Source organism: Adiantum capillus-veneris, chromosome 19 (assembly GCF_014529385.1).
Source record: "Adiantum capillus-veneris isolate H3 chromosome 19, ASM1452938v2, whole genome shotgun sequence".
NCBI classification, from domain to species: domain Eukaryota; kingdom Viridiplantae; phylum Streptophyta; class Polypodiopsida; order Polypodiales; family Pteridaceae; genus Adiantum; species Adiantum capillus-veneris.
In genome coordinates, this window is record NC_140949.1 from 72,587,639 (window position 1) to 72,731,817 (window position 144,179).

General features: G+C 43.6%; 1 protein-coding gene and 1 pseudogene across 2 annotated transcripts; both read right to left on the reverse strand.

The window, feature by feature from the left end:
- Nucleotides 1-51,840: 51,840 nt before the first annotated feature.
- Nucleotides 51,841-102,896, reverse strand: LOC147434230 (phosphatidate phosphatase PAH1-like). 2 transcript variants are annotated; one of them, XM_086490797.1, is made up of 11 exons: nucleotides 102,668-102,896; nucleotides 100,478-102,553; nucleotides 100,333-100,406; nucleotides 64,187-64,271; nucleotides 63,435-63,521; nucleotides 63,284-63,356; nucleotides 53,423-53,466; nucleotides 53,217-53,345; nucleotides 52,986-53,084; nucleotides 52,824-52,894; nucleotides 51,841-52,156 (listed from the first exon to the last, which is right to left on the reverse strand). In XM_086490797.1, exons 2-11 carry the CDS (start codon nucleotides 102,200-102,202, stop codon nucleotides 52,117-52,119), a joined length of 2,427 nt encoding a protein of 808 aa, XP_086346923.1. In that variant the 5' UTR covers nucleotides 102,203-102,553; nucleotides 102,668-102,896; the 3' UTR covers nucleotides 51,841-52,116. The 2 variants fall into 2 exon arrangements, with proteins under 2 accessions (XP_086346923.1, XP_086346922.1); XM_086490796.1 differs by having other exon boundaries at nucleotides 100,478-102,896.
- LOC147434231 (uncharacterized) lies at nucleotides 53,476-63,274 on the reverse strand (annotated as a pseudogene).
- Nucleotides 102,897-144,179: the final 41,283 nt, after the last annotated feature.

A 144,179-nucleotide genomic window follows, 5' to 3' on the forward strand; every position in this document is an offset into this window, starting at 1 on the left:
CCCAAAAGAGAACATGAAGCCACTCGTAGATCTCCTATCAACAATGCTACCTGCCCAATCTGCATCTGTATACCCATACAATGCTAATGGTGCATCTGCTGCATAGAACAATGCGTAGTCAAGAGTCCCTTGCACATACCTAAGTGTGCGTCGTACTCCATCCAAATGTGGCTTCCTCGGAAGTTGCATGAACTAACTCTCCAAGCCTACTGTGTAGCTCAAGTCTAGCCTCGTGATAGTCAAGTAGATTAGACTACCCACCATCTTCCTGTACATATTGACATCCTCAACAACATCACCCTTCTCTGCACTCAGCTTTGCATTCACATCCAAGGGAATAGAAATTGGCTTACAATCAGCCATACCATACTTTGACAACATGTCCAAAGCATACTGTCTTTGTGATAGCCATACACCCTCTGGAGTCGTGATCACCTCAATGCCAAGAAAGTAGCGCAACTCGCCTAAATCTTTCATTTCAAACTCCTGTTTGAGAAGACCCTTCACATGGTCAATCTCCATAGCATTGTCACCAACAATAATAAGATCATCTACATATATGGTAATGACCACAATCCCCACATCACTCTCACGTACATAGAGTGAATGATCAGCATGAGCTCTCCTAAAACCAATACTGACAAGATACTTGGCAATCCTGTCATACCATGCTCTAGAGCCCTGCTTCAAACCATACAAAGCTTTGAGAAGTCTGCATACATAATCTGGGTAACCTGGATCGACATAACCAGGTGGCTAATCCATATACACTTCCTCTTGCAACTCACCATTCAAGAAGGCATTATTTACATCCATTTGATGCATAATCCATCCTCTAGATGTAGCCACTGCTATGACAGCTCTCACAGTCGTCATCTTTGCCGCTGGAGCAAAGGTCTCCTCATAGTCTATGCCATACGTCTGTGCATAACCCTTTGCGACAAGCCTTGCCTTGTGATGCTCAATGTTACCATCAGCCTTATGCTTGGTTTTATACACCCATTTACAGCCAATAGCTTTCTTGCCACTTGGCAATGGCACCAACTCCCATGTGTCGTTTGCTTCCAATGCAGCCATCTCTTCATTCATTGCATCATCCCAATGCACATTTCCAACTGCATCCTCAAAACATGTGGGCTCCACATCCTGTATCACCTTAGCCATGTAGGCTTGGTGATGTGCTAGATACCCATCATAAGTCAATTTCTAAACTGGATTTCTGACTCTATTAGATCTGCGCGGTCCTGGGTCACTCCTTTGCCCTCTAGCATCTTCTTGTACTTTCCTTACACCAGGTGTCCTGACAGCCGAAATTCCAAATTCCTCATCAAGACTTTGTTCAGAACCATCTGAATCCATGTCTACATGTGAAAAACCTGATGATGCATCAGCCATAAAGGGAGGTTCATCAACCTTTTCCTTTCCTTTTTGTGATACATTCCCTGTACCTGTTGGTGGAGTAACCTGCGTACGTAGTCTACCATTCCATGGTTTCTCAACAGAGCCACGAGAAGAGGACTCTTGTGTTCCACTCAAAACCTGTGACTGTGGCCTCACATTTTGTACAACCACATCATCTTTTACATCAGTCCCAATAGTGCCATATGCATTACTGTACCAGCTGCTTATCTCATCAAAGACTACATCTCTGCTCACTCGTAATTCTCGTGTAGTAGGATTGTAGCACTTGTACCCATTTTGTTCAAGGGAATATCCCACAAGAATACATTTCTCTGCTTTAGGATCCAATTTCTTACGCAACTCATCTGGTACATGCACGTAAGCTATGCAGCCAAACACTTTCAAGTGTGCCAAATCAGGCTTTGTACCTGTAAACTATTCCTCAGGTGTTACATCATGCACCGCAGTTGTAGGTGTCCTATTCATAATGTACACAGCTGTATTTACGGCTTCAGCTCAGAAATGATGAGGCATGTTCTTCTCATTCATCAATGCACGTGCAACCTCTGCAATGTGCCTGTTTTTCCTTTCTGCGACCCCATTCTGTTGTGGAGTATATCTGCATGTAAACTGCCTGCGTATACCATGCATTCGCAGAAAATATGAAAAATCATTGAAGAAGTACTCTCCCCCTCCATCTGACCTCAATGTCTTGATTTACATATCTGTCTCCTTCTCAATCATGACTTTGAAGTCTTGAAAGTCACCAAACACTTCACTTTTGTTACGCATGAAGTAGATCCATACTTTCCTTGTATGGTCATCAATGAAAGAGACATAATACCTGCAACCATGTATACTTGCAGTATCGGTTGGACCCCAAACATCTGTGTGCACCACCTCAAGTGGCTTTTTACATACATTGCGCTCATGTGGAAATGAGCCCTTTGACTGTTTTCCAAACTGGCATGCTGGACACACTTTATGCATACCATCCACCTTGAATTTGGGCAAACCTTTTACAATCTGTTTTGATTGCATGCTATGCAATCTCTGCTCATTGACATGGCCAATGCGTTTGTGCCAAATGTCAACATCAGCCACAACACCTGTGCCCTGTTCAAATAATGCAGCTTTTACCTCAGGCATGTCTACATTCAGCGTAAACATTCTGCCCACACATTTGCCCTCTGTGATCAGCTTACAGCCATTCTGGAAATCTTCTACATAACAACCATTTGGATTGAAGCGAACCTGCAAACCCTACTCAACCATTTGTCCAACAGAAACAAGATTCTTTGTAATGTTTGGGACATGAAGTACATCTGCTAAGTACTTTGATTTCCCACTCTTCGTATTTAGAGGTATGTCCCCTACATGAGCAATGGGGTGAGCTGTGTCATCTCCTGTCTGCACATAGCCTGACACATCTGGTTTGCGCATATCTCTAAACCACTCTCCACGAGACGTCATGTGATTAGAGGCACCTGAATCCACATACCAAACATCATCTTGGGTGGAATTCTCTGCAGTCATTGTATTCATTACATGCTGCATAACAAACATGCGCTCGTTTTTGCTGTCATCTGCATCTCTGCTAGTAGATGCATAGTTGCCCTATTCTCTCTTTCCACTTGCTTTTCCCTTTGGACAGTCACGTGACATGTGACCTCTTTCACCACAAGTCCAACATTCTCTCCTATCTCGAGTATGTTGCTGCCTGCTTGATCCTGCACCACGACCTCTTTGACTCCCCCTGCCTTGAGACTGGTTTTCCCTGCCACCTGTATTGTTTTGATTTGATTGACCTTCCAGAAATTGGCCCCTGCAACCCCTTGGGCCTCGACCATGACCTCTACCTCTACCTCTGTTGGAGTTAGAATAGAAGGCCTGTTCAGAATTATTTCTGCCATGAGAAGAAGATGTGTCAAGGTTCTTCTCCTCAAGAATAAGCATAGAAATCAAATCTTGGAACACGGGGATGTCGTCTCTTGTATTCATGGAAGACCTAAAATGTACATACTCATCTCCTAAACCATCCAAGCATGCACGGACAATGTCATCGTCTTCCACTGAGACTTTAATAGATCCAAGAGCCTCAATGATACTCTTGATCTTCAAGGCATAATCATTGATTGAGAGGTTGTTCCTCTTAACCTGATTTAGCTCCGACTTTAGTTGAAGCTTCTTGGCCTTGGTGTTCACCTCGAATACTCTGCCTGAGTTTCTCCATGCAATGGCGGGGGTTTCAGCATCCTGTAGATAGCCCATCATGCCATCTGTGATGCTCATAGAAAGCCAATACATCACTTTGCTCTGGCCTTGTTGCCAGTCCCTCAAAGCTTTCCTTTGTTCTGCTGTAGCATTTGCCTCGGGAATCTCTAGTTCCTTTTCATTGTCTCCTTCTACATAGTCCCAATAACCTTTTCCTTTTAGGAAATTTGTTATTCTGAACTTCCATGCAGGGTAGTTATTTTTCTCAAGCTTCTCAGTAACAATCTGACTGAAACCGTTAGACATCTTGAAGCACTAAGACAAAATAGCTGCAATCTGCAAAAACCTGCAACTCCGCTGAACCTGCTATTGTGATACCTGTAACGCTTTCTACACTCAACGAGTGTCCACAATCAAGCGTACATACAACCACTGTACTTGTACAGTAAATATCTGTATACTACACTTTGGAGACCTGTTCAGAAACTTGCATCTGGTCGTGGATTGCGAACGAAGGGATTGTGATGCTCTTGCTCTCTTAGCCTCTCTTGCTTGCACCAGGCTCTGATACCATGTAAAGAATGAGGATGCAAGAGAGCTACACAAGACAAGCACAAAGCACACAAGAGATGGAAAGCTTCTTCTTCTTCTTTACAGAAAAGAGAGTACAAAATGACTAAGTGCTAAAGCTGAAAAGTAGCACATATGTACATGCGGTCACTAAGTGTGAACTCGCTAGAAGCGTACTAGGTTGGAACTATAAGTGTAGTCCAGCTATAGAATCACTGGCAGAGATCCTCCGTGTCGGTCACCTAATGCGCCAGTGAGTAAATGCCGTAAGCGGCCAAGACCCGTAGTGGATGCCAGCTCAAGGTGTAGAGCTCGACATCTCAACATGCCCACAGTCAGTGTCTGACTTCAATTTCTTGCTTTAGACATCCTACATGTAGGATGTCTATTTCATCAGAATGGCTTCAAATTCAAAACACAGGCTCCCCTTGAGTTGCTGATCACTTTGGTATGCTCAAAATTAAGTTTGGAGTGTAAAATCACACAGAAGACATCCTATGCGTAGGATGTCTTTTTAGCCTGTTTGACCCCAGACTTGACCCACAGCTTCCCCTTGATGTCAGCAACCCTGTGGTATGCTTAGATTTTGGTTTGGATTTCAAAAGTCCCTAATTTTAGTTGTTCTTTCCTTTTTCAGTCAAAAGTGCTAAAGTCTGTTTTGAACCCAATTTTCTCACCCAAATGAGATGAAACCCCTCTCAGTCACTCAATATATCATGCAAGTCATACTCATGCAGCCATCATATGGTTTTGGTCTTAAAATAATGCTTTGGCACAATTTGGATAGGATGTCTGGCAATTTCACTCTACCTGGCTTTATCCTGTCAAGATATGGTCAAATTTTCACTTTCCAATTGAAGATAGGGTAAACCCCACCTTCTGAATACACCGGTCAACTCAAAATCCCAAAATTCCCACCAAATTAGCCTGTAGACATCCTACGCGTAGGATGTCTCCTGGCTTGAAATTAATTTTTTTTCTGACAGAAATGCTCCTGATGCTCTGCAGCACTATCAGAAACACTCACAGTAACTTTTGGACTTCACTTAGGCTTTCAAACACACTTTTGCATCTTTTACAAACTTGTGATGAATTTACCAAGCAAGTATACATGCATGAAGTGCTCTAGATCCTGAATCATGATTTCCTACTTACTCTATTCCTACTTATCGTGTGAAATGGTGATAATGGTGTTTTGGTTTCTTTCTGGCCTCTCCGGACTCTCAAGCTCTGCTCTCACCGCTTCTACCACTCCAACTCCTACTCAAGAACTCAACTAATACCTAAAACTATCTTTGTCTACCTAAATCTACCTAAGTCGAAGGATCTAGGCCAGACACACGCTTCCTAGACTCCCTCTAAGACCTAGAGAGTCCTCCACCCTCTGATCCTATCTAAATGTAAAACGAGACTCTTGGCACGCCAAAAATCCGTATCCTTAAGGACTAGTTTTGGTCACCTACCTAAGGTTTTCGTCCCCTGCAGCGGCGCGAATGTTGGGCGGATACGTCGCGATGGACGTCAGCACAGCGAGAACTCACCTAACAAGATTTTTCAGCTAAGGACAAAGCTCGACTCACAGGCGCATGGAAGCAATCATAAGGTGTCAACCTACACTCGATCGCTCCTAACTAATTCCTACAGAGGTCTCTACCAATTGTCTAAGTCACAGCCTTCAAGAGGGCATAAGAGGAAACTTCCTACAATGCTTTTTAGAGCCGAACACCCATCAAACAATCTCAAAACACCACAGAACTTGAAGAAGACCCTACTATCACCAATAGGTCACTATCCCTAAGGTCTATGAACCAAAACCCCAACCCAAAACACCCGGTGCAAAATCACGTAGGATGTTTGGCCGAAATTTGCAAGTCTTCGTTTCCAAAATCTAAAGTGCCTAATGTGTAGCTCTACTCAATGTGAACGAGTGGATATGCTGTAATGCAAAATCGGACAACATATGCTCACCAAATCACCCGATGAAGCTCGTAGAAGGAGCTCGCAAAACCGGACCGTATGCGCGCAATGTAGGTATCGGCATGTAGCTCTCATCAGGGGCAACACGCTGCACTTCTCCGCACTCAATTCCGACTACCGGTGCACACGTAGCGTCAAGATGAAGCTCACACTCTCTCGCGTACACAATACGCTCACTCACAGACTTCAAAACTTCTTTTTTTCAAAATGACAAAAGGTTTTTCATTAAGGTCAAAAAGTGGTATATATACCTTACAATTCTCAAACCCTAAAGTTCCAAATCAACCATCTACTCAATCTAACTGTCAAAACTGGGATACAATCTGGAAACTTCTGTAAGCCCCAATATTTACAAGGTGAAATGTCGAGTTTTCTCAATAAATGAATAATTACAAAAAAATGATAATCTGCCGAGAAGTCAGTTTTCGTAGGGTGTGTCCAGCTTCTAACAAAAAGGTGAAGCTTTGGATCTCAGGGGATGTCGTAGGTTTATGGTAAATCACATAAGTGATTGTGATAAAATTTTGTCTAGGTTGGAAGAAGTGAATCTTAGTTTGTCAAGGAAAAAGTCTATGTTTGGGGTCAATGAAGTGCTCATTGTGGGGCACATGTGCAAGCCATATGGTAGGAAACCTTGTCCAACAAAGGTAGATGCCATCCAAAGAATGAAAGAAACGTGCACTAGCATCACTGAGGTTAGAAGGTTTCTGGGAGCATGTGTCTTTTATGTTATTTGGATTCCACATTATACACATGTAGGTGATCCTCTTTATCAATTGCTTAGAAAGAATCAAAAGTTTAAATGGACAGAAGCACATGCAAAAGCCATGAAAAAACTAAAGGAGTTACTCCAGTCAACACACCAACTTTGAGAAAGGTAGACTATGAGTGTCAAAGGCCACCAGTACTTATTATAGTAGACATCAGTCCTACAAGGATTGAATGGGCAATAGGGCAAGATGATGAAGAAGGACACAGGTATGTGGTGAGATTTGGAGCAAAGTTACTAAGTGCTTGCCAAAGAAACTATCCACAGATAAAGAAAGAGTTATGGGGTATGGTTACAGCCTTGAAAAATGGGAAAGAGTACCTAATTGGTGCATGTGTGGTTGTAGAAACAGATTGTCTACCACTTCTTGGGATGATTACAAGCTGCTCAATGCTATACATTGCTATGTGTGCTCGTCTGTCACACGTGTCAATGCAAGGGACTTGCCGATACACTGTGTGCGAGCCACAAATGGATCCAAGCACACAACTAGACTAATCTAGCAAGCTCAAGAGATCAAGGGTGTGTCACTCACCGCCCTACGCTCGCCTTTGTGGAGGATTCCTTGCAGCAAAGAAGAAGGAGCCGCTGTTGCGCCGCATTCAACTGCTTCGCCGCCGCTGTGCTGTCGTCGCAATGCTCTCTCTCTCTCTCTCTCTCTCTCTCTCTCTCTCTCTCTCTCTCTCTCTCTCTCTCTCTCTCGCATGCATACACACACACACATAAGGAGATGAAGAAGAAGAAGATGGAGATGGAGCAAGAACACTCTTCAATTGCACAAATGAGAGAATGCATGATTTTTAGGTTTAGGTGACTTTTATATGAGCTCGCCCCATTCCCACCTGGGTGCCCATACTTAGCCAACTAACCCTTGAATGTTCCTGTTAGAGTGCACCTCTCATCGGCGATCACTCTTACCCTTTTCCTATTGGACTGAAAATTCCGGCCCATGACTACTAGAAGTGGACGCCAGTGGTTAACATGTCCCCCTTCCTGATGTAGATTCCATCCTCGGAATATAACAGTGCAGCATCGAGATCCACGGTAGAATTACCTGTGTCATAAGAAAACCAAAATTGTAAAATCTCAAAGGCATCATGTACAGGTGCGCAATAAGTGAGATGCATACATGATATTTTAGGAAATGCAAAAACAAATTCATGAATTGTAACGTTGCCAACTAGAACAAGCGTAGTACCTGAATAAAATGCAATTGAGTTAGGGTTTATTAGGTCAACTCTAAGATAAGTACACAAGAACTAGGGCTAAAGTAAGTATTAGATTGACCAACGTTAATTAAAAAATGTCGACTAAAGAGTAGTTAACCTTAGGAATGCTCGTCGGGGTCTAAGGACTAGTGGTCTTATCACTTATACCACTTAAGTGTGATCCACATAAAATACAAGGAAGTTTGTGCTATTTGCTTGCTTTTTCTTTTCTTTTTCTCTCTTTTTTTTTCTTTGTTTTCTTTTTTGTTGTTGTCATAGTTGCTATAAGTAGCTGGGGGACTCCAGGTCTCAAATACCAGCAGCTAGGAGACTCAAGGTCTCAAATACCAGCTTGAGCATAAACTAGCCTGGAGACTCGAGGTCTCAAATACCAGCTTAACACATGGGCTTCCATAACACAAGTCACAATTAGATGGAATAAACTAGAGAGAACTATATCCTCATAGCCTAAAACATTACTAAAGTTACTACAATTAATAGACTATTTAGGAATTAAAGTCATCAATTAAGTGGCTTAGTTTAGCTTAAGGTCCTGATACCTACTTAAAGTCAACTAATAGACCAAACTCAAAGAGAAATTTGAAAAAATTGTAGCATCTAAATTGGCAATGTCACAACTTCATAAATTTTATGCATTTTAGAATTCAAATGACAAGATGCAAATATGTAAATGTGGAAGCATAGATAAAATAAATTAGTACACCTGATATAATGGAGAACATCCATTGTAATATGTGTAAATATCCATTGTTGTTGTATTTCAAAGACATCCTTATGTAGTTACAAACTGCACAATAGTCACCACCAAACATCCACCTTCCAGAGGCACATCAGTGGAAAAAGATACCAACACTTACTAACACAATTAAAAAACATAAGGAACCCTAACGTAATTATTTGAACTCCCCTTAGTGAGTGAAGGGAATAGGATATTGTAGAGATTATGAGGAACCCTTAGGCTAAACCCCTATCCTCGTCGTCGAGAAAAACAAAGTCATCCTCCATGAGACCATATGTGCCATCCCTGTAATCATGTAAATCTTCTTCATCATCAGAGGCACCAATGTCACTAAGAAGGTCACTAGACACTGTGAGGAGTTTTTTGGAGCAAGGGATCGCGCATATGTACATACACATGCATGGTGCATCAAATAAGGAATTGCCCATTTTCCAGAGCCATGTGGTTACGTGGGGCCCACATGTGTACACGTAGGACAGCATGTACATAGTGCATCGATTTTCACCATCACCAGTACTAGTGTGTTTTTTCTATAATAATGAGGAGTTGGTAGTGCGTAAAAAATCTCGAGGAATCTATCTGTGGGCCAACGACATGAGGTAAGCAGGTGCGTCAAATGGCATCTAGTGACGTCAGGAGGTCGAATGGGATCAATATTTGCACATGGATGAGTAGGGATACAACGTGGGTGTTTTCTTGTGATAATTATGTAGAAAGTTCATCATGAGGACCATATTTTGGGGCCACTTCACGTGGTGGCGGGATGCATTATACAAAAAAGCTGAGTGCCAGGTGTGCGGATGATGCAAAAAGGTGACAACTATGCACTACGAGGCCACTTTTTGGCCTATTCGGGGTCCGTTTGAGGTCAACTAAAATGCCAAGCGTGCCCAAGTGATAAAGCTAAGTGTGGGAACTGAAAAAATAGAGAGAAGACCAGAAAAAACATGGAGAGAAGAGGAGGAACAGTCGCACTATGTTTTTGCTGTTTTTGGAGCCTGTTTTGGCCATAAACTGCTCATCCGAGGTCGGATTTGAGCACTTTGACATTGTAGACAGGGGTTTTGGGCCGTCCCGTACGCGATGGCACTGTCCATTTTGCCAAATTCCTCATTGTTTTTTTTTCTAATTTGGTTGTGTAAGTTTCTCTTGTGATGCGAAGCTTCTGCTCCAATTTGTAATTGTATCTGGTATATTTTACCCGTATTGTGTGAGCTATTTGCCCCATTGGTGTTGGCCCAAGCTCAATTGTATCTAAACGTCAAAAATTCTCCTCTTTTGAGCTGAGTTTTTTGGGTGTGTGTGTGTGTGTGTGTGTGTGTGTGTGTGTGTGTCTATGTGGAGTGGGTAAATGGGTAGTCTCTCTCCTCTCAATCCATAGGTGTGTTCCCTGTCTCAGCCAGGTGGGTTGTGTAAGCCGAGTGGTGCCCCATAGTGTATGTGTATATCATCCCAAGAGTCTGTGTTGGGTCATTATAGAGGTGTTATGTGTGTTTCCATCCCGCTCACATTCTTTTGGCGCCCCCACGGAGGATCTTCTTCGAGTACCTTCTGCTTCGAGCTTCAAGCTTCGAGATTAGGGACTACAGGTTACAAGTTACAGGTTAGAGGTTACATATTACAGGTTACAAGTTATAGGTTATAGGTTATAGGTTACAGGTTACAGGGATAGGGACAGGTACAGGTAGTTAGAGTACAGTGATATACTAGCAGTGGTGTCACCTGCAGTTGTTGTGGGTATGCATCATTTGGCGCCTGTTTGAGCGCATTGTCTACTGGATTGTATGTTACTTGTGGAAACTGCCATTGTATGCCTTTGTAGAGCCATATTTGGTTTTATCTGGCAATCCCAGTCATTTCTGAGACTTGGTCTGGAAGATAGTCATTTCTGAGACTTGACTATACGAGATTTGCATAAGCCTTCGTGTGAGGGTCGATAGCGTGAGGTTTTATTGAGCTGAGGGATTCTCAAATGTGGAGATCTTTTCGGTGATACAGGTAGCTGGAGCACCCTTTTCGTGAACTCGCCATAGGCTATTACTAGTGATTCCTAATCGATGTTCGGGTTCTATTGTTGGCAGTTTATGCATACATATACAGTCTAGATTTTGGGTTCTTACTGCTCTACTTCTGGGGAAACTCTGCCAAAATTTTTCCAAGTTGTGATGGTTGGTTTTTTGGTCTTTTGAGCCATTTATGTTGCTATGCTGCTGAAATTTTGGCAAAAGCAGAGGATAAGACGGGTGTGCTTTCTTGGGAGCTGCATGGTTGACTTTAATGGATGATCAAAATGGCCCTCAATTCACTCCTTTTCATTTAACTCAAAGAATCCAGATAAATGTTCATGTGTCTAGGAGGATTTTTTTCCAGCAGTGCATAGTCTTTATGTTCGGGGCAAGAAGATTACGAGAGATACTGGAATGTCCTTTGCCTGTTGTAATTCCAATGATTAACTATGAAAACTCATTTGATGTGCATGTGTTTATCCTTATCTAAAGTTGAGCTCCATTGAAGTTTCTGGGAATTGAGTCAGTCAAAAGTTTTGGGTTCTTGCACGTGTGTTCAAAGGGGTTCTCGAAGCATCGTAACTTGGGTAGCCATGGCTTTCTCTTATCCGGATTTTCATGGAAGAAGTGATGAAGATGTAGAAGACTTTTTGGAAAAGATGGAGGTTGCCTGTATTAGCAACCAGATTCATGACCCGGCGCAGATGTTACGTCTTCTCCAAATTTGTTTGAAGAGTGATGCATGAGTTTGGTCCAAAGCATTTGAAGAGGAGTTGTGTGTGGCTGATCCACCAGTAAGATCAAGTTGGGACAATCTAAGGTATGGATTGGAAGTGGAGTTTGTGAAGATAGAAGATCCTGACAAAGTGTGGCAAGAAGTATAGGCTTTAGTGCAAAAGGAAGGTGAGCCAGTAGATGTGTATATACAAAAGTTTTCATTGGCATGGGAGCGAATGTGCAAGGCCTTAGCACCACAAGTACCCCCGCCTGACATGATGAAGAAGGACAGGTTCTTGGCTGGTCTTTGGGAGAATATACGTTGGAGAGTGGAGCTAAAGAAGCCTTGGACATATGAAGATGCACTAGAGGTAGCAAGGAACAAAGAGTGGAAGCTGAGGAAAATGAGCCAGTTAGGGATGGAGTCTTTGCCCATGAGGTCTGAGTTTCAACCTATGGACCCTTTACAAGGTCGCATGCCAGGGGTTCATCATGAACCAGTGATTTTTGTTACTCCTCAGGTTATGCCAGCAGTGGTCACTACAGCAGTGCAAGATGATGGGCTAAGGCAAGACATGAGGCAAGTGGTAGATTTGATGAAGAATCTCAGCCTAAAGATGCTAAGTCAAATGGGAAATAATCGAGGTCAAGGGAGGTTTGCAAATCAGCCAGGAGGTGAAGAAAGACCTAGGAATAGTGTTGGACAAATCAATGGTAGGTTTTGGAGGCAGACGCCCACATGTTATAATTGTGGAGAGCTGGGACACATCAGCCCGCAATGTGATAAGCCACCAAGGATGGGGGGAGACATGTATCCATTGCCAAGACAGGTGCTAACTAGGTCAAATGATTATGGCATCGAAATCAAAGGAGAAGAAGGAACCAGTGGTTTAACCCAAGAGGAAAAGGGAAAGACAAAAGTGATAAGTGTAGTCACCTTGGAGAAGGCATCAAAGCTAGAGGATACATTAGTGATGCCTATTGGGAAGAGGACTACAGAGGACAAGGAAGGAAGAAGTGCCCCAGGTCCTAGTAAGAAGAAGGGAAAGAGTCATGAAGGCGAGGATGTCAAGGCCAAGAGGAAAAGAAGGGCTCGTTGCAAGTTTCATGTTTCAGATTTTCCACTAGGGGATGGGCAATTAAGCTATGACTTGAAGGAGGATCTGACAAGCAGGAAGGCCGATGTTTCTTTTGGGCAGCTTATAGAGATGGTGCCTAAGCTAAAGCCACAGTGGAAGAGAATGGTTAACCCAATGGAGAAAGAGCCAGAGAGAGGTTCAGTAAAGGTGTTGGCAATGGACGAGCTGCCAGACATTTGTCCAATAGTAGATGTGTGGCATAAAAGAAAACATTTGGGACAAGGTTATGTTGATGTTGAATCCCAAATATGTGTCATAACACACTCATGCATGGAGAAGATGGGTCTTACAGTGAGGTACTGGGGTGTCAGGCTTCCGGATCAGATTGGCAAACCATCAAAAAGTAAAATGTTTGGGTGTTGTAAAGAGCTTAGAAGTAGAGGCATATGATGCAAAGGCGGTGGTTGATTTTCATGTGATGCCAACGGGGTTGGGAGCATATCCTATTATACTGGGCAGACCATGGTTACGTGCAGTGGGAGATGTTCAAGATTGGAGACGTGGTATGATTAGCCTCTATGGAAAGACAGGTGCCAAGAAGCTATATAATATGGACACAAGGAAAAAATTGGAGGAGCTTTATGAAGATGAGGATGAGTCTAGTGATGAAGACTAGTGTCTTATGAGGACAGTGATAGCACTACTAGCAGTGATGTGGATGCTGATGTTGCATTTCTTTTGATGGACAAAGAAATCCAGAGTTGGGTTTAGTTGCATTTTCAAATGAGGTTGAAGATGAAAGTGAAGGGCCTTATGAAGTGATTGAAGGGCTGATACAAAACAAGGTTGAATTGTCAAAGAAAGAAGCAGGAATTGATGACACGAATGATCAGTGGAGACCTCTCAGCTATGGAGAAGGAGATATATTTGCAAATGCTAGCTAGTTGTTTTGATTTTTTCATTACTTCATATTAAGAGATCAGAGGGATCAAGGGAGAAGAGATGCAAATAGAGCTGAAAGAAGGTGCTAAGCCAGTGCGGCAAAGGCTAAGAAGGATGGGTCAAGAGCAAATGGAAGCCTTGAAGGAAGAGGTGGAAAAGCTATTGAAGGCAGGGTTTGTGGAGACCACAGAATGGGTGAGCCCAGTAGTAGTCAGCCCAAAGAAGGATGGAAAGTGGAGGATTTGTGTAGATTTTAAGCCCTTTAATGTAGCCACTAAGAAGAACCCATATCCTCTTCCATTCATCGATCAAATATTGGATTCAGTGGGGCAGGTTATGAGAGGTACAGTGTGTGTGATGGTTTTTCAGGCTATTTTCAATTGAAGATTGCTCTTAAAGACCACACAAAGACAACTTTTATTACGCCATGGGGCTGCTATTGCTACACAGTATTGCCATTTGGGTTGTCAAATGGACCTTCCTTCTATCAAGAGAGATTAAATTGGGTATTGGAACCATTCATTAGTAGTTGTGTTAAAGCTTTTATGGACGACTTCTGTGTCTACAGCAGTAGGGTTGAGCACCATGAGAAGCTACAGATGGTATTGGCTCGATATGATGAATGTGGAGGACAACTAAATCCCAAGAAATGTCATCTAGCACAGTCAAGGGTGAAGTTATTGGGCCATATGGTGTCAGAAAATGGCATTGAGGTTATCCAGATAAGGTTAAGTCTATTATTCTTCTTCCATCACCTACGAGTATGAAGCAATTGGCAACCTTTATACAAAAAGTGAAGTACATGGCACGGTTTATTCCATTGTCTTCTCAACTTCTTTATCCATTACAACAAGTGGCAAAGCATGATCCATTGCAATGGGATGACAAGTGCGAAGAAGTGTTTCAAGAGGTGAAAGAGGTGTTAGGGGGATATCAACCATGCAAGCTCCTGATTGGGAGAAAGTGTTTTATGTAAATCCATTAGTAAGGGATGATGCCATTGGAACCATGCTATTGCAAAAGGGGAAGGACAGCCATTATATGAGGCCAGTGTATTGTGCAAGCCGAGTGAAGTTGTTAGTAGAGAGAAAATTCTTGGAAGTAGAGCTAGTGATGGCTAGTGTAGTATTTGCTTGTCGACAATTTCGTCATTACTTGCTACCGCGACCTTTTTTTTTCTTGATGAGTTATGCCTTTTTTGCCACAGTTAATTAATGGCACTAACATGTCAAATGTGGTGAAGAAATGGGTAATTGACCTGCAAGAGTTTGACTTCTCTTTTCTAGTGGAAGATAGTACAAGGGCTACCCTAGCTGATTTGTTGACTTACAAGGAGAATCCCCTTCTTGTTAAGGAAGAGGTGGTGAGAAAGGTAGTTGAAGAAGTGCCATGGATCAGCAATGCACATGTGTTGTTCTTTGATGGCTCATACAGAAAGAGCCATGATGCGGCTTCAGGGGGTATAGCACTTTATGATCCAGAGGGGAAGCTAGTATGCAAGAGAGGGTTCAAATTGGATGCACATAGTAATAATGAGGCTGAATATGCTGCGTTGGAAGCCAGAGTACACATTTGTTTGAAGCATGGGATTAGAAGGTTGAGCATAAGAGGTGATGCCTTGTTAGTTGTGAAGCAAGTACTGGGTGTGTGGAAGAGCAAGAACACCTCATTGAAGGAAAAGTGTTTTAGAATTAAAGGCCTGTTAAAAAAGTTTGAGGCATGAAGCATTAGACACATTGAACGTGCTCTAAATGGAGAGGCAGATGAAGCAGCTCAAAGCATGATTGGGGAACTATTTTGTGTTGACCAAGAACACCTCATTGAAGGAAATGTGTTTTAGAATTAAAGGCCTGTTAAAAAATTTTGAGGCATGGAGCATTAGACACATTGAACGTGCTCTAAATGGAGAGGCACATGAAGCAGCTCAAAGCATGATTGGGAAACTATTTGTGTTGAGGACCAATTTACCTCTTTATCATGGCCAGGAAAGTTTGGCTCAAGAAGAGGAGTTTTTGCAACAGGAATCATTCCGAAGGACATTGAGAAGTCTAAGAAGTATGGCTTTGTGCGTAGAGCATCCAGGTACAAATTGATTGGTAATGTCTTATACATGAAAGGGGCCGATCTCGTGTTGAGACGTGTACCTTGATGAGAGGAGCTTTACAGAGTGTTGGAAGAGAATCATGAAGGTGCATGTGGCGGGCATTTTGTTCTAAAGATCACCTTGCATAAGATCTTACAAGAGGGGTATGTATGGCCTAATTTGCACAAGGATGTTCACCATTGGTGTAGGTCTTGCAATAGGTGTCAAGCATTTGGGAAGAGAGTGTTGAAGCTAGAGCTACGAAAAACCATTATGGCGTTTGATGTGTTTGAAAAGTGGGGGATTGATGCAATAGGCCCGTTACCTATCACAAGTAGGGGCAAAAGCTTTATTTTGACTGTAGTGGACTATCTCTCTAGATGGGCAGAGGCTATAGCAATAAAACAAGTCACTGCAAAGGATGTGGCAAAATTTGTGTATGATGAAATATGTTGCAAGTTTGGGGTGCCACTAGAGCTACTTTCGGATAAGGGGCCAGGTTTTAGAGCTAAACTATTGGACTTTTTATGCGCGAAGATGAAGATTAGGCACCAACATACCACTCCTTATTACCCACAGTGTAATGGCTTAAATGAAATATTTAATGGTGAGTTGGTACAAATTCTTTCGAAAGTGACAGAGCACCAAGGAAAGAATTGGGATTTGGAATTGCCTAGTGCATTATGGGCTTACCGTACTTCAGTGAAGACAGGTACAGGGTTTACTCCATTTCATCTGGTATATGAAAAGGAAGCACTATTGCCTGTGTAAGTAGAGTTTCCTACAGTAAAGATGCTAGAGAAGTTGCTTGGGCTGCCTAGTGATGCATTCAAAGAGAGGCTGTTACAATTACAAGAGGTTCAGCTGGATAGGATGAGTGCATTAGAACATTATGGGCAGATGCAAGATAAGGCTTTGGCAAAGATAAATGAAAAGGTCAAAAGTAAGGGTATCAAGAAACATGACTTGGTTTTGCGCTACAACAGTAAGCTGGACAACACCTTCCAAAAGAAGTTTCAAGTTAAGTGGGAGGGCCCTTTCAAGGTAGTGGAGTGTTTCCCGAATGGTACATATCAGTTGGCTAACCTAGATGGGATTCTACATAAGTCAAGGGTAAATAGATTGCGTCTTAAATTGTATCATGCCAGGTTAATGATCCTCGAGGAAGATGAGTTGTCTGTGGATCAAGTAGTGTTGGTGAAGGATGAGGAGACTTGTGATGCTGCGAGTCTCATATCGCTTTCTGTTGCTGCTACTGCTGATCATGAATGATCTAGCTGGCTAGGAGATGGGCAAACTATGTCAAGAGTTTTTTGGAGCAAGGGCTTGCGCATATGTACATACACATGCATGGTGCATCAAATAAGGAATTGCCCAGTTTCCAAAGCCAGGTGGTTACGTGGGGTCCACATGTGTACACATAGGACAGCATGTACATAGTGCATCGATTTTCACCGTCACCAGTACCAGTGTGTTTTTTCTATAATAATGAGGAATTGGTAGCACTTAAAACTTCTTGAGGAATATATGTGCGGGCCAACGACATGAGATAAGCAGGTACGTCAGATGGCATCTAGTGGCGTTAGGAGGTCGAATGGCGTCAACATTTGCACGTGGATGAGTAGGGACACAACGTGGGTGCTTTCTTGTGATAATTATGCAGAAAGGTCATCATGAGGACCATATTTTGGGGCCACTTCATGTGGTGGCGGGATGCATTATTGAAAAAAGCTGAGTGCCAGGTGTGCGGATGATGCAAAAAGGTGACAACTATGCACTGCGAGACCACTTTTTGGCCTATTCGGGGTCAGCTTGAGGTCAACTAAAAGGCCAAGGGTTCCCAAGTCATAAAGCTAAGTGTGGGAACTGAAAAAATAGAGAGAAGACCAGAAAAAACGTGGAGAGAAGAGGAGGAACAGTCGCAACTGTGTTTTTGCTGTTTTTGGAGCCTATTTTGGCCATAAACTGCTCATCCGAGGTCGGATTTGAGCACTTTGACATTGTAGACTAGGGTTTTGGGCCGTTCCGAACGCGATGGCGCTGTCCATTTTGCCAAATTCCTCATTTTTTCTACTATTTTGGCTGTGTACGTTTCTCCTGTGAGAGCAAAGCTTCTACTCCAAATTGTAATTGTATCTGGTATATTTTACCCGTATTGTGTGAGCTATTTGCCCCATTTGTGCTGGCCCAAGCTTAGTTGTATCTAAAAATCAAAAATTCTCCTCTTTTGAGCTGAATTTTTTGGGTGTGTGTGTGTGTGTGTGTGTCTCTGTGTGGAGTGGATAAATGGGTAGTCTCTCTCCTCTCACTCCATCAGTGTGTTCCCTGTCTCGGCTAGATGATTTGTATAAGCCGAGTGGTACCCCATAGTGTGTGTGTGTATATCATCCCAAGAGTGTGTGTCGGGTCATTATAGAGGCGTTTTGTGTGTTTCCATCTCTCTCACAATGCTTATAGTCATCTTGGTCAAAAGGATAGGCTTGTGCAATGGGAGAGACACTCTCTACTATGTATGGATCAGTCGTGGTCAAGAGACATATCAGCCATTCTAACTCCTCGAAATTCCTCTCACATGCTAGCATACCTACCAAATCCCGTTCACAGGCAAGCACCAAAAAGACCATGTGAAACACTTGTGAAAAGTAACGAGGGTACCTCTCACCCAAGGCAAGAGTGGATGACTCTATCATACTAGCCATATATGTACACACAGATATATGATGGTTAGAGTGCAAATAATACAAGGGTCGTGTTCTTGTGCATAATGTGTTTTTATGATTTTGTGTTATGTATAGAACTTGTAAGTTTCCACATTATTGTTTGGTGGCTCTTGCTCTTTTACTTTTTTTATCTTGTTTTTGTGAGTATAAGGCTTTATATATACATTCCCTAGGATTGGAGATTGAGAGGTCAGGAAGGAAGGTTGAGAGGGAAGCAAGTGAATGATGGATGTCAGCAAACACTCCCCCCTTCCTTGGATAGATCATACTTTTTGGAAAGATGTCGTCACCTTTTGAAACCAATTGTTCCAAGTTGTTATGGGTGAAGGCTTTAACCAATAGTTTTTGACCGCCTTATGTGTTTAATCTAGTTGCAAGGGTGGTACGGTACTCTCCCATGATTTTATTTGCAATGTTGTTATAGGTGGTGAACTTACAACGGGAGGTACAAACTCTTCCTTGTTTGTATGGATATGTACAATGGTGGGTGAAGGTTGTGTCAAAGCTTCTATTTTTGTATAGGAACTACATGAAGAGCAAGAAGCTTCTTTTGACTTCCCTGTTCTTGAGGTAGGTGGAACAAATTGTTCTTTCTTCGGTACCCAAACTAGCTCTGGAGCGGGTGTGTAGCATCCTATGATTTTTTTCTTTCCGCAATCGTCAATTCATTTTGGAGCTACAGGATTGGGCTCACATGGGTCAGGTGACAAGTAAGAACACAAACTACCTTTTGGCACCCATATTTGATCATTTCCTTGATATTAGCCTTGGGCTTCCAATAGTCCTTTAGGAATCCACCGCCACGTTTCCTTACATTTTTTGGAGTGAGTGGGACGTTTCTTACAAGGCTTCTGTTTTTTAGTACTAGCTATGGTCCCTAAAGAATCTTGAGGGACCCACTTGTATGTTTTCTTCGTTATATTAGGATGAGTCTTGTCAGAAGCTATATGCATTGCTTCTAGCATATTTAAGGGTACGAGTGATGGCATTTCATCCTCCTCAAGTGTTACCCAGGTCGTCCCCTTGTTTCCCCAAGTGTCTATGGTTGCTGCTAGGTAGACCCAATACACATTGTCCAACTCAGTTATCCCAGGTAGTACATCCATATACGGAGAATCTTCCCCAGCATCAGTGTCCGCTTTACACGTGTAACAATACTACAATGGGACTGAGTGAACTGTAGTGTCAGATCTATGATCAATTATAAACCTGTTTCCTAGAGGATGTGCTCGACCAAGATCCACTCGAATGACAGAATCTTGGAACTGCAAGTAGACATGGTTTTTAGACCAGTCATGCACCATTTTTGCTTCCCTCATGAAAGGATGTCCTAAGATCCTTCATTGTTATGGATTTCTCCGATGCCATAGTGTGCTTGGAGAAATCCATAACAATGAAGGTAACTCTTATTTTATGTCCAAAGACCTTGATCTTGAGATCTTCTAGCATCCCAATAGGTTTAACAATAGACCCATTCACTACTATGGTTGTGGTTGCAAGGTGAGGTCTTCCCATAGTTTCCCATCAATTTTTAGTCACAATGCTAACCCCATCGCACCATCAAGAATTCCCTTCACAGTTAATCCCTTATTAGTGATTGGTATGGTCGCATTGGATTGATCACCCTCAAAGTATTATCCCAACTTGTTAACAGGTATTTCTATAACAAGGTTCTCATCTAGTTTGGGTTGTGGATCTAAGTGTTCCTCCTCTATTGGCATCTCCCCAGCTCGATCCATCTGTGCAAATTGTGGTAGCCCAAACTTTAGTTCTCCATTGAGGAAGGCTCGAAGAGCTGAGACTAGCTCAGGGTCTTTATATAGTTTGGACATGATGGTGGTTCTAACTTCTAAAGACATGAAATACCTCAATTTGGCAATGTTTAACATCACCTTTTGGACTTCAGTCCCTTGACGTGGGGAAGATGGGATCTCCATTTCTTCTATAGAATCAGGTAGTCCCTCTGTAAACATTCTTTCCATCAAGAAGTGAGTACGCCCACTTTCCCATGACTTTAAGTCACTTTCTTCTTGGATGACACTAGGTATGGCGTCTATGGACTTGGTGAGGTTGTTGTTGTGTACGGAACACGGTGTCTGTAATCTGGATCTGCCTAGGTACTGGTTCTAGATCCCTTTGGGTATCGTCTACCAAACTCCTTAATTGCTTGACTCGCTTGATCTCCTCTGTAGGGTTTGGATAAGTTCATGACTTCTTCTTGGATCTTGGCCATTGTGGCTCATGAAGATCTTCCTTGTTGGTTTCTATCTTAGTGGTCGTTTTGGTCTCCATGGTTTCACCTGAATTAGAATCCTCTTCAGCGTTGTTCATATGGACTAGGTCGTCACCAGTCCCTATGTTGGTCTTTGAACTAGGGTCTGACTTCGCTGCTTTTTGCAATCTCTTCCTTTGTGTTTTCTTCTTTTTTTTGGATTGGGCAATTGATGCAGTGTCTCTTAATATAATTTTTTTTTTAGAGCATCGATCGTGAGAGTACGTTTACTGGTACCACAAGTGTACTTTGTGATGGCTCCTCGATAACCTCAATCAAGTTTAAAGGTGTGATCTTCGGTGCATTTGGATTATTTGGACATTGGGCAATCAAATGATCTATGCCACATCGATAACACATGAGTATCGGCATTGTAGACGTGCTTGCTTGATTGGTTTGCATTAGTGTGGCATTCTTTTGTAGCCTAATAGGACACTCGGTCACACGATGTGGACCTCCACACTCATAGCATTGAAGAGGTGGTCTCTTAGCAGTGTAATTGATATTTTGTCCTCTTGAAACAAGAGCAGCTACTTGATAGACAGGTTTGACTTGTCCCCAATAGTCCTACATGTAGTATTGTGGACTTTCTTCAAGCGTATCCATCCCATAGATAATATTATGTTCTATATCTTCCTCACATCCTTTCAAACAAGCAATGGATGACTCACAATCCACTTGATTCACACAAGTGATTCTTGGATGTGGTGGTTGTGATCCTAGCACTGGAGGTGGTAAGGGTGTTGTTTGAACAATATTTTGGGCCCAAGGGACCATCTGTTGTGACGTTTGTTCAAGAGGTGGGGCCGGCATCAATGCAGGCACTCGAGGTGTGTCTGTCCATGCTAAGGTTGGTCTATTGGCCATCGCGCACTTAAATACTATGAAATCCTTAGCTTGATGAACATACCTCCCACAGGCATTGCAGTTCCCATTGAATTTTACTCTAAAAGTAGGGCATTCACTGGTACTATGCGGTCCATAGCATACTAAGCACCATTGTTGCTTCCTTCTTGGATACATATGATTGTTTTGCGGAGCACGATTGTCTCTAAGACTCTCTTGAATGGCCTTGGTGAGATCTTCTAAAGTCATCTCAGATATCTTTGGTCCCTTAGCAATAGGCTTTAGGGTCATTGGTTGATGTCCCAATGCTTGTGAGTTAATAGATTTAGGCTCAACAGACACTCTTTCTCCTTGAATCATTAAATTATCCTCCAATTGGATTGCATCGGTGGTGCTTGCTTCCCAAGTGGTGATACCTCTCATGACTAGGCCATTGTAGATATCCTCATGTCGTAATCCCCTAATGAATCGATCAAGGAATTGGTTATTATTGAAGCATTCATTTGGATTACAACGAGAATTCAAATGCTTCAAGCGACTGATAAAGTCTCTCGCCGACTCTCCTTCCTCTCGTTGGGCTTTCTGGAGCTGAGAGGCTACACCCCAAAGCACTCCCTCTTGTATATATTCTTTCAAGAATAGTCTCCTAAGAGTAGCGTAAATCGTTTTTTCTTCCGTCCTTAGGGTTCTATACCAATCCCCTGCCTTCCCACTTAAGGTTAGGCTTAAAGCATTACTCTTATGCAGGTAATTGTGTTCTCCTAGAGAATTGCATATTTGTTTAAACACTTCGATATGCTTTCTCACATCCCCATCTCCACTAAATTTTTGTGTGATCTTGGCTATTTGTACTGCTTTACTTCTACGTTCTCTATCGGGCGTGTTACGCATATTTTCAGCAATAGATCAACCGGTAGCTTGAGCAAACGTTGCCAAGTCACCTAAGTGAGCAGAAACCGTGGGTGGAGGTTCTCTAGAGATTACATGTGGAATAGGTATTGGCATTGGGATCGGTGCATAGGAAGCCCTTAGGTTCCACGTTTGGTACGGTGTTGTGCCATGTGGCGGTCCAAAGTTCATATGTGTGGCCCTAGGGATAGCAGCCATCGGATGTGACATGCTAATGCTAGGCGGTATGGTCCCATGGAGATAAGAGCTTGGGTGTTGTGGTTGTGGAGCATAGGTAGTGGAAACAATGAGAGGGGTAGGGGCTACATGAGTGCGATGACCCATAGGTGCATACGATTGTTACACACTTGTAGGTACTGTTGTTGCAGGCATTGAGCTACCATGTAGTGGTGCTTTACTAACAAATGAGGTCCATGGCGTGTTTCTTGGCATGCCCATCATTGGGTAGGCATGGTAGTCATGGTGTCATCAAGAGAAAGATGAGTTAGACTTGGGAAAGTAAAGCTATCACTTGTAGGTTCAGATTGCACTAAGACCCCTGGCGAAACAACATATGGGGGATCCATCGGACTTACCGAGAGAGTCTCCATTTGCAATAAGTTTGGTTGTTTAGCCTTCCCTGTATCCAAGAACCTCATGAGACCCGTTGAAAGCATGTGGATCCCTTTGTTCTGTCTCTTTAGCTCAATGACTCAATGGATGACCTCACAAACTCTTTGTTGTTGATCCTCCACACTAGTAGCACCCATTGTGGATTGTAGGACATCTAACCAACCCACATGATAGGTGTGATCTGTGTATAGGTTGGTTAGAGTTTCCGTTTGTAGTTCGTCCTCCCAGTTCTCATTAAAGAACGCTCCATCTAGGATTGAGGTGCTAGGGGTGTCCTTTAAACTAGATGCAATGTGGATCTCTATGGGTTGACCCTTAGTGGTCGCTAATTCAGGAGCACTCGATTGCTCTCCTATCAAAGATATTGACATAGGGACTTTCTCTTTTAACTCTCTTCGTTGCTCCGCCTTGCATAAGCTCTCAATTTCCTTTTCCCTAGCCGCAATGATATATCGCTCAACCTCTTGCACTTCGGCAAGGCTTCTACCATCAGGCAATATAACCTCGAAGGAAATAACTCTGAAGAGTCAGGGGGTATAGTGAATGGAGTATTCACGTGCACACTCTCTAAGAGCATAGGGTCGACGTTGGTCATGAATGGAAAATTTAGTTCCTTGCGCCCCTCATTTACATCGTTAGCTCCGTGTTTGGAGTGAGTGGCTCTACTAAAGGTTTCCTTCAAGCGGCTAAGCACTCTCGGCCCAGACCGTGGACCCCTAGAATGCATGTCTTGGCTTGAGCTATCGGGATTAGGCATTGGGAAACCCTCCATGACGTCGTAGTCAGAGGAAGAGTCACTAGTCGCTATGTTTGGGTATTGGTTTGTACTACCTTGGGTCCCCGCTGAGGGCCTGAAACCTAAGGTAGGTGGATATTGAGAACTCGCGTAAGTCAAAATTCTCTCTAGTTGCTCGGTCTCTAGCACACGACCAGAACACAGATGCATGTGTCTTTGGCACCCTACAAGCATCCGTGAATAACCTCGAAGGTTAACCACTTACTTTTTTAGGCGTCCGTGTCACTCGTTTTTTTAAGTTTTTTAATGATCGATTTTTGGATTAGAGCGTGTGATAGCTTGAAATGAGCAAATTGCTCAGGGGGTCGTGGTGTGCTTCACAGCATAGCGTTTGGTTACCCAAGCTTCGTTGGTCCTCAAAAAGGTCGATATTTACCTACGCGTGAGGCTAAAATACGTAATTTTAAAGGGAGACTGAGGCCTAAGCCTGAGCGTGGGCTTGGGCTTGGGTCTGGGAGATATTCCCAATCTCGGTGTGCTACTTACAACTAATACAGCGGCGGATGTTACACACTACTACAGTAACTCATTAGCTAATAGATCTACTTACTGTACTTTACACAAAACTAACATTATGGATCTACTACCTTAATCCTAACACCTTATCATAGATAAAACACGAAACACGGTACCTTTCAACCCCTTATTAACAAAAACAGTACATAGCAGCAAAACAAACTCCTTCTGAACATACACACCTTCCTTCTCTACCTTTCCTACATATCAAAATGCATCACAAAGTAGCATAGAGTGCTACTCGAGCTTAATGCACGGAATTCCCCAGCAACAGCACCAAAAATGTGTGCGTCTGTTGCACGTGTCAATGCAAGGGACTTGCCTATACACTGTGTGCGAGCCACAAATGGCTCCAAGCACACAACTAGACTAATCTAGCAAGCTCAAGAGAGCAAGGGTGTGTCACTTACCACCCTACGCTCGCCTTCGTAGAGGATTCCTTGCCGCAAAGAAGAAGGAGTCGTCGCTGCACCGCGCTCAACCACTTTATCGTCGTCGTGCCATCATTGCAATGCTAAATCTCTCTCTCTCTCTCTCTCTCTCTCTCTCTCTCTCTCTCTCTCTCACACACACACACACACACACACACACAAAAAACGCAGCCGTTTTTTGACCTAGTAGACAGCAGTCCACTCTTTTGATCATAACTTCTTCATCCGAACTCCGATTTGGGTGATCTATAGCCTCAATCGAAGAGCACGAAGTCCTCTACGCATTGATGTAAAGACAAAAATTTTCAGAGTTATGGAAGGCGTTTCTGTAGCAGCAAGTCCGAAGTGAACAGGTTCAACAAAATTGATTCTCAACTCCTATTTTACATACAATGTCTTGCGGCACTCGCAAGGGTTCTTTTTCTTCAACAAGGTCCACAACCATTGTGGAAAATGATCCAAAATATCCTAAGTGTGGAGATAGCAACACAACCACCCAACCAACGACATCGGAAACCATGATCATGGCGTACTTGGTATCATTGCAAGAGACCGTAAACAAACAAGGCGAAGACTTACGAGCACTTGCAATGGAGAATGGCACACTAAGGGTACTTGTGGTTGAGAATGAGAATCTCAAGAGGACACTTGAGATGCAAACAACACGTTTGATGCAACTTGAAGAGGAAGTCAAGGAATGTAAACGCTCTCTTGTGGACTTGAATGCTTTGAAGGAGCGGATGAGCAAAGTAGAGCATGACCATGTATTGAAAGAGGAGAAATTTGACACTATGAGCTGTTAAAGAATATGATGTTAAAGAATATGTCCATTGTGCTATGGGCGGTTGGACACTGACTACACTATGTTGTAAATATACTTTGGATAATAGTTCAAAAAGAGAAAGAAGAGAAGAGCAACTCGTTGAATGGCTGCTGCAGGGTAACGATTGTGTGTGTGTGTCTCGATGTGTGTTGGTGTGTGTGTAGTCTTCTTTCCTACCTTCTCCATCACCTGCGCACTCTACGAAGTGGTATCAGAGCTCAGTTTGAGGAGCTATAGTCAATACACAGGTTTCCGCAGCTCTGGAAAACAGCAAAAAAGAGAGGTTTTTTTGTCATAACTCCCTCACCCGAACTCGGAATACAGTGATCCAAGAGTCTATCTTTATGTTTTTGGGCGTTTCGGACGCATTGGCATGCTCAGATTTGCCAACATTTTCAATTTTCTACAGTAAACAGCCAGTTCACACAAGCATAGAAGATGTCAAGTTTTGCACTCGGCAGTAGATTTACAGGTTACAGGTGAAGAATTCAACATTTACACAGGTTTTGGAGAGCGACATAGAGCTTTTGCATCATGATATTGTGTTATGGAAGATTATGTTTGGTTGCTGTGGGTCCGTTATGGACAGCCGCCTATGTAAGAAAGGTTGTGGGAAGAAGTTGAGGCGGTTATATTGTCAGATTGAGTACTTTGTGGTTATGTATGGATATGCGGTCAATGTATTTTGAAAAACTGCAGCCTTTGTGAGGGTCGAGTGAGGTTTTTTGAAGCCTTGCCTTGGGAGCTTTGGTACCTTGGCAAGGTGGATTAGGTACTGGAGCGAACCCCCGACTGGCCCCGCGAAAGACCTCATATGTCGTTTACGACTATGGGAAGAAGATGGATGTATGGATATGTGGTACAGGACAGCGTATGGATTGCATTTGCATACAGGTCCATGTGTACATTGTTTTAGAGTATTTATGCATAGTACTGAGTGAATCTGTGGCAAAGTGAGTCATTGGATTTTCCCTTGGCAGTGAGAGATTTTCTGTCAGTGTTTATGAGCACTTTGGTTAAGATTTTCACTTGAGATTTGTCCAAATACAAACGAAACTCTGCCAAAAAAATTTCAAAATCCTTTGGAAGAAATTGAGAGAGTGAAGATGGCAGAAAGTTCAACTCAAGTCACACAGATTGTTGGAGAGAAGCTGACCAGAGAGAACTACAGCATATGGTCTTACAGGATGGAGAACTTTATCATGGGCAAAGGTTTATGGGATTATGTTACAGGTGAACAAGAGTGTCCCGAGGTTGGTTTGGAACCAAATAGAGAGAATGTTGAAGCACATAAAACATGGCAAGCAGGAGTAGAAGCTTACAAGAAGTGGATCGAGAATTCAAGGAAAGTGATGCATTGGATTTCACTATGCATTAGTGACTTCTTTATACCACATGTGAAGAAGGATCAATCTCCAAAGGAAGCATGGGACATACTAGCAAGAATGAACAGCTCCAATACAGAACCACGAAAAGTTCACTTGAAGCAAAGGTTACATTGTGTATGGCAAGGAAATAGATCCATATCAGATTATGTGACAGAGATAAAGCAAATACAGGAAGATCTTGCGAGCATTAATGTTGAAGTTCCAGATGATGACTTAGTTTCAGTGACATTGAATGGTTTGGGACCGGAATACAAGTCATTGGATACATCTATATCTGTTCGAGGACATATGCCTGATTTTGAAGAGTTAGTAAACCTTTGTTTGCAAGAAGAGGTGAAGTTAGGCAAGTTAGGTCCTTCTACATCAAATAACAATTCCAGAGATCAGGTTTTTTACTCTAGAGGTCGTGAAAACAATAGAGGTGGAAGAGGAAACTATGGTCGTGGAAACAATGTTGGAAGAGGTCAATGGCAAAACGAACAAAGTCAAAGTTACAATGATTATAGCCAAAGAGGCAGGGGGAGAGCCCGAACTCGTGGACATGGAGGTGGACGATTTGTACATCCTCAAAGAGATGGATATTGTAACAGATGTGGCATTTATGGTCACTTTGAAAGAGAATGTTACACAAGGCTAAATCAAAATCGTGATCGTGGTGGAAGAGGCCGAGGTTATGGCAGACATGGAGGAAACTTTGCTGGATACAATCCTCATGATCAAAATATATATGACAATAGGTCGAGTGGACATTTATTTCCTATGGAGCATGTTGTTGGAAGCATGGTGGAACCACATCATACAGATGATTGGTATTTAGATAGTGGTGCCACAAATCATATGACATATCATGGTGAATGGTTTGATAGAAAAGAGAAGTTAGAAGAGGATGAGTTTGTCGCTACAGGTGATGATACTATGCATCGGATTACACATGTTGGTTCAGTTCCATTGCTAAAAAAACACGGGACATACAACACATTGGGAGATGTTCTATATGTGCTTTCAATCACAAAGAATTTAGCATCAGTTGGACAGATGACAGATCAAGGGTTGCAAGTCCGTTTTAATAGTTATGGCTGCTTCATAGAGGAGTTTCACGAAGGCAGACCAGGCAAGATATTGGCACGTGGAAGAAAGAAAGGTCGCCTGTTCTCATTGGAAGCTGGAGATCCATGTTTACACAGTGGTATGTATGCAAACAAATCAGCCACTCAAGATGATTGGGCAGAGTTATGGCATAAGAGGATTGGTCATGTCAATTTTAGAAGATTAAAGCATATGCAATCAAATCAAATTGTACGTGGATTACCAAAGTTTGGCAGATTGAATTTTGATCATGTTTGTGAAGCTTGTCAATTTGGAAAGCAATCTCGTTTACCATTGCCAAAGAGGGGGAGAATTAGCCAGAGTCCTTTGGAAATTGTTCATTCAGATATTTGGGGACCTTGTGATCATGCTACCCCGAATGGTTGTCGATATTTTATCACATTTACGGATGATTACAGCAGAATGACATGGGTTTACTTTCTAAAGGCAAAGTCAGAGGCGTTTGAAGTATTTTTGGAGTTCAAAGTTATGGTTGAGAAAGAGAATGGTTGTCAAATTAAATGCCTACGTACAGATGGAGGGGGAGAGTACATGTCACACAGTTTTGATGATTACTTACGTGAACAAGGCATAAGAAGACAGATTACTTGCAGATACACACCACAACAAAATGGAGTTGCTGAGAGAAAGAATAGAGTCATACTAGAGATTGCAAGAGCCATGATGAATGAGATGAATATGCCATTAACATATTGGGCTGAAGCAGTTCATACAGCAGTACACATTATGAATCGAACACCAACAGTTGCCATTCATGAAATTTCACCTTATGAGAGACTTTATGGGATCAAGCCAACAGTTTCCTACATGAAACTTTTTGGATGTGTTTGCTATGTTCATGTGCCAAATGAAGCAAGAAAGAAGATGGAGCCAAAGGCAGTGAAGTGTATATTCTTGGGCTACCCAGTTGAAAAGAAAGGTTACAAGTGCTATGATCCTACGACAAGATAATTTTATGTCAATAGAGATATCAGATTTTGTGAGCATGAACCATGGTATAAACCAAAGCTAGTGATGATATAAGATGAGTATGAAGAGCAAGATAATGTGCGTCATGTTGTTGATAAGCCAGGACCATCAACAAGAACTATTTCAGGACCACATATGGCAGAGGAGAGTACAGGAAGTGTCAACCCATGGAGCGGTCATTTGCGAGATAAGAAGCAAGACGAGAAAGGAAAGAAGAAAGTGGTTGAATAGAATTTTGGAGATGAAAGCCTCGATGAAGAGCATGGTTTACCACATTTGAGGACACCTGGCAGTAAGCATATTGAGAAATATGTACCCCCATATGCAAGAGTTGAAGAGAAGAGTGCACCACAGTTGAGAAGATCAGAGAGGGTGTGTTATCCAGTTGATAGATTGACATACAACGGTTACATGCGTACACATTATGCATACATGGTTTCACGTGTGCAACATAAAGAGCCTACATGTTTTCAAGAGGCAATTGGAAAATCAGAATGGGAGTCAGCTATGGATGATGAGATGGATGCTCTTGTGAAGAATGACACTTGGGATTTGGTTCGCTTGCCAAGTGGAAAGAAAGCAATTGGTTCAAAATGGGTATACAAAGTCAAGTGCAAGTCAGATGGTAGTGTGGAAAGATACAAAGCGAGGATTGTTGCTAAAGGTTATGCACAAACAAAAGGTCTTGATTATGATGAGACATTTAGTCCAGTTGCAAAGATGACAACAGTCAGATTGGTGATAGCAATGGCAAGTATGTTCAGTTGGAAGTTACGGCAAATGGATGTGGATAATGCATTCTTGAATGGTGACTTGGAAGAAGAATTTTATATGATACAGCCAGAGGGTTATCAACATCCAGAGTTTCCATATTATGTGTGTAAGTTGAAGAAAGCATTGTATGGTTTGAAGCAAGCATCTAGAGCTTGGTGTGAAAAGATAACCAGATTCTTGAAGAAGATTGGATTTAAACAATCTACTGCTGATCACTCATTATTTTTGAAGCATGTTGATGGAGAGATCATCGTTATTGTTATCTATGTTGATGACTTGATTCTCACTGGAAGTCATGCTAAGCAAATTTTGCATGTCAAGATATTTCTTGGGAATTGAAATTTTCAATACTTTATCAGGAATTTGGATGATACAAAGACAATACGCGTTGGATATGCTTGAGAAGTATGAAATGACAGCGTGCAAACCGGTTGATACACCTCTTGATCAAAATGTGAAGTTGTTTGATGATGGACATTACATTGAGGATGTCACTATGTATCGCAAGATGGTTGGAAGCCTTATTTACTTGACAATAACAAGGCCAGATTTGAGTTATGCAGTGGGTGTTGTGAGTCAATTCATGCAAAATCCATGTAAAAGTCATCTTGATGCAGTGAGACGGATTATGAGATATGTGAAAGCCACTGTCAGTTATGGAATGTTTTATGAAAAGAATGGGAAGCTTTGTCTTTATGGTTACACAGATGCAGATTGGCCAGGAGATTTTATGGATAGAAGATCTACAAGTGGTTATGCATTTTCCATTGGCAATGGTATGATAAGTTGGAGTAGCAAGAAGCAATCAACTATAGCATTATCAAGTACAGAAGCTGAATATCATGGAGCAGCTTTGGCAGCATGTGAAGAGTCATGGTTGAGAGTGCTTATGGTAGAATTTGGTTTTGACTATCTTGACAGTGTCATTATATATTGTGACAATATTAGCAGCATCATGTTGGCAAAGAATCCAGTCTACCATGCTCGCACTAAACACATTGAGGTACATTATCACTTCATTAGAGAAAAAGTTTTGGCAAATGAGATTGATTTGGTGTATGTGAAGACAAATTATCAAGTTGCGGATATATTCACAAAAGCTCTTGGAAAGGAGAAGTTTTCCTACTTTCGTGAAGCATTGGGAATCCATCATATGCAAGCTCACTCTGAGCTTGAGGGGGAGTGTTAAAGAATATGATGTTAAAGAATATGTCCATTGTGCTATGGGCGGCTGGACACTGACTACACTATGTTGTAAATATACTTTGGATAATAGTTCAAAAAGAGAAAGAAGAGAAGAGTAGCTCGTTGAATGGATGCGGCAGGGTAACGATTGTGTGTGTGTGTGTCTCGATGTGTGTTGGTGTGTGTGTAGTCTTCTTTCCTACCTTCTCCATCACCTGCGCACTCTACATGAGCCGGGATGTATGCGACATGAAAAATGTATGCACAAACAAGTCTTGGGCTGATGTATGTGGTAGCAATGTGGTTTCTAATTCCTCACTCATGCAAGCTATGGTTCAAACAAAGAATGTTGAGAATGTGGATGTGGAGGAGTTGAAGGAACGGGAGCGACGTTCCAAGAACATTGTTATTCATGGAATTCCCGAAGAGAAGTTAGAGACACCTCCTTCTCTTGCCATTGTTATTGAAGATTTCTTCAAAACCCACTTTGGCATGTCCGCAGTTATGGTCTATGGAGCACATAGAGTGGGGAAGCAAGGAGCTCCTCGCTCGGGAGAATGGCCAATTGTATGCACCATGCCGGATGAGACCAAGCGAAAGATTATCCTTGATAATAGTTGGATCTATTTGAGGGATACAAAATGTTTTGTATGTGAAGATCGCACTATTAAGCAACAAAATATGCGTCGCAAGGCATATGAGGAAAAGAATAATAAAAACAAGGAGATCTCTCATGAAGAAAATGTGCCCAAGGAGGAGGCAAGTCTCTCAAGCAAATAGGGATGCGTGACCTATGAGACCGAGTTACAACTGAAAATATGCTTTTGGAATTGTAATGGATATCCATGGAATGCGGGGGTTGGCATTGATGAACTAACAAGCAAAGCCGATGTTGTACTTCTTGTTGAAACTTAGGAGCATGATACACAAAGGATTAACGGCTTGGAGGATTACAATGTACATTCATTGATGTGGTCAAAGAATATCAAGCAACGAAGAGGACAAGGAGGGTTAGCATGTATGGTTAAGAAAGGATTGGAAGATTTTGTATCAATTGTGAAAGATGACAAGTACAAACGTTATGTATGGCTGAAAATTATGACACCAAAAAGAGCACCCATTTTTGTAGCCGGTTGCTACATTCCTCATCATGATTCTCCCTTTTATGCTTGCATGGATAGAGATCAACCATTTTCTGATTTGGAAGAGGACATTGCTTATTTCAAATGTGAAGGTGATGTTATTGTATTTGGGGATATGAATGCTCGCACAAAAACATTGCAACATGATACTCAACAATTTGATATGCCATACATTTCAAGGGAGTTGGAGGAAGTTCACTCGTATGATCGTACTTCAATGGATGAGAAAGAGCCGGATCACTATGGAAAGTTACTTTTACACATGTGTAATAGCACGGGTATGCTCATTGCCAATGGTGTATCTTTGTGGAGTGGAACCAATGGATTTACATGTAGGAGACATAATGAGGATAGTGTGATTGACTATATGCTACTCTCTGAAGCCATCATGTATCGCATAAAGAGTTTTATGTTTGGTCAATGGACCCCGGAATCCGACCATCGCACCTTATGTATTGACCTTTCATGTGGAGAAGCAACTAAGCATGATAATCTCAGCCAAAGGAAAGAGAAGTTATCACTATGTATGGATTTCAAACGGGCACCAATGTACATTGAAATGGTTAAGCAAAAATTTTGATGACAAAGCTTCAATGTGATGCACCATTGGAAACTAAATGGCAAGCTTTCAAGAAAGCTATTTGTTCTTGTGCGGAAGAATGCTTTGTCATAAAGCATCTCCATGGTATCAACAAAGATAGATCACGCAAAAGGTGGTTTGATAAAGAATGTCAAGATGCTCGAAAGTCCTTGATAAAGCTTGATGCAACTATGGACAAAGACAACTATCAAAGTCATTTGCATACATACAAGGCATTGATTCAAAAGAAGAGAAGAAGATGGGAAGTAAAGCAACAAGAATTTCAAGTCCAAGAAAAGGCACATGCATGTGGAAGATTTTGGAGAAACTTGAGAGGCAAGCGGGTTGAGAATTTTGGTAACTTGAGTCTAGTGGATATGTACACACATTGTAGGCAATTATATGAGCAAGAAAATACTGAAAAAATTCCATTTTATGGTTCACTCCCATGTATGCCATCTTTTTTTACTATTGAGGATGTATGCGGTGGGCTTGAAAAGTTGGCCACTCGCAAAGCGGGAGATCTTCAAGGTATCAAGCCGGAGATGATCAAATGGACGGGAGATTTTACCCATGAGTGGATGTGTGATATGTTCAACCTTGCACTTCAACATGGTATGCCTTATGATTGGAGTACTAATTGGGTTAAGCCTTTGCATAAAGGAGGGGATGTAAAGAATGTAAGCAACTACCGGACTATAATGATTGGGTCTCTTATGGCAAAGTTGTTTGGGTGCATAATGGAGATGAAATTGAGTGATTGAGCTGAAGAGAATGACAAGCGTGCAAAGGGACAAGCGGGTTTTCGTCGATGCCATAGCACCATTGATCATCTTGCCATTCTTCGTGTTCTCATGGAGGAAAGTCGGTTGAAAGGCAAGCGATTGTATTGTTGTTTTGTGGACTTTAAGAAAGCCTTTGATATGATTCCACGTAACAATTTGTGGAGAAGGATGGAAGAACTCCAAGTGCCAAGTGAGTTTATGCTTGCGGTTTCTCGAATCTATGAGAAGGTGATTTGTCATTGCGCATGGGAAGAGAAATTTCAGAAATTTTTGTAAGCACTATTGGGGTTAAACAAGGTTGTCCATTGTCACCAACTCTCTTTGGTCTATGCATCGATCAATTGGAACAAATGGTACTTGACTTTATGCAAGAAGAAGGCATTGAAGAGGTCACTATTTGCAATGCGGTAATCATGCTTTTGTTGTATGCGGATGACGTAGTGCTTCTAGCACACACTTTAGAAGATGCACAAAAGCTTATGGTTGTCCTTGAGAACTTTTGCTTGCATAGTGGGCTTATTGTAAATGAATCCAAAACAAAGGTTATGCTTGTGAAAACCAACCATAAGGAGAAGCCATGCATTGTGTACAACAACGAGACACTTGAAGTTGTTGAGAGCTTTAAGTACCTTGGCCTTGAGGTTCCATCCAATCACAAGTGGCATGAATGTGCTATGCGTCGTTTGGAAGCGGGAAAGAGAGCATATTATGCATTTGAGAACATGTGTAATGCGGGAAACATCAAGTGTTGGGTTCTCAAGAAGTATCTTTTTGATGCATTGGTGACACCGGTTCTTCTCTATGGAGTTGAAGTGTGGGGCGGGAGCATCTCAAAGTCTACTTGGAAAGAGTTTGAGAATGTCCAAAAGCGTTTTCTTACAAACTTTCTCCAAGTTAAGACACAAACACCATATATGCTCCTACTTCTTCAGTCGGGATCTCTTCCAATTGAGGTTATGGGCATGGAAAGGGTTGTGGAGTACATGATAAAGATGCGTCAAAACCCCTCACATCGACTTCCTACAATTGCATGGGAAGCAAGCAAAAAAGTTCAAAAGATGCATAAAAGCAAGATCTTGAGCACGGGATGGATGCAAGACATAAAGAAGTGGTTTGGGAGATGGGATGCATTACACTTGCTACATGATGCTTCAATTGACTCTCAAGTGAATGAAGCTTTTCTACAACGCCAATGTATTACGGCTTGGGAGAAATCCGGTGGGTCACGCTTCATACATTACACCACCTATATTGCCCCCAACTACAAAACCATGTTCTTCGCTGAGAGAGGAAACCGTACTCACACTTACATGCTTGAGCCTATTCCCTTGTCCGCGATACGCACTATCGTAGCAATTCGGCTTAGCTCCCATTTCCTTCGATGCGAGATAGGGCGTTGGGGCAATGGAGAAGAGTCAAATCGATTGTGCACATTATGCTCACTTCAAGTTCGAGAGTCTGAGTACCACACACTACTAGAGTGCTCAGCTTTTGATCACATCCGAACTTGCTTCTCTCACATTTTCAGCCATAACTTAGACCTACACACTTTCCTCTCCCAGCCAAAGTGTGGGCTCTCCATTGCGACTCTCATCACTACAATTTTGGAGCATCGAGAGTCACTCATCAGCCATACACATACTACATCACATGTAACTTTGGTCCCATAGGTCATATTTGACCTCCGAGGACGATAATAAAATCTATCTCTCTCTCTCTCTCTCTCTCTCTCTCTCTCTCTCTCTCTCTCTCTCTCTCTCTCTCTCTCTCTCTCTCTCTCTCTCGCTCTCGCATACACACACACATAAGGAGATGAAGAAGAAGAAGATGGAGATGGAGCAAGAGCACTCTTCAATTGCACAAATGAGAGAATGCATGATTTTTAGGTTTAGGTGACTTTTATATGAGCTCGCCCCATTGATACTTGGGCACCCATACTTAGCCAACTAACCCTTGAATGTTCATGTTAGAGTGCGCCTCTCATCGGCGATCACTCTTACCCTTTTCCTATTGGACCGAATCCGACCCATGACTACTAGAAGTGGACGCGAGTGGTTAACACTATGTTGCAGTGGATTGTCTATATTAAGTCCTTAAATTCTGAGTTTAAGCACATTGCAGGTAATTACAATACAATGGCAGATATGATATCAAGGGTAAGGTATGAAGATGAGTCACAGATGATTGATGAGAGAGATGATGTGGGACAAAGTTCTATTCTATCTCTCATATCAAAGGTAACAATATCTGCATGACTAATCCACTTGAATTGTTCTTGAAAGAGCTTTATTAAGGTGATTGGCTTCTTATTGGAATCTACTAGAGTACTCTAACAAAATAGGATGATTGGTCTAAAAAAGAATTCAGGAGGATACATAGGAAAGCATACGGGTACTTTTTGTGGGATGGTTACTTATGGAAGCATCCTAAACAAAAGGGTGTTACACCACAAAGGGTTATATGTAAAAATGAGAATAAAGTCAAGCACATGCAACAGTTTCATGAGAGTCTATGGGCTGGACACAGGGGTGTGTGGGCAACCTTCTCTAAGTTGAAAGAAAAATATTGGTGAAAAAGTATGTATAAAGATGTATCTTAATTTTTAGAGTCATGTGTAACTTGTCAAATGTATTCAAATGTCTGACATCCTGATGGATTGCACCCTACATATCCACTAGCCATGCACTATAAATGGGTTGTGGATCTAGTCACAATGCCTTCAGGACTCTTGCAGATGAGATACTAAGTTCTTGCACGAGAGGACCTAACTAACCAGGTTGAAGGGAGAGCATTAAGAGCTAAAACCACGGAAGTTGTGTGTAGATTTCTTCTTGATGAGATAATTTGTCATTATGGTTGTGTGGGAAAGATCACTGTAGATGGAGGTGACCTGGATACCGAGGAAGCAAGGGAGTTCTTTTCCAAATTAGGAATCAATATTTCTCATACTACAACTTACAACCCTGAAGGCAATGGAAAGAGTGAAAGAGGGCATCCTTCTATCATCAAAGCTTTGGCCAAGGCTTGCGAAGGAAGAGTTGGTGAGTGGCCAAAACGATTTCCATATGCTTTATGGGCTGATCGTAAAACACATAGCTTAGTAACTGACTGTATGCATGTAGAGGTGATGTATGGTCAAAAGCCAGTGATGCCTATTGAAGATACAATTCCCACATGGAATGTACTACCTTGGCAAGAGGGGCTTAGCAGGAAAGATCTCCTTGCATTGCGCATAAAGAAATTAGAGAGAAGACCTAGAGATATTGAGGCTGCAAAAGAACAACTCAAAAATGCAAGGTTAAAAAACAAGGACTACTTTGATAAGTGACATCAGCTCAGGAGTAAAGCAATTGACAAAGGTGACTAGGTATAGCTTGTCTAAACTAGATGGTACAAAATTAAAGAGTCTTTGCAGGAAAAAGGATCAAAGTCTTTAAGAGAAGAGGAAACAATGATCCTAAAGATATTGAGAAGGAGGAAGAGCAAAACACAAGTGAAGATTAAAGTGAAGATGAAGCGTTGGAAGCTATCAATGAAGATGAAATCATGGAAGATCTACAAGAGGACTGATCTTGCAAAGATCATATGTGTCACGTACCAGAGGATGTGCAAGTTTAGAGGGGGTGGATGTGGTGCTCTGACACGTACATAGTGAGAACAAATGTTACAAGATCTATCTTGCAACTTTTTAGATACATAAGTATATTTTCGATAATGTACATATGCATATCTAAGTATAATAATAAGCTTTCTATCTCATCCTATTATTTATCTCAAGGATAACATATTCTTACTTTACCGTTAGAAAGCACTATGGAAAAAAGCGTCAATAGCTCCGCTTCTTTAACTCTTGGGACAAAAAGCATTGGTTGTTTTTTTCTACTATCTCATTATCATTTTACACCCTAGCTAGATCCTATATCTAGGGTAACTTCTAATATATATATGTTCTATATATTTTTCTTATAATCTTTTTTAATAGCTACTAGGAAGGAATCAAATCCTAGTGGGATACTAGTTTGCATGATTTTAAAAGATACACCTATTTTAATGAATTATTGCAAGCATGATTACAAAACTTTGTCAAGGAGCAATGTCATGCTTTCATATTGCATGAAGTGTCCATTGGAATCAAATGAAAGTTTAGGCTAAGGGGACCACAAGAAGACTTTTGCTGTCAGAAATGTACCCTATTTTTATGATTTTTTTACACAAGGTTTCAATCCGAATGGAAAAAAGTATATAAAATGGAGATCGTAGCTTATGATTTGAATTTTTTGCTCCTATTTTTATTTCTTTATTTGGAGCCACGGTTGAGGAGTTATGATCAAAATGGTGGACCCCAGTCTGCCGACATCATGCAGGGACAACTCATTTCAAACCTTGTCAGTTCCTATTCACAATGGCTCTTCTCTTTCTTGTGTAACCCTTGGAGGTTCCCTTCACCTATAAAAAGAGACCACTTCTTCCTTGAAAACCATTCATGAGGGAGTGAGAGGATTGATGCCTAATTGTACTTAGCTATAAACATAAGATAAGCCTACACGTCCTCCTAGAGGAAGACTAGCCAATCTTGTAAGCTATCCTTGGAAGATCAACTCTAATCAAAGAAGGTCTTGAACTCGATGCATCAATAAAAGCTCAAGTCTTCCCTCTTTTTCTCTCTCCATCCGAAGAGTTTGTCAAGTAAGATGTGTTTTACTTTGATATTTTGTTGGCTTCTTGTTGTTTTCTTTTTCATCTCTAATCCGACACATACCTCTAATTTTATCTCCCTCCCTAACCAAATCTCTCTCTCTCACACTCTTAGAAAGTCATTCTCCCTACAAATTCTAGGTTCTCCTTGCTACAAGTACATCTCTCCCCGCAGTATCCTTATTGCCTACAGACAAGAAAAGGACTTGGCAAGGAAATTCTCTTTCCTTCACTTCTCTCATATCTACATTTTTTCACATACTAAAGTTATCTTAAATGAATAATCCATATGATGTAAATTTCTATCGCTTCCACTTTGTGCGATCTATTACAATTAACGTATGGATTAGCCGTAAAATATACTTTTAACAACTTATAGTGTTTCTCTTTGGCTCAGAAAGGCTCAATGAAATACTTCTTTCACTTGATCCCATCGTACTACCCCTTAAAGACTATAACTTTTCTTTTGACGTAAGTGTAGTTATCTTTCTATGAACCAAGAGAATTTGTACACACAACTAATCCCAATCACTAGATAGAACATATATATTATGGTAAGCACAAAAATACAATTTCAAAGAATAATTCGTAGCGTGTTTGTCCGGCAAAGATTGAATGCCATTAACGCATCTATTAACCCTTTTATAGTACCCATGATACGATACAACCATAGCCTTGATGTTTTCATATCTGTGTTGTTTTGATATTCTCTTTCGTGTTCTTTCTTTGTGTGTGTGAGTAAGAGAGAAAGAGTGGGGCTTCTTTGATTGCACTTCCTTCTAAACCCTAGACTTCATGGCATCTATGGTATAACTCCATTAAGTTTTTGGAGTTCTCTCACAAACTCTCACAACCCAAATCCCGGTGCTTTCCTAGCAAGACCGCAAACTTCTCGACAACATGACCAAAGGTAATGTGTCCAAACGGGAGATGGTTTATCAAAGAGCAATGCTAATGGAGCTTAAAAGACCTTAGGGTTAGCTTCATTAAAGACCTACAATAGTTAGTGTGAAAAGCCTTGGACATTAAGTAAGCTAGGGTTGTACTTGAGTAGGAACCCGGCCCAAGCTTGAGGTGCTTGTCGTGCTTGATGCTTGAGATGCTTGAGGTGCTTGATGACTGAGATGCTTGAGGTGCTTGTCTTGCTTGAGATGCTAGGGTTGTACTTGAGGTGGGAACCCAACCCAAGCTCGAGGGGCTTAAGGGCCGAGCTTGTGGTGGGAATCGGTCCAAAGGTTGAGGGGCTTGAGGTGTCAAAAAGTCAACAAGGATCCCTAAAAGGAGGGGGAGAGCCCTACAAGTAGGGGCATGAGAGACAACACTCACACATGGCAAGCCTAGACCAAGGAGGCAACAAGGACACATGTCAAGATCCTCTCCATGTTGCCCTCGTAAGGTGCCTAGAGCTTATTGGTTGGCCTCTCAAGGGGCCCAATGAGAAATTAGTTTATTTAATTAATTTTTAAAGCAATATTCAAGCCCTCTCTCTCAAAGGGGTAAGAACAAAACGTGTCCTAATGCTACCCTTGTTTCTTGATATGCACTAAGCATGCGATTAGCCAGGCTTGAGGAGGTCCAATCAGGTGCAAACTAGTGCTAGTCAACCAAAGCAAGGAGGTGGCTAGCTTGGGGGGGGGGGGTATACTCTCTCTCTCTCTCTCTCTCTCTCTCTCTCTCTCTCTCTCTCTCTTTCATTGTGTGAGGTGCAAAGTGCAAGAGCTCCATCTCCTTCTCCAAGCTTGTAGAGAAGCTGAGAGCCTACACAAACACTCTTGGCTTTGGAATGCATCTTCTCCGTCTTCATTACTATGCTATTATGTATGCTAAGCAAGAAGAGTGATGATAAGTGAGGAACTTTTTCTTTCTCCTATGAATGTTTCTTCTTCCTCTTCCCTATCCTCATTCCCCACTAGCTCTTTCCACCTTTGAAGGTGCTTGAGGCCTTGGGACTGAGTCCAGGGATGGTTAATGCTTTTTACAAAGACTATGTTATGCTCATGATGCATGAAGCTTTCCATATTCATTGCATCACCTAGCTCACAAGGAACACAAAGATTGTATTGTACCAAGTCTCTCTTGATGGGAGAAACTCTAAGACAAAAGCTTATTGGAGGGGGGACCGGCTCCACATAAATCCAGTCCTCAATTGTTCTCAAGTTCTCTAAACCCTCTCTCTTGCAAAAGTATTGTTCATGCCAAGTTAATACGTATTATGGTTATGCTTCTATCGCTAATTAAGTTCACCCTCTATGTTCTCAAAGTAGACTCACAAAAATGTTCACTCTAATTCTCCTAATTCCGCTATTCTTAAAGTTCATAGGCCATTTCCCTTAATTGGTTTCAAAGTTTTCTCAAATAGCAGGACCATTACATGACTTACAAAGAAAAACATTAAGTACTCATGGACTGCTAAGGAGAAAAATGCTTTTGAGAAGCTCAAAAAGAAGCTTACCCCCCAACCAATCCTTATGCTTCTGAATCTTTCAAAGCCATTTGAGGTTCAATGTGATGCTTGTGGTGATTGCCTTGGAGCAATCTTGCTTCAAGAAGGGCATGTCATAGCATATGAGAGCCTAAGGCTCAATGCCGATGAACGAGTCTTGGGCATATACAAAAAAGGGCTTTTAGATGTTTTACATACCCTAGACACATGGAAGCACTATCTATTGTGGACTATATTTATTTTACAAAGAGATCGCAAAAGTCTCAAGTACTTCATGACGCAAACCAAGATTTCATACAAACAAATGAGGTGGGCAAATTTTCTTTCACAATTTTATTTTCATATTGCTCATTGTTGCTGGTAAGCAGAATCAAGTGCCGAGAGTTAATGCGGTGTCTATAGCAACTCACAATGATCTATCTTCTATGATAGATGAGTATGCTACTGACCCTGAATTTAAAAAAATAATGTCAGGCCTTGCTTTGGGGAAGAACGAAAAACCATTCACCTTGCAGGATGGTTATCTTCTCCATGGAAATAGGCTATGTGTTACCCACTCCCTTTGTGAGAAAGTTATGTATGAATCCCATGCTCCTCCCTATGTGGGGCCTAGAGGCATTTAACCTACTCTTCAAGGAGTAGAGACGTACTTCTATTGGCCCACCATGAAAGTAGACATACAAGAGTATGTTTCAAAATGTGTGGTATGCCAAAAGACTAAGTATGATAGAGGGAAGCAACCTCAATTAATCTTACCATTTCCAATCCCTAATTCACCATGGGAGAGTATATCCATGGATTTTATCTTTGGATTACCCAAGTCCATCCATAGGAATATTGAATATGGACAATAGTCGACAAGTTTAGCAAGCAAGCACACTTTATTCCTGTCAAAAATACTATGAAGGCACACCAAATGGCAACTCTCTTTATATCTCAGATTTTCAAACACCATGGATTGCCAATATCCATTGTGTCAGATAGAGATCCTAGAATGACCAGTAATCTAGGTACAAGATTGAATTTCTCTTTGGCCTATCACTCACAAATGGATGGCCAAAGTGAGATAACCAATCTTACAATACTCGATCTACTAAAGACTTATGTTACAAAAGTAGAGCAACGCTCACAATGGGAAAAGTACTTACCCCCTGTAGAGTATGCGTACAATAATACTTTCCATATTTCTACGGAAAAAGCACCTTTTGAAATCATAGAGGGAAGACCTAAAATTCCCTTGCTACTTAAAGTACATGGAAAGATCTTTGCTGCCGATGAGTATAACCGTGACCTACAAGAATCTTTCCAAAATATTAAAGAAGCTATATCCATCTCTCAACAAAGGCAAAAAGCTGATGCGTGTGCCCTGCTTATTGACCAATTTCCTTCTAATCACATTCATCATGGCAAGCCTTTTCTACATGTCACCTTCCATAGCCTGATTCCAAGAGCTTCCTTATAATATTTGAGAGAATCTTGATAAAATAAGAGAAAAACAGCAATAATGGAGAGAAACCTATGAGAAATTGTGTGCGTGGAGCTGGATAACCATGACTTCTTTCCATGTGGACAAATAGGCTCCACCATTTTGGCGATTTCTCCCAAACCAAAGCTCCAATTTTTTAAAAAAATAAGGGCCAAAAGATCAGCTCAATGCCTACAACGTTCTTGTAAACTTTTTTCAATTCGGAATGGAAAAATTTGAGAAAAATCCTACAAAAATATGTGTTCGTCTTTTCCCTTCCAAAAGTCTTCTAGGTGGTCCCCTCTTGACTCCATGTGCAAGCCTTGTGTCCGCAAGTGAATTATGCTTGAATTTGATAACATTTTGTTGACTCCAACTCAATAATACATAAGATTTTTTGTCCTTTCACTATTGACTCTTATTCTTCACTTGTAGTGCTGACAAGCACAGAAGGGCCTTAACGTTTAAAGAAAATGATTGGGTCTTACTTAAGTTTCCCAAGGCTCGATTGAGAAAAACGACGAACAAAAATCATACGGGCCATCAAAACTATTATGCTAAATTCGCAAAAAGATACTATGGTCCTCTTCAAATCTTGAAGCCAATCAATGAGATGGTTTATCAACTCAAGGTGCCCAACCACTGGCTCGTACACAATGCTTTTCATGTGAGCCTACTTAAGCCCTACAAAGGAGAGCCAACAAGTGAACCAATTATTAAAGACCCTCCCAAAATCGAAGACCAAGAAGAGGTGCTACAACCCGAAGCTATCCTTCGGCATGAAGACAAGGTACTACGACATGGTAAGATTATCCGATGGTATCTTATTAAGTTCAAAAATTATCCTTTTGAAGATGCTAGATAGATGCAAGGAATACGGCTCAAGGATAGTATGAACCTTGTCAATGCTTACAATGCTACATTAGAGTAAGCAAATGTACGTGTTTCTTTTTAATGATCAATGTTTTTGTCTTATAAGACTAATTCTCTTTCTATTGTGCACAACTTTAAATAGTATGCATGCTTAGAATCATTTTGTTTTTCTGTTCGCATCCAACTTTGAAGGTGAGAGTAGTGCGCCACCATAATACACTTGACATTTGTACATTTTTAAATTAAACAATACATGTTCTAAAGAGAAAAACACATGCCAGTAGGGCTGCAACCCCTTGGTAAGATCCAAATGTGGTGTAACCAACTTGACATTTTTCATTAGCAAGTAGGTGAAGGTTTGAGTGCAAGCCAAAGATCTCAAGAAGTTGGTGACCCCTTTACCTCCACCCTTGTTTGAGGGGAGGATCTCTAAGTAGCACCAAGTTATGGGAAAGCCTAAAATCCATGGTTTTGGAGTGACCCTAAAGAACAATTGGTGAGAATCAAAAAATCATGGTCTAGAGTAAACCAAAATCTGTATATGAAGAATTTGACGTCAAGAGGAAGATAATCAAAAGAAGAATGGTAAAGAAAGTCCAAAGTTTTGTTTTTTGGGATAGAGAAATGCAAAGCACCATCAAGTTATGCAAGAATGGCTCCCAAGGCAATTTAGGAAGCATTCACAAAATTGTGTCCCATCTTAGCTATGTCAGTAATTGTGAATATTGATGAGCTATTTTAGAGCCTAGAAAGCCTCCTAGTATGTGCTAGACCAATGAAACTTCTTTATAAGTGCATAGAGTTGTTCAACTTACCAGAAAATTTCATCATGAAGCATTTGTCAAATTTTACATTCCCAAAAAATTTGTTTCCTCACTTGTGAAATATGGCGGTTCAACTTCCATAATCACCTTGACTACTTTCCTTCAGCAAACTATCAATCTCCTCTTTCACCTTCATTGCATAGTTTGGATTCATTCGTACCTTTGTGTCCTAATAGGATATATATCAATCTTCAACCGGAACCTCCTCTAAAAAACAACTCGATCAATGTCCTTCATACTAGTGTGATGCCAAGAATATACATCCTTGTATTCTTTCGACAAATTGATCAACTCATCCCTAGCATCATATGAAAATGCTTGTTTACCTTAACCGTATTAGGGTTTTATTTACTCCCTAGCTCAATTTCTTTTATCTCTTTGATGTGTTCTGTAGCTACCTTTTTGGCCTCTTTTTATCTATTTTGGTGTCACGATCTCTATGGTGCCCTCTTGACTCGAAAGACTTGGAGACCTATGTTGTTGATCCTCCAGCTTCAAATCAATAGTGATTGATTTAAATCTAAGGTAATCATGGGGATAATTCTTAGTACTCTCAGTACTGTGAGGACCTAATTCTTTGATTTTTTTGGGCATGCCTCCTCAAGCCACACTTCAATTGGTAGTCCTATAGAATTTGCAGCTACTACCACATCTTTCTTACCTAGGCATAGTGTTAGCTCATTTGTCTACCAATCATGTAGAGCCTTGGCTGGCTCTTGAGACACAGTCTACCCAACATCATCTTAGATGCTTTGCCCACATCTAATAACAAGAATGGTGCTAAAAACTTTATGCCACCAAACTTCATAGGTTGAGTTGCCATCTGATTTTGTATCCACCATGTGAAGGGTGTAGCTACCATGGTCACTTCTAAATTCATTGTAGTATCCTCAAACATGACATTCATGCCAGATCAACCAGCTACAGTGACATTCTTAATGTACTTCCAATGTTTTTGGATTCTGTACTAGACATTCCTGATTCTTGCACAATTTGCTTTAAACATGGTCGTCAGCAGAACTCCCTGTTTAGCTTCCTTATTCTTTATGTGAGGCAATGCTTGAGCCAATTTTTGTAGTTCCACTCTCAACTTATTTACCATCCTAGTAAGCTTGTCCATAGGTACCTTACCTGAAGATTTTATGCTTTGAATCCTCCGAATCTATTAGTCCTCTCTTGCTGTTGATCCAAAGCTTGATCCAAAGCTTGGGCTACTAATCACCCACTATAACCTTTTGCAGCCTTCTAGGATTTTACTTATTGACTCCTACATTCTTCCTTTGTTGGGGTAAAGGTAGTGTGCCTCACCCGAACAGCCGTACATACTGTCCAGCCACCCTCTTTGGCATTGACATCGACATTGACATTAAGCTTTCGGTACTCGTGCATCGGTGGGGTGTCTACATGAACATTGCAAGAGAGAAAGAGAGTGGCTTGGTCTCTTCGATGCAACTGAGAGGCGGAAGTGAAAAATAGACCCGGTGGCCTCTACACCAAGACTATGCACAATGGCCTCATCATGGGGAATACGCAATAGGGGCACCACCTAGCATGATATGCGGCTAGGACGCATACATATACACAATGAAACATGCCATGGAAAACAATTTCAAGATCCACACCCAAATGTGGAATGGGGTGGTCAGAGAATAAGGTGAGAGGAGTGGTGAGTGAGTGAGAATGGGCTCGCTACTCGTGCATGTAGTAAGGAAGATAACGAGGTCAGGGATACATACAAGTATGCTCACTTCTCATACAAAATGTGGCGAATCCGCACACCTTAAGATGGAAGTAGCAAGATGATAGGAATATGAGAGGGAGAGAGAGTGTGTGTGTATGGTGGCGAATCCGCACACCTTAACATAAGCAGAAAAAAAATGGCAAGGAACAAGTATATACCATACTCACAATGAGATGTATCCAAAGCGACACAAAGTATGGCACCAAGATGGAGTGTGTTGATTGCTTGCAAAAGATGAATACAATAGGTAGCGTATGGCAGGAAAATGAGAAGGGAACAAGATCGTAGGAGGCATAATGGAGAGATGGGAGTTGATGGCGAGGAATATCATGAGTGTGTCCACCCTTCTTCTTCTTGAAATTGTGCCTTCAACCCTTAATGACAAGTGGTGTGGAGGTGTGGTGCTCATCTTCTGTGCATGGTGATGGTGATGATGATGGTGTTTTGATTATGTGATTAGGGTTCATGCTACAAGCATGTAGCACAAGAGTGTGTATGGATAGGTGTGTGTGTGTGTGTGTGTGTTCTCCCCCCCCCCCCCCCCGCCCCCCCCCCCCCCCCAAAGTGAGCTCTCATGGCCTCCTTATATAGGGAAGGAGGGGAGGATTTAGCAATATTTCTATTTGAGGTGAGTGTCCCACTTTGGTGACTAGGAAAATGGGGTGCATGTGACTGTGGCTCCCATCTTGTCTCCTCGTTATTTAAAATACCAGAGTCAATAGAGAGAGAAGAAGAGAGAATGTGGGTAGGATGTAGACGATAGGAGATATTTACAATAGTCTAGATTTGGCTAGACATAAGCTTATTAGGGAGAGAAGAGAGAGGTAAGAAATTTACAAGAGAGATTGTCAAAGGTGGATAGTTGTTTATGAGGATGGATCCTCCAAAAATGGTGATAGAATCACTCTAAACTTGTCAAGACCTCATTAAAAGAGCCTTGTCTCTTGTAATCATGCTTGAAGACTTGTAGAACCATAGCCATTCTAGAGGGAAGAAAATTGGGGATGGCCTGTGTCACCATTACACGAGAAAACTGGGGTCCACTACAAAAATCATATCTCCGTGTTCATAACTCCAAAAATTTTGAAAAAAATTGAGCTAAAATTTGAGACCACGAGCTACATCTTTCATGTTGAACGCTCCTTCAGATTCGGGGTTCTTCTCTACTTACAAAATTCAGCCAAATAATGTATTATTTGTGGCTGCAAAGGTCTTTTGGTGGTCCCCTTTGAGTGGACTTCTCTCTTGCCCTCAAGTGTAAGCTCCTTCATGTGTATGAAAACATGACCTAGAGTTTTGAAAAGATTGGCAATCATTTAGATGGAGGTATTATTGAAATTTGAAAGTGGGGTTGAGGTTTGAAAATGAAAACTAGTGAATAAAATATTTGGTAGGGTGGAATAATATATATACATGAAAAATATATTAGAAAATACTAAACTATATAATGTAATTTATATATATTTAATATTTAAGGTCAAAAGAGATATCAACAAAGAAAGCTTACTTATTTATGCTACATAGTGATTGATTAGCATAAGTCATATTTATTTAATAAAGGCTAAAACTTTTGTGAAAAAGGGAAGAAAAATCAAAAGCAAATTATATAATAGGAAATATTTTGGTAAAAGGGCAAAGATATATGGGGGGGTTCCCATGCATGGAAAAGCTTGCCTCACAACATCGGCATTGACAGTTACCCCCTCCCAACATCGGCACCCACATCTTCACTTTGGCATCAAGATTCAACATCAGATTTTGCTGTGTTTCGATATTGGTGTTTCGGATTGGCATTGATGTTTTTCTCGGCTTCACATCAAGCTAGACCAGAGCTAGCTAGCACCATTTTCTTCCTACATATCTGAAATTCACAACTCTTGTGAGTGTTTTCCTCTTGGAGGTGGCACCACCATTTGATGACGGAGACACAACATCGACGGTTCGCATCAACATTGACACATAGGCACGAGGGAGTATTGTTTTCTCCACACACAGGTGTTGTGATGGATTTCCATGCTTTTCAAAGAGCTTGATTCATACCATATGCACTATGTATGATATTTGTGAAATTTGTTGAGACACTTGGTCTCTATCTTTTGTTTATATGAGAGAAGAAGGTACAGGCTTGGTTTTCTAGATCTCATAGGTAGATCAAGCAGATTTACTACAGGGAGTATGCATGGTCTGTACATAGCAGGCCCTAGTTAGTGTGTTGTGTGTGCTCTTTTGAGAGCTATATCCCCTTAGGGATTACTGTTTATTAGGTATTTGCACTCATGCATTGATTGAATGGAATCCCAAAGAGTGTTTTTAGCACAGATTTGTGCTCTCTGTGCATATGAAGATACATATTGAGTTGCTTACAACTCTCAAGTGACAGATTCATAGGTTGTTTGCCATGCTTTTGACAATCTTTGTATGCTATATGTGGATTTGCAGTTGTTTATATGCTTTGTATTACCAGCAATTTTTTTCGCTTCTTTTTAGAGATCCATATGGTCAGGTTTTTGGCTAGGTGTATGACATCGTGGATGAGAATCTGAGTCTCTATTTTCGTGCATAGCTTAGTTTTCACAGATTTTGTCTATGCCCATTTTTTGTGAGTATTTTTTAAAATTTTAATCAAATTACATAAGAATCTCTGCCCAATTTTTCCCAAATTCTTGCCATAACTTATGTATTTGCATATTTACTCTCTAATGGTATAGTGGTCAAATGTTACTCTCACTTTGATGGTGCTTGAGTTTTACTCTCACTTGACAAGTTTTGTCAGCTTTAAACACGGTTTTGGGTTCTTGCATCCACTCTCGCAGGAGTAAGATTATTGTATACTCATTGTGGCTATAGGTACACAGGGAGTCACAAGTTTTGGGTTCTTGCATCCACTCTCGCAAGATTAAGATTATTGTATACTCATTGTGGCTATAGGTACACACGGAGTCACAAGTTTTGTCTCTACAGGTTACAGATACAACTTGTATGTAGATTTTAAATTTCACACAAAGATTTGTAGGATGCACAATAAGCATCACATTTTCTCTCTATATTTGTATATGATTATCCCTCTTTTGAGATTTCGTATCCCTAGTTTTATGTGGTTTATGCTCTTTTGAGATTTGTTATCCCTAGTTTTGAGTCCACTTCATTAGAGTGACACTTATTGCGTTTGCATTACCTCTTTGTGCTTGCTTGTGTGCAATTTTTGCTTGGTTTAGTAGAGGGTTTTGGGTACTGCTTTTGTAAACTTTTGGTAGAGTTACGTTGTGATTTGCATTATCTCTTTTCACTTGCGTATGTGCGATTTTTGCTTGGTTTAGCATAGGATTTTGGACATTGCTTCTGTACACTTCTGGTAGAGTTACATTGAGCTATAGGTTGCATCTACGAGCATCATAATGATGCGTAGATTCGGTTTATGGTTGTGTAGTGGTCGAAGTGATCTTCCACTTTTGCATCTTTGATGCAGTTTATGATTGACATTATGATATAGATTTTGCTCAGTTTATAGGGAAGACTCTATCAGATTTTCTCTAGATTTATCGCCAGAGTTTTGGTTTTATCGCCATACGCTTCGATCCATATGCATATTCAATGATTTGACATCATGTGTGATTAGTCAACATTGATGACTCATGAGAGAGACAATCTCGTTCTTACCGATTTATACGATGTTGAGATTGTGGTCACACAAGCTACATTAGGCATGTTGCTTCCGATGTATGAGGTGGCAGCAGCCATGTGTGCATGATGCAGAGATGGTTTTAGCACAAGCTAGAGAGGTGGCTTTGTATTCCAATGACATTGATATAGCGTTTAGCATCTCTCTTGGTTATATGTCTAGTACAAGTGACACTTTTTCATGTTGGTTTCTGGGAGAGGATGTAATTTTCAATATCAAATCATTTCATAAGTGGTTTAGCCTCATATGTGGAAGCTTGTCAAAGAATATATATACACATATGTGACCATTGCAATAAGGCCAAGGTACCCCGGCGTCGCCCACATGGATTACTTCAACCTTGCCCATCCCTAGCAAACTGTGGTCTTCTATTTCCATGGATTTCGTTATAGATCTACCCCCCTGTAAGGGCTATGATTCAATTCTGGCGGTTGTCAATAGGCTCACAAAGATGGCACATTTCATTCCAGCAACCAAGTCAATCACCAGAGAAGGAATGGCAAAGCTCTTTGTTAAGAATATCTATATCCATCGCTATCATGGACTTCCAAATGAATTTGTCTCAAATCGAGGGCCACAGATCATATCAAGCTTTTGGAGAGGATTGTTCAAGCTTCTCGAAGTAAAGATTAACCTCTTCATCCAATTATCCACAGAGTGATGGAGAAACAGAGAGGGTGAATCAAGTTCTAGAGTAGTATCTCCAATGCACGATAAACTACCATCAAGACAATTGGGTAGAATTGCTAACCTTGGCTGAGTTTGCCTACAAAAATAGTATTCATTCTTCCACTCGACATACCCCAATTCTTTGCCAATTATGGTCAGCACCCAAGGATGGATGTCCACATGAATCATCGAGTGAAGAATCCAACTGCCACAGATTTAGCCACACATCTTCTACAAAGCATTCACAAATAGTTGACAATGAATATGAGAAGAGCTCAACAGAGGTATAAAGCCATCGTGGACAAACATTGAATGATACATCCACCATATGAGATTGGGGATCAAGTGTGGCTTCTCCATCATGATCTACGTTCATCTCACCCTTCGCAAAAGTTGGACTATCAAAGACTTGGGCCATTCAAGATAATTGGCCAAGTGAATCCAGACTCCAATCACATACCATCTCCAGGTCTCCCAAGAGAGGTAACGAGTGAGGGCTAAGTCATGGTTGTGATCAGCCTTGAGTGAGGTATATATCACTAGCTAGGCATGTGGGGGGAGAAGGTTATTTCTTAACTGTGATCATACTTGATTATACATTGCGTTGTTTTTTTTGCAAAAAACCCTTAAGCTCCTCTATATTTACCAAAATGGCTCGTAGAAAACATATTACCAAAATTTTAGCATGCTAAGTCTATGCTTGAGCCTCTACCTCATATCCCCCCAATTTGTTATAGAAGTGTCATTTCAAGCAATCAAGCCAACGATGTTCAAGTAGTCAATATTCCCCCGCCCGCCTTCCCCTCTCCTCCTCCTCCTCCTCCTCCCTAAACCATCCTTGCTTCAAGTATTCCCTTCCATGCATGCCCCCAAAACCCAAGGGTCTGGTTGCAAACTCACAATGGCTTACTTGAAATGCAGACCAAGATTAAGGTGAACAAATATAGTAAGAATTTTCCCCAAAATTCTCGAACATACTCAGATTTGCTGAACGATAAGTAGCTCAGGCATTTGGCAAGCCACCAAGGAGAGAGTAACTTCCTATTCTTGAAACAACTAACTAGCTTTATATTAAAAAGAGAATTAATTGGAGAGCCGAGCCATTGTTCTCAAAATTAACTTTCTTGCTACATTTCTACTAAAAATAAATCAATTCAACAGCCCGGTCTCAGCACTGATGATATTGCTCTACTTGCCTTCAAGAGAAACTGGGAAAAATCACACACACTACTTGCAATGATTACCAGACTTGGATATACAAACTACATTTGAGAGGCGTTGATGTGCGCTCTCCTTTCTTCAAATTCCAAGACAAATTTTACAACAAACACAACATCCACAATGGCCATGCATCTTCGCATTAATTGAACAAGCTCTCTCTATTGTCCTTTTCTGATCCTTATGCCCTCCTTTACATATATTTTGAGCATTTGAGACCTCAATGCCTTAAAGCTCGCAATGCACTCTTAAATCTTGTTGTTTCCTGTTATCTTATCATGAATGCAGCTTTACTAAGCTACGTGTCTCCGCGAAGGAAACGAAGGGTTTACTTCCTTACAATTAGAAAACCTAGAAATATGCGAGATTGGGAATTTGTCCAATAAATGCCATGTTCAACTTGTAATGAATAATAACCTCAACTAGTGCATAGAAAGCACATTAATAATTGCTCCACTTGGGAATGCTCCACTAACAGAAGACTCAACGAATGAGCAAACTTGGTATGCCCACTTGAATCAACACAAACTTTTTAACTGGAGTTGATATGCAGCACAGACATTCTTGCTTCGTTTTTTGCATGGGGGCCCCAGAGACGTAAAAGTGACTAAAAGGCTGTAAGAGTACATGTAGAAAATTGATAATCACGATAGACAACCGGTCAGAATACCTCTTTTTAATAATTTGGGCTATAGAATGGAACTCTCAGAATGGGATCTTACAAAGGACATCGGAATTGAATGTCACCAACCTCCCTTGTAGGTATTTACTTACAGAATGTACAATCCCCTCTTCTTTCTACAGTCCTGAGGATAACTCCGCCGAGTTAAATATTACATTCCAATGGATAAATAATATTATAATAATGTGAGCCCAACTCTGTTAGAGCCAACCAATTAGTGAAAATTTTGTTTGCCGTCAGCACCAGCTATTTCTTTGAACTGCCAGCCTTTTTCACAGTTTTGGAGCTGCAAACATCAGATAAGAAACAAAAATAAACCATGTAAGGGTTATGGTGGATTTGAGAGAGGAGTGTTCGTTTTTGGGGGGGGTGTGAGGTGGTGGTGGCTTTTTTTTTTTTTGGGGGGGGTCTTTTTTTCCTTCAACAATGCATGCAGGGAGGAAAAAATTAGGACTCGAGACCTTAATGAAGAAACAAGCACAAGAAGAGGTACCTCAAGGCAACAAATGGAACAGAGTCCGGCCCTCCTCTTCTCTTGAACCTTAAGGTGAAAACTCGACAAATCACCACACTACTGGATTCTGGAGCAGACACTAATGTCCTATCCTATGAAGCCTATAAACTACTCGATATGCCACTTGATAGCATTGGGGCAACAACTCTTCACAATTTCGCCAACACTCCCATCACTACCTTAGGCACAATCACTCTGAAGCTCACCATCAACAATTCACCACGCCTCCTCCATGTTGCACCAAACACTCAATGCACGATCTCCACGCTTCCAAAAAAGCTCATAAATGCACGCACATGATGCTCATGCGTCCTAGACTAGACGAGGTTCATGCACGTAGTAGACAAATCATCTCATGGGGTAATCATCTCATAGAAGAGGGTCATAGGCTAAAGCCCATTCCTAACATGCATCACCTCAGCAAGCAATTGCATATTACCTGCTTGCACTAAGCTCATCGTCAATATCAAGCAGTGGCACTTTCCAGTAATTCCACTCGTTAAACTCCTCCTGCAGTCCTCACACACATGCATCATAAGACGTCAACATTTTCAAAATTAAAAAGCTATGTATGTCGAGTTTTATTGTTCTCATGATTTACCTGCTCATCTGAAGACATTGGAGGAAACATTTCATCCACTAATGCATAAAGGGAAGTATATGACTTGCAATCTACTCGGTGATTTACCACTACCTCCCCCTAGCAAGAAGAAAAAAACAATGATAAAAGGGATAAATTAGATTGATAAGTGCACAGTCACACACATTCAAGCATGCACGCGCACACACACAAAGAAAGCGGCATTCACATTTCTAACTAAAATAAGAATACCTTCGGATTTATTATGAAAACTTTCCCCTTCGGGATCCCTACTTTAAGGTAGCTTATTTCGTCAGTTTCGCGGTTGCCAAATCCCGCATAAAATGGATTTATATCTGTTGAAAACAGCTCACGAATCCCCTGTGACAATAACCAAAAATTTTAGAGCTGTCAAAAGTTGATCCTATGTAATTCACAGTACAGGATTAAAAAAAGACCTCTAAGCAGGAGATTTTGAACTCGTGTGGAGCTCTTCTTATGACTGCAAAACCACAATGAGCATAGAACATCAGACAAGAATGAGTACCATCTTGATAGCATAATCACGATGGATTTAGGATAACGGACGAGAATCAATTTCATTTTTTGGATGACAACATAATTAAGGGATTTTAAACCCTAAATTTATTAAAACAAACAGAATTGAAACAGTAGCCAATAGCTCATGAAGCTGTCGAAATTTGCACTGAAATTTCAGCTTGGCATTAAGTTCACAAAGTACAACAGTAGCAGGGGTGGCATAAGCAAATCACAGCAAGGAAACAATACTAGATTTGCTACTAAATTTAGCAGTGAGTGAACATTGCTGTAAGTTGCTCGCCTTCATCGCACTGTACCCATCAATGTAACTAGCTGCATAGGAACCAGTGACAGTAATCCACATTGAACTGTGTTTCAGAGGCTCTTGAAATGAAGCCGAACATGCTCCAGATTAAAAGTTCTTATACATGCATTTCCAAAGTGAGCTTAAAAAAAAAAACCATTTCCAGAAAAGCTTCCCCTTTGAACGTATAGCCGGCCCAAAAGATTAAATCTCTTATGCACCTCACAATAGATATCTATATGCACCTACGAAAGAGAGCTATAGATATCCATTCTGAAGTGCATACGTGATACGACACACACACACACACACACACACACAGAGATGAAATCATATTGACAAAAAAAAAAACGTTTCGGCCCTCTGAAACCCCGAAACGGCGAAACAGGCAAAACATTTTGGTGAATCGGCGATTTTGACCAGTTGACCTTAAACCACCTGTTTGGGGACTTTTTAAGCCATATACAAGGCCGCCTCAAAAAACCAATACCTTGTTCACTCGTGACTCAAGTCTCACATCTAGATTTTTTAGTATTTCACATATCTTGACAGGTAAATTTGTATGTATATTCACTATTTTACTTTTTACTTTTTTGGGCTAGAGCCGGCAAGCCAGCAAGGAACCGCCTTTGCTTCGCGTGCACGCAAACGAGTCAAAGACAAATTACCTTGCGGACTTGCCGACAAAGGGAAAAGCGCTTCCATGCCGTATCGTGGCATGTCAACGGGGAATGGAAGCAAGTTTCCCCCTCGGGGGAGTAAAAAGTCTTTTCATGCCATGTTAGTCAGTCCATGTTCCCTAGTTAGTCACGCCACCCGAGGGTAACGTCGGGAAATCACCAAACGAATTCAGTGATGCATTTAAGGACCAAGGCTGAGAGAGAGGGACAAACCCTTGTAACTCACAGACCGTACTGAATCTTGCCCAGGTACTCCAGGATTTTCGCCTGGTAGAAAAAGGCCCCCGTCCAGCGGATGTCCGGTAGGACTGCCATACCCAAGGTGGGCGTCGGCTCAAAGGAGGCATCCCGATCCGGCCAACCATGGTCACCAAGGCCCGCTCGGAAAGCCCCAGGACCATGTTAGGCGAGACCGCACCATACGCAATAACTACAAGCCCTACGAGCTTTCAACACCCTCACGGGCCAGAGCATTGTAGTATCGCGGTACGGCCCCGCAGAGGAATGCTGCAACGTTATCCGCATAGGCACTCCTCAGCTGCGGTCCACGACGACCATTATGGGCCCCACGGGGGACAACCCAACCTGGCAATCGCTTTCCGCTAATCTCCCCTCCCAGGAGTAACACTTCAGTATCTTCACCGCTCGGATTGTTTAACAGCCGTCTAGCATGTTCCAAACAGGGTCGTATTGAGCTTCTGAGATTGTCCAGTTCAGGGCACTGTACCAACAAGTGCGTAAGTGACCTTGAACCTTCTTCCATTCCGCATAACGGGCAAGTCCTCGACTGTGCCCGTTCAATCTTATCCTTAAGCCTTAAGCCATCCACTCTTGCTAGTAACAAGACTTTCTCCTCCATCCCACCGGGGTTCTTCCCAATGCTCTGCCTATAGAGGTATCCACGCGTGTCCTCATACTTCCTCTCGATATAAGGATCAAGGGAGACACATTGATGTGAGTGTTCCCAGAGCTTCCAGCTCTCCTGTCTTGCGGTTTCAACAGAAGCGCCGTTGAAATACCTCTGCCCCCAAAACTTTGTCCTTTTACACCAAGTCCACTTCTTGAATTGGTTCCATTCTGGTATATTGTTAACCAAATCTGCAATCCAAGTCTTTAGACCTGCGTATTTGGTAAAAGCTCGTACCCTCTGTCCTGCACAGTAAGCTGGTACGGGGGGGAGCCCTAACTCCCGGTGAAGAGTTGCTGCTGCCACAGAACTCGACTTCGCGGCCTTACCGACTACCCACCTCATTCCAGTTGCTATAAGCGTCTCTAATGGGTTCAACTTCCTCATGTCATGTGAGCCCATAATCTCCGCTCCATAAGTCGCCACTGGGAAGACGCACGCCTTGAGAAAGGCCAACCTTGACCACATCGGAATTTTCTTAGAGCATAGAAGATGTTTATGGGCATATAAAGACTTACGTGCACTTTCAATCCTATCCTTAAGGATAGTATCGATCGAGACTTCGCTGTCTATTAAGATGCCCAAGTACCTATACTCCGAAGCTACCTGAATCTCCTCAGGTCCGATGTGGGGTTTGAAGGCAATAAGTTCCTCAAGGTCCCCGTTGAACACGGTCGCCTGGCATTTCTTTATGCCGAACTTCATCCCCCACTTCTCCGCCCAACTATGCAATCTATCTAAACTAGCCTGCAACTCCTCCTTAGACTCCGCAAATAAAACTAAATCATCTGCAAAAAGCAGGCCCTGGATCTTCAGGAGTAGACCTGGAATAGCCACCCCAAGGTCAGTCGCACTCTCATCCAAGATGTCATTAATGAATATATTAAAGAGAGTAGGCGACGCGGGACACCCTTGACACACGCCACGGGCGATTTGGACCTCCTCACTCAACTTCGCTCCCACCCGCACTCTGACCTTGGAAGATTGGTACAAGGCTCGAAAGAAATTCAAGCAACGACCTCCAATCCCTATGGCTTCCATCTTTAAAAAGAGCGCCTCGTGTGGCACTGTATCGTACGCCTTTTCAAAGTCAATATATGCCGCAAACGTCGATTTCTTAACAACCTTTCGTCTGAGCACAATCTCTTTCAAGGCAATCACTTGTGCCACACATTCCTCCTGAGTCCGAAATCCGGCTTGACCACGCAAGAAGAAGTTTCTTTCCTCAAGTTTCACTGAGATCCTATTGATCACGAGTGAGGTCAAGAGCTTCAGAGAGATTGGAATAAGAGAAATCCCTCTGTAGTTGTCCGGATTAGAAAGATCACCCTTCTTCGGGATATACACCACTACCGAGGTAGATGATGCCTCCGGCAACTTCCCTGAATCAAACCAAGTACATAGCAGTTTGAAGACTGCTCTTCCCATGTCTGTATTTGGTTTAAATCGATCTGATCTAGTTCCCTTGTCTTGCATAAGGATCTTGAAAAATTCAGGGGGAATGCCATCTATCCCAGCTGCTTTATGCCGCTTGATCTTGCGGCATACCTCTCGAACTTCAGTCCATCTAATAGAGTCATTGATGTCCTCTATTCTAGGCCAAAGTCGCACAGCATGGTTTTGCCAGTGTTCTGGGTCCTTGCTGTGCCCGGAGGGATCGGCGAAGACGCGAGAAGCATGATCCTTCCAAATGTCTCGGATCTTCTCTTCGTCCGCCTGCAGCTCACCGTTCTGGTCTCTTAGGGGTTGAGCGGGCCCTCCTTTTCTGCTCCCCCCTAGAACGGCTTTCATATGCTTCCACCAAGCATACCATTCCTTGCGTCTTGCCAACTCGACGCTCTTGAGCATGAATCGTTTGAGAGCCTCTCTCTCGCTTCTCTTCGTTTCAGCTCGCGCCTCTCTTCGGCATTCAACAAACTTCCTCCACGCCCTATCTTCACTAGAGGAATCACTCTCTGCATCCCGCAGAGACTTCCAAGCTTCCCGTCTTCGGTTGATGGATCTCCGGGCTCTCGGGTCTAGCCTAAAGCCTCTATTAGGCCTCTTGGGGGGCCTTACGGAGAACGCACCAACATCTCGAGAGACTCTTTCAGCTGCCTCCTCAAAGCTCTTCGACTGACGGTTCACCGCCGCCTGCGTGATTTCCCCCTCCTCCGCTGCTTCTGGTAGGGAATCCCAGAAGTTGTGGTGTAAAAAGAGTTGAGCCGCTGGCTCAATTCTAGTCGCATCAATGGAGGGGGGGGGGGGGTGGTGGGGGAGGCTCCGCACACACCGCACCACACACCAACTTCACCTTAACAGGCCAGTGGTCCAAAACATCCACCGATCTCTGGACATTGGCATGGCCGAGGAATTGAAGGGCCAGATCATTGGCCAAAAAGAAGTCAATGTCTGATCGTCCTTTACCACGGGAAGAGTGATACGAGAGTCCAGAGCCTCTCGTTTGGACAATCTTAAAATCAAGGTCTTCACTCCCCAGCCATCTCTTCATCGGGCGCCGTCTAAGATTCCAATCCCCTCCGATCAGGAGAGGAAGGCCCTTTCTGCCCAACCTACGAAGCTTCGAAGCTAACGCGCTTAAGACGTCTGCTCGTTCATCCACTAACTGCCTCTGCGGGACATAAACATTTCCATAAATCCAACCATCCTTCATATTTAAAGGAAAGAGTTGAACAAACAAGGAGTTTACGTCCGACATTCCCAACTCAAAGGCTCTGAGTTCCTGGGAGACCAAGGTCACAAGTCCCCTGGCCCCTGGTTTATCAGACCCTGGCACTTGGAATGTCGAATACCCCGCCATTCTAAGGGGCCATGCACCCTGAAATAGTCGAGTCTCTTGGAGACCCACCACATTCCAAGTCTTTTGTAACATTATGTACTCCAACTCCCCCCGCTTCGACCGGAGTCCATTAATGTTAAGCGTGGCAAAGATCGGCGATTTCAACACTTCCATCGCCGGCCTCAAACGGTTCCTATCTCTCCTAGCGAAAGGAAGCGAGATCTTAGCAAACCACCTAAGCCTACTCTCCGATTGGATGACCTGGAGGACATCTAGGGCTGCTTGTTTACTAGAAGTGAAAACATCAAAGCGGGTGCTCCCCGTCCGATTGTTAAGGAATCGATCCAAAAGCTCAATACTTGCAAACAGGGAGGTTGATCTTAGTGCGCGTCTCAAGGCCTTGCTGAATGACACTTCGGTGTGTTCATTAGCGCCCCAAATGCACAGCTTGCCAACTGTCCCTTCTGAAACACCCCTCCCAAGCCTGCCTCTCATCATTACCCGTTCCTCTCTAGCCGGTCTGCTTGGGGCGGCGACCGGGTCAATCTCGGATATCGACAAGGATCTTAGCCTGTTGTTTTGAAGTTGATCGGCATTCATGACCTCAATGTACCGTACTTCCCTTGTTGAGTTCGTTCCATCTTGGTCTATGCCCCCGCCCTTCAGCTCCTCAGATGGTTGCCCTTCCGAGTTAACTGTGAGGCGTCCAGTCTCAGCCATAGCTAGTGAGTTTTGCTGCCCCGCTACGCACTGGTTCATCCCGTCCTTCCCGGTTTCTGTGAGTTCGGGTTTACCGTAGCAGCGACCAGCGGGGCCCCGCTCCCCATTTTCTGGGGTGCTGTCGATCGCAGTACTCGAGGAAGCTCCCAACGCCCGCCTCCCCGAGGGTACCTGGTAGCAGCCCTCTTCCACGTCAGCCCAGGTACCCTTAACTGGTGCTCTTGGATCGTTTATATAATATGGTTGTGAATTCATAGAAAATGCACGACTATACTTAATGAACAGGTTGCTCACCTTTAATTTGGAGGGGTCCGGGTTAGGTATGTCGTTCCCGGGGGATCGACAACCCACTTTCCGGACTATGGTTATCCTGCATGTAAGATTTCAATGTATATTCAATGTATAATTATAGGTACAAACATATAAAACAAAACCTGTGTTTTCGCTTTCTTTGAGCCCCAAAACGAAAGATTTCAAAAACCTCGAAACACCGAAACGCATGAAGCCCCAAAACGTTTCATGTGACGCTGTCATGAAATGAAATGATATATTAATGTGTTCAAAAGGCCAAAATGACCTAAGAGACCAATGTGTTACAAATTGGTGAATCTGACAATACCATGTTTGGGTACAAAAAAAGAAGAGATACTAAAATGAATCTAGAAGTGCTTCTAGCTGGATTTGTAACTGTGTGGGATATGTGTGACCACTGATACAATGGGTGTCCAATACAAGAGGGTGATATAATGGGTGATGAGTCCATCCTCATCTGTACTCTAGATGTCAAGATAGTATGGCTCGAATTCTCTGTTGTAGTCTCCGTCGACGCTGTGAAGCTCCTCTCCTCAGTCATGGGCGTCTCCATCTCCCTAGCTCCAATGTTTGGTCAATGCGAGTACCGCGGGTGTGAGTATGAGCTGAGCTTTGTAGTGGTGGTTGCTCCTCTATTTGTCCAGTGTCTGGTGTGAAGAAATAAATAATTTTTCTCTAGGATTCTCTCTCTCCAGATCTCCTCAATAAACTATCTTTGTGTCTATGTAACTCAAGTAGATATGGTCCAAGACATCTTTGTGTCTGGTGTGAAGAAATAAATAATTTTTCTCTAGGATTCTCTCTCTCGAGATCTCCTCAATAAACTATCTTTACGTCTATGTAACTCAAGTAGATATGGTCCAAGACATCTTTGGTCCTGAAAGCTCACGACTCTACACAAGGGTCCAACGCCCTCTCTAAATAGAGAGTGGAAGTGACCCCGTATCTCGTAATACATTGTGCACTAACATATATACTGCATCTTCGTCTCTCGTTCTATATGGCATAGGCAGCAAACCTGCTAGGTGTCGGTATCCCTCTGAATCTACCAGTCTCAATCTCAAGCTAGTGTGAAGATGTCCGTATCTCACCAATGGCACACCGTAATCCATAAGATACATGTGTATCCATATAGCTAGATCGAATCACAAACCCATCCCTTGTGACTTGGAGAAGATGCTCTCTATAGAAAGCTATCTTCGTGCCCAACTCCTGTGTCGGCTCTATCCATGTCCTTTTGGTGTTCAACTGGGTTAAGTCCTGGCAAATAAGTCTAGTAATCTCCACCCATGTAAGAGACAGCGATGGTGTATCAAGGGAGTACTAGAAGGGAGGCAAGCTATCCATGCTGAAGCCATGTATCTGGAACCAAGATGACATTTGTGCATACCAGCATGATGTGTTTGATGGACTCAAGGACCAATCTGGCATATCTCTCTCTCGTAGTATCCCATAAGTTGTGCATAAAGGAGACTGATCTGGTAAGCGCTTCTATTTCCATAGGGGGGGCTGTTAACTCCACTCTAATGATCTCGTGTGGCACGCCGGCCTTGGCTCTAACCAGCTGAGAGATCATAGATACCAAGGGCCTCTCCATGCCTCTCCACCCATCCTGATCCAGAAGGTGGGGTCCCCAAACCGGAACCCCATAGAGCATAGCTGAAGCTACCAAGGTATCAAAGAGCCAAAGCTTTGTTCGAGTTCCTGGTTCAGGGGTTCCTAGAACTAGAGCTGCAAACACATCCTCTCCAATTCTCCCAGGGCCGCATATGCTCTGGTTAGTCTAGTCTTGACTCTCTACTGCTCTTTTTTAAGAAAACCTTGGCCCAATGAAGACTACCCAAAGATAAGTGTATGCATTTGTGTACTCAACTATCTCCTAACCATAAGTGAATGTAGGTGATGATCTCCTGATCCACTACGGTGTGGTGTTAAACACCATAACCTTGGTTTCACCAAGGTTTACAGACAATCCACTCATCCGCAAAGCATCCAAATGTCGCTGCATACCCTCCAATGACTCAGAGATCAACACAATATCATCATCATATAACAACAATGAAACCCATGTCCCTGCCATCTGGGCACCTCTATCACCCTCTCTGTCAATGTAATCATCATCTATATATACATACCAAATAGAGTAGGAGACAATGGACAACCTTGTTTCACTCCACGCTCTTGTCCTGCCACCATGCCTTCCATCATGCAGCTTGTATGAGGTCTCCTCTCTTCTGTGCTCCTATCCTGCTGCCTCTAAGATCATTATGCAGCCCTTTGCGAAGCTGTCCTGAAGTTGTGTACGCAGCACCACTAAAGAGCCAGAGCTTTGTTCGAGGTTCCTGGTTCAGAGGTTCCTGGAACCGAACCTGCAAACACATCCTCTGCAATCCTCCCAAAGGCCGCATACACTCTGATTACTCTAGTCTCTGCTCCTCTTTTCAAAGAAAACCTTGGCCTAGTGAAGACTACCCCAAGATAAGTGTATGCATCTGTGTACTCTATAGTCTTCTGACCATAAGTGAATGTAGGTGCTGATCCCCTGATCCACTACGGTGTGGTGTTAAACACCATAACCTTGGTTTTACCAAGGTTTACAGACAATCCACTATCCTCCACAAAGCATCCAAATGTCGCTGCATACCCTCCTGTGAGTCAGAGATCAACACAATATCATCAGCATATAACAACAGTGGAACCCATGTCCCTACCAACCGGGCACCTCTATCACCCTCTCTGTCAATGTAGTAAGGAAGCTCATCTATAAACATACCAAATAGAGTATAGGAGACAATGGACAACCTTGTTTCACTCCAATAGTGGAGTGAACTAAATCAGATATCTCCTCTGAAGTGCGTACACCACTTAAGGGCCAATGTGGCCTATGAGACCAAATTATTACATACAAACAGGAAATCTCTCATCTGAGAGAGGGAAGAAGAAGAAGAAGAAGAGTATTTTAACGTCGTAGGAAACTATCCCAAGAGACCTACAAAATCTATCCAATGAGGAGAGTTCAACTCAAGACCTATTATTCAAGAGGGAAATGGCATAACCAATCTACCACACTTGGGTGAGAGAGAGAGAGAGAGAGAGAGAGAGAGAGAGAGAGAGAGAGAGAGAGAGAGAGAAAAGAAAGAAAGAAAGAAAGATTTTTAACGTCTATGTCAGGCCGAAATCGGCCTATGAGACAAATCAAATGTACATTGTGTGTATGTCATCCGTCTATCGGAAAGACAAATGAAACAAAATTGATACAAAACTGAGCTGAAAGTAGGTAGTGGAGTATCTGAGGAGGGATGGAGCTCTATCTCTAGGGGTATATGCATGTCTGTATGCTCAAGGTAGTACAATCATGAGAATGCATCAAGCTATCTAGCTCCATCCTGTACTAATGGGGGGACATCTATACACTGCCACGTCATTAGACCAGTGCAAACGTGGACATCTGTACAGCTGCCACGGCATCAGGCTTCTACGCAATTTGTGTGGTGTGAGTCTGCTCTGCTTTTAGGCCCCATCAACCGGGGTCCCATAAGTTGTTGGGGGTTAGATTTTAATCCTAACCCTAGTTTAATAATAGGCCACTCGGCGAGAATCTGTGAGTTGGTAAGGACTTCATCTTCTTCTGCTTCTGCTAGGGTTTAGGCCTGCTTGTTCCCATCTTATCTCTTGCAAAACAAAATGTTGAAGATATGCATCACTAGTCCTCATAACTGATACTACACATTAGGCAATATCAACTTCAATGGAGCTTTAACACAGTTTTATATCAAAGACTAAGTGTTTTCTTTTTCCTGGTAAAGTCGGGAAGGAAAACTGAGTTTCATGGTTGAGGAAAGCATAGAAAACTTGGTAAGAACAAAGAAGTGTTATTCGGATGAAAAAGAGTAGAAATAATGTTCTCCATCAAACAACTGGCTGGGCAAATAGATCCTAATCTCAAACTTCCTTCTTATCATGTGGTTCATCATTGAGCAAGCTAGCTAAATCTCAAGGTTATACCATTCCCTACAAACAATAAGTGCTAGAGAATAGACACATCATGCACAGCTCGCAGAGTAGAAATGATACTACCTTCCCGATAAAGGGATGGAATCAAACCATCAGGAGAGATGAACATTGGTCCTTCTGGAAGTGCTTCTCCATCCTGCAAGCAAAGGCAAGGTGTAAATCACACGAAGGGAGCCTGAAGAAGCCTCTTTACAAAACCAATAGAAAAAAAAACCTGTTTTAGATTTAGCAAAAATCTTCGGGTGAGATAAGCCTGGGAAATTGCTCGTGCGCTCAAAAAGAGCACTTCATATCCATTATCCTGGAGAAGACAACAGACGTGCACCTTAAACATGACAGTTTTGCAAAAGCCGAAGCTAGAAAACAAAGATGTGCAGCTGTTGCTGTGACATCCAAAAGTAAGAGCCAAACTTAAATTTGACCACCATCCTTTAAGCCAATCAGATTAATAAATCTGATGAATCCATCAAAGTGCGATAAAACTACTGTAAATCTCACCCATTGATTTCAAACATTTTTTTATGAGATGAGTTTCAAAAGTTTTTAAAAACAGTTTTGTTGATGTTTGAAATGTCAATGTGCAGGTTCCATAGCAATATTCATAACACTTACAGCCGCGACACACTAGATATTCATAGCACTTACAAATGCAACACGCTCTGCACATTACGAAAGACTAGACAAGGTTCAAAAGAGCCCATTCAAAATCCAAAGACATCAACCAGTTATGAGATATATTCTCAGCTTCTGAAGTCAAAAAAGCAGTCTAGTCTGCTTGCCATGGATGACATTGACATGACCGAAGCTAGGGTTCTGAATCTCATATAAAGTTGCCACCCTCACAAACCCCCGGAAATTCTAGTAATTACAGTAAAAAAGCCTTAAAATGAAGGAGAAAAGTTGAAGAATCACACCAATTGAAACATCCTGACAAAATCAAAATTTGCAATAATATGAGAGACTTGCCTTGATAGCAGAAAAAAGTCGAGTTACTCCATATTGGCTCCAGTCTCTCCCTACTAGAGGCATGACTTGGCCCAAAACATCTGATCTGAAAAAGTTAACAAGAGTTTAATCAGATTCAAGTAATACACACAAATTACATTATTTTTTGGAGGGTGAATGCGCAACATCTGAGAGTACTCATAGCAGCATCTAAGTGTAAAGCGACTGTAGGCATCACAACCCTTCTAAAATTTCCTCATGAACAACCACATCCACCGGGAAGAAGAAGGAAAAGAGAATAGTGGCGGTGGTGGTTTGGTTGGTTGCCCGGGGGGGGGGGGGGGGGGGGGGGGGGGCGGGGGCCAAGGTGACAAAATTAAAGATTCCAACCAAATAATCTATAGAGCCTCTTTCCAAATAGGACGTGGAACCAAGCATTGCATAACTGTCTGGATGTAAGCCCAAAACCCCACCTTTGAAACAATAAGACTTGACAAAACCATTGCTTTAGATCGGGGAATCGCTCGCTGCTCGCTACCCGCCCTGCGCGCCCCTACCCCCCCCCCCCCCCCCCCCCCAGCCCGCCTCCTCATCCCCTACCCCTTGCTTTCTTAGGACACGGTCGCCGCCATCCGACCTCGCCTCGGTGTCATGTCCCGCGTTCGCTCCTCTCTCATTCACCGTCGTAGCAGCAGACACAGATGGAGCATTCTGCTCTGTCACAAAGGGACTCAACAGAAGCGCCACATAGGGACTCGACACAAGCCCCCTCGCCTGACCCCGCGGAACCCACCATCCGACTTGCTCTTTCACTGACAGAGTAAGCGAGGTTTGAGGGAGAGGTGGCACGCCTTCAGGCCACCTCTGTTATCTGCAAGATTATTGACACCAAACCTAGCAGAGGGGAGGTGTGAGATCTCCTCCAAGCTCGTCTTTTAGCAAAGGTGGGCAAGATCATCAACGTTCAGCTTCTCGGGCGCGGCTACTACCAGATAGAGTTTGAGTCTTCCGAGATGGCATCCAAGGTCATTGCGATGAGCCCCCTTGCCATCCGAGCAGCTAGAGCTCATTTTCGACAGTGGCGCCATGGATTTGATCCAGTTACTGATGTTCTCGTGGAGAGGGCAGACCTTCCCATCTCGGTCTACTTCCCAGGCTTGAAGAGAGAGTACCTTCCGCTCCTTTCCAGGATTGGTTCAAAGATTGGGACTGTCTTGGAGACACCTCGCACGGCAGCTTCTGTAGTTGCCGAGGCTGTCACAAACTGATGACGTGGCATGTCCATAAGTTGTCCCAACTTATAGGGCACCTCCCGACAAGGCCCTAGGGACACTAGACTTAACAAAAGAGACTGGCTAGCGGGCTGCTGTACGGAAATCCGCAAATTGCGCTGAAGTGCTAACATGGCTGGCCGTACGGACTTCTGCAAAACACGTTGGTTGTGCTGACGTGGCAAGCCGTATACAACTCCGCAGAAAGCGCAGGCTGATTTAGCGCTAGCTTTTGGAGCAAATTGCTTTTCAGTTTGACAGCTTTTCATGTATTGCTTTTCCCATGGCCAAGGGCCTTTAAATAAGTCCCATGGGCTCCTTCTGGCTCACAAGTGCTGACGAGCCAATGAGCAAAAGAGACCCATGGGCAACTATAATTTGCTCAAGCATTAATACAAAAAGAAATACCGAAAGGCGCCAATCTTTGGGGCCAATCTCTCTAAGCACGGAACTACGTTGGGCCGTGTCAACTCAATTGAACTGTGAAATTAAGTGTGAAGTATTTTAAAGTGATTATCTCTTGTGCGTCGTGCCAGGTTCTAGACTTGGGGTGTCCAAGTCTGTAACAATGGTATCAGCGCTCAATCGATTTCTCTTCTACCGGGAAATCCGATCCTTTTTCCGCGAGACACATGGATTCTACCACAACACACGAATGCAAACTGAAAGAGCTGAATAGAACTGAGAGAGAGAGACAGAGAACATGGCACGGCGTAGTTCCGTGCCCAGAGAGATTGGCCCCAAAGACTAGCACCCCTTTTAGTATTTCTTTAATATTATTGCTTCACAAAGTACAATATCCGAGGGTCCTCATTCAGCACTGCTCCCAACCGTATCTGCCTGAGACTGACTTTATTTACACTTTATTTACAGGCCCTGGGCCTTCCAAAAGCAATGTACTTGAAAAGATTCAAGTCTAAAAGCATCTAGGTCCCAAAAGCTATCCCTAAAGCTCCCAACGCAAATCACGGAAATCTGTACATGTGCCACGCTAGCAGTGTTATTTGAGGAAGTCCGTACGATAAGCCAAGTCAACAACGTAAATTGCTGGTCCATACAATTGCCACGTCATCAGCCCCTTTTATGCCTTCGTTTTAGCCTTTAGTCCCTTTCGGCCCCATCGCACAAGACCTATAAGTTGATATGACTTATAAACATTGAAAGTCCTTCCATTTTTGGCTTCTGATCTTGGTTCTGCAAGTTGGTACCACTTCTTTTGTCACGTGCACATCTAACCGTATGTGTATGTGGACAAGCTATAACTCCTACTTCTAGGGCTTAGGTCAACCTAGAAAGTGTTCTGGCACCCTTGTGAGTCTGTACGTAGGACGTGCATCTCCATGCACTTAAGAGTACTTACATACCCTCTGATTGCACAACCCATTAGCACCAAGCATTAGCATTCCACATGGAAACCGCATGTGAACCGCCTCTTAACTGCCAGTGAACCACCTCTTATGAGGCATTAAAATTATAAGTGACTTCTGACAAAAATAAAGAAATTGTGTGCTGAAATTATAAGCTCCTCAACCCAGCAATTTGGAAATATAGAGGCAGCCTTGGGGCGCTAGAGATGAGGCAAGGAGCAGAAGCACAAGGACTTGGAGCACATGCACTACAAGCTCCCTTCTTACAGCGGTACCCTGCGTTTTCCATCAGAAAACTCAATCCCTGTAACAAACTTGGACACTCCAAGTCAAGAATCAACTGCGACAGCACCAAATAACCACTTCAAAACAATTCACAGATCACAATAGATTTGCACTGGCCCGGCGGAGTTCCGTGCCTAGAGATATTGGCCCCAAAGACTGGCGCCCCTTTCGGTATTTCTTTTTATATTAATCAATCATCGAAGTACAAGAGAGCGGTTAGGGTTTCACTCTCAGACTCTGCGTCCAGATGCTCTGAGAAGTGAAGCCCTCACCACTTACTTAAAGATACAAGAGATGCCCAAAAGCTTTTAAAATAAAAAGCATCAGTTCTCTCTCTCTCTTAGAGAGTCTTTTCTCTTTTTTTTATATTAAAAAAAAGTAAAATTCGCGTCGCTCATCATTTCAAATATATATATATATATATATATATATATATATATATATATATATATATATATATATATATATATATATATATAAAGCCTCTGCGATTTCCGGAAATTAAGGTTTCTGGCAGAAATTAGGGTTTCTGCTGTCCGCCACGTCATCACTTTGTGACATACCCCCCTCTTGAAAGCATTGTAATCGACCGCGATTACGCTTGCAAAACCGACAAAAGCCATAAACCATCTTAGCAGACACTGACTGTTAGTACCTACGTACTAGGAACACACATCTAGCACATGTACAAAATCGACAATCACATCACACGACATCACAGGACATCACCAGACATCATAGGACATCACATGACATTCAACATTCATTCGGATCTTAGACCATGATTTATCGGCAATGTAGCTAGCAATCACATCTAGGTCCAATCGGGACCTCATCGATGTCCGATTGACTAACCCCTATTGCAACCATGTCTATTCGAGATCAATCAGACCAAAATGCTGCAGTCATTTCGGCTATCAGTTCCTACACTCACAAGAAGTCAAGAACAAATCAGTATCATAATCAGGAATTCCATTTCATAAAGTCATCCAGCAGAATACTGTCAGCTCTCAGTATCCCTGAAGCTCAAAGAGACATCAGTGACTTTAGTATCAAAATCGAGGAATCTATTGACAAGGGAGCGGAGTGACTCCCCTCTTGTGCATCCCACTGCACCAGATCTCCGGCCAAGCTGAATTCTGGGTTCCGTTTGGAGTAGACTATGCTAAACCAAAACATCGAGGTAAAGTTTCACAATCCGAGGAGTGTCTGCTAGGTCCTCCTCCTCCATCCACTTCGCATCAAATGCACGAAAGTTCTTGAACTTAACCAAGAACCGCCTTCGGACTTTACCTTTCTTCGTATCGTTATGTGCCAAAATATGTTCAAGAACAAGGATCTCCTCGTTTTCTTCCACTTCGGGTTGCTCATCAGGGTCCCGATCATCAGGCACATCACCCTTAACAGGGTTCAAGAGACTCACATGCAATGCATTGTGAATCCTCCAAGTATCTGGCAGTTTCAATCAGAAGGAGACATCATTTATCTTTTCAGTAATCTGGAAAGGTCCATAGTATCGCATACTAAGCTTTGGAAAAAGCCTCTCCTTTCCCTTTTTCTTTCGTAGGCGTGCCTTCTCAAAAGTAAGAGCACCCAATCATCCTCCTTCAATTTCAAGTCGCGACGATGGCGATCCGCTGCCTTTTTCTGTCGTTCTTGAGACTCCTGCAAAGTCTCGCGAACCTTGGCAAAAGCCGTATCCAAATCTCACGAATATTCATCCGCTTCAAATATCTAATCTTTCGTGCTCACGAAGGATGGAACCTTCGCAGCACTTTCAACAATCTCACATGGCGCCTTCCCCGTCGACGAGTGTATCGTGTTATTGTAGGCAAATTCCACCAAAGGTAAGTTCTTTTCCCATTGAGTCTTCTGATCCAAGATACAAGACTTCAATAAATCTAAAATCATTGAATTGGCAATCTCAAATTGCCCATCAGTCTGCAAGTGGAACGATGACGAGAACTGCAACTGCGTGCCAATGTTCTCCCAAATTGCCTTCCAAAACAAACTCATAAATCTGGGGTCTCTGTCGGAGACAATTGTCTCAGACGTGCCATGTGATCGGAAAATCATCGTGATCATTCTGTGTTCTTGGGAGATCAAAAATGAAATCCATTGCAATACTTTCCTTGGGGTGGGTGGGTATGGGTAAAGGCTGTAACAATCCCTGTGCCTTATGCCTGTCAAACTTGACCTTCTGGCATACCAAGCAACTGCGCACAAACTCTTCCACATCCTTTTTGAGTCTCGGCCCTAAGAAGTATCTCTCTACCCCTTTCATGGTGGTATCAATGCCGCGGTGACCCGTAAAAGGTGGACAGTGGCATTCAGTCATAACCTTATCCCTCAACGGCTGTGTAACGCACAACATAGTCTTTTTCATCAAGTAGCCTTCCCGCAGGGAGTATCCAACTGCTGTCTCCCCTTCCCGTATCCGTGTGAAAAATATCTGCAAAATCTGTATTTGTGGCATACCGATCGACCATATCCTCGAAGCTCCTATGATGTATCGCGGAAATAGCCATAACCAATGGTTTCCGAGACAACGCATCTGCCACCACATTCTTCTGTCCCTACACATGGACAATCTGGAAGTGAAACTGTGACAAGATGTTTGCCCACCGCATCTGCTTTTCCGAAAGCTGCTTTTGTGACAAGAAGTAGCGCTAACTCTGATGGTCTGTAAAGACAATAAAATCCGCTCCGAGTAGGTAATGCCGCCACTGAGTAAGAGCATGGATAACCGCCAAAAGCTCTTTCTCATAGATCTGTGATGTCATCTCCGGCCTAGAGAACAAACAGCTCTCGTAAGCTATGACATGGCCTTCTTGCATCAAGACCGCACCCAAACTACGACCACAAGCATCACAATATACTTCAAATGACTTCTGCAAGTCAGGCAAAGTCAAAATAGGTCCCGTAGTCAATTTCTCTTTCAATGTCCAAAAGGCAGTCACCTCTGTGAATCCCCACGAAAAAGGTACTCCTTTCTGTTTCAAGGTATGCAAAGGGGAAGCAACCTCTGCAAACTTTCGTATGAACCGCCTGTAGTACGAACACAGTCCCAAGAAGCTTCTAACTTCAAGGAGTCGACTGATCATTGCGTGAAGCCATAAGGTGCCGCGGAAAAAAAAATTCGGGGATCGGATTTCCCGTAGAAGAGAAATCGGCCGTGCTCTGATACCACTGTAACAGACTTGGACACTCCAAGTCAAGAATCAACCGCGACAGCACCAAATAACCACTTCAAAACAATTCACAGATCACAATAGATTTGCACTGGCTCGGCGGAGTTCCGTGCCTAGAGATATTGGCCCCAAAGACTGGCGCCCCTTTCGGTATTTCTTTTTATAATAATCAATCATCAAAGTACAAGAGAGCGGTTAGGGTTTCACTCTCAGACTCTGCGTCCAGATGCTCTGAGAAGTGAAGCCCTCACCACTTATTGAAGATACAAGGGATGCCCAAAAGCAGAGCCCCAAAAGCTTTTAAAATAAAAAGCATTAGTTCTCTCTCTCTTAGAGAGTCTTTTCTCTTTTTTTTATATAAAAAAAAAGCAAAATTCGCGTCGCTCATCATTTCAAAAAATAATAATAATAATAATAAAGCCTCCACGATTTCCGGAAATTAGGGTTTCTGGCAGAAATTAGGGTTTGCAGGAATTTTAGGGTTTCTGTTGTCCGCCACGTCATCACTTTGTGACAGTCCCGATTGCCAACGTTTTTAGCATCAGCCACCAGCGTTTTGCCCTCAGCATTCAGCCCTTCGCCTCTATCATTTGATGAAGCGCATAATTCAAAAAATTGGATGGCTTCCATGTAATTAGAATATGATGCACTTATAGAAAATGACACATAGACTTTATGTGATTTGCCTATTGGCAAAAAGGCCATTGGTACAAAGTGGGTTTACAAGTTGAAACATAAGCTGGATGGTGAGATTGATGCTCAGCTTGTTGCAAAAGGTTATGCACAGAAAAAAGGCATAGATTATGAAAAGACTTTTGGTCCCACTTGTCGTATGACTACTGTGCGTTTTCTATGTGCATTGGCAGCTCATTTTGGATGGGATGTACATCAATAACATATTGTTATTTCTTTTTTGAATGGTGATATATTTATGCAACACAACCTCACGGTTTTTTCATAAAAGGAGAAGAAATAAAGTGTGCAGATGTAAGAAAGCTTTGTATGGGTTGAAGCAGACTCCTCATGCTTGATATGAGAAAGCTGACACTCATTTGGTTAAATGAGGCTTTTGTAACATTCGAATAGAAAACACTTTGTATGTAAAGCGTGATACTTCTCATCGCCGTTCTCTAGGTGGATGATTTGCTAACCACTCGACCAAATGAGACACATTGTTGAATTCAAAGCTGATTTGAATGCTACTTTCAAGATGAAATATTTGGGGGTTTTGCATCATTACTTGGGTATACAGTCTAAGCAATGTGATAGTGGTATTGCCTTGTGCCAAACAAGCTACAAAGAGACATTGCGATGTAAGTTTGGACTTGAGGACTGCAAACCTATTGATACACCTATGGAAATAGGTGTGAAGTTGAGTCTTCATGATGCTGGTGATCCTGTCAATGTCACGATTTCAGTCGAAGCATCTTCAGCGTTTTCAGATTTCAGCCCATAGCATCATCAGCCTTCAGTTTCCAGCCTTTAGCCTCGTTGTACCCGCATCTACTGCAACCATCATCAGCATTACAGCATCTAGTACAATTGTACCAGCATTGTGCAATCTAAAGCAAATATACCTCTAGCAAATAGAGAGGGGGGCCCTTGGAGGGGGGTTTGGGACCCCATCTGGTCTCTTTCCTCTCTCTCTCTCTCTCTCTCACTCTCTCTCTCTCTCTCTCTCTCTCTCTCTCTCTCTCTCTCTCTCTCTCCACTTTCGCTCACACTTCGCATTCTCTCTTGTTTTGGTGTTTTGCACAACACTCGTGAAGTAAAGGGGGGCTCTCTAACCCTTCAGTAAAAGTTCCACTTTCGCTCACACTTCGCATTCTCTCTTGTTTTGGTGTTTTGCACAACACTTGTGAAGTAAAGGGGGGCTCTCTAACCCTTCAGTAAAAGTAACCTTGAGTACACACTGAGCACTCATCCTGAGCATACACCATAAATCACTTCTGTTGCACATAACATCTTCATCTTTCAACGGGTCTCTGACTAGAGTCTAAGAGGTCCTATTCTAGGCATGCTAATTAGCATCGACAAAATGTCTCATTCATTCAAGGAAATTGATTGGGTGTTTTTAAGGATCATGAACCAACGTCTCAAGCAATGAAATAAGAGGTGTCCTAAACTCTCATTTCGTATGTATGGTCCATTTTCTATCAAGGTTGCATCCGTACGTACGTACGGATCGTATCAATACAATACATCCGTACCGTACCGTACGTACGGATATGTAGTGTACCGGTGTTTTTTTTTTTTTTTTTTTGAATTTGGCCCTATTTCAGGCGCTGGGAGGTATTATCGAAAAACGCCTTGAGCGGCTGAATTTTATGCGCTTCTGGTTACTTGTAAGAACACAGTGACACACGGGTACTGTGCAGAGTGCAGTTGAACAGTGAGTGCTCCTCTCTTGCAGGTGATCAGTAAGATGCCTCGCAAACCCAACCCAGAGTGGGACACGCACACCCACGTGATCCGAGTAGTTACTACGCCGAGTCAGCAAGGGACAAGTACTCGTCAGTGGCAGTGCAAATACTGTGGGGAAAGCAAGACAAGTACTATTTCTCATGTTCTCAAGCATCTTACAAGGAGAGGTACTACAAATCATTGCGATGGCTATGAGAAGATTCCACCTCTAATCAAGGAAAACCTAATTCGAGGGCATTTCTCCTCAGCATCGAGTGCACCTTCGAGAGGGTCTTCGATTTCACAGGATGCCTTGCAAGATGCATTACTTGGGGACCTTGGTGACAATCCAAGAGATGGAGGGATGGGTACTGGCTCTCAGACTAGTGTGCCCTCCAGTGTTGGCACTAGTAGGAAAAGAGCTCGTGTAGCAGGGCATGATGAGGAGGACATTGGGGATGAACAGTCTACAGCTCCCACCAATGCACCGAGGCAAAGCACGTTGCCTTCACGCCTAAACTCTCAGTCTTGGGTGAAAGAGAGACAAAAGATAGCAGAGATGGAGATTACTCGCACTCTTGTAGAGTGCAATATTGCATTCAATGTGCTTCGAACAGATCAATGGAAGAGGATGGTCAGAGCCATTTCTCAGGTTGGCCCCACAGAGTCGTGGACTGGCTTGGATTACAACAAGATGCGTACAAGTGTGCTAGATGAGCAGAAAGCGGTCATTGACAGAGCAGTCACTCCAGTAAAAGCTGGGTGGCAGACTTTTGGGTGTTCTATCATTTCTGATGGATGGAGTGATGTACGTAGACGCCACATCATCTACATTCTAGTCTCCTCTTGCCTTGGTACGTACTTTTTGAGAGCCGTGGATGCCGGAAAGGCAGGTGAGAAGATCACTGCAGAGTTCATCTACAAACATATTCGTCAAGCCATTCTTGAGGTGGGAAAGGAGAATGTGGTGCATGTAAATTCAATCTCCCCATCTTGCTGCTGGCATCTCTTCTCCTTGTGTTTTTTTGTTCTACCTCTACTATTTCAATGTACATTGTTTGGCTACTTGCAAGTTGTTACCGATAATGCTAGCGATTGCAAGGCCATGGGTGATATGGTAGAGAGGGATTTCCCTCGCATTGTGTGGACTCCATGTGCCGCCCATTGCCTAGACTTACTCATGGAGGACATAGGAAAATTGCCATGGGTTCAGCCTATTGTGTCTGAGGCAACGAGGATTACCACTTTTTTCCGCAACAAGCATCAAGCTCTAGCGATTTTCAGGAGCCACAGCACATTGGATATGGTGCGGCCCTGGAAGACCAGGTTTGCATACATGAACCTTGTTCTTCAGAGATTGTACAGGCTGAGGGACCCACTTTTGCAGACTGTTGTGGATCCAAAGTGGCGCCTAATGCGCCATGCAGGACAGAAGCCTACCAAGGCCATTCAGAGGAAGGTTCTAGATGAAGCCTTCTGGACAGAGGTGCATAGCTTTGCCGTGGCTCTTCAGCCACTCTTTGTTCTCTTGCACGTGACAGATATGGAGGGATCTACCCTTGGTCTAGTATTTCACCTTTTCATGCAGATGAGAGGACATGTTGAGACGTGCAGGACACTACCTCTAGAGCGGTAAGTACTAAGAATCATTGATTCATTAGGTTGCTTACCTTGTTTTTTCTGAAATAGAATGTTAGGCAATCTGCCAATCTCAGATTCAATGATTGTTCTTTTTGAACTTGCAGACGAAATGACATTCTAGCTATTGTAGATAGTCGATGGCAGTATATGCGTCGTCCCATTCATGGGATGGCGACTATACTCCATCCCTTCTACAAGAAGCCCGAGCTTTTTGGAAACATGGCCTTGCTGACCCTTCGTTCGGAGTACCTCAATCTCATGTTTAGCGAGGAAGAGCAGTTGATCATAGATGGTAAGATTTCAAGCTTCATGAACAACTTGGGTCCTACTTTCATGAGGAGTGTTGCAGTGAGACCCAAGGCTACCAAGCTTCCCCTAAGTTGGTGGCAGAACTATGGAAGTTCACGTCTTCCGCAAATTTGCAAGCTAGCTCTACGTATTCTCTCTCAGGTACTGTCACAAAACGGGAACGTACACAAGCACTTAGAAAATCTGAAAATTATAATTCTTTGGAAACATGAGAGAAGGGAGAAGATCGACACAGTATTGGGGACCAGAAGATGGGTTGGTCCCCCCCCCCCCCCGTTAAGAGTATTCTTTTATTCAGGGAGAATTCTTATACAAGCACGAGAACCCGAGGAAACCCCTCCGTTCTGTAATCTTAGACCCGAAGGTCGTGCTTTCCCGTAAAGGGCTTGGACACAAGGCCGTTCCTTCCCGTAAGGGACTTAGGCGTGAAGCCGTACTTTCCCGTAAGGGACTTAGGCGTGAAGCCGTACTTCCCGTGAAGGGCCTTTCCGTAAGACGGGAGATTCCTGCAAAACAAACCACACAAACACGTGACAACAATTCGTATGGCGAATCCACAATAGATACCTGTCGCTCTTGCGCGGGAAAAGCGACTTCCGTGCTTCGTAGTCTCGCGATCTCTTGCAGCAGAGTCTTCTCTTGCTGACGTTGGTACCCCCTTTGAGTGAGGGCATGTGGTGCTTTTATAGCTCCCTGGCCACGGCACGAATAGCTGCTCGCGTAGAGATCGCGGGCTTTTTTTTTTTTTTTTTTTTTTTTTTTGCGCTGTTCTACCCGAAATAGGGAGAGAGAATTCGCTGGCTAGTTTTGTTGCTTTATCTTCTAAGTGGCTGCCCACTTATTAAGTGGGCGGCCGGCATATTTTAAAATTGGTCTGAACCTGCCCAAAAACTCAATAAAACCTTATAAGTTAAAACCAATGCATTTCACAACACTTCCCAGGCGTCCTTGGATGCAACCACATGCACGAATGCAATGCAAACATAGATTCCTCGCGGGAAAGCGTCTGCCTTCCCGCGATTGTTCCTGCTTTTCGTAAAAAGCTTCATTGAACCCATCTTTATTCTTGTGCTTGCGTTCTTACGCGTATTTTCTTACTCAGTTCGGATTTCCTCCTTAGCCTACGGGATGCCCCCTTACTGATGCACCCGTCACCCATCATGTGACGCATCAGGGGCACTCGTAACCCGGCCCTTTCCACCGAACGTACGGAAACTCCTTCGCGATGTTTACCGTCACCCATCAAATGACACATCAGAGTTGTCCGTTCTTGATGGCAGTTCCTGTAGCTACAATCTTTTAACAGTTCTTAGTGCACATAATAAAATATCCTAAAAAAGAAATTAATCATTAAAAATAAGAAAATAGTCCAATTAGCAACAGGTACTCAAGTTGTAACATGTTTGTGTATTGTGCCTAAAATGTTGACCTTGTGCACTTTTGTCCTCTAAAGATTTGCACCTCGTGTACATTACTACATTGCCATCAGGATTGTTCAGCTGGCGCTTGTGAGCGCAATTGGAGTGCATATTCCTTGGTGCACACGAAGATCGGGAACAAATTGAGCACGACCCAGCTAGAGAAGTTGGTGTACTGTCGAGTGAACATGAGGCTAGTGCGCTCTTTCCATGCTTTGGGAAATCCCAAAGCAGGTTTGAACTTTGTTCCATGCTTCAGTCCGCTAAAGGCTCGTATATAGGCTAGGTTGAATTACTTGAAGTATCTTTAATCTTTATGGAAATTTTTATCAATGTTGGTGCAAGTGAATCCTACGGAGGTGAAGATGGCTCCAGACCCTACAGTAGAGGAGATAGATACTCGTATCAGAGACGAGCAGGAGGAGATTCTGCAAGAGCTTCACAAAGAGTTGGAGAGTGTGGATAGGCGAGTCACCAGGTCACGCGCTCGGGCCTTGAGCATCCCTCTCCAGCAAGAGGCTACAGATCCTGACATCGCACGGCGAGAGAGCATTCGGATTGGGAAGCTTCCAGTACGCACACCTCGGGTTCGAGCGAACCCAGCTATTCGTCTCCTCCAGACTTCAGAGCAGGGTGATCCACATGAGGATGATGCAGACACACCAGGGGACCCAGGATTTACAGGGCCAAAGTATGATGACGAGGGCAATGTCCTCACAGAGACAGAGATGTCATCCTCATCATCTTCATCGTCCTCTGATGATGATGATGGCTTTTGAGTGTGCGGTTTTTAGTGCTTACTAGTTATTGGAGTCAAGACTTCAGACTTCAGACTTGGATTTATCATTTTCATGATTCACTATGTATTTATTTTGATGCTCTTAGTTTTGCGACCATGGTAGCAAACATCTGATACTATTTGTTTGTAGACATTGATCAATGGTTAGCTAATCTCAGCTTTGCGTTTTCATTGTTCGGTTAGAGTCGTGGACTCCAGTTTTTGGCATTTGTAAAGGTGTACCGTTGATTTGCTAGTCTTTATTTGAAGTCTTGATGAATGCATAAGTAAATGTATGAAGTTCCCCTTGTTTTAGGCTTTGTAAAAAACAGTACGAATTTTTACGTACCTAAAAACTCAATCCATTCTGTACTACGTTCCTTACGTACTGAATATGTACCGAACACTACGTACCTAACTACCTTGGGCCACACTGGGTTGCAGGTTCATGCATTGACAAGCTTCCGGTCATGCTCATAACGGTTCCTAGGCTTCCCCATTTTCTCCAGACGGTTTGACTACAGACACTACAGATCCATATCCTATTGGGCAGAACACTTGCACATCTATTGACACTTCTTTTACGACAAGGTGTTGTTTTCACACTCAGTTTGGGACCTTCACGCAGTGTCTTCACCCTGTATCGACGAAGTACGGCAGATTGCTACACTGCTCGTGACGGCATCTTTCCACGGCTGGCGGTTGGGACACCCCAATTTGCTGCAGATGTAACAAACTTGGACACCCCAAGTCAAGATTAAGTCGCGACACAACAGAGATTCACTTCAAAACACTTCACAAATTTAGCAGTTGACACGGCCCGACGTAGTTCCTTGCCAAGAGATATAGGCCCCAAAGACTTGCATCCCTTTCGATATTTCTTTTATATTAATCTTTGAGCAAAGTACAACTGCCCGCAAGTGCTCGCTCTCAAACCCTGCGTCCAGATGCTCTGAGAAGTGAGCCCCTTGGGTCACTTATAAAGATTACAAAGGGATGTCAAAAGCAGAGCCCCCAAAAGCAGTAAATCAAAAACAATTAGGTCCCAAAAGCTACTTGATTAAAAAGTTGCCATAAAAAGCACTCAGCATTGATTCTCGGAAATCCGTACACATAGGCCACATCAACAGCCAACGTAAAACGCGGAAAATCCGTACGTTGCCACGTCAGCCAATCTGCACGTTTTCTGGGCGTCCGTACAGCCAACCACGTCATCACTCTATTGTCCGTACAGTCAGCCACGTCATCACTGTGATGTGTTCGGGTTGCACTGCCACATCATCAATTTGTGACATACTCGCCTCTTGAAAGAATTGTAATCACCCTCGATTACACCTGCAAAACAAACAGAGGCCATAAACTGTCTTAATAGACACTGGCTGTTAGTACATGCGCACTAGACACGACACATCTAGCACTTGTATAAAGATGACAGTCACATCACGGAACATCACAAGACATTACTCAACATCACTTGACAAATCACAAAAAGATACATTCCAAATCTCAGACCATGACTGCTCCAGCAACGTATTTAATAATCGCATCTAGATCCAGTCCGGACCTCACTGATGCCCGATTAACTAGTCCTTATTGCGATCATGTCTATAGAGATTTATGAGACCGAAATGCTGCAGTCATTTCTTCTTTCAGTTCCTTCACTCAAACAAGTCAAGTGAGAGTGTACAAATCAATCATATTCAATTTCGGGGATCCCGTTTCATAAAGTCATACAACAGAATACTTGTCAATACATTAGTATCCCTGAAACCAAAAGGAGACATATGACCTTATTCAAATCGAGGTAATCTGTTGACAAAGGAGCGGAGTGACTCCCCTCTTGTACAAACCCACTACACCAGATTCACCCTTGCTGAGTTCGTGGTTCTATCGGAGTAGACTGTTGCTAAATTGGCTTTATCTGACAGAAAATTAATTATAAATGAATTGTTGGATTTATAAGTGAGAGGGTTTTCTCGCTTGGAACACAAAGGAAAAATAATTCTAAATGAATTATTGGAATTTTAAGTGAGAGGGTTTTTCTCACTGGAGACATCCGAGTACAGAGTATTCCTAGTGCGTCATTCACAGTAATGACGGGAGAACTGTGAAAGGGAATATCTGTAAGGCCACCAGAAACGGGTACTTCTGATGCGTCACATCGGATGGGTGACATGGAGCATCACGAAGAAGTATCCGACCATCAGGGAATGATGTGTCATAGGATGGGTGACCTAGAGCATCGTGAAGGAGATTGTACCGTAAGTTCGGTAGGAAAGGACTTTGTGATGAAATTCCTGATGCGTCACAAGGTGGGTGACAAGTGCATCGGAAAGGGAATATCCATAGTCAGGAGGAAATTCCAAACTGTGTTAGAATTGTGCACAAGGAAAAGCAAGCCCTTAAATGAAGATGGGTTCATAGGAAACTTTGAGGAAAAACAGATGCTTTCTGAGAAAGCGGGATTGCTTTTTGGGAAAGCCGCGAGGAAGTCTATGTTTGCATTGCAACTGTGCATGTGATTGCATCCAGGGGGGCTTGGGAAGTGTTGTGAAAGCATTGTTTTTAACTTGAAAGGTTTTATTCAGTTTTTGGGCAAATTCAAACCATTTTTAAAAGTGGCTGGCCGCTCACTTAATAAGTGGGCACCCTATGATTAAATAAAGCAGTGAAAACCAGCCAGCAATTTTTCTCTCTTTTTCCGGCAAAAGAGAAAAAAAAAAAAAAGGGAAAAAAAACGAAAAACAACCGCGATCTCTACGCGAGCAGCCAGTGTTCTGCTATCTTTGTCGTGGCCAAGGCTATAAAAGCATCACACGCCCTCTCCCAGAGAGAAGACCAATTTTTGAAAGGAGAAGATGCTACTACAGATTTCAACCGTAAAGAAGACGTTGCGGGTGATGCCCATGGCTGCCCCAAGTGTACCCGATGCCACCAGGACCCAATGCGCGAGTTCCCTCGTGAAGAAGTGCTTACGAAGCGTTTTCCATCGGGACAAGCTGCTGTTTTTCTCTGTTTTCAGCCCATAAACGTTGTAGACAGGACTGATTTACGAGAAGGAACCCTAGACCGCACCTCTTTTGTGTGTAGGATTGGAAGAGAGGATTTTCTATGTAAAGATCTCTTCTGGGGAATTGCTTTTCGAGAACCGAGTTGCGTTTCGAGCGTCGAGATTTTCAAGGTAACAATTTTCATGTTATGATCTCTAAGTATTTGTTTGCAGGTGTACTTCCTCTTAGTGAGGGAGTAGGAGCAGAGGAAGGCATGAGCCTCTGCAGGAGAAAGCGCTATGAGGAACTAGAGCCAGATCAGCCCAAGGGTTTTGTACCCAAGTTTGGGAAGTAGATCCACGAATCGGAGAGAGGTAGTCTCTCGAGTTGTGATCTGGAAGTGGGGATTCCCAAGGACTTTGTATCTAGGAAAGCAGAGTTTTTCTGCAGGAAGAAGACTCTGGAAACAGAGTCGGAAAAGAGTTGCAGGGATGCCATGCCCTGAGTCTGGAAGGTGAGATCCAAAGGCGAGAACCTTGATTCTCAAGGATTTGGAATAAGGAACGGAAGTTCCTTGGAATAGGGTTTTGCCCTAGGAATAGGAAGCCAAGGCTTCCGAGAACCATAAAGTCTTATTCTAGAACGAACATGGTAATACGTTCGGTTCAAGTGCCTGTATAGACTTCTCCTCAATAATAAAGATACTATTTGGGGGGGGGGGGGGGGACCAGCCCATCTTCTGGTTCCAGTACTTTGTCGATCTTCTCTCTCTCTCTCTCTCTCTCTCTCTCTCTCTCTCTCTCTCTCTCTCTCTCTCTCTCTCTCTCTCTCTATATATATATATATATATATATATATCCTCTGGCTTCAGTAATAAGTGATAAATCCTATTTATCCAAATGTATTTTATATTGCTACGTGCTCTCGTTTGTGACAGTGGTATCAGATGCAGGTCTCCTCTCTTTCTATGTAAAGGAGGACGAGTCTGGGAAGATACGGGAAGAAGCCATGACAAGCCAAGAGAGAAGAAAGCAGGCAGAACCCTAAGCCCAGCAAGAAAAGCTCGCAAAGTTGGGAAAAATTTTCTCTCTGCAAGAAGTCGACACAAGACTTGGGATTCTCTAAGAAGGCGACAAGAGCATGATGCTCAAGAAACTAGAGAATCCAAGGACAGAAATGCTCAAGATCCTTTAGAACCCAAAACATATCCATGAACATCAATCCAGAACCATAGCCAAGAAATCATGTCACAAACTACTGTCAAAGCCTAAAGTTTGAGCCTACTTACAGATGTCGGCCAAGGGGCCTAAACCCTAAGAAGAACAAGTAAGAGAAGAAGTCCTCCCAACTTATCGAGACCCCGTCCGATGGGGCCCCAAGTGACATAAAGGATTAAAATAAAGCAAGACCCGCACACACGCAAAAACTGATGACGTGACAGATTTCCGAAAATTGCCCTGGCATGATGGCGTGGCAGGCTATACGGATTTCCGCGTTTTGCGTTGGCTGATGACGTGGCAGCTATACGGATTTTCGTGATTGACGCTAGCACCTTCTTGGCATTGCTTTTTGGACTAGATGCTTTTGAGTTTGAAGGCTTTTCAGTGTAATTGCTTTGTAGGCAAAGCGCCTTTAAATATGAGGCTAGGACTCATTCTCTGGCATGCTTCCTGCAAAAGATGCAGAGTCTTGAGTACCGGCTTGTACTGTGTTGATGCAATATAAAGAAATATCGAAAGGGGTGTCAAGGTTTGGGGCCAATACTCTCTGGGATGGAATTCCACCACTCCGTGTCACGTGTCATCTCTCTCTCTCTAAGTTCTGTTTTTATCTAAGTGCTAAAAGTCTGTTCAATCTGTTCTTTTCTATTGGCACGTGGTGCCCCTCTTGTGACAAATCCCGTTGTTTCAAGAAGGATATGAAGAAGGTCTCTAGACCTAGGAACACTCCAGTCAAGTTTGATATTTTTGATGGAAGGAAAAATGTCCCGAAAGCTACCGCTTGGTAGCTTTCATTTGATAGTTTGAAGATGCCTTTGCAAACGGCAATTTCTCAGAAGCGTCGTAGGTGAGGCATGTGACCAAACACCTCAAGAGGGATTGCAAGTACTTGGTGGTATACCAAAGCTCCGCAAGGAATTCACAACAAGACTTGGATTCAATTCAAGGCTGAATTTTTGGACAGATTTTTTTCCTCTACTCTTTGAGGAAGGCATCAAAGAAGATTGGGATCAATTTGCCCGATAGGAGCACGAGCGAGTCATGAATTATGTGAATCAGTATTCGTTCACTCCTTCCAAGGTGGCTCCATTCTTGAACCTCTAAGGAAGAAACGATCAAGAAGTTTGTTACGAGACTGGGCACCCTCCTCTTGTAGTGGTTAGCTGCAATTGGGATAGCTGGGCGTAATGGTTCATTATGTGTTGTCTATTTAATTTACTAATTGAGTTGATGATGATTTTGTAGAGTGGAATGCGGGGAGTTGATGAAAGGTGACGGCAATTACTCTTGGCCATTTTATATTTGCACAGTATCTTAGAACATCATTTCAATAAGCCACTATGGCTCTGTAAATAGTTGTAGTGGGAACTCCCCTTATGGGTCATGCAAGAACTAATGAGCTTCACTCATTTGCTAAAGTAAAGTGGTTGTAAAAAGAGGGGCCTCAATTTTTGGCACCTTAAACTCAAAAATAATATATTAAATACCAACTCCACAAGAGAGGTGCCGTGGAGTTTGGGGCTAGATTTAGGCCTTTCTCTTGCAGATTCTCTTTTCTACTCTCTTATGCTATGGTTATTTGCTGTGTACTCTCTAATCTAGTCTCCATCTCTTACACATCTCTTACACTCTCTTACAAGCTTGTCTATGTCAATTCTATGTTTACTGTGTGTGTGTGTGTGTGTGTGTGTCATAGTCTAGGTGAGTGTGTGCGCTTGGAAATTGGAAGAAGAGGTGGACAGGTTGATGGCGATGTCTGTGAGCAAGGTAGAATGTTTTAAGCGGTCGATCTCCCCCTCTTCTCCCAACAAAGTTTAACAAAGGACTTTTGTCCGAGTTTTGTAAACGCATCCGCAAGATACTTTGCAAAGGACGGTGGAGTCAGCAATACAAGTTGAAAGTGTACACCTCAGTGTACATAGAATCTAATCTCCGCAGTGGGACGAGAACTCTCCTCAAAGAATACGTTGCTATCCGGGGAAAGTTTGGAGTAAGGGAATTCAATCTAACTCCTGAGTTTTTGAATAGAAGACCCTCAAACTTCAAGTGAGAGGGGAGGTCTAATTAAAGTTACATCTTTGAGGAAGTTACAAAGTGCGTTTTCTTTTTCGCACGAGGAATGTATATGTCTAACCAGGACTGATCACTCTTGGCTGTTTATGAGAGTAGGATTGAGTCAGAACATTGTTTTATACGATGAACTGCTTTGCTTAACCATCCGGAAGGTCCAGGATTGATCTGATATCCGATAATTCTCAAACAGATTACCTGCTACTGCGAGTAGGAAATTATGGGAACCATTTTGAGCTTTCAAGCAAAGAAAAACTTTCATTAAGCTTGAGTACTCTTTAAGTCCACACCCCCTACCCGGTAAGGGAAGATATGGTAATGCTTTTCGCACAAGTGAAGGAATACTCTCTTTTATTTGATGAGCGGGTTTTGCTCTAAGATCGAGCCAAGGGATCGTCAGGTTGAGCGTCTTCACTCTAAGGATCTTACGAAGGAAAGGTAATTTCCAAGGTTCACCGAAACTCTAACACAGCATAAGAATTATAAACACCTTTAGGTACATGGATAACACACGAAGATACAGACCTATGCCAGGGTGGGTCATCTACCAGTCGATTTTTTTTTCTGCTTAACGGAATGAGATGAACCAACTTCCTTTTCAAGATAAAGACGACATGCCTATGTGGGAGGACACAAGAGGTTTAATATCCTCAGGACTAATAGCGCAAGGTTATGCGCAAGGACAGAGACCTAGATTGATTTCTAAGAGGATTATTCTTCTTGGGATTGAGAAGGTGGAATTGAGTTAACAAATTCTCGAAGACGTGAATGATGAGTTCTCACGTGGCTCGTTACTTGGATGATTGGTGAAGGATATCCTGGAGGTACTAGAGGAAGGACATAAACCGGTAAGGTATGTATTGAACTATTGAATTTTTGAATTTCTGATTAATTTAATTTTTAAGTTCTCTTTTGAGAAAGGACCAGCTCAACTCACCATTGAGCAAGATTTTGAATTTTTCTGGTTTCTCCCCGACAGTTCAATTGGATCTCTACAATTGTTTATAAGTGAGAGAAATGTTGCTAAATTGGCTTTATCTAAAAGAAAAATAATTCTAAATGAATTATATACCTTCATAAGTTCAGAATAGTCTGAACTCACGAATTATAAGAGGGAATAAAGCACTCATAAAACTATAAAAGCAAGGGACACAAGAAAAGAAAATAAAAACAAAAACAAACAAACAAACAAACAAACTAAATCACTTTGTTTGCTACGAAACAAAATTAGATAAAACAAAACATTATTAACTTAAAAATGTTTTTAGAAAAGGCATGTGTAAAATAAGTTGACGCAACGCATTTGGCTTAAAACAAGTACTCAACTTTAAGCAAAAAAAGCATAAGACATCTTAAAAACTTAATCCTAGAAATCAAACTTCACACAACAACTTCTAACGAAACACATTCTTAAGTCCTCAGGTAAGCTAAATACGAAATCAAAAAATGAATACTACTACAAACCTACGAAGAGCAAAGAACCAAACTTGACAATATGTGATCTCAACTTCGCTGCTTGTCCAAACAGGAAGAATAAGATTATCACCTTTATCATGCATAGCTTGGACAACAGCTATGACATCCCTACTCACGTCGTCAGTGCCGAAGAGTAGGTGCAGGTTTCTATAGAGGTCATTCATGCTTTGAACGTACTCTACAAAACCAACGAGCTGAGTTTCTATCACCCTCCGGAGGTGATGGGCATACTCAGCCATGATAAAGGCTAGCATTTGTCAAGCTATATAAAAAATACTAGCTGCGCTAAAGATCAAAACAACAACATAAGGTGTTATTAAGTCAAACAATAAGTGGGCTTTTCAGCTCCCCGCTTCTATTGAATTTACTACTGATTATCTTGAACATTCCAAAGGAAGAAACATTAAAAATAAACTTACTACGATGCAAAAATGAACGAACGTTTTTCATGATTCTTTTGAATGAGTATCCTTTTTCAACTAGTAAAGAAATAAGATGGCAAGATTGACAACAAAAGTAGATTTACTAGAACAAAGACGAGAAAATCTAAATAGTTGAGAGCAAATGACACCGTACTTAGCTAAAAGAGAAATGTGAGGCATACGGATGATTTTTAGATTGGCATATTTTGGTTCAAGGCGCTTATCATAGATATCTACTTCTAATCCCAAGGGAGTTTGAAAAATCTTAAGGTCTAAAAAGGCACAACAATCACTATTTGTGGTACAGTTAACTTCACAAAACTCCTTGGGATAAATTCCTCCGCCTAAAGAACTCGAATTCAAGTACATAAATCTTGAAAAGAAGGAACGTCAGAGAAAAATTCATCTACAAAGCGTCTTACATTGCATAACTTGTGCAAAAATATTGGGCAAGTGTTAGCAAGGACAAGACGCTCCATAAAATCAAACTCATAAGTAAAAAGATAGAAATTAGCAAGAAAAACAGCATAATTGGTACCCATAGGGATACCAATTGTTTGCTTGAAAAGAAAGTCACCGATGGTTATATATAAATTGTCCAAAAGAAAATCTAACCAAGATATGATGTCAATGTCATCTACAATCCTGGTGAATCTCTTTCTTCCTTTGTCTACATCTACATTCTTATTTTTCAGCCATAAGAAGTCAAAGTTCAAGGCTGACTTTTCTAAATTGTTGGCTTTATAAGTGAGAGGGTTGTCTCGCTTGAAACACCAAGGAAAAAAAATTCTAAATGAATTATTGGAATTTTAAGTGAGAGGGTTTTTCTCATCGGATACATCCGAGTACAGAGTATTCCTAGTGCGTCATTCAGAGTAATTACGGGATCACTGTGAAAGGGAATATTTGTAAAGTTTTTATGCCCTGCACATGGACAATCTGGAAGTGAAACTGTGACAAGATATTAGCCCACCGCATCTTCTTTTCCGAAAGCTGCTTCTGCGACTAGAAGTAGCGTAAACTCTAATGATCAGTAAAGACCGTGAAATCGGCTCCGAGTAGGTAATGCCGCCACTGAGGAAAAGCATGGATCACTGCCAATAGCTCTTTCTCATATATCTGTGCCGTCAATTTTGGCCTTGAAAACAATATGCTTTCATAAGCAATCACATGGCCTTCTTGCATTAAGAAACGCTCCCAGACTACGACCACAAGCATCACAATAAACTTCGAATGACTTAACCATGTCAAGCCACTATCTTTGAGGAAAGAGGTGACTGTCACGAGGACATGTCAAGTGCTAACCTTAGTTGTTGGTTTCTTTCCAATGATTTTTGTTTAATTTTTGAGACCCTCTTTTTGAAGTTGCAAATGGTCGGACATTGTATGGCCAATGTGAACGGTAGTTTCACCCACAGATGGGTAGTGGTCGGCACTGGAATTCGTATGGTAAGAGGATATCTAGGCTCAGAGCAAGATCATGTAGGTCCCCCCATCGCACTTAGCAAGTTGGTGGATACTAGGAAGTGAACTCAATAAAGGCCTAAAGTCAAGGTGTGACTACCAACAGAAAGTATCCGACAGTTGGGCCACATTGCACTTTTGGATGTGGTCCCAATGAGGATAGATGGTCAGATGACCAGTGGGAGCCCAACGGAAGCATCTCCTAAAAATTAGGGAACTGCTATTTTGGGCCATGAAATGTGTTCACGTCATTACCTTCGGTATGACCAGGGGAACATTTTATTACTTTGCTACAAAGTCAACTGATCCACCAGTTGATAGATTTTTAAGCAGGAAGCCCAATGCGGGGAAATTGCATGTATGAGTGCCAAGTGGCACTTTTTGGTCAATTTACCAAGTTTGGGAGAAGAGAATACATAACTGACTCTCTGGAGCAGTTTTGGAGGCGGATAACTGTGATTTTCAACCATTTCTCTCCATTTTTGAGCTTCCCATGACTTTGCGTAGGTCTTAGGAGCTCATTTTCAACATTGGAAGGCATCATATGTGTGTTTACAGGGCTGCTTTTGGCAGCCATGGAAATCTTCCCCTTTTTTGCATCTATTTGTTGACAGATGCATTACAGGTTAACGGCAGAAGAGGGGGCGCTCGATTTATGCTTGGGGGATGCTTCATTGAGAACCTGTCACAAGTTAAGAGCTATGGAGTGCTTCCTTTCCCCCTTATGTACAGTGCAGTGCCAGAAGTGATGCCCTGCACGCAACGCACTGCTCTCTCTCCCCTATGAGCAGTATGTTATGCCCCACTAGTGGGCTTTTCATTTGACCAATGTACAATTATGTGGGTTCATGCGCGATTGCCAAGGCAAGAGCCTCTTGCACAGGTACTAGATTAGCTAGCGGCTAATCCCCCCGCAGGTACAGGCGCATTCGGAGAGGTTTCATGTCAGAAATCTCGCCTCTTGCACAGGTACTAGATTAGCTAGCGGCTAATCCCCCCCAAGGTACAGGCGCATTCGCAGAGGTTTCATGTCAGAAATCTCGTCCAATCCAAAGGGCAAGTAGCCCTACAAGTGCGGGAGCTCGAGGTCTTGCTACAGATGTGACCGGCACGCGAAACGGAGCCCAAAACAGGGAATTACAGCCTGCTGTGTATTTTTGCAGGTTTAGGGTTTCGGCCGTAAACGGACCCTAATACCCCAAGAGGTTCAGGGACGCGAGGGGACCGCTGTACAGGTGAACTGGCGCATTTTCGGGGCAGAAAACAGAGAATTCAGCATGCTGCAGATTCTCGCCAGGTTTTGTAAAGTGTTTGTATGCGTCGGGAAAGTCACCTATTGCATGGGGATATTGACTGTGAAGCGTCCTAGTACAGTTATGCTGCCGAAATCGGGCCAGAACAGGTGTTTCTTAGCCTAGAGTGTGCGGGGCACCTTGTAGGAGATCACAGGTTTTATTCCCTCTGTTAAAGAATAAAGAAATTGTAACAGACTTGGACACTCCAAGTCAAGAATCAACCGCGACAGCACCAAATAACCACTTCAAAACAATTCACAGATCCCAATAGATTTGCACTGGCCCGGCGGAGTTCCGTGCCTAGAGATATTGGCCCCAAAGACTGGCGCCCCTTTCGGTATTTCTTTTTATATTAATCAATCATCAAAGTACAAGAGAGCGGTTAGGGTTTCACCCTCAGACTCTGCGTCCAGATGCTCTGAGAAGTGAGGCCCTCACCACTAATTTAAAGGTTACAAGGGATGCCCAAAAGCAGAGCCCCAAAAGCTTTTAAAATCAAAAGCATCAGTTCTCTCTCTCTTAGAGAGTCTTTTCTCTTTTTTTAATTAAAAAAAAAAAGCAAAAGCAAAATTCGCGTCACTCATCATTTTCCAAAAATAAAAAAATTTAATAATCCGCCTCCGCGATTTCCGGAAATTAGGGTTTTTGGCAAAATTTAGGGTTTGCAGGAATTTTAGGGTTTCTGGCAGAAATTAGGGTTTCTGCTGTCCGCCACGTCATCACTTTGTGACATACCCCCCTCTTGAAAGCATTGTAATCGACCGCGATTACGCCTGCAAAACCGACAAAAGCCATAAACCGTCTTAGCAGACACTGACTGTTAGTACCTACGTACTAGGAACGCACATCTAGCACATGTACAAAATCGACAGTCACATCACACGACATCACAGGACATCACCAGACATCATAGGACATCACATGACATTCAACATTCATTCGGATCTTAGACCATGATTTATCGGCAATGTAGCTAGCAATCACATCTAGGTCCAATCGGGACCTCATCGATGTCCGATTGACTAACCCCTATTGCAACCATGTCTATTCAAGATCAATCAGACCAAAATGCTGCAGTCATTTCGGCTATCAGTTCCTGCACTCACAAGAAGTCAAGAACAAATCAGTATCATAATCATGAATTCCATTTCATAAAGTCATCCAGCAGAATACTGTCAGCTCTCAGTATCCCTGAAGTTCAAAGAGACATCAGTGACTTTAGTATCAAAATCAAGGCATCTGTTGACAAAGGAGTGGAGTGACTCCCCTCTTGTGCATCCCACTGCACCAGATCTTCGGCCAAGCTGAGTTCTGGGTTCCGTTTGGAGTAGACTATGCTAAACCAAAACATCGAGGTAAAGTTTCACAATCCGAGGAGTATCTGCTAGGTCCTCCTCCTCCATCCACTTCGCATCAAATGCAGGAAAGTTCTTGAACTAAACCAAGAACCGCCTTCGGACATTACCTTTCTTCGTATCATTATGTGCCAAAATCTGTTCAGGAACAAGGATCTCCTTGTTTTCTTCCAATTCGGGTTGCTCATCAGGCTCCCCATCATCAGGCACATCACCCTTAACAGGTTTCAAGAGACTCATTGTGAATCCTTCAAGTATCTGGTAGTTTCAATCGGAAGGAGACATCATTTATCTTGTCAGTAATCTGGAAAGGTCCGTAGTATCACATACTAAGCTTTGGAAAAAGCCTCTCCTTTCTCTTTTTCTTTCTTAGGCGTGCCTTCTCAAAAGTAAAAGCACCCAATCATCCTCTTTCAGTTTCCAGTCGCGACGATGGCGATCCGCTGCCTTTTTCTATCGTTCTTGAGACTCCTGCAAAGTCTCGCGAACCTTGGCAAAAGCCGTATCCAAGTCTCGCGAATATTCATCCGCTTCAAATTTCTAATCTTTCGTGCTCAGAAAGGATGGAACCTTCGCAGCAGTTTCAACAATCTCACATGGCGTCTTCTCCGTCGAAGAGTGTATCGTGTTACTATAGGCAAATTCCACCAAAGGTAAGTTCTTTTCCCATTGAGTCTTCTCATGCGAGATAGAAGACTTCAATAAATCTAAAATCACTGAATTGGCAATCTCAAATTGCCCGTCAGTCTGCAAGTGGAACGATGACGAGAACTGTAACCGCGTGCCAATGTTCTTCCAAATTGCCTTCCAAAACAAACTCATAAATCTGGGGTCTCTGTCGGAGACAATCGTCTCAGACGTGCCATGTAATCGGAAAATCATCGTGATCATTCTGTATTCGCGGGAGATCAAAAAAAATGAAATCCATTTCAATATTTTCCCAGGGGCGGGTGGGTATGGGTAAAGGCTGTAACAATCCCTGTGCCTTATACCTGTCAAACTTGACCTTCTGGCATACCAAGCAACTGCGCACAAACTCTTCCACATCCTTCTTCAGTCTCCGCCAAAAGAAATCTCTCTCTACCCCTTTCATGGTGGTACCAATGCCGCGGTGACCCGTAAAAGGTGGACAGTGGCAATCAGTCATAACCTTTTCCCTCAACGGCTGTGTAACGCAGAACATAGTCTTTTTCATCAAGTAGCCTTCCCAAAGGGAGTATCCAGCTACTGTCTCCCCATCCCGTATCCGTGTGAAAATATCTGCAAAATCTGTATTTGTGGCACACTGATCGACCATATCCTCGAAGCTCCTATGATGTATCGCGGAAATAGCCAAAACCAATGGTTTTCGAGACAAAGCATCTGCCACCACACTCTTCTGTCCCTGCACATGGACAATCTGGAAGTGGAACTGTGACAAGATGTTCACCCACCGCATCTGCTTTTCCAAAAGCTGCTTCCGTGACAAGAAGTAGCGCAAACTCTGATGGTCTGTAAAGACAGTAAAATCCGCTCCGAGTAGGTAATGCCGCCACTAAGTAAGAGCGTGGATAACCGCCAAAAGCTCTTTCCCATAGATCTGTGCTGTCATCTCCGGCCTGGAGAACAAACGGCTCTCGTAAGCTATGACATGGCCTTCTTGCATCAAGACCGTACCCAGACTACGACCACAAGCATCACAAAATACTTCAAATGACTTCTGCAAGTCCGACAAAGTCAAATCTGGTCCTGTAGTGAATTTCTCTTTCAATGTCTGAAAGGCAGTCACCTCTGTGGGTCCCCACGAAAAAGGTACTCCTTTCTGTGTCAAGGTATGCAAAGGGGAAGCAACCTCTGCAAACTTTCGTATGAACCGCCTGTAGTACGAACACGGTCCCAAGAAGCTTCTAACTTCATGGACATTCCTCAAATCGGGCCAATCATGGATAGTCTCTATCTTGGCCGGGTTCATTTGCACTCCTGCAGTGCTGCTGACACAATGTGTCCCAAAAAATGTATCTCTGGTAGGAAAAATTCACTTTTCTTAGCATTAATCACTAATGTGTGATCTCGTAATGCCTGAAAGACTTGAAGCAGATGATCTCTGTGTTCTGCCTCATTCTTGGAGAAAACAATGATGTCGTCAAAGAAAGTGCCAACAAATAGCCTGTACTCTCGAAAAATCCTATCCATAATCCGGTTAAATGTCGCAGGAGCATTGGTTAAGCCAAAAGGCATCACCAAAAACTCAAATAACCCAAAAGTCGTCCGAAAAGCTGTCTTGTAGACATCTCCTGGCGCTATCCTGATCTGATGATATCCACTCTTCAAGTCAATCCTGCTAAAGCACGAGAATCCCTGTAACCTGTCGAGTATATCATCGATCCTAGGAATCGGAAATCTGTTCTTGATGGTGATTTCGTTGAGAGTGCTATAATCGATGCACATTCTCCAAGATCCGTCTTTCTTCAAAACCAACAACACTGGAGAGCAATACGGTGAAGTACTAGGCTGGACAAGACCCTTTTCCAAGAGGTCTTTCACTGAGTTCATAATCTTTTCATTCTGTACTCGGCTCACACGATAAGGTGGCCGATTCAGTGGCGTGCTTCCAGATATCAGATCAATGGTATGATCTTCAGGCCCTCTCAAAAGCAATTGGCATGAGCGTGGAGAAAAAAAAATCTTGGCATTCTTTTCTTCAGGTCAAAACATATTCAACTTTTATCCATCATTCAGTTCTCCCAAAAGAATGAGTAAGAAAATTGAAGTTCATCAAGTACAATCTCTAAGCCCTTCATTTATCAAAGTCGCTTTCTCGGCCCGGTAGTCAACCACGGCGTAGTTCTTGTGGTACCAAGGGATCCTGAGTAGAACGTCACTCGCGTGCCCTGAACACCCCTGTCATTGCAAACGAAGTTTGCCAATGCTCGGTGTAATGGCAACATCCCATCCGGGTGCCAGTCGAACTACCTCCGCCTGTGGCGTCAGTCTATCGGGCGTAGTTCCAAATCGAGCCGCCAATTCCAAGTGAAAAGAAGTTTGCCTTGGCTCCTTCAAAAGAGCTTTCTGATCCTTCACTTTGCCCCGAAAGCGGCAAAGTTTGTACTTTCATTCATTAGATTCGGTGCAGGTCCCACGCCATGTGGTACCAGTTCTGCTTTTCTATCTGCCTTTTCTGCCACATTCCTCAGCTGGTCTCGAACTCTCAGACCTGTCGTCATCTTTATCATTATGTTCTTTTGGTGCCTTGTCAGGGCACTTTGCGGAAATATGTCCATGTTCCCCGCATCCAAAGCACTTCCCCTCTCTGATGAAGCGAGCTCTCTCCTCAGGAGTAAGCTTGGGTTGTGCATCCTTTTTCTCTGGCTTGCTCTTTTTCTTTCTATTTTCATTCCCAGAAGTCTGTTCGGCTCGTTGTGTCATGGCCTTATCTGTGGGGTAGGTCAAACTGCAAGAGTGAATGGCAAAGCCGCGCTTCGCATGACTCATCAACTCCTGAATAGAAGCTGACTTCTGTTCCAAGCAGTGATCTCGGATCTCTGTAGGTAGACTCAAGGTAAACCGCTCAATCTGTTCTCTGGACGAGATCTTCTTGAATGAAGAGGCGGGTAGAAAAGAGTTCCAGAATCCTTCACAATAAGCATTGATTGTATCTTTCTTGGTCATCCGAAGATCGTTCCAAGCAGCTCGTACATCTCGTTCATATTCTTGCGTCAACCAAGAAGAAATAAAAAGCTTCTTAAATTTCAGCCATTTAACTGGCGCACTCTTGTTAAAAGAAGCGTGGACCACCAAGTACGAGCATTCCCCTTAAGGTAAGAGGTAGCTCTCTGAATCTTGGAGTGCTCTGAATAGCGTCCTCCCGCGAAAGCGATGTCAAACTACTGAATAAAAGACAAAGCCTTCGAAGCATCTGAGTATCCTGAAAAGTATCAAACTTGATCGAGTGGCCACCTTCCTTAAATTCTCGGACTTTCTTGCTTTTATCTTCGAGAAAGTCATACTGGTTGGCTTTGTAAAAATTCTTCTTGTTCGCATAAAACTTTCCGTCATCGGAATCTGAGCTTTCTGTAGACGAGTCCTCAGTAGAACTGTCAGTCTCTGGGCGAGATGTAGCCTTCTTTGCCTTTTTCTTGCCCTTTCCGAAGCTTTGTGTCTTGCTTCGCTTTTTGCTTTTTCTGTCTTCTTCGCTCTAATCTGAGGAGCTAGAAGAACTGTCAGAAGAAGAAGAAGAAGAACTGGGTACTCCTTCAAACTTGACGCGCTTCTTCAATTTCTTTGCCTTGTCAAATGTTGACCGACAACCCAAAAATCCCGGGAAGTCAGTGCCTTTCTTCTGCTTTTTGCCGTGCTTTTTGGCTTTCTTTTGCGTGTCAAAAAGCTGAGCAATCCGTGCATCAACCACGTTCTCCAGTTCCTTCTTCGTATATTTCTTGGAGGCAGAAGGTTTCTTGAGAGCGGGTTTCGGGAGTGGTGTTGTGGTTCTCTGCCACTCCATCTGTACCTCTTCCAAAGAGGTCTGGTTCATATATTTTGCCATCTTCGGGTCCTTGGCAAAATTGAGCATCATCATTGTTGCATCGCTGATCAACTGGCGACGCTCTATCTCTCGCCGCTCCGCCTAAGTAGGCCAAGGCGGGCCATACTCTCTGCCTGAATCTTCGTTGTGATCCCAGCCCGCATCTCCAGATGCAGAGGGAGTCGACTGATCATTGCCTGAAGCCATAGGTGCCGCGGAAAAAAAAATTCGGGGATCGGATTTCCCGTAGAAGAGAAATCGGCCGTGCTCTGATACCACTGTAACAGACTTGGACACTCCAAGTCAAGAATCAACCGCGACAGCACCAAATAACCACTTCAAAACAATTCACACATCCCAATAGATTTGCACTGGCCCGGCGGAGTTCCGTGCCTAGAGATATTGGCCCCAAAGACTGGCGCCCCTTTCGGTATTTCTTTTTATATTAATCAATCATCAAAGTACAAGAGAGCGGTTAGGGTTTCACTCTCAGACTCTGCGTCCAGATGCTCTGAGAAGTGAGGCCCTCACCACTAATTTAAAGGTTACAAGGGATGCCCAAAAGCAGAGCCCCAAAAGCTTTTAAAATCAAAAGCATCAGTTCTCTCTCTCTCTTAGAGAGTCTTTTCTCTTTTTTTAATTAAAAAAAAAAGCAAAAGCAAAATTCGCGTCGCTCATCATTTTCCAAAAAAATAATAATAATAATAATCCGCCTCCGCGATTTCCGGAAATTAGGGTTTTTGGCAAAATTTAGGGTTTGCAGGAATTTTAGGGTTTCCGGCAGAAATTAGGGTTTCTGATGTCCGCCACGTCATCACTTTGTGACAGAAATACCGAAAGGGGCGCCAATTTTGGGGCTTACAGGTTGTCGGCGTCTGCTCGGAACATTCTAGCTCCCGAGCCGTGTGTACTTAGGTGTTAATCCCCGTTACAAGTTACCTTTGCAAAGTACTCTATGTATGTCTAAAGTAAAGAATTTCGGGTGAAAGCCAACACCTACCGCCCAACGGGCCGGTTTCATGGTTCCATTGTCGGGATCTCAATCACTTTTTCCTCAAGAAGTGAGCCTCGGTTGTTTTGGGTAAAGACACAGAACGTGGGATTACACTATGGCTGACAAAGGGAAGGGCATTATGGAAGAGGGTTCCTCTTCACAGGACAAACAGGAAATTCCGCATGGTCGCCCTGCCAAAAAAGTGGTCAAATTAGGACTGATTTTGTGATGCATTCTTAGGGTTTGCAAGTATGAACCAAGATGAGATAGGGAGAGGTCTCACGGTGGTAGATTGGCCACTAGATCTCCTGCGCGAGTGATGTGGGTCTGCCAGGTGACACGCTACTTGCCGATTCTCTGAGGCGATTGCTTGGATTCTATGATGCATTGGTAAATCATCTTGAAATTTGAGCTTGCTTGGTCGTGGGTGGTACGTCACTGTTGTGAAATTATGCTCGTTTGCAGAAACGAGAGCCTCTTTTTTTACAGGTAAAAAGTTAAGGGACAGGTTGCAAGATGCTATGTGGTGAACTATCCACCTATGGATGCAAAGTGGATGGAAGAGCATGAACTGTCAGAGTCACCAAATGTATTGCAGCTTTACCTTGAGGCCTTTGGGTTACAGCCTACGTATGCCTCAACCCAATGTCTGCAAAGGAGGGGTAATGATAGAGCTAGCACATCAAATGTACTCATGGATTGAGTGCAACAGCAGTGTACAGTTTGACAAAAGTATGAAGGTCTCATTAAGTCATTTGTACATATGTTTTGACAGTCTTTCTTGCGGATACATGCGATGATAAAAGGATGCTTACCACACAAGATCATCAGTGGCATGTATTTATGGTATGCAATCGAGGACGTTTGCGATTTCAAGAGCGAGGTATGTCACGAGGACGTGGCAAGTGCTAACCTTAGTTTTTGGTTTCTTTCCAATGATTTTTGTTTAATTTTTGAGACCCTCTTTTTGAAGTTGCAAATGGTCAGACATTGTATGGCCAATGTGAACGGTAGTTTCACTCGCAGATGGGTAGTGGTCGGCACTGGAATTCGTATGGTAAGAGGATGTCTAGGCTCAGAGCAAGATCATGTAGGTCCCCCCGTCGCACTTAGCAAGTTGGTGGATACTAGGAAGTGAACTCAATAAAGTCCTAAAGTCAAGGTGTGACTACCAACAGAAAGTATCCGACAATTGGGCCACATTGCACTTTTCGATGCGGTCCCAATGAGAATAGATGGTCAGATGACCAGTGGGAGCCCAACGGAAGCATCTCCTAAAAATTAGGGAACTGCTATTTTGGGTCGTAAAATGTGTTCGTGTCATTACCTTCGGTATGACCGGGGGAACATTTTATTACTTTGCTGCAAAGTCAACTGATCCACCAGTTGATAGATTTTTAAGCAGGAAGCCCAATGCGGGGAAATTGCATGTATGAGTGCCAAGTGGCACTTTTTGGTCAATTTACCAAGTTTGGGAGAAGAGAATACGTAACTGACTCTCTGGAGCAGTTTTGGAGGCGGATAACTGTGATTTTCAACCATTTCTCTCCATTTTTGAGCTTCCCATGACTTTGCGTAGGTCCAAGGAGCTCATTTTCAACATTGGAAGGCATCAAATGTGTGTTTACAGGGCTGTTTTGCTGAGTTTTCAGAGATACGCAAGTTTTGGCAGCCATGGAAATCTTCCCCTTTTTTGCATCTATTTGTTCACAGATGCTTGGGGGATGCTTCATTGAGAACCTGTCACAAGTTAAGAGCTATGGAGTGCTTCCTTTCCCCCTTATGTACAGTATGGTGCCAGGAGTGATGCCATGCACGCTATGCACTTCTCTTTCTCTCCCCTACGAGCAGTATGTTATGCCCCACTAGTGGGCTTTTCATTTGACCAATGTACAGTTATGTGGGTTCATGCGCGATTGCCGAGGCAAGAGCCTCTTGCACAGGTACTGGATTAGCTAGCGGCTAATCCCCCCGCAGGTACAGGCAAATTCGGAGAGGTTTCATGTCAGAAATCTCGTCCAATTCAAAGGGCAAGTAGCCCTACAAGTGCGGGAGCTCGAGGTCTTGCTACAGATGCGACCGGCACGCGAAACAGAGCCCAAAATAGGGAATTACAGCCTGCTGTGTATTTTTGCAGGTTTAGGGTTTCGGCCCTAAATGGACCCTAATACCCCCAAAAGGTTCGGGGACGCGAGGGGACCGCTGTACAGGCGAATTGGCGCATTTTCGGGGCAGAAAACAGAGAATTCAGCGTGCTGCAGATTCTCGCCAGGTTTTGTAAAGTGTTTGTATGCGTCGGGAAAGTCACCTATTGCATGGGGATACTGACTGTGAAGCGTCCTAGTACAATTATGCTACCAAAATCGGGCCAGAACAGGTGTTTCTTAGCCTAGATTGTGCGGGGCAGCTTGTAGGAGATCACAGGTTTTATTCCCTCTATGAAAGAATAAAGAAATCAGAGTTACCGGGGAACGCCCCCTAGCCCCCGTTCCGGCGTTCCGGGGGGCAGTTCCCTTCCCAAACGTTCCGAAACGTCCCAGAACGTCTGACGTTCCGGGTGGCCAGTGCAAACCGGAACGGCCGTTCCAGAACGCCCCAGAAACGTTTCGGAATGCCCCTGGAACGGCCAACGGCTACAAACAAATTTGGCAAAAATTAAAAAAATTGAAGTAAATGTTTGGGCTTCTTTTTGAAGTGTGCAAGGCCTCAAGGACTCATAAAATGCACCCCCCTCCCCCTTTCTCTCCACAAGCTAATCCTCAAGGCTCAAGCTCTCTCCCTCTCACACTCTCAAGATCTCTTCCTCTCAAGACTCACTCTCTCAAGGCTCAAGGCTTCAAACCTTCAAGCTCTCTTCCTCTCCCTCCCACTCTCTCAAATCTCTACCTCTCCCTCTTACTCTCTCGAGTCTCTCCCTCTCTCTCTCTCTCTCTCTCTCTCTCTCTCTCTCTCTCTCTCATCATCTAGTCATAGCAAGGTTGAATGGTCTTCAAAACGAGTTTTTTGTGAGTATTAGAGTCAAAGCACTCTAATACTCCTTGTATTTGAACACAAGGAGCTAAAAAATGCACTATTTGGGTGTTTTTTATACCTCCCGTTCCGCGCCGTTCCCATTCCGGACCCCTAGCCGTTCCCCCGTTCCGCGGGGATCTCGTCGCCGTTCCCGTTCCGCGTTCCGGGTAACTATGAAAGAAATACCGAAAGGGGAGCCAATTTTGGGGCCTACAGGTTGTCGACGTCTGCTTGGAGCATTCTAGCTCCCGAGCCGTGTGTGTACTTAGGTGTTAATCCCCGTTACATGTTACCTTTGCAAAGTACTTTGTGTGTGTCTAAAGTAAAGAATTTCGAGTGAAAGCCAACACCTACCGCCCCACGGGCCGGTTTCAGTGACTCGCAGCAACTTAGATTCCACCGTGAAGTTACCATCGCTGAGCAAAACGTCGAATTGTTGTAGAAACTTGCAAGCATTGTGAGAATCTTGACGCCTGAAAAGGTGAAAATTTTGATTGTAGCACCACCATTCGTTTGGACCAAAATCAGTTGAAGAAAGATGTATAATAAAAGTGATGATGTTGCAAGAAACAACCCCTAAATCTATCAATGGTAGTTTTTAAGCACCCCGTACTACTATAGAATGCTTATCTCTTATGTATTCAATTTGTAAAACTTGAAAAATATATATATAACAAACACCAAAGAGAGTAGAAAGAGAATGAGAATTGAAGATGGCAACCCCCCTCCCTCAAAGGAAATAAATTTCTACTCAATCCAAGTACCTTAGTATTGAACTCAATTACAATCAAACCACGAGTGAGTTAAAGCAACTCATAGTCATAGATCATGCCAAATGTCATATGTCGTGTGCACATGCATAAACACAAACCACACATAAGGAAATCTGCCAATATATACATATATGCAAGAGGGAATTTCAGCCCATTTTGAAGAGAAGATAGTACGACATTTCTGGGTCGCACCCATGGTGAAGCGAAGAGCTTGTAACTTCAAGAATAGGGTTCAAGTGAGGGGAAAGGATTGTATTTATAGGTGAAGTGGCCTCGTGAACAAAAGAGAAAAGAGGAGCCTTGTGATAAATGTCCACCCACATGTCAAAAAAGGTAGACAAGTATCCAAAGTTTTGAGAATCTTTTTAACAAGTATCCTTCAATTGTCAAAAAAGAGTGGACAAGATTCCGAACTCCTAGAAGCTTTGCAACAAGTCTCCTTCTAAAATCCTCCTAGAATCTTCTAAAAGCTCTAGAACCTTCCTTCTTAAAGAAACTGCTAACAAAAAGAAATATGAATTCAATATGGGTATCAAATGAAAGCTCTTTCAGAGTTCAACGTAATTCTGGCTTTAGAACATTAATCCAAGATGCTTATGGAGAGATAAAGTATTCAGTGCAATTAGACCACATTTATGCACATTGATAGTCTTTCATGATCGTGTCATCTTATTGATTGTAACTGTCTTTTCTGTCGGATCTAGTCGACACTCCAAGGAATTAATCTTTTCTATGATATGCAAGAGTTACGAGCTACAAGCGCCCCTTTTTGGTTAGCTAGGTAGGAGTATTACCTATGTTCTAACTCACTACGTGCCACGTGGGTCCACCATAAACTATGACCACTCATTAGTGGCCTCATCAAATGCACTCATCTGGCTAATTTTTAGTTTGAAGAAGGAAAACACGTTTATAAGTTGATAAAAGGATATGTATTTCTCACTCAGTATTCTAATTTCTATTAAGTTGTAACACAGTGCATGCCGTCACGGCAACCTGTCCAAGTTGTCGTTCCACAGGGCACCGCGTCATCCTCGAAGGAAGCGACCCAAAAGGCCAAGGGCCATTGCCTACATTAAGCTCTACAAAAATTAATATCTGTGAGCCTTGAGACCATATAATCCCAAGGTCAGCAAATATAGTCAATGAACTAGCCAATTGAGAGTTAGTCCTTGTGCTCTAATCTAAGCTCCCAAAGAAACGAGAGTTTACGGCCAAACCTCCACAGCATGCGCAAACAAGCTTTGAGATTGAAAAGCTTTAATGAACCCTTGGAGAGTATTATCTTCACACACAAATAATGATGTGCAAGGAAAAGGCTTGTTTTACAGATATGGCAATCTAAGTGCTGTTTCGACGCCATTACTCCTCCCTTGACCATACTCACACATAAAGGAGGCATGAGCACAGAGCAAGATTATCATGATGCTCTGTGGAATTATGACAGCTTTGAGGATTCTACTGTTGCTTTGTGAATTTCTAAGAGAGCAGTGGCAAAAAGATGCAGATAATATTGTTGATTTGTGGATAGACATAAGCTGGGTGCAACTCTGTGCATCTCAAAACGAGGCCCTTCTACTGATAGATACTAAGGGTAGGGTTCTTGATCTCTGAGTTGATAGGGCTTTAAGTAAACCTGACAAAAGATCCTGCTTTTAGCAACAGAATTTCCCTGGCATGACAATACACAATGACTGTTAAATCTGTAGATTATCTCTTGCAATGCTGCTACCTACCAGCTTGGGTTCATTGTTATCGAAGGTAGACTTCCAAGAGAAACTATAGGTCAGCTAAAAAATGGGGTAAATAAAACAGAATGAATTATCCAAAAGACAACACGTGCAGGAAAAGTTAGCTGACAAAAGTCAAGCCAGCCAATCTTCAATGACCACACATATACGCAACATTGCTACCTTTGTTCTATGCACTTACTTTGTGATCGTTCCATCAACATCTGAAATCACAATTCTTGTGTTCCACTTCCATAGATAGATCCTGGCATCCACCTGTAAACAACTATTTTTAGATGCCCATCAATAAGCAAACGAACTGGCAACATTGGAGAAACAATAATCACCTGTGTCTTGCCAAGTACACTTGAGAAGGTGAATGTGACTTTGTTGGGACCATCATTGAGGCTTAAGGAAGCGAGTTGTACTGAAGTTGGGACATATGTACGCACCTTGGTTTTTTGTTGCCATTTCAAATACCCATTCTTCTGCAAGAGGCTGTCGGTAACGGGAGTTCTGATAGCTACACTTGCAGCAGCTAATAATGCTTGATTTGACAACGAAGAAGCCTTCTCTATCCTAGACCACCTGAGCAAGAAAGGCCACAATCTCCACTTGGAAGGAGAAGAGACAGTAGCAAGAGTACCAGGACTTCCTACATTGCCAGTTGCATTGCAATCTGATATCTCCTCTTTCTCTGAATCAGCAACTGCATTCCCTGAATGCTCTTCCGGTAAGATAGCACTGCTCTCCGAAAGAGGAAAGACATCACCATCTAAGCCTTCGTGTACAGATGATTCAAAATCCCAAGAAAGTGAGTCCCTATTCATTCCACAATCATAAGGCACGTCATCATTCACCCCTTCTTCAACTGTTACACAGTCAAAGCTAGCAAACACTTCATTTTCATCCCCATTAACATCAGCATTACAATTATTCTCACCACTGCGATCATCTTCTAAACCCTCGAAAGTATCTTCTGTCCACATTTCTACTAAAAGTGAATCATTTTTAACACACGAATTTGAGTCACTTGCATAATTTTCTGTCACCTTGACATTCGAGAAGGTAAGAGATTTTTGTAAAGTTGACTCCTCCATTGCAAAAATCGATGTACCATGATCTTCCACATTCACAATTGTATTAGTGCCACTCCCTCTATCTGATTTTACTGAGTCTTGACATGCAAGAGACACCCCCTCCCAATTTCGCCTACCTTCAAAAGATGAGTTAACCGTCCTTCTCACATCCATAGAAATAGAAACATCTTTTGGATTTGTCACTTCGCCTCTGTTATGAGCCTGTGGAGGTTCAAAGCCCTTTTGGCCGTTCATACTAGAGACAAACCTGACATTTCGCAGACCTGGGTGTGATCCATCACCACTACTGGCTTGTTCCTTTGCCTCCTGACTATCTTCCTGCATCCTTAACACCTCCACGCAATGGCTGCCATTTTCTGTACATGCAGCTTCTAAACCAAATTCTCTGTTATGAGCTTCCGACCTTTCTGAACTCAATTGGCTGCCCTCCCTACCATCTAGATTCAATTCATCACAAACCCCATTATCTAGTTCCTGTTGTATTGCTGACCACTCTTCCTGCATGGCATTCTTCATCTCAACAAAACCAGCCATATCAGGGAAAATAGCGCTCACGTTTGAACCCTGTGCTTCCTGAGCATCCACTTTGGCATCTGTCCCAACTACACTTTCAAATTCGCCTTCTTGTCCATTACTCCCAAAAGAAGAGGAACCATCAGGTAACACAGAACATGTCCCTTCATCGAGTTCCACTTCCTTCTCAAAATAAGCCTCACCTCTACTATCAAGAATCATATGAAAATCAGCCGGAATATCATTGACAGAAATGTCCACAATCTTTTCCTGCCTTTTGAGGACGCCCTGAAAATCCCCAAACTTTACATACCAGGGAGAACTTTTGAAAGTCCCATCCTCTTGCTGCACAACAATTATGTCCACAGCACCCCCAAATGGCTGGAAGGGTCCAGCGACGGCATATACACCCTGTGTGAGGTAACTGCCAAGCATGCCAACGGCATACATCCTGACCATACATCAAACCTGTGCACATGCTTCTATTGGAAGCTTGCTTTCATGCTTTAAGATCAAACAAAGCAGAAATGACGGAGTAGGGAGATGAACAAGGCTTGTAAGTCCCAACTTGATTGCTGCCTATTCCCGCATGCCCCAGATTAAGCCCAACATCAAAGAGAAAACATCCAGGTTTTGACTTTTGCAGAAAATCCCGCATGCAGGGACCGCTTCTGCTACAGCTAAAAATTTAACAAGCAACGGCACCTGCGTCCTCAGATAATTGCTTCAAAATACGTGGAGTACCCGTCAAAGCCCTCCACGTCAGCCGATCGTTCAATGGCCAGGAGATGGCAAACATCATGCAATTTTCTGCCAAGAAGAATAAGAATGCAGCCCACAAGTATCAACAGAGGTACCTAAGTGCACAGGAGTTCGTAAAGAAAGGGTTTATGGTGGCAATGGTTGGAAAAGGAATCAGCTTACCAACGCGAAAGTGCTCTGATGACGAGAAACGGAAAATCCCAGTTTGAAAAAAACCTAGGGCTGAGATAAGCACAAAGATGAAGAGGGGGCCTGGAAAGCTAAAATACAAGCTGGAAACCGTTAGTATATCTATGTGCTTCTACTGGCGATGGCGGTGGTGGCGATGGCGAGGCTTCGTAATCGAAAGCGCTCAGGTGAATAGCATTCTGTAGACGGACCCTGCCACGTACGCAACGCTTTTAAGAACCTTTAACAACCTTAAACCAAATTTAAGCCCAAACATGAGAGTCGGGACCTAGATATTAGCTATGGGGCCATGGCATTACCAAATGTTGTCCTAACCCTTAGGACCTCGTCACTAATGGACACCTCCTTAGAGCATAGTTGCGCCCGGTGTAGCAAGGGTAAGAGAGAAAAAGCAGACCTTTGGTTGCATCCGCAGAGAAAGATAGTTTCACCTGCATAGGAGGAGAGATTATCGATGGAAAACGAACACTCTGATTGGGCAAATCTGGAGAGAAAAACTCTCCTACGTTTCTTTTCGGAATGATAGCTTAAACCTTTGAAAACCGTAGGGGTTAGCGTAGCTTTAGCAGGGCTTCTACAATCATGCACAGAAAAGTGGATTATCTAAAGATGGAGTCCTTCCTCCTCCCACTCCCCCCACAAACGATGGGTGCGACTCAGCTCTTAGGGAGGTGGGATCAAGGAGTAATCTTTGATGGCTCATACGGAATCCAATTGGAATCTCAAAAGAATATGGGAATCAATTGGTGTCCTCGAACTAAGTCTTTGAATGTTGCACGCTGCCTCTAAGTTTGGAGGATAGCGTGGTGAGTTCACACACTAATTTTGGTAGTTCACAAAATTGGACATGGTGATAATAGGAGCGTTTGGGGAAAGAGGGAGTGAAGGTGGGAGAAAAAGTGGGAGGGCCCTCGTCAAGCCAAGGTGGTCACCTCTCTCTCTCTCTCTCTCTCTCTCTCTCTCTCTCTCTCTCTCTCTCTCTCTCACACACACACACACACACACACACACAAAATCGACTAGTTCCCAAGCTAGTCTCTAGTTTGTTGTGTCTATAGGTTGGGCTTTGTATGTGTGCATTTGTGTAGTCTCTTCTTGGTCATACTCGGTCCCATGGCTGGAAATCAAGAGCCCAAGTTGTTTGACGACCTCATGCTTGAGGATGGGCAAACAACACTTATATGTCTTGTTGGTGATGCATTTCGCAATCAAAGTGTACACTACTTGTGATGAGGAGACATGATAGACGACGTACTCAAAGTCCATGGGATAACATGTGATATTCCGAAGTGCAAGATGGGACATCCCCTACGATATCACCTTCTTGCAAAGTCTCGAAGATCGCATACGAGAAGCAATCTCGTGCATAAGTGCGAATAGAATATGCAAGCACAGGACGCTCGTGAGGTCAAGAAAGCCAAAAAAGCTCGAGATGCACTTGAGCAATCTGCAAAAATAGAAAGGGGCTCCAAAGAGATATTTGTCAACCTCAAGGTATCACTGGCCGTGGAATCCTACCTTCATGATAAAGAGGATCGAATGGCCAATATTTGGAGGACCATTGCGGATGGATTTAATAAGCACAAAAGTCCATGGTTATTTTGCATCTACTTCATTATATTCAAAATTCAAATTTGGTGTACTATTTAGACGTAATTCATTTTCATTAGACACGTTCAAGTGGCAAGTACTCCAAATAATGTGATGTGTCACATGATTCTAATAAGGAGGGCTCCGCGGGATCGACATCGGTATAGGCATATGGTCACCTCTTTTTGCCAAGTCTTTTGTCGTGTGGAAAATGTACAATGACTCATGAGCATTCATATATTGTAGGAGGGACTCCAAACCACTGTTGATCAAGGTCCTTTGTTGGGACGCCAACCAAAATTGGTGCCAAAAGGAGTTTTCTTGAGGGGTCTTCCATACCCTCTTCTATGAGTTCGCTACCCAAGGTAATTGCAAAATATGTGTTACCATATACATGTGGGCGTGATGTGTGTGAACACATTAGGACCGCCGAGGCATTTTTTCCCTCTTTAGGAAGTTTTTTTCCCTCAAGCATTGTATATACGCCGATCACTCTAGGGCTATCTATCTTTCCATTGCACACTAAGTAACATTCTCCATTGTGTGCCTTGAGCTTCATTCGTCTTCTCCAAGCTGTGTGCGTTTCTCTGCAACCCTAATTCCAACAATTGGTATTAGAGCAGCTTACGTCCTCCCGGGCTTAGTCGCCAGCTGCTCCAGCACACGCCTGCTCACTTTCGTCGATTACAGTGAGGTTTGCCAAGCGTTCGCAGGTTGACAAAAATTTTGGGAGAACTTGTAGAGCTCAGTCTGCTTAGATTTTTGAATCGGACTCATTTCAGCCTCCGTTTCCACTACAGGCAGGTCTGCACATGCAATTTTGTCATTTTGTGCAGAATTTCTGTCAGTGTCGATTTTTGCATAACAGGTGCCTTACAGTCTTCTACGGTTTGTGCTATATAGCACGTGTTGTTCCCTCTTCATTTTTCCTCTTTTCGGGCAGTTTTCACATCAGGTGCAGCATTTACCATGGCTGACAACAACACAGATGTGTTCAAGATGTCTATTGTTGTGGACACATTGGATGGGGACAATTACCCTATGTGGGCTTACATGATGCAACATGTTCTTGTGTCAAAGGGCGTCTGGAATATTGTGCATGGCAGTGATGTACGTCCTGGTTCTGAGGATGCACGCGATGTTGAGAATGTTGCAGGTCTTGCTGCAAGGATTGCCACTATTAGAGTTGTTTTGCCTACGGTAGAACAATCTCGTTGGGATGTAAAGGATGCGCAGGCTCATGCATTGATTGTGTTGTCTGTGAAGCGCTTCATTCAACAAAATCTGCAAAACAGGCTTGGGATATTCTAGCAGGTCTTTATGCAAGTCGCAATGAGGCTAGTACTAGGAGACTTATGACCCAAGGAAATCCAGAAGTTGTCAAGTTTAATGTACTATGCACATTGTTGTTGCAAGAGTCACTTTCCAGAAAAAACAGGACTAGGCAACGTGCAGTTGAACAGGCTTTTATTGCTTCTCATAAAAAGGGTGGTAATAACAGCAATACAGCCACTTCTTATGGTTCTGTTGCGAGTGGAAAAAATTCTATTCGTAATGCTTGTGCTAGCAGCAATTCGTCTGGAAATTCTGGTGATAAGGGAAAAAAGAGAATGCGTTGCCATTATTGTAAAGCTAATAATCACTTGATCAAGTCGTGTCCTAAGTTGAAGTCCAAAGAGGCTAAGAAGAAAGAGGGTGGTTCCATTGCAAATGCTGGTTCCACTACAAATGCAGCCATTGTTGAGTCTTCTCTGAAAGGAGACTGTGTTGCTGATGTTGATGCAGAATGGGCTTTTAGTGCAAAGTGCACTTACAATCCCGATGTCCATGATGCATGCTTGTCAGTTTGCTGCAGATTCACATGTGTGGTATTTCGATAGTGGTGCTACAAAGCACATTACCTCACATCGTGAATTCTTCACCTCTCTCGAGTCTGTCCCTCATGGGAATTCAGTCACTTGTGCCAACAATGCCTCTTATCTGGTTCAGGGAGTTGGAAAGATTGTGCTACTGCTGCAAATGGCAATTCCTTCACACTTGTTAATGCACTTTATGTACCTGGGATCAAGAAGAATCTCTTGTCTGTATCCGCACTTGCTAGACTTGGACTTGTAATCAAATTTGTGGATGATAGATGTACAGTTCATGATCTCAGTTTTGGTGATGAAATTGTTGCATTTGGCCTTTTTTGTGCCGTGGGCTGTATAGCTCACTTTGTATGACAAGTCTGGACAAAATTTTGCAAATGCTGTTGTAGATTCAAGGGATATTTCAGATGCAAAACTTTGGCATGCATGTTTTGATCATCTAAATTTTGCCAGTTTGCTGCGTTTGTTGCTTCTTTGCCGCCTCTTGAAGCACCTGTCAAACATGTTTGTGAAGGTTGTATTTTGGTAAGATGCAACGTTCTAAGTTTCCAAAGGATGGTTCAGTTCGGGCCACATGCAGGTTGCAACTTGTGCATAGTGATGTTTGTGGGCCCATGCAAACTCCGTCCTTGGGCAATTACCTTTACTTCGTGACTTTCATTGATAATTACTCCAGGCATGCATGGGTATTTCTGCTTAAAGCAAAGTCCAAAGTTTTTATGTGCTTCAAACAATTTCTGGCTATGGTTAAAAATGTCTCGAAATGTACTATGGGCACCCTCCATTCCGATCGAGGGGGGGAGTATATGTCTCATGAATTCAATGCATTTCTGGCTAGTCGTGGGATAAAACACCAATGTACAGTGCCTTATACACCTCAGCAAAATGGTGTGGTTGAGAGGAAAAACAGGTCACTTACGGAAATGGCACGATGTATGGTCAAAAGTCAAGCTTTGCCGCATTCTTCTTGGCTTGAGGCCATCATGTGTGCCACTTATGTACTAAACAGGTGTCCTACGAAAGCTTTGCAGTCTATTACTCCATATGAAGCATGGCATGATAGAAAGCCTTCTATTGAGCACATGCGTGTTTTTGGATGTTTGGCATATGCTTTGGTGCCACAAACACAGCGCAGAAAATTGGATGATAAGGCTGTCAAATGTTTTTTTTTTGTTATAGTGCTGAAAGCAAAGGTTACAGGTTGTATCATCCGCAAACAAAATGTATTCTTGTTTCACGGGATGTAGTGTTTGTGGAAGATTCTGTTCAGCCCTTGTTGTCATGTACTAGAGACAGTAATGTAAGCTCATAGGACATTTATGACACTCTGTTGCCTCTTTTCAGTGGTGGAAATACGAATGTAAGTTCCAATGAAGCAAATGTACATGGGGGTTTCTGAAAATGTTATAGATCAGCCTATTACTGATGCAGATGTACATGGTGTACTTGATGAGGAAAGAGCTGAAAATGAGCAGGCTAGAGGTATGCCAAAATGGCTGGTGCACACTTTGCATGATAGTAAATTGGATGCACCTTTGTCTATTCATACTCGTTCAGGCTCTTGCCATGCATCTTATGCATCAATTGTTATGATTTGGCTGTGTCTAGCTTACATGATGTTGAGGAGACTCTGTCTTTTGATGAAGCACAGAGTTCAAAAAATTGGATGGCTGCCATGCAATCAGAATATGATGCACTTATAGAAAATGACAAGTGGACTTTATGTGATTTTCCTCCTGGCAAAAAGGCCATTGGTACGAAGTGGGTTTACAAGTTGAAACGCAAGCCGGATGGTGAGATCTATCGCCATATGGCTCGACTTGTTGCAAAGGGTTATGCACAGCAAAAAGGCATAGATTATGAAGAGAATTTTGCTCCCACTTGTCGTATGACTACTATGCGTTTTCTATGTGCATTGGCAGCTCATTTTGGTTGGGATGTACATCAATCAAACATTGTTACTGCTTTCTTGAATGGTGACATATTTGAGGAAGTTTATGTAACGCAGCCTTGCTGTTTTGTCAAGAAAGGACAAGAGGAGAAAGTGTGCAAATGTAACAAGGCTTTGCATGGGTTGAATCAATCTCCTCGTGCTTGGTATGAGAAAGCTGACACTCATTTGGTCAAACAAGGCTTTCGTAACAGTCCAACAGAAAGCACATTGTATGTAAAGTGTGAGGGTGATGTACTTCTCATTGTGGTTCTTTATGTAGATGATTTGCTGATCACTGGACCAAATGAGAGACATATTGCTGAAGTTAAGGCTGATTTGAATGCTACTTTCAAGATGAAAGGGTTGTTGCATCATTATTTGGGCATACAGTTTAAGCAGTGTGATGGTGGTATTAATAGCCTTGTGTCAAAAAAAGTTACATAGAGACATTTCTATGTAAATTTGGACTTGAGCATTGCAAACCTATTGCCACTCCCATGGAAACAGGTTTGAAGTTGAGTCTACATGATGTTGGTGATCCTGCTGATGTCACTCTTTACCAAACTGTTGTTGGCTGCCTCATTTATGTATGCAACACGAGGCCGGATATTCAGTTTGCAGTCTCACAATTCAGCAGATTTATGCATAGCCTAGGGTCTAAGCATTGGCAGGCTGTCAAGAGGATTTTCCGCTACCTTAGTGGCACTTTACATCTTGGCTTGTTTTATCCCAAGGGGGGATCATTGCCGCCAGACTTACATGCTTTTTCGAACTCAGAGTGAGCTGGTTGTTTTGACATGAGAGTGTCCACAAGTGGTTTTTGTTTCATGCTTGGCAGTTCATGTATATCATGGTTGAGCAAGAAGCAACCTACGGTGGCCACTTTGAGTTGTGAGGCTGAGTACAGGGCAGTCTTCACAGCTACGGTTGAGTGTGTATGGCTCAGACGCCTTATGGCTGATTTGGGTGTTGGACAGGACACTGCCAACATTCTACATTGACAGTCAGAGCGCATTGGCAATTGCGAGGAACCCAGTTTTTCATGCTCGCACAAAGCACATTGAGGTGCATTACCACTATGTCAGGGCGAGGCTCTCAGCAGGAGAGATCAGCTTGGCTTATGTGCCAACACAGGACAACCTTGCAGATCTTTTCACAGAGGCATTGTCTCGTGAGAAGCTTGAAGCTTTCCGCAAAGCTTTGGGTTTACTCCCCTTTGTGGACTGATCATGTCCTCAAGGCATGGCACTTCCCTTTACTCATGTGCTAGCTCTCGTTCACCGTATCACTCCAGGGGGGATTTGTTACCATATACATGTGGTAGTGATGTGTGTGAACACACTACGACCGCCGGGGCATTTTTTCCCTCTTTAGGAGGTTTTTTTCCCTCGAGCATTGTATACACACCCATAACTCTAGGGCTATCTATCTTTCCATTGCACACTCAGTAACACTCTCCATTGTGTGCCTTGAGCTTCCTTCGTCTTCTCCAAGCTGTGTGCGTTTCTCTGCAACCCTTATTGTATATACGCCCATCACTCTAGGGCTATCTATCTTTCCATTGCACACTAAGTAACACTCTCCATTGTGTGCCTTGAGCTTCCTTCGTCGTCTCCAAGTTGTGTGCGTTTCTCTGCAACCCTAATTCCAACAATATGCTTGAATCTTCTCACGTGCTATGTCTCTATATGCATTATGCATTTTTTTTTGCCCAACTTCCTAAGATTCCTTTGAGAATTGTTTGTGCATTTGTTTTGGTTAGTTCCATTTCCATTTGCAAGGTACCTCTTGGCACATGGTTGGTGACTCACCATTCTCGAACTCTTTTCTTCCACTCATGTTGTTTTCAAGACATGGGCACTGAAACTTGACTTCCCACATAGCCATATGCCCTTTTATAGGCAACCCCCGAGCTTGGCTTCACCTTGGGGGTTCACCTCTTAGACATGTAAGTTACCATGTGAGTTTAATAAATGGGTCTTTTAAATGCCAAAATTTTAAAATTTTAACAGGATTGTATTAACAAAAAGGGCTTTTTAATTGATTTGAGAAAAAAAGCTATAAGTTTTAGAAGAAAAAGGGGTCACTTTATTACCATAATCATATAAGTAAAGGGGTTTTTTAATTTCCCTTTGAACACACTCTATATGAATAGTTTCTTAATGTGAGACCATGGAGGACTGGACCATGCAAATCTCCACCCAACCGTTCCATATATAGACTCTTAGTCTCTAAATATAGCGCCCCTTCACCGCATGTCCGTCCTGGCCCTTGGCCTGACATTACTCCCCCCTTGGAGAAGCGTTTTCGTCCTCGAAAACACAAGTGGTAGTATTTTTGTAAGAACACTGATATTTTCCTTATTGGCATCCCATACCCGGGCCAATTTTCCATAAGACCGATATTTGGTGCAGTGAGGAGGTTCAATGAAACCAAGAGCAACATCTTGATTTTCAACATTGTTGTCCCTTTGCAACCACTTGTATCTAAATGGTAAATTTATAACTCACTTCAGTACTTTTGATAGCTAGCTTTCGAAACCGTGCCCGTGAGAACCACACCCTAAGGAAGGAAAGGTTTGTTACCAAAAAGGAAAAAAAAAAAAGAGCCCTTTACCATTCACCATACCCCCCCCAAGGTTAACCACCAGTGGGGCGCCGCCAGTTTGGCCACACCCCTCCATTATCACCAAAGGACGATCCCTCTCTCTCTTACTGCCCGGCTCCGCTAATATTCTCTCTCTCCTACTCTGCCGCTGCATCATCCGGTCCGGTAGGTGCCTTTCGTATCTCTGTCACACTCCAGCCCCAGCGGGCCGCCATAGATATTATCCTCTCTCTCTTCCAAATATTCTTCCCTTCTCTCTCTCTGCTTGTCCACACACCAGCCCCGGCGGGCCGCCATAGATATTATCATCTCTCTCTCTGCTTGTCCACACACCAGCCCCGGCGGGCCGTACCTCCACCCCTCTCGTCCACACTCCCTTCGGCCTTAAGCACCCCCCCCTGTTTTCTTCCTCCCCCCCCCACCCTGGCGGACCACTGGCCTAAGCACCCCCCCCCCCCTCTACACCTAGCTCTCTCTCTCTCTCTCTCTCTCTCTCTCTCTCTCTCTCTCTCTCTCTCTCTCTCTCTCTCTCTCTCTCTCTCTCTCTCTCTCTCTCTCTCTCTCTCTCTCTCTCTCTCTCTCTCGGAAGTAGCCATGGCGGGCCTTAAGGAAAGCTCTATCTCTCTCACCCTCTCTTCCTCTATCCTCTAAACCCCCCCACCCTATCCTCTCTCTCTTCACCCCCCCCCCCCCCCCCCCCCCCACAACCCCTATCCCCTCTCTCTCCCTCTCTTCCCTTGGTGGGAACCACCCCTAAGCCATAATCTCTCCCTCTCTCTCATTGACTAAGCACAACCCCCCCCGTGCTTCCTTATTGCGCCCGCTGTCGGCTACCCCCCCCCCCCCCCCCCCCTACGGCCTCGTGCTCGTCCTCAACCCACCCGCGTGCGCTTTTTGCCCCCCCCCCCCCCCCCCCCCCCCAACCCTATCCCCTCTCCCCTCCCTCACCATTCCCCCACCCTCATGCTCTCTCTCTCGCGCTCTGTCTCGCCCGCAGGCTGCCCGGCTCCACACTGCCGCCGCTCGCGCTCTCTGTACACAGCCAGCTGCGCGCTACACACAACACACACACACACACACACACACCCACCCACACACGCTGTGCGTGCACGCACACACCCCCTCCCATTCACCATCCTCACCCCCTCCGTCTTTGCGTCGTCCACTGCACTGCCGAAAATCAAAAATTAGAAAAAAAAAAATATATATATATATATATACATTATATATACACACCACACCCCCCGTTCACACGCACGCTCGCGCACACACATTCACTTACATATACACACACACTCACGCGTATGCACACACCATATTCACACATATACACGGACCCATACATACACACACACACACGCACCACACATACCATAAAAAAAATATACAAAAAAGAAGGAAGAACGGCCATCGACATCGACAAAAAGAAGGAAGAACCCAAAGCATGCGCCGCCGACAACAAAAAGAAGAAATGCGCCAAAGGCATGCCCCGGAAGACCCCGAAGAGACGTACGCGCTACACCAACGCACCGGCAACACACCATTCGCCGGCATCACGCAACCATGACGCCATTTTCACCAAAGCCTTGTAAAATTCCCAATTTGTAAATTCCCTCTCTCTAGGTGATGGTCACAAAGGCCCACCTAGAGGTTTCATTTTTTAAATAACTCTCAAGACAAAGCAAGGGTCGACCACACCGGGCCCACCACTTGCTTTGTCTCCCCGATTAGCTTACCCTAATCAAATCGGGATTACCCTAATCCAAGTAGCCAACACCTATAAAAGGGCACTGAGAGGTCACTATCGCGGGGGGCAGTTCATGAGAGGCCAACACTTGGTTGAGTTTTAGTGGGAAGAGTTGACACTATTGGCATCACGGGGAGGGGGCTTGTGTGATGGTTTGCCTTGGGAATTGCACCATGTGAAGGGAGCCACGTCCACGTCTCGACTCCAATGGTCGATATGCACACACACACGCTCTTGGTAGCAAGCTTCACAATCATCAAGTCATCTTTAGAGAACACACCAAGTAGTTGCACCATCTTTTCTCCCTACCTCTCTATCACCACGGTGTGCCGCCTCGTTGGAAGGAAGGTCATTGTAAATACTGCAGAAATAGTTCTCCCTCACACCCCCGAGGGTTTTCATCATTTGTCAATCTGTGTGTGTGTGTGTGTAAGTTTGCGGTGTTCATATCATCGTGGTCTACGTCCTAGCCGCTCAAAGTTAGGTGGTGCCCCCTATTCGCTTTATCGTGTGACAGGCTCGAGGCGTGCCATTCGGCCCCCGGCGTTTTAGAGGCCATCGGGGTTCGGGGTTCGCTTTGCTCCCGTCATTTGGTGCCCCCACTAAGGAGGGCTTCTAAGACCCTTCAGTTTACAATGCTGAAAGTAACGCACGCCATCAATCATGGACGAATGGCTAAAGGAATTTTCTAACTAGAGGATGGAAGAAGATGAGACTAAAGAGGCACTAGCCGCCTTCATCGAAGTACTACTGCCATGCTGCAGTGTCCTCAGTATTCAAGAGGTAAATTCTCCATCTCATGTTGCTCGTTCTACCCACAAATTGAGAGCATCAGGTGGGAGGTCGGTGAAGTGCCATCACTGTTGTCAACCAAGACACACTGTCAAAATGAGTGCTAGCAACGAAGGCAGCGAAGGGATTGAAATCGTCTACATCGACATTCATCGCGAAGAAGTCATTCACATCAAAGAAGGAAAGAAAACGCTGAGGCCTCTTTTCCCTAAAGAAACTGCAGTCAAAGTTATAACCTTTACTCCAAAATGGCCTAAAGGGGCTGCTCGAGCCAAAGGTAAGGAGAAGATAAGCCAGTCTGGAAACACATGACCCCGAAGGGAGAAGCATCTGGCCAAGCAAGTGCTTCAAGCTCAGAAAGTCGGGTTGTACCCAGCTTGCCAAAGAGGAAGTCATCCGAAGCTAAGCGGCGGAAGGTCGCCTACCGATTTGCACGACGCATGCGAGTGCTACCAATCCACTTCGACAATCCTGAAGAATAAGTGGTAAGAAGATTCCCATGTCCCAGGGAAGAGTGGTTCGGCTACTGCTCCCGCTGTTTTGGAAGACGGGTAGAGGATCTCCCTCCTCTCCCTGTACAACTTATCATGAAGAAGCTCTCCACCACGGGTGAAACCCAGTGGGCTAGAAATGAGTTGCAGCTGAATGGAGTGGAATTCATGCAATACGCCGACTACGGAAATTATATGCAATTGCTACTAGCCACGAGGCTGGGAGTGGTCAGACGCATCGCCATCACCCCGTACGTGCTAAGCGACGAAAGAAAGGTAGAGCCCATGAAAGACGACGACCTCCTGTGGATGTGCCGACTCATCAACACTGACACGGTAAGAGTATAAGTAAGTACTTCACCCTCTGTGCATGATGGAAAACGAGCCGACATCATTCCCATTTAGATTCCTGCAGCATATGCATGTGAATATCTATGAAGATAGAAAATCTTCTACCAACAGAAGATCGTGTACCTATTCGGTGCGGCGGTACTAGGAGAAATCCTTAATTCCCCAAACCCTATCATTCTCCCTATATTGGATAAACATCATTCCTTTAATGTTTCTATCTTTATCCCGTTTTAACCTATCCACCCAATCCTGTAAAAAGCCGCTATGAGCCGCTACTGTCATTGATCTATAAAAAAAGAAAAAGAAAAAAAGGTTTGTAATTTCTTGAGTCACTACCATGGCAAGTGTTTCTTTCCCCACGTTCAGTGGAAAGAAGGGAGAAGATCTCACCACCGACTTTTGGATGATTTTGACATTGCTTGTGTCGTCTCCAACAAAGATGATGACGCTTCACGACTTCGAATTTTTCCTCTACTGATGAAAGTAGAGGCCAAGTCCTGGTATAATGCATTGCCCCAGGCTACCAAGAATGCATGGGATGTGTTAAGGGCTGCTTTTGTAAAGAGGTTTGGTGGAGGCACAACTTCGAAGAAGCTATGGCAACTACTGACGGAATTGAAGCAGGGAGGTTTGCTAGAGTATGCCACCTACGAGTCCAACTTTGTGGACTTATGGGAGAGATGGGTTGCCTCACTGGAGGAAGGCGATGGAGCGCCTAATTTCCTAAAGAAGGACTGTTTCATTGCCGGTCTATGGTCGCAGCTTAGAGAAAAGGTGAAGGGAAGGTTTCCTGCAACATATGAGTTGGCAGTCGAAGTAGCCCGCCTTAAAGACAAGAAGCTACACACGCAAGCAAGAGTAAACGAGTTAGAGGAAAGAAGCTCGACCCGACCAACCACAGTGACTGCAACAGCCAGTCATAGAGCCCAACTGCAGGAGGCATTAGAAGAGCAGCAAGATCTGCTGAGTCGCATTACCACCCAACTAGAGAGTTTATCCGTGCATCTGGTGCAGCAATGGCATGCACCTGTCAGGAATCCAGAACAAGGAAGAGGACAACGAAGGCAGAACCAAGAGTACCACTGCTACAATTGCAGGGAAGACGGCCATGGTATGTACTACTGCCCACATCCAAGGAGGCAGAATTTCAATAGAGGGGGGAGACAAAATCACATCTCTCCGCCAAGAGCAAGACCACCACCACCTAGGCAACCAGGGCGGATCCCACCGGTCCAAATCCTTCGACCACCCGTACAACAACAACCACCACCCAAACCTTTCATTCCACCACTACCCCCACCACTTGTTGTGAACCAAGCGGTGAGTGTTATTAGCTTGGAAGCTAAAGGGAAGGCAAAAGTAGAAGAACCAGTTCGAGAGAAGCACAAAGGGAAAGCGAAGGTAGAAGAAGTGGATGCTATGGGAGTGAAGCGTGCCAGGCACGAGGAAGCCTCTCAAAGAGAAGAGAAGATGAAAGGGAAGGCCGAGTCTAGCAAGCAAGCAGCTAAATCACGACGGAAGATAGACATCGTGGACTTCTCACTAGGTGAGTATGCAAAAACCTATGACTTAGTTCAGGATGTGGTAATGCAGGGCCCGAAGATAACTTGGCCCCAATTACTCCACCTTGCACCAAGAATGAAGAGGCAATGGACAAAAATTGTAAGTACCAGGAAATCAAGGCCCAGGATAGCTGGGGCTATCTCTGGAAGGGATCTCAATGACATCCTACCAACCATGGATGCCCACATCAAGGGGCAACGAATCTCAAACGTCTACATAGATGTTGGCGCGCAAATATGCGTCATGAGTGAAAAGATGATGCACCATCTACGTCTAGAGGTAAGTAGGCCGGCACCCTGCCGAGCCAAAATGGCAAACGATGTCACACAAAGGGGAGGGCTACCCCATCATTCTTGGGAGGCCTTGGCTTATGGCTATGGAGGCTAAACAAGACTGGAGCACCGGAATGATTCAGATGAAGGACGCTAAAGGGAAGTCCATATTCTATGACATGAGGACTAGGAAGCAACACAACATGATCTTGGAGGCTTCAGAAGATGAGTCCACCAGTCACTATTCGTCTACCTTAGGAGAAGAAACAACCAGCACCGAAGGAAGTGACAATAGCATCGAAGTGATGGGGGTCATTCTTAAAGACCCGAAAAGATTGACACAATATGAAACACCCCCGACAAACCAAGAGGAATCATCAAGTACGCAGTCCTTGGAGGATGCAGGTAAATTACCGAAAATGCTCTCAAATGAGTTAACCGATGAAGAAAGGAAGGAATATGTCTCCATGCTAGGTAACTTCACTACTTTGTTCATCGATGGCTATGATAAGATCACAGGAATTACAGTAGTGCAACACCACATAAAACTCAAGGAAGGCAGTAAACCTGTAGTGTAGAAGCTTAGAAGACTTGGAGTAATCCAACAAGAGGCACTACTTAAAGAAGTGAGAAGTTTGCTACAAGCAGGTTTCATCTACCCGGTCGAAGACTCAGAATGGGTCTCCCCAGTAGTAGTCACACCAAAAAAAATGGTAAGTGGAGAGTCTGTGTGGACTATAAACCTCTCAATGCAGTCACGAAGAGGGATCACTTTCCCCTCCCATTCCAGGATGAAATTCTCAATGAAGTGGCGGGTCACGAACGATACATAGTGTGCGATGGCTACTCAGGATACTTCCAGATTAGCATTGCGGAAGATGATCAGAAGAAGAAAACCTTCATCACACCTTGGGGATGCTTTGCTTACAAGGTGATGCCTTTTGGCCTCACTAACGCCCTGGCCACATTTCAATGCTATGTGACCTATGTTTTCCAACCCTACTTTGGAACATCAATACGGGTTTTCATAGATGATTTGTGCATCTATAGTTCACGAGCCCTTCATTTAAGCAAAGTTTATGATGGCTTAACGAGGCTGCAAACCTTGGGTGGCCAGCTCAACGTGGATAAGTGTCACATTGGTGAAAGCAAATTCACTCTCCTTGGCCATGTAATTTCAGCAAAAGGGATTGAGGCTGACCCTAGCAAGATTCAAGCCCTGGTATCTTTGTCATCACCCACCACTGCTAAGCAGTTGGTTTCTTTTCTTTAGAAGGTAAGATACTTAAGCAGGTTCATTCACCTACTATCTCAAGTGGTCCTTTCCCTACAACAACTCACCTAGAGGGATGTCTTCTCATGGAGTGAAGAGAATGAGTAGCAATTTACTGAGGTAAAGCAAATACTAGCTAAGCTTCCCACCATTTCACCTCCTAAGTGGGACGAGCCATTTTGTGTGAACCCTAGTGTGGGAAGTGATACACTCGAAGCCGTGCTAATGCAAAAGGACCCCCAAACTTCTTTCATGCGTCCTATTTACTTCTCTAGTAGTGTCATGACCCCGTCAGAAAAGGGATTTACCAAAGTAGAACATATGGTTCTGGCACTAATGTTTGCTACCACAAAGTTCCGCTCCTATCTCCTGCTTAGACCCTTTGTAATCCTAACAGTGGAGGAGGTTTTCCCATATGTAATGCGACACATGGATGTCTCATCTAGGATCTCTAAGTGGTTAATTAGATTACAAGAGTTTGACTACACCATGCAAGTAGAAAACTCCACCAGGGCAAGTTTAGCGGGAATTCTCACTCATCGCGACTATGAGAAGAAGCTGAAGGTCAACACGGAAGATAAGGAAGAAACACCAATGGTAGAGACTCCTAGGCTAGAAAGAGCTCACTCTCTTTTCTTTGACGGATTATACAAGAGAACAATGGACCAGTCTGCAGCTGGCATAGTCATTTTCAATGAGCAACAAGAAAGAGTATTCTCCATCGGGCAATTATTACACTCCCACTCCAACAATGAAGCAGAATATGCAGCCCTAATTCTTGGGTTGGAACAATGTATTTCACAAGGAATTCAACGCCTAAATGTGTTTGGTGATGCTTTGCTTTTGATAAGGAAGATTAATGGCACTTGGGTTTGTAAGAATCAGGTTTTACTTGGTCAACTACGCCAAGTTAAGGATCTTCTAAGGAAGTTTGAAGCAGTGAGACTATTTCATGTCCCCAAAGTAAAAAATCAGGAGGCAGATGCTCTAGCCAAAGAAAGAATACAAGACGTTCCCGTAGGAGCAATCAAACTGAAGCTACCCCCTCTTTCAAGGTAGTGATGCTATGCATGATATCGTCAGCTTTCTAGATACAGGAGAATGTGTGAAAGGATACACCAAAGGCCAGAAGCAGTGGCTGGTAAGGAAGGCTACCAGATACCGCCTTGTAAACGGCCACTTGTATTGTAAGGGCAAGAATCAGATTCTTAGGCGAGTGCCAACCTCCAGTGAGATCACATAGGTAATTTCAAGTTGCCATGATGGCGTCTGCGGCGGTCATTTTGCTCTAGATATCACCAATAGGAAGATTCTACAAGCAGGATACTCTTGGCCTAGCTTGAACAGGGATGTACACCATTGGTGTAAAACATGTAAGGCTTGTCAAGTGGCCAGTGATCGCACATTAACCTACGAGCCACAAACTCCTATCATCTCATATGGTCCATTTGAGAAATGGGGAATAGATGCAATCGGTCCTTTACCAAGGGCCCAATTAGGTAAACTGTACATCATAGTGGGTGTAGACTACATGACTCGATGGGCAGAAGCAACAATCACCACCCGCATTACAGCCCAAGAGGTAGCAAAGTTCATTTTTGAGCATATCTATTGCCGTTTTGGCACTCCTCTTGAGATAATATCAGATAGAGGATCAGGTTTCAGAGGCGATCTGGTGGGAGAACTGATGAAGAAGTTAGGCATCACGCGTCGACATTCCACACCATACTATCCACAATGCAATGGTCTGGTAGAGAAGGTAAGTGGAATGATTTGTAAAATCATCACAAAACAGGTGAACAATCACACAGGACACTGGGATAAACATCTCATGGCAGCTCTTTGGGCCTACCGAACGACGTTCCGAACATCACTAGGTTTCACCCCTTTCCATCTAGTTTATGGGAAGGAGGCAATTCTACCTATTGAGGTACAAATAGCCAGCTTACGAGTCTTGGCTATCCCGATACAGCGTCCAATTGTAAATCTCCAAAACCATATCTTGGATTTGGAGAGGCTCCAACTAGATAGGGAAGAAGCAATCAATCACTATGCAACACAGGCAGAACGATGCCGGCTCACTTTCAATCAAGGGCTGAAAGAAAAGGGACTCGAAAAAGGTATGTTAGTGCTGATATACAACAACAGATTCGACACCAGGAAGGACAAGAAATTTCAACCCATATGGGAAGGACCATTCATTGTTAAGAAATGCTATGACAACGACTGCTCTAAGCTGATAGAAGCAGATGGGAGAATTCACAAGACTAGGTTCAATGGATGGAGACTGAAAAGGTATGATCCAGAATTCATGCTAGACATTCCAAAAGAGGGAGAACCCTTTAACTCCACAACTAAAGATGCAGAGGAAGGGCTAGAAGCATGAATGTTTCTAGCCAGATGGCAGGGCTAATGATAACCGGCTTTCGAAACCGTGCCCGTGAGAACCACACCCTAAGGAAGGAAAGGGTTGTTACCAAAAAGGAGAAAAAAAAAGAGCCCTTTACCATTCACCATACCCCCCCCAAGGTTAACCACCAGTGGGGTGCCGCCAGTTTGGCCACACCCCTCCATTATCACCAAAGAATGATCCCTCTCTCTCTTACTACCCGGCTCCGCTAATATTCTCTCTCTCCTACTCTACCGCTGCATCATCCGGCCCGGGGACGCGATTTCTGGGCGATCAGTTTCTGGCGAACACTTTTTAAGAATCGGGCGAGCGGATTCTCAAAAGAAGGGACAATCTACCCATCTCTCTCTCTCTCTCTCTCTCTCTCTCTCTCTCTCTCTCTCTCTCTCCAACTAAAATTTGATTGTCATTTCACGACCAACTTATATTCAAACAAAAAACACCGGCGAATCATTCAATACACTATTAATAAGAGAAATAGAAGTTCCTTACACACAATTAGGGTCTATTTCATCTAGCAAACCCCAAATCTATGAGTTCCATTGCATCCAAAGTAAATACATATGGGGGGTGATACATCATGGGTGACGTGGAGGAAAGAAGGGCGGTGGGGGGCCATATCCTCTGGGAGGAAACAAAGGTCGTGCCAATGGGGGCAGTGCACCAAATGGTGGGGGAACTACTCCAAATGGCAAAGGGTATGAACTATATGTGGGGGGGGGTGCATGTAGTGAAAGAGGCAATGGATCAACCCCGGGCGGGGCCTCAGATGTGGAGGCAATGAATGCACTGGGAGATGGTCCAGTTGCACGCCATGCCAAAAATGGGGCTGTGAAAGTGGGATATGGTGCTGCTACTGCCCCGCCCTGACTGCTGAGTGGTGTCGGGAACGGTGGGTCAAGCGGATGAAGCTGCTCGGACACCTGCTGCGGTTGCTCAGTTACCTGAGCTCTGACACTCCTATGAAACATCAATGTCGAGCCTAAATCGGAAGGTAGGCGCTGAGCTGGCTCCAAACAAGCACTGAAAACTGCCCAATCCTTCTCACAACTGATGCAATGTCTACGTAGTAGTAAACATTGTGCTGCCAATGTCCCAACTCCTGCAAAACAATCCAACACAGCATCTCCCATGTCTGTGAAGGTACCTAGTAGCCATCTACATTAAAAAAAGTTACCTTTAGATTTATTATACCTATAATTTTATAGGAACAATAAAAACAGCTAACAAAAAAATTCTACCACCTGGCAAACGCTGGACTCCTCTCAACACCTCTAGGATAAGGCCGGCCCATACGATCAAGCGTCCACTGTGTGGAATCTGATCCTGGTAGCTTCTCCCACAACATGTTGTCATCTGCAGAGAAGCCACGTACATTTACTGCAATCTCTCCATCCGCTCGATCGTACCTTAGAAGCCGACACCCACCAGTTCTAGGGGGTGAAAAAATGGCTAGCAACAAAGTACCAACCTGCGGTCGGGGAGCAAGTAAAACATTATTTTTTGACCCACGAACATCGAAGTTACTATTCATTATCAAAACAAAAAAACAACATACCCCCTCTAAATAGTCCTGAACAGTCGTACAACTAGCCTCCGGTAGTCGTAAGTACAATATCCTCAACAGCTGGAAACCATCTCCCTCTGCCTTCGAAGTGACGATGGAAAGATGTTCTGCACGACATGTCGCCACAATCATGCCATCCCCCAAAAGAAACTCGGATGCCAGAAGGAATGCAGCATCCACAAGGTCACTATCCCATTGGTTCCATAAAGGAACCCCACCCGTGCTAGCTGCATGTGGCCTAGTGTGTAAGGGAAAGGCCATGTACACCAAACGTACGCCACCCAATCTCAAGCTGGGGTTCATCTGCCCTGTTCCTGATAGAGAGCCCAAGAATCTACGTAGTGACTGCATAGAACTGCATGCAGTTTTTGTTAGCACTATAAGTGTGCACATAACTATGATTGTAAATAAGCGTGGCTTACCTGTCATTGCACAACACATTTGGAATAGCTTTTGCCAACTCTTTGGCACTAGCATGCACTGCAAGGTGGCGTGGCTCTACATGCATATCTGTATGTAGCAACATAAGATCAAATATATCTTTCAAGCAATGCTAAAGAGAACAACACAACATTAAGCATTTTCACGTACCTGGATGGTTATCTCCCACAACTCTGGCCATGTCTGATAGGTCCTCTGTAGCCCTACCATGCAATGGTGAACATGGAGGGGACTCGTGGATGCCCCCCACTGGTTTGGGAGTGAAGGATAGTGTCGGTACACTGTGACTCATAGCACCAAGGCTATGAGCACTATCGCTGACTTCTACAGAATACTCCGCAACCACATGCTCGCTCTCACTGTCGCTCAAAACTACAGCCCTCTTCTTTCTCTTCCCACGTTGCTTGTCAGCTTGTTATGCTTGCGAGTATTTCCTTGAGGTCTATTTCTTCCTCTCTGGTTTCTTTGATGTGTTTGGAGATAGAGCATCCTCTATCACAACCGCTTTCTTCCATGACGCACTATACTCCGCTATTAATTAAAAGAAGAAGAGTTATTGAGCCCATATTCTATTGCTTCATGGCAAAGGTAAAAACTACATAGAGGCATACCTATGTATAGCTCTTCCTCTTTGGGTGGGTACTCCTTGTCCGGGTAGTCCAGCCACCAAGGACACTTGAGCCACGCTCCCTTTGGCCGCAAGTCATCTATCCACTCGTCAAGATATAAGCCTGTCTCCTCTCTCTCTGACCTGCACCATGCATCACTGGGGTGCTCGGGAATGGGAAAGACAAGAGCATCTCTCCACCATCTACAAGACAAACCACAATGTTTTCATTTGCATAGAACAAGATTAGTGTATCCTACTACATTCTTAATTTGTCAATTAAAGATGTCGAACCTATACAACAAGCGTCGTGCCGTACAAGCAAAATGGGGTTGCTCTTCGGGTTCATGTGTGGATTTGATCCGAGCACTCCACTTCTTGAAGGCCTTCTCAAAGTGCTTGCGTCTGTATGTCAATAATGTGTGGGCAAGCGTGCAACCATGCCTACCTTCAGCCTTCTCATGTTGGATAGCAACATCATGATTCTCGGCCTCCATTTTCTCGACCATCTCAATCACTCTCCTGCAGCAGCAAATAATAAGTCACAAGTTACATAACAAATTGCTAGCTGGTGCAAATGTTCACTAAATCTAACCTTTCCAATTGCCACTAGTACACGTGATATCGAAGCCACTGGATCCAGGTCTTCTCCGTCAAACCGATGCCCTTCTCCTTCAAGGATGCATCACCGCCTTGGAGCAAATCAAGCAATCGGCACTTCCTATCAAAGGAAAAGCGAGACTTATTTTTTATTGCTACATAATAAAAAGAGAAATATATCCAATGATTTAAACGACTATTACTTACTCTGTTGGGCTAATGCGTGCACGCGCTACCTCTACCACTCTCGAGGGTGTCATTTTCGTGGTCTTCTCGCCCCAACCTGTAAATGAAATACATTTTTGGAAAAAATCGATGCTATTCTCGGGATTTGCAATGGTGGCTATCTCAAGCCCTTTGCGCGTAAAGTATTGCTCCATTTGAGAAAGCGCTAAATTGATGCTTTCCTCCTATGCGTCAGGTGCCAACTCGTAGTCAAAACTCCCTTTTGATGGCAGCCCTTTCGTTTTACTACTAAACATATGATCGAACTCTTCCTATTATTTTCAAAAGAGTCAATCAAAATACACATAATAAGATTTCGTAATCAAAACGTATTCTCATATACAATTGGTTTGAAGCATACCTTCCAAAGTAGTTGCGCAAGGACAGCCATTGGCAATTTTAGCCACAGACTTATTTGGACCTCTAAAACTCAAAGCCCTTTTTGTTGCCAAACGCGCTCTTTCAGGGAATTTTTGCAGAAGTGATGTAGGGTCCGCCAACCCTAGCTTTCTCATCATGAAAATATCATGAGCAGTTGTGTGAGGCACTAAAACCCTCGTGGCCCTGTTTAACAATCGATTGTAATTTATATAGTTTACAAATAAGATGCATTTACATTAGCAAAAAAACAAAGGGCTCACCTATTGATCATACCCAAAACCAATAGAAACTCCGCTGCCTCATGTGGCTGAAAGTCAACTAGAACGCACTCCACCTTTGACGCTTTCTCAATTGGAATGTCATTCTCGTTCATCCACCGCATCCATGCCTCCAATCGGTGATTACCATCCCAAACCACAAAGTACCTCTCGACCATGTGACTAAGCTCAGGGATTTGGCGAAGCTCTTCATTCAAATCATATGACATTGTAAGATCCCTCACAGCGTGACCACGACGAGTAAATTGTTTGTGATCCTCCCAGGAATTCGTTCACTAACAATAAATCTGGCCATCGTTGGTTGGTAGCTTTTGTTTACAATAGAGAGTTGCAAATCGGCCACATGGTCATCATGCGTGCGGATGGCGGGGTTTGAGAGGAGTCGACAAAGAGGCAATTGTGGAAGTTTCCCATCGTATGGTACTCTGTGAGAATCCACCCAACCCAAAGAAATGTGTTTGTCGACAACATTTCCAAACACTTCGTCTTTGACATTCTCAACAGCGGTACCTGTTTCCACACGATGACTGTGGGTCCGGCGCTTGATTGTGATGTTCCAGCCACTCCAGTTACAATGGATACAATACGATCCAAAGAACTCAATGCCTGAGATTGTTGGGTATCCTGTGTGCCTAACGGAGGCACTTCTTGTGAGGTAGTAACATCCACCTAATCAATTGCACAGTTATTTTATGTTTGGTTTCTTGTTCTCATGCTTGCGAGAAAGAAGGATAATTTATAAGAAATAGATATAGGATGATTTATGAGAATTTGTACGTTGGAAGTTTGAGATGTGAACTTGAGAGAGAGAGAGAGAGAGATTTGTGTAGCAAAAGAGAATAGAGAAGAAGAAAATGAAGAAGAGAAGGTCACTTTATAAAGCTTTTAATTTTTTTATTAATTTTAATTTTAATTTTTTTTATAATGACTATGTGTGTGAGAGAAAGAAGTATGTGTGTGTGTGTGTGTTGCCATGTCCGCGTGTGTGTGCGTGTGTACATGTGCGTTTGTGTGTACGTGCAACGTACGTGTGTACGTGTGTGCGTGTGCGTTTGTGTGTACGTGTGTGCATGTGTACGTGTGCGTTTGTGTGTACGTGCAGCATGTGTGTGTATGTGTATGTGCAGTGCGTGTGTGTGTACGTGCAGCGTGTGTGTGTGCGCGTGCACGTGCGTGTGTACGTGTGCGTGTGTGTGCCCCCCCACACACACACACGCTGCACGCAGGTGCACGTGTGTGTGTGTGTGCCACACACACACACACACACACACGCTGCACTTAGGCACGTGTGTGTGGTGCACACACGCATGCCAGCGTGTGTGTGTGTACACACATGCACCCGTGTGTGTGTGTGTGTGCGTACACGTGCGTGTGTACGTGTGCGTGCGTGTGTGTGCACACACACACACACACACGCTGCACGCAAACCCACGTGTGTGTGTGCCACACACACACACACACTGCACTTAGGCACGCTGCACTTAGGCGCGTGTGTGTGGTGCACACACACATGCCAGCGTGTGTGTGTGTGTGTACACACACATGCGCCCGTGTGTGTGTGTGTGCGTGTCCACGTGGCAAGGCACGTGGACACACTGGCGCAGGTGGCCGTTGCGTGTCCACGTGGACTACCACGTGTATCGTCGATTGGCGACGGTACACGTGGCAGTCCACATGGACACGCATGCCACCGTGTCCACGTGGACTGTCGTGGGCCTGTGGGCGCCTCTGCCTCTGGCCACGCGTTGGCCAGAGGCAGAGGCACCCAAGGCCGCCCACGTGCCCACGGCCAGCGCGTTGGCCATGGGCGAGTATGCAGGCCATCCCCCTCCGCTCCTCCCCCTCCTCATCCTGCCCCCGCCTCCGCTCTTGCACCCACTTCCCCCCCCCCCCCCCCCCCGCCACCCACCCACCCAAGCTGCGGCCTCCGCCCGTGGGTGCCTCTGGCCACGTGTTGGCTAAAGGTAGAGGCGCCCACGGCCGCCCACGAGCCCACGGCCAGCGCGTTGGCCATGGGCAGGCACACGCTCCACACGGGAGCATGTGCCCGCCCATGGCCAACGCGCTGGCCATGGGCGAGTATGCAGGCCATCCCGCTCCGCTCCTCCCCCCCCCCCCTCATCCCGCCCCCGCCTCCGCTCCTGCGCCCACTTCCCCCCCGCCCCCCCCAACCCAACCTGCGACTTCTACCCGCCCCCTCCTCATCCCGCCCCCACTTGCCCCCTCATCCCGCCCCCGCCTCCGCTCCTGCGCCCACTTGCCCCCCCCCCCCCCCCCCCCCCACACCGCCCCACCCAAATTTGCGGCCTTTGCCCGCCCTCGCCCCCGCCCCCGCCCCCGCCTCCGCCTCCGCTATCCCCTTGCCCCCCCCGCCCTCCCCCACCCAAGCTGAGGCCTCCGCCCGCCGCCTCCGCCCCTTGGCACCTTGCCACGCCCGCTCCTGCGCCTCCTTGCCCGCCCTCCCCCCCCCCCGCCCAAAAAAAAACCTCCGCCCCACCCAACCTCCGCCTTTGTCCGTACTGGCGGCCCAACACGAAAAACCCGGCCGTCCATTGCCCTGGTCTCTCTCCCTCCACCCCCCTTGCATTAGTGCCTTGCTTTTGTTTACCATATACATGTGGTAGTGATGTGTGTGAACACACTAGGACCGCCGGGGCATTTTTTCCCTCTTTAGGAGGTTTTTTCCCCCGTGCATTGTATATACGCCCATCACTCTAGGGCTATCTATCTTTCCATTGCACACTAAGTAAAACACTCTCTATTGTGTGCCTTGAGATTCCTTCGTCTTCTCCAAGCTGTGTGTGTTTCTCTGCAACCCTAATTCCAACAATTGGTATCAGAGTAGGTCACGTCCTCCCGGGCTTAGTAGACAGCTACTCCAGCACACGCTTGCTTACTTTCTCCGATTTCAGTGAGCTTTGGCGAGCATTCGTAGGTCGACAAAATATTTGGTTGAGCTCGAGGAGCTCGGTCTGCTCAGAATTTTGATTTGGGCTCATTTCGGCCTTCGTTTCCACTACAGGCAATACTGCACAGGCTATTTCGTCATTTTGTGCAAAATTTTTGTCAGTTCCCTTTTCTGCATAACAGGTGCCTTATAGTCTTCTACGGTTTGTGCTATATAGCACAGGTTGTTCCCGCTCCGTTTCTCCTATTTTCGGGCAGTTTTCACATCAGGTGCAACATTTACCATGGCTGACAACAACAACACAAATGTGTTCAAGATGTTTGCTGCTGAGGACAAGTTGGATGGGGACAACTACCCTATGTGGGCTTATATGATGCAACATGTTCTTGTGTCAAAGGGTGTTTGGAATATTGTGCAGGGCATTGATGTACGTCCTGGTTTTGAGGATGTAGGCGATGTTGAGGATGTTGTAGGTCTTGCTGCAAGGATTGCAGCTGTTAGAGTTGTTTTGCCTACGGCAGAACAAGCTCGTTGGGATGTTAAGGATGCGCAGGCTCATGAATTGATTGTGTTGTCTGTGAAGCGCACCATTGTTCCTCACATCCGTTCAGCAAAATCTGCAAAACAAGCTTGGGATATTTTAGCAGGTCTTTATGCAAGCCGCAATGAGGCTAAAATTGCTTTGCTGCGTAAAGAGCCGGAGTCGAAGATTATGCATGAGGAAGATGATATGGACACTTTCCTTGCTAGTGTCAAGGATATCAATGAGCAGCTTATTTCTGCAGGTGAAGTCATTTCAGACAGTTTCCTTGTGTAGACTGTTCTTGATGCCTTACGAGATTCCTACCAGACTTTTGCTAGTACTTGGAGACTTATGACCCAAGGAAATCCTGAAGTTGTCAAGTTTGATGCATTATGCACATTGCTATTGCAAGAGTCACTTTCTCGAAAAAACAGGACTAGGCAGCGTGCAGTTGAACAGGCTTTTATTGCTTCTCAAAGAAAGGGTGGTAACAGTAATGCAGCCACTTCTTATGGTTCTGCTGCGAGTGGCAAAAATTATGTTCCTAATGCTTCTGCTGGCAGTACTTCGTCTGGTAATTCTGGTGATAAGGGAAAAAAGAAGATGCGTTGCCATTATTGTAAAGCCAATGATCACTTGATCAAGTCGTGTCCTAAGTTGAAGGCCAAAGAGGCTAAGAAGAAAGAGGGTGGTTCCACTGCAAATGCTGGTTCCACTACAAATGCAGCCATTGTTGAGTCTTCTGTGAAAGGAGACTGTTTTGCTAATGTTGATGCAGAATGGGCGTTTAGCGCAGAGTGCACTTACAATCCTGCTGTCCATGATGCATGCTTGTCAGTTGCTGCAGATTCACATGTGTGGTATTTTGACAATGGTGCTACAAAGCACATTACCTCACATCGTGAATTGTTTACCTCTCTCGAGTCCCTCATGGGAATTCAGTCACTTGTGCCAACAATGCCTCTTATCCAGTTCAGGGAGCTGGAAAGATTGTGCTTACTGCTGCTAATGGCACTTCTTTCACACTTGTTGATGCACTTTATGTACCTGGGATCAAGAAGAATCTCTTGTCTGTATCCGCACTTGCTAGACTTGGACTTGTAGTCAAATTTGTGGATGACAGATGTACAGTTCATGATCTCGGTTTTGGTGATGAAATTGTTGCATCTGGCCTTTTGTGCCGTGGGCTGCATAAGCTCGCTTTGTATGACAAGTGTGGACAAAATTTTGCAAATGTTGTTGCAGATTCAAGGGCTATTTCAGATGCAAAACTTTGGCATGCACGTTTTGGTCATCTGAATTTTGCCAGTTTGCTACGTTTGCAGATATCTGATATGGTTGCTTCTTTGCCGCCTCTTGAAGCACCTGTCAAACATGTTTGTGAAGGCTGTATTTTGGGTAAGATGCAGCGTTCTAAGTTTCCAAAGGATGGTTCAGTTCGGGCCACATGCAGGTTGCAGCTTGTGCATAGTGATGTTTGTGGGCCCATGCAAACTCCGTCCTTGGGGATTTACCTGTACTTCATGACTTTCATTGATGATTACTCCAGGCATGCATGGGTATTTCCGCTTAAAGTGGAGTCCGAAGTTTTTTTGTGCTTAAAACAATTTCTGGCTATGGCTGAAAATGTCTCGAAATGTACTATGGGCAACCTCCGTTCTGATCAAGGGGGGGAGTATATGTCTCATGAATTTAATGCATTTCTGGCTAGTCGTGGGATAAAACACCAATGTACAGTGACTTATACACCTCAGCAAAATGGTGTTGCTGAGAGGAAAAACAGGTCACTGACGGAAATGGCACGATGTATGGTCAAAAGTCAAGCTTTGCCGCATTCTTTTTGGCTTGAGGCCATTATGTGTGCCACTTATGTACTTAACAGGTGTCCTACGAAAGCTTTGCAGTCTATTACTCCATATGAAGCATGGCATGATAGAAAGCCTTCTATTGAGCACATACGTGTTTTTGGCTGTTTGGCATATGCTTTGGTGCCACAAGTGCAGCGCAGAAAATTGGATGATAAGGCTCTCAAATGTATTTTTGTTGGTTATAGTGCTGAAAGCAAAGGTTACAGGTTGTATCATCCGCAAACAAAACGTATTCTGGTTTCACGGGATGTAGTGTTTGTGGAAGATTCTGTTCAGCCCTTGCTGTCATGTACTAGAGACAGTAATGTAAGCTCACACGACATTAATGACACTTTGTTGCCTCTTTTCAGTGGTGGAAATACGAATGTAAGTTCCAATGAGGCAAATGTACAGCCTATGGGGGTTTCTGAAAATGTTCTAGATCAACCTATTACTGATGTAGATGTACATGATGTACTTGATGAGGAAAGGGCTGAAAATGAGCAGGCTAGAGGTATGCCAAAATGGCTGGTGCACACCTTGCGTGACAGTAAATTGGATGCACCTTTGTCTAGTCGTACTCGTTCAGGCTGTCGCCATGCATCTTAGATTGTTATGCTTTGGCTATGTCTAGCTTACATGATGTTGAGGAGCCTCTGGCTTTTGATGAAGCACAAAATTCAAAAAATTGGATCCCTGCCATGCAATCAGAATATGATGCACTTATAGAAAATGACACATGGACTTTATGTGATTTGCCTCCTGGCAAAAAGGCCATTGGTAGGAAGTGGGTTTACAAGTTGAAACGCAAGCCGGATGGTGAGATCGATCGCCATAAGGCTCGACTTGTTGCAAAGGGTTATGCACAGCAAAAAGGCATAGATTATGAAGAGACTTTTGCTCCCACTTGTCGTATGACTACTATGCGTTTTCTATGTGCATTGGTAGCTCATTTTGGTTGGGATGTACATCAATCCGACATTGTTACTGCTTTCGTGAATGGTGACATATTTGAGGAAGTTTATGTAACCCAGCCTTGTGGTTTTGTCATAAAAGGACAAGAGGACAAAGTGTGCAAATGTAACAAGGCTTTGTATGGGTTGAAGCAATCTCCTCGTGCCTGGTATGAGAAAGTTGACACTCATTTGGTCAAACAAGGCTTTCGTAACAGTCCAGCAAAAAGCACATTGTATGTAAAGCGTGAGGGTGATGTACTTCTCATTGTGGTTCTTTATGTTGATGATTTGCTGACCAAATGAGAGACATATTATTGAATTTAAGGCTGATTTGAATGCTACTTTCAAGATGAAAGATTTGGGGCTGTTGCATCATTATTTGGGTATACAGTTTAAGCAGTGTGATGGTGGTATTGCCTTGTGTCAGAAAAGTTACATAGAGACATTGCTATGTAAGTTTGGACTTGAGGGTTGCAAACCTATTGCCACTCCCATGGAAACAGGTTTGAAGTTGAGTCTACATGATGCTGGTGATCCTGCTGATGTCACTCTTTACCAAACTGTTGTTGGCTGCCTCATTTATGTATGCAACACGAGGCTGGATATTTAGTTTGCAGTCTCACAGGTCAGCAGATTTATGCATAGCCCAGGGTCTAAGCATTGGCAGGCTGTCAAGAGGATTTTCCGCTACCTTAGTGGCACTTTACATCTTGGCTTGTTTTATCCCAAGGGGGGATCATTGCCGCCAGACTTACATGCTTTTTCGGACTCAGATTGGGCTGGTTGTTTTTACACGCGAGTGTCCACAAGTGGTTTTTGTTTCATGCTTGGTTGTTCATGTATATCATGGTTGAGCAAGAAGCAGCCTACTGTGGCCACTTTGAGTTGTGAGGCTGAGTACAGGGCAGTCTTCACAGCTACGGTTGAGTGTGTATGGCTCAGACGCCTTATGGCTGATTTGGGTGTTGGACAGGACACTGCCAACACTATCTACACTGACAGTCAGAGCGCATTGGCAGTTGTGAGGAACCCAGTTTTTCATGCTCGCACAAAGCACATTGAGGTGCATTACCACTATGTGAGGGAGAGGCTGTCAGCAAGAGAGATCAGCTTGGCTTATGTGCCAACACAGGACAACCTTGCAGATCTTTTTACAAAGGCATTGTCTCGTGAGAAGCTTGAAGCTTTCCGCAAAGCTTTGGGCTTACTCCCCTTTGTGGACTGATCCTGTCCTCAGGGCATGGCACTTCCCTTTACTCATGTGCCAGCTCTCGTTCACCGCATCACTCCAGGGGGGATTTGTTACCATATACATGTGGTAGTGATGTGTGTGAACACACTACGACCGCCGGGGCATTTTTTCCCTCTTTAGGAGGTTTTTTCCCCCGTGCATTGTATATACGCCCATCACTCTAGGGCTATCTATCTTTCCATTACACACTAAGTAAAACACTCTGTATTGTGTGCCTTGAGATTCCTTCGTCTTCTCCAAGCTGTGTGTTTCTCTGCAACCCTAATTCCAACAGCTTTCGTCCACGCAAAATGCTCCAGCCCGTGATCACACACACGGTCACAAACAAATATTTTTTAATTTTTTTAATTTCATATTTTTTAAGATTAATTTTTTAAATTAATAAAATAATATTAATTTTAAATTTATAACGGCTACTTATTAGACGTGAGTATATAATCAATTTGTTTTAACTTATACAATGTGATCTTGTGCTTAATTATTTGCTTAGCATATTATAATGGCTTGCTCTTTATTTTTCTTGGGTAAAGAGTTTTCTTATCTTTTTTACAATGGTAAATTCATAATATCTGAATCGTTTCTTTTAGAATTAATTTCTCCAATGAAATTTACAACTTGAGATGCTGTTATCGAAGTAGGTGATATTGAAATGAATTTGCCTCTTGAGAGGACTCTCAACAATTTGGGTGAATTCATCTATGTATTGGATGAGCAGGTTTCACGTAAATACAAAGTCAACGTATCTCATCAAACACAGTATGTCGGCTCACCTAGCATGATTCCCATTTCCATTGTGGATAGTCTGTCAAAGATGCAATTCGGTCCAAAGGAGTTAATAGATCTATGTACCCCCCCTCGAGTTTTGCCCTTAAACAACTTCAAAAGGAGTACAAGACAAAAGCTCTTACAGGCCGAGAAGAAGGGCACATTGACAAAGCTGTTAATGCAAATCAAAGTAGTGGAACAAGTTACAGACATTCCAAGGTCTTACAATGGAGATCTCATTCTAGAATTTCCACCTACCATGGGAAAGTTGCACCATATGGATGCGATGGAGCATAAGTATGATCCTCATTTGTGGTCGAAGCCTACTACATTTAATATTGTATTTGCAGGTGTAGTGCATCTTAGTCATTGCATAGGATCTCTCAAGTGCATGAATGAACAATGCGTCCGCTTGGTTAATTACCATATTCCCAATACAAGTCATTTCAACGGGTACATACAAAAGGCAACTGGACCTGGGGAATATTGTAAGATTGGAGATAAGAGCCTTACATGCCATTTTTGTAAGGCAATTGCTTTTTGTATTGCAACATGTGATTGTGTAGTATACTATGTCATGCCATCCGATGAGACTGCCACTAGAGTCATGATTCATCGTGGTACACATCGACACGATGTGCGCAGCGGCACATCCAAAACACTAACGGACAACACCAAGCTGATGGTGCAAAGGATTTTGACTGTTGACCCACACGCAGGAGCCACGAAGGTTCAAATGCGTTTGGCAAAAGAAATTATAAGTACAACACTTCTTCGCAACAACACCAACGAAGGTATTTTAGGCGAGCAACAACTATTTGCAATCGCTGAGGTGTTGGGCGCATTGGTGCAAGATAACTGGTATGAACATTTCGTAGATTCTTATTTCAATGCGAAACTCTATGCTAAATTATTTTTTAATCTAAACACTTTTAACATTGACAGGTTTCGGAGGTCAGTATCTATTTTACGTAGAGGGGTTGACAAAGAATCTTTTGGCATTGATGCACTCCTAAAACTAAAGCGAGACTGCACATATGAGTTTTTCCATGGAAGCCGGTTTCTTGGTCAAGGTATGGATAGGGAGAAATGTTATGTCTTCAAAATGTCCACAATTGGTTCGGCATCTGGTGTGGACCTAGTCAACCAAATGAGACAAGATCGGGATGGTGATCTTCGACGTGCGTGGATCCAGTTTGATCACACCAGACGTGTTAACGATTGGGTGACTATGGCCTGTCATATCAATGATCCAAGGTACATGGCCTATCTTAAGAGCTTTGTGGCTTTCCATTTACTCTCTCTAAAACAATTTGTTTGCAGCATGCTGGACCTTTTGACTATTGCAACTTGTGAAATGAAACAGGAAGACATGGAAACGCAATGTTTGTTTTGGGAGTGCCTTAATGATGTAATGATATCATGTGGGTGTAACAAAGCAAATTTCTTTGGCTACATGGCTGATGAAGCTCAAGCAAATTGGAATGCAGTTCGAATTGTTTTCAATGGTGGTGACAAGACCAATACAATGAGCGGCCGAGAGCGTTCTTGTCTTTTCCATTGGAAGCAAAGCTTGAATCAACACACAATGAAGTATGTGGTGCAAGCTTCTCAACACACACACAAAGAAATGTGTGAGAAGTGGAGGCAAGCACCAACAAAAGAGGCTACAACAGCAGCGGAGGCTCGTCTGATACGCCAATGGTGGCATAACGGTCATTGCATAGACCGTAACATTCCATACATGGATTCATGGCTTAGTTGGTGGGAAATTCGTATTGCACATTGGGGTGGCATTATGACATGCGTAGAAAGTAGCTCTGATGGACCAAACACTCCACGCACTAACCTTGCGGAGAGCAAGCATGGCAGCTGGCTAGCATGGGAGGGTTTCCGTAAGCGCATATCATTATATGATGCATGTACAACAGACCTTGCAAATTCCATCTTACAGAGTACAAAGGCCATTTCATACAGCCATGGAAAACACATTGGGAAGGGTCCATCAATACAAAAGCTTACGAAACGCCATGAAAAACGTCCTAGCCAAGTGATTAGAGTAGTGAATGCGGCTACTGAGGGCACTCCAATGTATAAACAACCAACTCCATTAACGGGAGATAAGGAGACATCAAGGCAAAAACGGAAGCCAAATGAGGTTATCAACGTGGAAGATGATGCATCACATAGGCCTGAGTACAACTCGGTCACCAAAGATCGCAAGAAGTGTGGAAGACCACGTAAGATCAACTTTGCAGAAGAAGGGATATCACAAACCCCAAAACGAAGTATAGGTTCTGGTGGGCAGTATGTAGTTGAGCGCAAGGTCAATGAGGCAATGTGGGCCATACGTGGAACTCCACAAGGTAGTAGGGTCACATGTAGCGGCACACCAAGAGGCGGACGCAGGTGTGGATGCAGTATAGCAGGTTCTAGCCTTGGTATACCAGCCCCATCGTTTGAAGGATATCGAAAACATCCAAATGGTGTGGTGCGTCAATGGTTTTGGTTTTGTCTGGATCATGTCTTGCATTGTCATATAGTAGACCAGAACATTGAGCCTCAGCCTCTTCATCCACCACACACTTGGCCCGTGCATGTGGGCACCAACCTATCTGAGGATGAGGTGCAAATATTGTATGAAGGGGGGTATCAAGTGGAGCTAAGCAAAGAAGGAGTGTCTAATGTAAAGCCAGTTGCTCAAGAACAAAATATGACAAACTCTCCTTTCAAGTCAAAAGATGCATCCACTCCTGAAGGCAGTGCAAGAGCCACAGAGATGGTCTACGTGTACGATATTGGACTTCCATTTCCGAGGATGCTGCTCGCAAGATCAGTATAGCACTAGCCCTGAGAGCGAAGGTCGTAGAAGAGATATGTGCAGAAGATGGTGTTAGTGAGGTCTTCAAACTAGAGAGGAAAAGTGAAGATGGTTATGTCGGGATGTACAAAGTTTGTATTAGCAACCAGCCATCGTGCACATGCCCAGACTTCATGGAACGGGTGTGAAAGCAAAAACCATATCTTGCATGTAAACATTTGTATTTTATTTATCTACGTGTGCTAGGGCTAAGCCAAAATGAGAACATGTTTATCCATCAACCAATCCTGGTAGATGTTGATATCTTCAGGGCACTGAGTCGAAGCCGGACTTATCCAGGCATGGATGCATAGCATTTGACAATGCTCACTTCTTCTTAGTATGCTTTACCTAAACAATTGTACTACTTTCTAACTTTATCTTAGGTTGGTCACATTGGGATACATTCATTTGCAACTTTTTTTCATATTTGAGTACTTGTTGTTTATGTGTCAAATCGTGTATAAAATAATATAATATTACCAGAGTGGCTATAAATTGCCATAGCTTGAGTTATTTTTGTGAAAGCGTCCACTAGCTTCCTAGCACACCTCTCCTTCTTTCACGATGTCCGACGATCTTGCGAGTAAAATAAAGTTTGCGTGGGATGCCATGGAAGCCATTCCAAACGGAGAGGCATTGTATGGAGCCGACTAGTTTCGTCAGGCTCTCAAGGCAACCATCAACGTGTATCGCCTCTATCAATGCCGCAAGAAACTCAACATGCGGAGCTTAATCAATTTGAACGAGACGGGACAACTAGCTTTCTCTTGCTGGAAGAAAATTGGGCTCATCACAAAGGAGGATGAGGAGGAAATGAGGCAGCAACTAAGCAACATGGTGAATCTTAATATGCCAATCGAAGGGAGCACATCAACTACTAAAAGCGGGCCTTCCGGAAGATGAACACTTCTTGTTTATGTAATGCAAGTTTAATAAAATGTAACATTTTTATTATTAATGGGAGTTCTTGTTTTAAGTACCCTTGTCTATATTGTTTTTGAAACAATTTGTCTAGCTTCCATACCTTTGACTGTCTCTCTCTCTCTCTCTCTATCTCAAAGAGAGAGATAGAGATAGTCCACAAAGAGGAAGAGAGAATCTTTTTAGGAATCTGCTCACCTGATTCCTAAAAAGCGCTCGTCGGAAACTGCTCGCCTAGAAATATCCCCCCGGGCCCGGTAGGTGCCTTTGGTATTGTTAACCCTCACGGCTCACGGACACCCCATCACCTACGACGGACGTGTATTATGTATTTGGTAGAGTCAGGTACCGGGCTTGTTGGACCAATAGGAAAAGGGTAAGAGTGATCGCCGATGAGAGGCGCACTCTAACTGGGATATTCAAGGGATTAGTTGGCTAAGCATGGGCGCCCAAGTGTGAATGGGGTGAGCTCATATAAAAGCCAACTAAACCTAAAATTCACTCATTCTCTCATTTGTGCAATAGAAGAGTGCTCTTGCTCCATCTCCATCTCCATATTCTTCTTCTTCACCTCCTCGTGTGTGTGTGTATGTGAGAGAGAGAGAGAGAGGGAGAGTGTGTGTGCGATCGAGCATTACGAAGGCATGACGGCGGCGAAGCGGTTGAGCGCTGCACGATTGCAGCTTCTTCTTCATCGCGGCGAGGAATCCACCACGAAGGCGAGCATAGAGCGGTGAGTGACACACCCTTTGCTCTCTTGAGCTTGCTAGATTAGTCTTGTTGTGTGCTTGGAGCCATTTGTGGCTCGCACACGATGTATCGGCAAGTCCCTTGCTTCGACAGTGCGGCAAGGAGCGCACATTTTTGGCGCCGCTGCCGGGGAATCGCCCTGCACTAAGCCCAAGAGGCACTTTGTGCTTCTCCTATGAGTTGTTTGTAGTAGGAAAGAAGAGGAAGAGGAAGAGGAATGAGTTGTTTTTCTGCAAGTTGTTAATTTCTGTGTTGTCTGCAAGTTCTATGATTTCTGCATAATGTTGTGTTTTCTGTTTGCACACAGTCTTTGCACAATTAGTAGTCGTTAGCTTGTTTGCAGTGAATGAATAAGTAGGAAGGCAGTTAGCAATTTCTGTTTGCACACAGTCTGTACACAGTTTTCTGTCAAGGTTTGGTTGCACACAGTCTTTGCACAGAAGGTAGTGAGAGAGGAAGTAGGTGGACAGTTAGCTCACTATCAGTAAGCAGTTAGTAGAGTGGTTAACAGATTAGTTAGTAGATTAGTTAGTGGTTAGCAGCACTATTAGTAAGCAGATAAGGTAGTGAGCTGTCTGTGAGCTGTTGACAGAGAGGTTAGGTAGGTGATAGTGTGTGTGGCCAAGAAAGGGCCACCAAAACCGCGCGCACTCGTCGCCCAAAAAAATAAAAAAAATAAAATAAAAATAATAAAAAAAAACCGAAAATATTTAAGCGTGAGTGACTGGGCGGCTAAACTAAAATTTTGATCGGGATCGGGATCATTTCCCCAAGCCCAAGCCCAAGCCCAGGCCCAGGCCTCAGTCCTCAGTCTTACGATATACACTAGACTCACTCTTATATATATACCCTACCCCCACAAGAGGGAATGAGAGCATGTGGGGCAAGTCCTCCACTCTCCTCCCTTCTCTTCCCACTTGCACCCTTAGACTTTCTAATTTGGGCCTAGTTCCCTACTAGAAATTGACGGTTTTAGGCATTCCGAGGGCATAAAGTGACCAAACGGAGGGCTGTAAAGCACGGCATGTCCCTCTGACCGAGACGCTCGTTTTGAGCTATCATATGTTCTATTATATAGCTGGTTCAGAAAAAAAGGACCAAAAAATCAAAAAATAAATAAATAAGAAAAGACTTGGGTTGCAAAACACCCAAAATTACTAGGTGAGCAGCCTTCACGGGCTCTCACTGACACTTCTAGGGGATCCAAGTCATATGAACCTACGCTCTGGACGAGTGTTAGAGCACGAGCATATTGGTGGTGCCTCCATTTACGCGGGCATCCATTATTCCTCCACCCTAGGTTCTGGACCTTCGGCCGGGACTCAAGGTAGCGCGACCCAAGATCCTCATATCGCGTCTAGTGATTCTTCCTCTGACTACGAAGTCATGGAGGGGTATCCTACACCAAACCCTGATAGTTCAAGTCAAGACATGCATGCCATGGGCCCACGGCCCGGGTCCAGCGTGTTTAGCCGCTTAAAAGAGACCCTTAGTAGATCTACTCGCTCCGAACATGCGGTTAATGAAATAAATGAAGGGAGTGGGGAAGTAAATTCGTCATTCATACCTAAAATGGACCCTATGCTTCTTGAGAGTGTGCATGTGAATGTTCCATCCACTGCACCTCCTGATCCTTTAGGACTATCTCCCTCTGAGGTTTTACTACCCGATGGTAGGAGTCTTGCCGAAGTACAAGAGATCGAACGCTATATGCAACCAACAAGGGAGAGGGAAATTGAGAACCTACGAAGGCTAGAACAAAGTCGAGCCCTGAAAGCAAAGGCTCCTATGACAACAATCATGCCAGCCGAGCAACCGAGTGCTCCCAAGGTAGCAGTCACGGAGGGGCAAGCGATGGGGAGCAATAATGCTTCCACTTCAAGGGAAACCTCCAACACACCAGGCCTAGATGGGATATTCCTAAACGAAAATTGGGACTATGACCTACAAGCAGAAGCTTTAACTGATCGGTACACAGGACACACCTATCATGTGGGTTGGTTAGATGTTCTACAATCCACATCAGGTGCTACTAGCATAGATGAGCAACAACAGAAAGTCTGTGATGTCCTCCATAGGATTGTCGAGTTAGAAAGAGAGAACACAGGGATCAACATGCCTTCAACAGGCCTAATGAGATTCTTGGATACGGGAAAGGCTAACTAACCAACCCTGTCACAAATGGAGACTCCCTCAGTGAGCCCCATTGATCCTCCATATGTTGTTTCGCCAGGAGCCTCAGTACAATCTGAGCCCACAAGTGGCAACTTTACCTTCCCAGATCTAGCTCATCTTTCTCTTAATGACACTACGGCTACCATGCATATCCCAATGGTGAGCATGACAAGAAGTACACCATGGAGTTCATTTGTTAACACTGCGCTGATGCCTAGTAGCACAGTGCCCCCAACTATACCTACATGTGTGTATCAATCCTGTGCACCTGTCGTACCTCAGCCTCATGTAGCTCCTACACCTCCGATTATTCCAAGAGCTTACAATCCACAATGGAATTATCCAAGCTCTTATACAAGTGGAGCCATGCCATTTAATAATAACATGCCATATCAGGCACCCCCTATGCCTAGGGCCACGCCTGTAAACTTTGGACCACCGTCTGGTACACCACCATATGAAATTTGGGACCCAAGAGCTGCGCGTATGCCAAGGCCAAGGCCAACTCCCATCTCACATGTGGTTCCAGGAGCACATACACCCATTATACCTGCTCAAATAGGAGATTTGGCAGCATTTGCTCAAACTATCGGTCGCTCTATTGCGGAAAACATGCGTAGTGCACCTGATAGAGAGCCTAGGAGCAAGGCAGTTCAAGTAGCTAAGCTCACACAGAAATTCAGTGGAGACGGAGATGCTAGAAAGCATATGGAAGTCTTTGAACATGTGTGCGATTCCTTGGAAGAGCACAATGAGCTACATAAGTGTAAGGCTTTGAGTTTGACCCTAAGCGGTGTTGGGGTATAAAGTCCAATGCGGTCGCCCAAGTAAGTGGGCGGGCCGCCAGGTATGTACACATATTCTTTTGTTAAAACCTAATAAGAACTCACTATGCTCTACACATTACAGTAGAGCGAGTTCACCATATCGTCGTGCTCTTCTTCTCGCACTCTCTCTCGCGTCGCACTTCCGCTCGTACTCCTTCAACTGGTATCAGAGCTCAGATCGAGGCTCGGGGCAGCACTGCAGGAGGCTAGAGTCACCAGCTCAGATTGGAGTGAAATTCGACAGGCGAAGACACGGCCCCAAATCTTGTGGAAATGCCCAAAGGGCTTGGTGTGCTCAGAATTTCATTCTGAGGTCATCGCGACCACCGTTCGGCTTCGACAAAGGTCTGTGCAGGCCATTTTCGACTACGTGGTCTTAGTGGGTGTAGATCCGACTCTGCAAATTTGGGGTTTTTTGGCCTACGACTGCAGGTGCTGAGGATATCGACACTCCCAGAGTGTTGATTTGTGGCTGTCTATACATCGAAGGACGGCTCACAGTTCTTGGAGGCGTATCACATACGACACGGGCGCATCTACACACAGACTGTAGGCGACATCCACTAGTTCATCAGGTAGCTTGTGTTTGCTGCTTGATATTCCAGATTTCATCCTGACATTGCAGGTACTTCCACATGGGATGTATTGTCAGAGATGATGTATGTCTATTGAGGGTTTGCTGGCTGTGAGTCACGCAGCAAACAACCGCCGCAGCGGTTACAGCATACAGTGGGAAATTTGTGGATGTATGACTTTGTGGGAAGTCTATGTACTGTCAGATTTACTGCAGCCTTTGTTGAGGGTCGAATGAGGTTTTATTGAGCTGGGGGATTCTCGAATGTTGAGATCCTTTCGGTGATACAGGTCTTGGAGCGATCCCTCGAGCACCCTTAGATAGGCAGCTAGGATGTATTGACTGTGAGTTAGACAGTTGGGATTGCATCTTTGCTTTACTGCCGTTGAGGCATTGTCACAGTCTATGCTTACAGGACACTGATAGGACAGTGAGAGATAGTACAAGTGCAGGACAGGTTTACCCGCAGCTTACAGTGTCAGCGAGACAGTGTTTTTGAGCTGTTTTTTGGTCTGTTTTTTGAGTACACCAGAGCCATTTTACAAAGGAGACTCTATTGAAATTTATGCAGAATCTGAAGCTTTCTTGGTTCATTTGACAGGTTGATATTGGTTCAGAGGTCAGTTTACAGGGGAAACTCTGCCGAATTTTTCCCAGGAAAGTAAAGCATTGTGAAGCGTAGCTATGGCTAGATCACAGGACACTGCTCTTTACAATATCAAGAAGCTGGATGGAACCAATTTCCCATTGTGGAAGAAGCAGATTTGGCACGTGTTGGTACAAAAGAAGCAGATAAAACCTATAAAGCTCAAGGGGATAAAACCAGAAGATATGGACGAAGATGAATGGAACGAAATGGATGAATTGGCACTTTCTACCATTATGCTGACTTTGGCAGAAAGCATTTACTTCAATGTAGCAGACAAGATGTCGGCTTATCAAGCATGGTTAAAGCTGAGTGATCTTTATGAGAAGCAGAGTGCAGCTTCACAGGTATACTGGCTTAAGAAGCTTGTTGACTTGAAGATGAAAGAAGGGACACCTATGTCTAATCATCTGAATGAATTCAACACAATCTATAGTCAGTTGTCAGCTCAAGGTGTCAAGTTTGATGAACCTGTTAGAGCTATGTTCCTGTTGATCACATTGCCGGAAAGTTGGGACACTTTTCGCACAGCTTTGAGTAATTCTGCACCTCCAGATGGTTTGAACATAGCAGGTGTAGAAGGAAGTCTACTTACTGAAGAAACCAATAGAAAGACAATGGACAAAGGCAAAGGAACAGCCTTAGTTGTTAGGGGAAGGACCAAAGAAAAGTACAAAGGTGGAAAGAGGAATCAGTCTCGTAGCAAGTCCCGCAGTGCTAAAGGCAAGAGTGAAATAGAATGCTACCATTGTGGCAAGAAGGGTCACATGAAAAGAGACTGCAGAGAATGGAAAGCAGAAAAAGGCAAAGAGAAAGCTGAAGACCATGGTGAGAAGAACAAGTCCTCAGTGAAGATTCAAGAAACAAATGTGACAAACACTGTTGTAGAGTATGACAGTCTAGTGTCAGGAGACATCTACTTCTTGAAGAATACAATGGACTCAGCTCTTCTTACAACATCTGATGGAAATGCACTGAGTGACTGGATTATAGACTCAGGGGCATCACTTCATGTGTCTCCAAAAAAGGAGTGGTTTACCTCTTATGTGACCACTAAAGATCATGTTCGGCTAGGCAATGGGCAGACATGTGAGATCTTAGGTGTTGGAGATGTTCAATTGAAGTTTCAGAATGGATCTTCTTTCACGCTGAAGAATGTGAGACATGTTCCCGCAATTACAAAGAGCTTGATCAACACGGGTTTACTTGATGATACTGGCTACGTCACCACTTTTGGACAGAACATGTGGAAGATATCCAAGGGTTCTATGACAGTAGCACATGGAGTAAAGTCTGGAGGACTTTACATGATTTATGTATCAAATGTCTCTAAAAATGTAATCAATGTAACCGAGCAGCCGAACGTTTCTTTGTGGCATAGCCGGTTAGGACATATGTCCAAGAAGGGAATGGAAATCTTGTCTCGTTCTGGTTATTTGCCTGGCTTTTCATTTAATGATTTTGAATTCTGTGAACATTGTCTGTATGGTAAGCAAACACAACAACCACATAAGCATAGAAGCAGTAGAAGAGATACACAATTGGCACTTGTTCATAGTGATTTGTGTGGACCTATACCTAACCTATCTCTAGGGGGAGCTTCTTACTTTATGACATCTATAGATGATTACTCGAGGAAAGTATGGGTTTACTTTCTCAAGCACAAGGATGAAGCGTTTAGTGTTTTCAAAACGTTTGTGACACTTGTGGAGAATCAGAGTGGCAAGAAGCTTAAATGCTTACGCACTGACAATGATGGAGAGTATGTTTCAAAGGCCTTTCAGGACTTTCAAAATCTCAGATTCTTTGGCTGTGAGGCATATACTCACGTTCCAAAGGAATTTAGGAACAAACTTGAGCCAAAGAGTAGAAAGTGCATCTTTCTAGGCTATGGTAATTCTGGTGAGATGGGGTACAGACTTTGGGATCCCGAATCCAGAAAGGTTGTCCGCAGCAATGATGTTCACTTTAATGAATCCAAATATCATTCTAAACCAGAGAGGGTTGAGGAGATTAGAAGAGTTGTCTTCCAAGAAGATGGACCTGCACGTGCAAGACAAAATGTCAGGGCTCAAGAGGAGCAAGGATAGGATAGAGTGGAACCACAAGTTGTGGCTGAGCCTGAGCCACCTATTGTGCGTAGATCTGGACGTGTCACGCAACCTCCTGATAGGTTTGTTCCATCTATGAATTATGTCATGTTGACTGATTGCAATGAGCCTTCATGTTACAAGGAAGCAGTGCAAATGAAGGACTCCGGGAATTGGTAATTGGCCATGCAGTCAGAGATGACAGCTCTGCATAAAAACGAGACATGGAAGCTAGTTAAATTACCACGGGGCAAAAAGGCTGTACCCTGTAAATGGGTTTACAGGTATAAGATCACCGCTCATGATAGTCAGCCAAAGTACAAAGCAAGGCTTGTTGCCAAGGGCTTTAAGCAAGAACAAGGCATTGACTTTGATGAAGTCTTCTCTCCGGTGGTCAAGATGACTACATTGAGATGCTTTCTTGCATTGGTTGCCATATTAGATTTGGTGTTGCACCAAATGGATGTCAAGACAGCGTTCTTGCATGGTGATTTAGATGTGGAAATTTACATGAAGCAGCCAGAAGGGTTTGTTGAGAAAGGCAAGGAAGATTGGGTATGCCAGTTGTTAAAGAGTCTTTATGGCTTAAAACAATTACCGAGGGCATGGTACCATAAATTCCACAAGTTTATGCTTTCTCAAGGCTACAAACGTAGTGAGTTCGATCACTGTCTATATACAAAGAAGGCTAAGGATGGTAGTTGGCTGATCCTTATTTTGTATGTGGATGACATGTTGATTGCTGGCAAGCACTTGGAAGAAATTTCAGCTTTGAAGTCAAAGATGGCAAAATCGTTTGACATGAAAGACATGGGTGAGGCAAGTCATATACTTGGTATGCGCATTGAGAGAGGCAGATCAAAGAAGTTGATTTGGTTATCTCAAACAGAGTATATTGACAAGGTTTTGCAACGTTTCAATATGGAGAAGGGAAAGGAACTGAGTGTTCCATTGCCACCATATGTGAAACTTAGCAAACAAGATTGTCCTGTGTCTGAGGAAAAACAGGCTGAAATGGATAAGATTCCATATGCGTCTGCAGTGGGTAGTTTGATGTATGCAATGATTGCTACTCGCCCAGACATTGCATTTGCAGTGGGAGTAGTAAGTCGATACATGTCAAACCCAGGCAAGAAACATTGGGAGGCAGTAAAAGGAATATTGAGATACCTGAAAGCTACAAAGAGTATGCGTATATGCTATGGGAGTCAGGAGCTAAGTGTAAAGGGTTTTACAGACTCAGATTATGCAGGTGACTTAGACAACCGAAGGTCTACGTCAGGGTATGTCTTTACATTGGCAGGTGGAGCAGTATCATGGCGTTCTAGATTACAAGATTGTGTTACTCAGTCTACTACAGAGGCTGAATATGTTGCAGCATCAGAGGCATGC

Excerpts from the sequence above, each read along its gene's own strand:
- LOC147434230 (XM_086490797.1), bottom strand. The coding sequence starts at position 102,202 with ATGGTCAGGATGTATGCCGTTGGCATGCTTGGCAGTTACCTCACACAG. Across the intron at positions 100,407-100,477 it reads GTGTACTTGGCAAGACACAG|GTGGATGCCAGGATCTATCT; the intron begins GTGATTATTGTT and ends AGTTGTTTACAG. Across the intron at positions 63,522-64,186 it reads GACTTTTTTCTGCTATCAAG|GATAATGGATATGAAGTGCT; the intron begins GCAAGTCTCTCA and ends TGTCTTCTCCAG.